Genomic DNA, 124074 nt, shown 5'->3' with positions numbered 1-124074 from the left:
GCAAGTCTTTCTCACACCCAATTACTCCAACACTGATTCTCCTTCCTCCCTCACTTGTGATTACATTGGGCTCCCCTGGATAGTCCAGATTACTTTCTTTGTCTTGAAGTCAGTTGACTTGAAGCAATCAGCAGCCTTAATTCCATCTGCTGCCTTTAATTCTCTCTTGCCACAGAACCACCTAACAGGTTCTCAGGATTAGAGTGTGGATATCGTTTGTTCCTGTTTAGTCTCTAAGTCTCATGTCTGACTCTTTTGTGACCCCCATGGACTGTAGCCTGCCAGGCTTCTCTGTCCATGAAATTTTCCAGGCAAGAATACTGGAGTGGGTTGTCATTTCCTCCTCCAGGTGATCTCCCTGACCCAAGGATTGAAGCCGCATCTCCTGCATTGGCAGGAAGATTCTTTACCACTGACCACCAGGGAAGCCCTGTGGACATCTTGGGTAGAGGGGTGAGTGGGCATTATTCTGCCTATCACAGTTATCCAGCACGTGATTTAGCAAAAATTCTATTCATAAGAAGAGCATGTGGTAAGAGCAGTGATGGGAAGTAACTCTCAAATATTAGGAGACTTGTTGAAACAAAGCCTTTGTTATCTGGCAGAGGACAAAGGCAAGGATAAACTGAAGATAAAGGAATCAGTTCAGAGGGAGAGAAAGCTCATGTGACTACTTTGTCCTAATGTGGGCTTTTTAACGTGTTTTATAATCAGAGTCACAGGCTTCCCCAGTGGCTCAGCAGTAAAGAATATGCCTGCAACGCAGGTGATGTAGGAGACATGGGTTCTATCCCTGGGTTGAGAAGATCCCCTGGAGGAGGGTATGGCACCCCACTCCAGTATTCTTGCTAGGAAAATCTCATGGACCGCGGAGCCTAGCCGGCTACGGTCCACGGGGTCACAAAGAGTCGGACACAACTGAAGCAACTGAGCATGCATGCTTGCATAATCAGAGTCACAGTTTTCAGATTTAAGCATTAACAAATGACTCACACACTTCTGTTTCGTGTCCAGTTCCTTGGTCTCTCCTGTCCGAGTGCTCCCTGCATGAATAAGTAATTAAACCCCCTTGTTTCTAGGTCGCTAAGCTTTGAAATTACTGTTCCACAAAAATATTTTCACTCACTTTTCAGGGAAAGAGGAGAAAAGGTCAGGGCATCATTTTCTGGTCACCTCTGCCATCATAAAGCTGCAATGGCTGTTGTAGTTTCAGCCTGTTTCTTTTATCTGAAGGAACTAGACACTCGATTCTGATAAAGTAGTTTCTTCTTGGGGCGCTGGTTACAAACATTTGTTGACATGACTCTTCTTACAGAGTTTGAAATTACAAACAGTGGAAGGTGTAGAAAACTGTGGGTTATCATACTGAGTCTTAGTTCTGTTATTAAAGTACTTTCTCTGAATTATTAGTGTAGAAGGAGAATAAGACATGACAGTTTAATGTGTGGATGTGGAAGGAATGAAGGATGGCACCCTTCTTCCCCAACTTTGGTGCCAGTAGATCTCTGGGACAAAAGAGAGAACTAGAACGGGCTCTATACAGAGGGAAACAGGGGACAAAACAGAAATCTGAATGGAAACCTGGCTTCCACGTTTTTGATTTTTATGGATTATCTAGAAATGTCTCAGAACACTGGAGCAAGTGCATTGTGCTCGTTTACTGGAGATCAATCATAAGCCCAAGAAAGAAGTTAGAGTGAAAATCAAAAGGGAGTTTAACTGTAGAAGAAAGGCCAGGAAACCGAAGTTGGAATAGCCTCTGAGATCTATATTCTCATGTCAGAATTCGGCTTTTTCTCAATGAAACTTTTTAACACCTCAGATAAAATTTATTTCGGCAAGCATCAGTGGAGGTCTGCTTTTCTATGGCATCCATCATCAACCAAGGCATGAATGACAATCTCCGGCCACAAAGGAGCAGAAGATCTTATGAGGAGGATAAGACTCATAGAACAGGTAGTAGTATGAAACACCATTTGAAAATTTTTATTCTGGAAACTTTTAAACATACACAATATAGAGAGAATGACATTATTAGCCTCCATGTACATATCCCTTGCTCCAATGATCATCAATATATGGCCAACCTGGTCTCATTCATCCCTCTCTCCACCCTGATACCTGCTGGATTATTTAAAAACCAATCCACATCACTTATGTGTGGCATTTACATTATGCAATGTAGATAGAGCTAAAGGAGTTCAGGGAAGATGGAGGATGTAGAAATCTTTATGAAAAAAGTATGATTTGATTTAGTTCTTGAGTGATGAGTTACGTTGGATAAGCACAGAGGAGGCATGGGGAGGTGGGAGACAAAAATATGAACAGAAGAAGGAACATTAAAAAAAAAAAAAGGAGTGGGGATTTCCCTGGCAGTCCAGGGTTAAGACGCCACACTCCCAATGCAGGGAGCACAGATTTGATCTCTGGTCAGGGAACTAAGATCCTGCCAGCCACAAGGCGAGACCAAAAAAAAAAAAAAAGGAATGAAGTACAGATGCCTGCCATAATGTGGATGAACCTGGAAAGCAACATGCTAAGTGAAAGAAACCAGACAAAAGGGTCACATACTGTATGATTCTATTAGATGAAATACCCAGAACAGGCAAATCCATAGAAAGAACACAGATGATTGCCATGGCTATAGGGAGGTAAGAATGGGAAATCACTGCTTAAAGAGTATGGGTTATATTTTGGTGGCAAAAAAGTCTGGGAACTAGATTGAGATGGGGGTTGCACAACATTGTGATTATCCTAGAAGTAAATTGTTCACTTTAGAATGGTTAATATTATATTATGAGACTTTCACCCCGATTAAAAAAAAATAAATGAACATAAATGATTAACACCCTTTGTGAGGTGTTCCAGGCACAAAACAGCAAATCAAGGATAAAAGGGCACCACTTTTGGGGCTTGCAGTCCTGCTGGAGGCAGCAGCCAGGTGAAGAAGCACGTGCAGATGCTACGGCAGAAATGTGTCGAGGTGCACAGGAAGGACATGAAGAAAGGGGCTGCTCAGCTCCATCTGGGTAGCACTGTCCAGTACAGTATGTAGCTTTTAAGTTTTCCTGGCAGCCACGTTAAAAATCATAAAGTGAAACAATGGAAATTCTTTTAATGCTATGCCTCATTTGACTCAATCTCCCCAAAACATCATTCAAGAATCTAATCAATGTGTAAACTTATTAATGAGACATTGTATGTATTTTTGGCAATATATTTTCGCATGTGAAGTCTTTGAGAGCGTGTGTGAGTTTAGATGGGCACGTTGTTAAGTGCTCACTGGCCACACGTGCCCGTGGCTACTGTGTCACTCAGAGCTGCTTCAGAGGGACAGGAAGAGCTTCCATGGTGGTGGGGCAGAGTGACCTGCAGCTTATGCTGCTCCAGGCAGACCAAGTTGGGGGTGGGGGTCACGGCCCAACGGGACCTGAGGTCTGCAAGCTATGAGGGTGATAAGCTAACCCTACAGCCAGAGAGATGGCGGAGCCTGATTTTGATGGAAAGGGAGTGTAATAGGGAGGATGTTTTAATGCACATCTGGTATTTTTTTCTCTGATTTCCCAGGAGTGGATATAAAGAAGAGGAAACAGAGGTCGAGTTCCCATTACACATAATTGATTTAATGACCACTCCCCACACCCTACTGTACATCTCCATCATTGTTTTTCAAAGTGGAAATAAGTCTTGCAAAACTTGGTTGTAAAACTTTTTCATCTCAACTTAGTCATCAGTGCCTTGCTAAAGGTAAAGTTTCAGTGTTAGACAACAAGGAAATCTCTCAAGGCACCTGATTTCAGAAGTGTAAGGTACGTTCCCATAACCTTTCTCAACTTCAAGATTATTCTGAAATAATTCAAACATACAGGAGAGTTACAAGAACAGTATGAGAACTCTTGTATAATCTTTATCTAGATTTACCATTTTTCACATTTTGCCAACTTTGCACACTATCTAGTTTGCATATATTTGTGTATATATACATACATACCTATTGTTTTCTATGAACCAAACTTGCAGACACCATGCTCTTTCATTCTTATTTTCTTCAACTGATACTTCCTAAGGATAAGGCATTCTGTTAACACAGAAAGTGAAAGTGAAAAGTGAAGTTGCTCAGTCATGTCCGACTCTTTGCAACCCCATGGACTATAGCCTGCCAGGCTCCTCCCTCCATGGGATTCTCCAGGCAAGAGTACTGGAGTGGGTTGCCATTTCCTTCTCCAGGGGATCTTCCTAAGTCAGGGATCAAACCCGGGTCTCCCGCATTCCAGGCAGACGCTTTAACCTCTGAGCTACCAGGGAAGCCCACATAAGTACAATGCAATTGTTAAAATCAGGAAGTTTAATATCAATGTACTACTACTATCTAATTCTTAGTTTATTTTAAAATTTTTCTTCCTATCCCAACAGTGACCCCTGCCCCCTCCTCCTGACTTAGGATACAGTACAAGATCATGACTGCATTGTGTTTAGTTCTTATGCCTCTTTAGTATTTTATCTTTCAAGACATTAATATTTTTTAATATTGGCCAGTGTTCTATAGAATGCCCCTCATTTTGGAGTTATTTCATGCTTCCTCCTGCTTAGATTCAGGCTCTGCATCTTGAGTTGCTGTTGTTGTCCAGTTGTTCAGTCGTGTCTAACTCTTTCTGACCCCTTGGACTACAGCACACCAGGCCTCCCCATCCCTCACCATCTCCCAGAGGTCACCCAAGTTCATGTCCATTGAACTGGTGATGCCATCCAACCATCTCATCTTCTGCTGCCCTCTTCTCATTTTACTTTCAATCTTACCCAGCATCAGGGTCTTTTCCAATAAGTCAGTTCTTTGCATCAGGTGGCCAATTCCATAGGATTGACAGGTTTGATCTCCTTGCTGTCCAAGAGACTCTCAAGAGTAATCTCCAGCACCACAGTTCAAAAGCATCAGTTCTTCAGTGCTCAGTCTTCATCATGGTCCAACTCTCACATCCATACATGACTACTGGAAAGACCGTAGCTATGACTATACGGACCTTTGTTGGCAAAGTGAAGTCTTTGCTTCTTAATATGCTATCTAGGTTTGTCATAGCCTTCCTTTCAAGGAGCAAGCATTTTCTAATTTCATGGCTACAATCACAAGGCAATGCAGTGATTTTGGAGCCCAAGAAAAGGAAATCTGTCACTGCTTCCACTTTTTCCCCTTTTACTTGCCATGAAGTGATGGGACTGGATTTCATGATCTTAGTTTTTTGAATGTTGAGTTTTAAGCCAGCCTTTTCACTCTCCTCCTTTATCCTTATCAAGAGGCTCTTTAGTTCCTCTTTGCTTTTTGACATTAAAGTGGTATCATCTGCATAGCTGAAGTTGTTGATATTTCTCCTGGCAATCTAGATTCCAGCTTGTGATTCATCCAGCCCAGCATTTCACATATAAATGAAATAAAGAGGGTGACAATATATAGCCTTGCCATACTCCGTTAACTACTCTACATTTGACTACTGTGTAAGTAACATTACCTCCTTTTTATTGTATCACATCTTCCAATAACTTTTGAACTTTCTATTCATTAAATTGAAAAGGCTATCACTGAAAAGTGTACAAACACTTAGCGCAGGACAAGGCACAGAACAGGCTCTGGACTGCTCTTGTTGATTTAGGTTTGAAGACTTTATGCCAATAAAAGAGGGCTATTACAGTGATGCTGTGAAAGTGCTGCATTCAGTATGCCAACAAATGTGGAAAACTCAGCAGTGGCCACAGGACTGGAAAAGGTCAGTTTTCATTCCAATCCTAAGAAAGGTAATGCCAAAGAATGCTCAAACTACTGCACAATTGCACTCATCTCACATGCTGCTGGTAAAGTAATGCTCAAAATTCTCCAAGCCAGGCTTCAGCAATATGTGAACCATGAACTTCCAGATGTTCAAGTTGGTTTTAGAAAAGACAGAGGAACCAGAGATCAAATTGCAACATCTGTTAGATCATCGAAAAAGCAAGAGAGTTCCAGAAAAACATCTATTTCTGCTTTATTGACTATGCCAAAGCCTTTGACTATGTGGATCACAATAAACTGTGGAAAATCCTGAAAGAGACGGGAATACCAGACCACCTGACCTGCCTCTTGAGAAACCTGTATGCAGGTCAGGAAGCAACAGTTAGAACTGGACATGGACCAACAGACTGGTTGCAAATAGGAAAAGGAGTGTGTCAAGGCTATATATTGTCACCCTGCTTAGTTAACTTATGTGCAGAGTACATCATGAGAAACGCTGGGCTGGAAGAAGCACAAGCTGGAATCAAGATTGCCGGGAGAAATATCAATAACCTCAGATATGCAGATGACACCACCCTTATGGCAGAAAGTGAAGAGGAACTAAAAAACCTCTTAATGAAAGTGAAAGAGGAGAGTGAAAAAGTTGGCTTCAAGCTCAACATTCAGAAAACTAAGATCAAGGCATCTGGTTCCATCACCTCATGGGAAATAGATGGGGAAACTGTGGAAACAGTGTCAGACTTTATTTGTTTGGGCTCCAAAATCACTGGAGATGGTGATTGCAGCCTTGAAATTAAAAGACACTTACTCCTTGGAAGGAAAGTTATGACCAACTTAGACAGCATATTAAAAAGCAGAGACATTACTTTGTCAACAAAGGTCCATCTAGTCAAAGCTATGGTTTTTCCAGTAGTCATGTATGGATGTGAGAGTTGGACTGTGAAGGAAGCTGAGTGTCGAAGAATTGGTGCTTTTGAACTATGGTGTTGGAGAAGACCCTTGAGAGTCCCTTGGACTGCAAGGAGATCCAACCAGTCCATCCTAAAGGAAATCAGTCCTGGGTGTTCACTGGAAGGACTGATGTTGAAGCTGAAACTCCAGTAGTTTGGCCACCTGATGAGAAGAACTGACTCATTTGAAAAGACCCTGATGTTGGGAAAGATTGAGGGCAGGAGGAGAAGGGGATGACAGAGGATGAGATGGGGGGATGGCATCACCGACTCAATGGACATGGGTTTGGGTGAACTCTGGGAGTTGGTGATGGACAGGGAGGCCTGGTGTACTACGGTTCATGGGGTTGCAAAGGGTCTGACACAACTGAGCGACTGAACTGAACTGACAGTACTCACTGAAATTTATAAAACAAACTGAAGTTTCCTTCACATAAATAGTGGCAAGCTCCTGATTTAATTATACATGGGAAAATTTTGAAAATGTTTAGAATGTGATTTCATTGAAGACATTTACATAAATGGAATGAAACAAACCTCATCTCACACACTTTCTCTTGTAAGAACAGATCCGTTTTTATAAGGAGGCCACATTCTAACTTGCTCTCTCTCTCTCTCTCTTTTTTGGTGATGGTCTCTGCAAAGAAATCAGACAGATGAAGGGCTGACTTCATTAGGTGTGGTTCACACATATCCATCTTTCCTGGGAGAACAGGGACACTGAATTATCAAATTCAGTGCTGTGTGAATTAGCATCAGGAAAGGACAGAGAATAATGTGAAACTATGACACGACTTATCATGCATGTTCTGTTCAGGATTTCTTTCCAAGCACAGATCACACAGCATGTTATAGAACTGGGTGCTGTACCATCTGACCAACTTACTCTCTTTACCTTCAGCATTTTCTTAGTTCAGTGGGTTTGGACAATAACTTCTCGCACATTTACTTACCTTTCTTTTATTAATCATGTCAATTCTTAAAGCTTATGTAGCTTTAGAGCTAAATGGTATATATTCATCAATCCTTTACATGAAATGACTGAAAATGATACAAAGGTTTTGCTCAGTACCTTGAACTAAACACAAATGCAAAAGAAACCCAGTTCAGTGAAGAGCATGCCAAGCTGCACACTGTGCCCCTGAGCTGAGGTCTATGAGCAGAGTCGGCTTTAGGTCCCAGCACCATGGGCCTCGTCCCCTGCTTCTCCTGGGGACCCAGGGAAAGGGGATACACCTGGAAGCTGACATCAACTCTCAAGAATCCCCTTTCTTTTCATTCACTTGCCAGAGCAAAAATTCTATTACAGTTTTTAAGTATGTGTATGTGTGTTGGGGGTGCCAATAACAACAGTTCATAAAAAGTGTAATGTTTGACTTGAAGCAGAGAAAGCAACTCCATAGCCATATTTGAATTTCTGGGAGAAGTTTGGAGAGACTGTGGTTCATGGCAGGAGTCAATGCTTTAGAGTTGAAATTTTTAAATATGTTTTGCTGTTTTTCTTTTGGCCAGTTTCTGACATTGGAAACATTTATCTACAGAGTCAAGGCTATGCACTGAACTGTCCAAAGAAGTTGCCTTTGTGAAGACAATGTTTTTTTGCTACCTATAAATTTGTAGTTTCTCACCACTGCCCCCTGTTCCCCCAAGTTTCTGTGGTGGATGACTGAGTAGATTGGCTCATTTATGTTTATGCCTGGGTCTTACAGGCAGGTGTGACTATCAGAATAGGATGGGACAAGAGTAGGGGGACAGATCCCACAAAGTCAGACTGAAAAAAAGTTGGAAACACTGATAAGCAGCAAGCAGAGCAGTCAAAAAAATTTTTTTTTAAGTATATAAAACCCACCACATCGTAACACTCTCTTTACAGAGTCGGCATTTCGAGATTTCTAGGTTTAAAAGTTATATTACTTTTCTTGTTGTTACTTGTCATTGTTTGATTGTGCCTTCATTTGCTCAATTGAGTGTGCAGAGGTTCATAAACAGAACGTGAAACATGTGAGGCTGGAGAATCAAAGGGGCTACCTGTTGTGGCACGCTCCCAGAGCCAGCGGCTCCGACTCTGGGGGCCTGGATCACATGCTGAGCACAGGCTTCATGTCTCCTTGGAACCTGTGCGTTCACATCCTGGCCTTTCTTCCCTACATGCAACAGCATGCTTTGGTTGAAAGCCACTACTATCCTTCTGTTTAACCATTGCAAAACAGCGCCCCTGTGATCCTGATGGACCAGCTGTTATGCATATAAGTGTTCTGACTAGAAGGGGGCAGGCTGTGGGATGCTATTAGATTTATGACCTCACTCCATGTGACCCTGTGCAGCTATAGAAGGGTCCTGGCTCTGGACCACTAAATTTCATTAGAAAAGACCATGCAGAACTTGTAAAAGCTACTCAGCTAACTTAAGTGCTTCTACAGTTTAAAAACCATCTGAAACAACTTAGAAAATTCTCTTTTAAAATGAGTTATCAATGGTAGGGAGGGTTGGAATCAAGCTACTGCTTAGTCCCACTCAGAAAAAAAATAGTTCAAATTTCTGGACTGCCTTTCCAAGTTCAAAGATCAGCCTCATTAGTTAACTCTTAGGCAGCCACTAGTCACTGCTGCTTATTCCTCATTTTCTGATGCCACGTGAGTTTTGGGTGGAGATATCTCTAGCTCTGAAGAGAGGGGGTCCAGCCCCTGGCCTAAGTGGGCACATGATCCACTTCTGGTTAATACCAAGGATGCAAGTCTCAGGGATGGGGCATCTCAGGGAATATTTTCTTCTCTTATAAGAGGAGGGTATACTGGGTCATTTCTTTACCCACGGTGCTGCCAGTTTTCTGCCTTTGAACATGGTTACGTGGAGAAACTCTCTGAGGAGCTGTCTCTATTCTCTTGCAACCCTGAGGGGACAGGGCAAGAGACCTTGAGCTGTTGAATCAATGCCAGTCTTATCTCTGGCTCCCTTGTTATATTAGAATAAAAAACCCTATCAATAGTGTATTCTGTTACTTGAAGCCAAAAATAGCCCTCAGTGCTATAAACAGCACTAGGTGTTAAATAGCACTGGTTACCTGCAAGGCTCTGTGCTAAGACATCAGGGAAATATTGGATATGACTTCTATCCTTAAGGGGCGTGCAATCTAGTTGGCAGATGAAGGGCCAGAGTCAATACTTCAGGATTTGTGAGTTGTACAGTCTCTGTAACAACTACTGAGCTCTGCAGCTAGTGAACAAGCAGGTGTAGATGAGATGGAAATGAGTAAGTTTGACTGGGTTCCAATAGAACTTTATTTATGGACACCGACATTTCATAGGTTGTTCAAGTGTCACAAAATCTTCTGTTTTTCCCCTCAACCATTTAAAAACGTAAAAATCTTGCGTAGCATGCTGTACCAACTGAGATAGGCTAGACTTAAGATTTATGGGCCCTAGATTACTGACCCTTGTTCTGGATAAAGGAAAAGCCTTGAAAAAAAGACTAATTTTTATTCATAGGAAGGGAGAGTTGAAAGTTTTAACATACCACTTTTATTTTTAAACAAAAGATGATCTCTTGGCAATTGAGAAAGGCAGATCAAGAGTGAGGGAGTGAGTGAGGGAGGACTGGAAAACCAAAGTGAATGGAAAAAGTGTTCAAGGACCTTCATGTTTTTGAGGTTTAGTTTAAGAAGTTCTTTACTCCCCCAGGTCACTGAGATATTCACCCACACTTACTTCTATTAATCCCATTGTTTCAACTTTCAGATACTGGCCTTTAATCAATCTAGAGTTTACCTGGTATGTAGCGGTAGGTGGGATCCAATTTTACTTTCATTCATGTAGTAGCACGATTTCCTAGGACCATCTTCTGAGAAGCCCTCTTTAACCTGGTTTGTTGGAGGCAACTTGTGTGTCTGTCACCTGGGGACTAGGAGAGTCAGATGTATAGATGGGCATTCTAGGATACCAGGCAGCAGGGAGAAGAGAAGCCTAGAAGTCCTCACAGTAGTGTGGACCTTAAGACTGTAGGGGGAACATTACAAGTAACAGACATATAACATGTGCATTCACCACTGTCACACAGCCTTCTTACAAAGTCCAAAACAGAGAGTCACCTTAAACCCAGAATGCTGGGGTAGGGGGTGGGCGGTGGAACGGGAGGGAGGAAAGTGAATAGGAGAGTAAGTAAAATATAAAACAAGAGAATAGACTTCTGTGTAGACTAATGAGAATGTGCTTCAAACAGAGGAATAAAATTAGCTCAACTCTTCATCTAGTTTAAGTTAATGAGGATCTTGAAAAACCAGATCTGTTTCATGTTGTGACCTGGGGTTTCCAGATCATTCCTGCCTTCTGAGGGAGAGCCTGCAGACTTATCCTGCCACAGAAAGGAAAATTCCTCTGAGGGGGAGTGGCAGATTACTTGATGAGTGAAAAAATGCCAGAGGTTTTGTCAAGCGTGGGCAAGTGTGAGAAAGGATGAGAGCAGGGCTGTAGGAAGACCGTTTTGGCAGAGTTGTGAAGCTAGATCAGAGTTAATTGGCATCCATCCAGAATGATGACAATGGCAATGACAACGATTGTTTTCCATATATTGGACAATACAGTTTTACATCCTTCACAATGACCTGCCAAGGCGAGGTGATGAGAGAATAGTTACTCTAATTGTTCTGACTTTTCAGATGAAGGCGCTGAGGCACAGAGAGGTGAATTTGCCCAAGGTCACACAGTAAGTACTGGAACTGAGATTTGAACATCTGCAGTCTGATTCTGGACTCGGCCACTGAACCCTCTTACAGGGCTGAAGTTTTCACTAGATATTGGAAGTACCTGATAAAGCTATATCACTGGTACCACTCAACTTCTGCTTGAGTGGTATTACTAGTTTAACTATAAAAGTTGAATATTTTCAAAATATGGGGGCATTCAGTATTACAGGGAGCAATATATAGATTTTTTTGCCTTAAAATCTTTCAGGAATATTTGTTCTGTGGTTTTATTTTTCAGTAAACTCATATGCCACCACTTATTTTTAAATAAAAAATATTGAGAGCCATATTCTTGGCTGGTGCCACTAAATAAACTGTGAAGTGTTCTTCCTGAATTTGGATGTTGAGAATGACATAGGTGAGGAGTGGTTTTGATGGAGGTACAACTATGACAAATTAACTGGTTAACAAACCTTTTAATCTCTAATTATATTACTTGTAACTTAATCAATGGAAAGGATCCTGGCATGCCTTCATTAGTCTCAAAAACAAATGATTGCATTTTGTATTACCAAACAGATAAAAATACTGTCAGTGAGCAGAATATAATGAGGAGAAAAGAAAATGATTAGAATAATGTCAGTGAGCTGAAGAAAAGGGAAAGTTAAAGATTTTTGTATTCAGAGCTGTCCAGTGTTAAACTGATCTTTCAGGCCAATGTTTTGGAGTGCGTTCAAACCAAGAAAAAAGAGCGACATTCTTCATTAGCCGGAGATAACAAGAGGCATTTTCAGTGGGATTTAATGCTGGGTAGAGAGACTGCAGCAAGCATGGAAATAACTGAGTCTGAACTCATTGAACTGATTTGTGCTGTTTACTGATGTTCAAAAATAAAAAGACCCCATTGATTCAAGTTTTCTGCCCCCAAATCCTTTCATCAAGTGTGCAAGGAATTGGCATGACACTCAAGGCCACAAAGAGCGACACCATGAAAAAGAGACTCGTAAAGGAAGTGGACTTTTCTGGCAGGAACACGCCACGGCCTGTGAAAGGGAACACTGGATGTCTGTGGGGCCAGGCTGGGGGCCACAGCTGTCAGATGGGGCCCGAGCGGAACACGTGGCTTCTGCCTAAGGAATTGGGTTTCTGAGAAAGAATTACGGCTCGGCTGAGGTGGTGGAGGAGAGTTCAGAATGGTGAAAAAGACAGCTGGGGTTGGCACCAGGAGAGCACAGCAGGCCCCCTGAAAGGCAGCGAATAAGGGCCATTATTCAATGACATTTCAGCCCCCCAGGGCTCGACCAGACCTGCGGAGAGGAGGTCCCCCTGGGGTGGCTCACGCTGGAGTCTGGGACACACAGAGCTGGGCTTTGAAGGCTTAATCCAACTTTTAAGAGGAGATTATAAAAACATAATGTGCTATATACATCTTTCAGAAATACAGCCTGCCCTAAAGGGATACCTTTGTGAGACAAATGAAAGGAACAATTAGGAACATCAACATGAACAAGGAAGAGAAGCAGGAGAGGCATGAGGAAGAGGAGGGAAAGGGGCTTTAAGACAGAATTCTTTCTCTATACACACCTATCTGTATGTATGTATATTTACATTTTAATATGGAAATTATCAGACATGTCTAAAAGCAGAATGGTACAAAGACTCTCTGTATATCCCTCACCTGGATCTACTGATTGCTAACATTTTAGTGTATTTTCTTCATATATTTTGAACTATTTATTTCATCATTATTTTAAAATAAATCCCAGATACTTCCTGTATATTTCCATATGTGTTATTAAAAAGAATACTTTTTTCAAGGTTGAAGTTGCCTTTATTGGGGCCAGCACTGCAAGGCCGCCATAGCTGGGTTAGTGCTCTGCCCTAAGAGGCGGCCGAAGCCTGACACCTCTGCTCTCCACCTGCCCCGCACCCCCCCCAACCCCCACCTGGGTTAGTGGAACATGCAAAGCTCAGAGTTTGGAGGCAGGGGTAGAAGCCACCAGGACCTGGGGCTGTACAGAACAGGTACATGTGGCAACGGACTGGGCCGCCTCGGTCAGCACAGACTACTCAGGCGGCATCATTGGGCCCAACACGGCCCTAAGGCTCTCTGGGAGAGGCAGGTAGGCAGCACCCCAGGTTAAAAAGAATGTTTCTTGCAACTTCAAATTATAACAGTTCTAATTTATTAATTCCTTAATATCACTTCATACTTAGTCCACTGTAGTTATCTGCTGCTGTATAACAACTCCAAGTTAGTGGCTTAAAACAGCACAAATTCATTATCTCTCAGAATCCATGGGTATGGAGGGCCAAATGTATTATTAATTAAAACAATGGTAGGTAGTACTATAGCAAACACATACACATTCTGTGACAGGTACTGTTTTAAACAATACCTTACAAACCTTAACTCATTTAAGCTCTCATAACAACCTTACTTAGGCAAACGCTATTACTACTCCCACTTTGTAGGTGATAAAATTGAGGCACAGGAGGTCAAGTAACTTTTCCAATGTCACACAGCTAATATAAGAAAGTGAAAGTCGCTCAGTCGTGTCCAACTCTTTGCAACCCCAAGGACTGTAGCCTGCCAGGCTCCTTTGTCCATGGAATTCTTCAGGCAAGAATACTGGAGTGGGTAGCCTTTCCCTTCTCCAGGGGATCTTCCCAAACCAGGGATCGAACCCGGGTCTCCCATGTTGCAGGCAAATTTACTGTCTAAGCCACCAGGGAAGACCAAGAATACTGGAGTGGGTGGCCTATCCTTTCTCCAGGGGATCTTCCCGACCCAGGAATCTAAGCAGGGTCTCCTGCATTGCAGGTGGATTCTTTACATGAGGGAAGCCCAATAAATGATAGAGGTATGATATGAACTCAAGCAGACTGGGCTCAAGACCCAGACTGAACCCAAACCCAGAATCTGTGCTTGTACCACTACATCATGCTGCATTTTCTTCCCCTGCCTACTATACATCTCTACGAGTATATCTAAAAGATACTTTAAAGTTATCATGTACAAAACTGAACTCCTTATTTCCCCCCTCAAACCAACTGCTTCCACAGCATGATGGGATATCGTGGATTTGCTCGTTCAACGTCTATCCCAAGCTCCTTCTAAAGTGCCTTCCAATACTACAGAAGCTAGAAAGCTAAAAACTGCATTTCCCAGACTTTCTTGAAGCTAAATTTCGAGATGTCAGTTAGGTTTCTACAATCAGATGCAAGACCTGAATTTGGAGCTGATGTGAGGAGAGGCAGGACACACGCATCTATTTTCTAATGAGGAGCCCAGCAGAAGAGGCACAGCTCTGAGGCCAGCAGAAGTTTGGGTGGCTTCGGAGCTTAGTCAGAGGCAGCCTGCTGACTGTGGCAACTATGGTCATGAGACTGAGCTGTTCCTAGAAGCTCAGTACAGAGCCTATATTGTTGCCCTTGTAATGATCCCATACGTCATTTTATACCCTGAAATATGTTTTTTTTTGTGTAAACTAGAGTGGATTTTTCTGTTAGAGTAGACTTTGTTCTCTGCAACTGAACCTTGACTGATGATGATAGTCTGCCTTCCCTCAGCAGCTGTTCCATTTTTTCTGGGGGGGGTGGGGTGTGTTTGTGTCAAAATTATGTAAGTGCACACATAAGTATCAGCAATACACTATCTATTATGCCTCAATAAAGCTATTAAATTAAAATGAAAATATGATCTATTTGAGTTTTTATATGATGTGAAGTTTTTATATGTGAAGCAAGGCTCAAAGTTCATTGTTTGCATGTAAATATCTAATTGTTCCAACACCATTTGTTAAAAAACTGTCCTCTCTCTATTGAACTGGCTTCAGATATTTATCAAAAATCAACTGGCCACCTCTGCTTAAGAACCTGGTAGTAAATGGCCCTGTGAAGTCACTGTGGTGCATCCTAGGGGCATTATTGGGGATTTTACTGACGGTATCACATGTCCACTAGAAGCTCCGCTGATCTCAGCACACGGTATGCTTAGCCTTGTCCTGAGCAGTTGCTTGTTTGTGTTCTCCTTTTAGGAAAAAAATCAGGGTCACCATGGGCTCATCACTTGTTACTGATTCACTGTCTTGCTATGAGGAAGCCAAGAAGCCACGCCGCCACCACCGTTAGCAACCGCAGAGCCTGTTCTCAATACATTTTGGTGACAGAGCTCACTCTTGGCTCCATTTTATCTTTCCTGATCTCACTTTCTCACTTTCCTTTTGCTCTGGTTTCCTCACGTACTTGTTTAAAGTTTTAATCTTATTATGAGTATTTTTGTAAGTCATCTCATATCCTTTCTGGAAAAGGTTTTACTTCAATAAATAAGTGACAATTGTTAAACTAAACTAAATCCAACAAGATCGAGCACCTTCTTCCCATAAAATTCCTGTAAAATATGAAGAGTTTTCCAGGACCTACTCATTTCAGCAGTATCATTCACAGAGGCATTCTGGCGCAACAGTGAGTGGGGGCAGTCCCGTGGAGTCATGGGGTTTGCTCTGCAAGGGCCCGAGCGTGATATTGAAATGCCTCCAGGCCAGCAAGTCCTGTGACCCCAAATCAGCTGTCTGGGGCTCCTGGGGAAGAGATTACTACCTCCTCCTTCGTCTTTCTCAAAAGTAAAATAAACCCAAGTGTAATCACTGGCCACCGAACAGATAAACCTCTGGTGTCTCCTCTGTTTCCTAAATGCAGCACAGTTAGTTCGGTCTGTGGATTCTGCTTTGCTGCACCATCCATGCAGGAAACGGGGAACACAGAGAGCCAGCCACTAAATAACTTACCTTGGCTGTTTGGAATATTGCAGGAAGACGGATGGATGAGGGTCAGGTATCACATTTCTGAACTCACAGTGTTTCAGGCTGCACAAGACAGCAGGGTCTCTCCAGCCTCAGTCACCCTTGCACCACCTTCCCGGTTTCTGTCATGTTTGTGCACTCTGTATTGTAGCTTTCACTTAGTATTTATCTTTGTATCTATTAGTGACACCTTAGTCTCATCCTAAGCAATACTGCCTGTAGATTCACGAACTATGTTTGTTTTTTCTATTAATATCAGTAGAAAAATGATCCACTGTAGCTAAAGAAAAGGAATCTATTGTAAGATAAATACTGGGAACCACGTGAAATTTTAAAATGTGTTTACAAACCTCCCAAAGTCATCTCGGGCACCTCTAGTGGTAAACGTGCCACACTCTGGGACACCCCAGAGGAGAAACTATCCTGGGTCTCACAGGACAGCATAGAAATGTGGGTTCCAGTAGAACTGGGGAGACTAGAGATTCTGTCTTTTAACAGAGCCATATATACATACATGTACTATTATAGACTGAGACATTGAATACCATAAACGTAATTGATCTCTCCCCAAATTAATCTGGGGCTTCCCTGGTAGCTCAGATGGTAAAGCGTCTGCCTGCAATGCGGGAGACCTGGGTTCGATCCCTGGGTCAGGAAGATACTCTGGAGAAGGAAATGGCAACCCACTCCAGTATTCTTGCTGGAAAATTCCATGGATGGAGGAGCCTGGTGGGCTAGTGTCCATGGGGTCGCGAAGAGTCAGACACGACTGAGCAACTTCACTTTCACTTTTCAAATTAATCAAATCAGCAAACACTTGTATACTGATCCACCGCCCCCCGCCCCTCTTTTTTGGCCATATTATGCAGTATGTGGTATTTTAGTTCCCCAACCAGACATCAGACCCATGCTCTCTGCACTGGAGGGCTTCCCTAGTAGCTCAGTTAGGGAAGCACAGTGTCTTAACCACTGGATCTCCAGGGAACTCCCTTGATTTACCTTCTTAATTAGGTAATGGAAATAGGCCAGCTGGGATTTCTTCTGCTTCAAGCCTTATTTTCTCAATAAAACTTTTGTTTCAAGTTGAATAACATTCTTTTTGAGCTCCTCTCTTCTCAATCTCATGAGTAAATAGGAATTAGGGACCCATGCAGAGATAAAATGCTACCTTCACAGGATAAAGAATCACTCGTGTACACAGATCTAGAAAAAAAAAAATTAGGCTTTGGAAAACCAAAAAAATCACAAGGTAGGGACCATAACTTGTACACCATTCCTGGTTCTGTTTTGAAGCTTGTGATAAAACTGAGTCTTTAAAGCAAATATATCTACTAAGGCCAATAGTGCAGCATTCGTAATACCCTTTAGAAACAATGTGAAAAGAGAAAGGGTTAGTCACTCAGTTGTGTCCGACTCTTTGAAACCCCATGGATGGTAGCCCACCAGGCTCCTGTGTCCATGGAATTCTCCAGGGAAGAATACTGGAGTGGGTTGCCATTTCCTCCTCCAGAGGATCTTCCTAGCCTAGGGATCAAACCAGGGTCTCCGGCATTGCAGGCAGACTGTTTACTGAATGTTGGCAGTTACAAGTTCCCTCTTTATTTTATGAGTAGTACTTGTTCATTTGGGCTTCCTTGGTGGCTCAGTTGTAAAGAATCCACCTGGCAATGCAGGAGACACAGGTTCGATCCCTGGGTCAGGAAATTCCCCTGGAAAAGAAAATGGAACTGCATTCCAGTATTCTTGCCTAGAGAATCCCATGGAGAGAGGAGCCTGGCTGGCTACAGTCCAGGGAATCACAAAAGAGTCAGTCACAACTTAGCAACTAAACAACAACTTGTTCATTCAGTTTACCAAGTACCAGTAAAAGAAAGTTTTATTTATAAAATAGTGGGCTGGGAGCTTTCCTGGGAGCCCCTGTGGAGTTGAGAATGCTGATGAAGAGCAGGGGTCGGAGAGGGACAGCTTCAGTCCGTGTTTTCACTCCCTGCTGGGCATGGAGGTAGGAGGAGGAAGAGGACTTCTGTTCTAAGGACTGGAAAAGGGGTTGATAGTGTTTTGTCATGGAACTGAGAATGTGGAAGCTCAAGAGAAAAAAATGGGAAAAAATGTTCTGCAAGTTAAGGAAGAGAAAGCTTATTTATCAGCAATAAAAGTACAGAAAGTGTAACCAGGTAGTAACTGGAGAGCTGGAGGGTATGAGAGCCAAGTTCTAGGACTTCTACACTGAAGTTAGCCCAGAGAGGTTTGTAAAGACATTATTTTTGTAAATGACATTATTTTTAAAATATCAGGCGTCAGAAGCAGAAAGAACACATCTCTCAGACATTCTTCTGAGAGATGCTGCATTTAGTTAGCCAGAAGTGCTGACTTACAGCTTGAAAGTGATGGACTGGCAGGACGGAGGCAGTGCGGGATGGGCAAGGCCAGGACCATCCAGCAGAAGACCAAGACAAGGGCTGAGAAGTCAGGCATTGGTCTGGGGGCAATGTCACCTCTTTGAGGCTGGAGGTTGGAGGGTTGTGGTAGGGGCTTTCTGTGGCTTGGGGCATAGCAGCTCTTAGACAATGGAAAAAGAAGGGAAATGGGAAATGTCAAGTTTTTAACAGTTCTTGTGCATTGATAGGGTGGAAGCAGAGGCTATGAGGAAGAACAGGAGAAAGGTACCCCTTCTGCATTCCCAGGTGGCCCAGGGAGATGAGAAGGCAAGTGGGGCTTCTACAGAAAATTGAACCTTTTCTTTCTTCTAATTTTAGGGTAAACTTCATAGAGCTCATGTCTTTACAGCTGGACTATATTTGGTGAGCCGAAGAGAATGAAGACAAAGTCTAGATATTGCAACCTCCAGTGTCCCCTCCCCCTTTCCCTTCCTCAAAGTGGTCACAGGAACATATAATGTGACATGTTGGTGGTGTGATGGAAAGTTCCTTAAAACACAAAAATCACAATTCAGCAGTTATGAACTTGATGAGTTTGGTGAAGAAAGAACAATGTGAGTATGAGAGTGTATGTGGGTGATCAAGGTACAAGAAAGTGCATCCTGGCATTATTTACATTAGTAAATTGCTAGAAAAACCTAAATGTCCATCATCAAAGGAGAAGTTGAATACATTATGACACATTCATGCAACAGAATACTAGGTAACTGTTAAAAAGTTACATATCATATGTACATATGAAACTCTTTGGCCAGGATATCAGAAGAGCCTGTGTGTTCCCTGACTGATCCAGGATCAGAGGCTGTAAGAATTTTATTGGGAATCCTGGGGATCATTTTTCTTCACTGACTCTCAGAGAAGATGTAGAGTCTGGAGCTGTGGCAGGAATGCTGTCAGAGGTAAAGGTAGTCTGAAAAGAAGCCTAACTGGTAGTAAGACCTTTGCAAGGTCAGTTTCAGTGGAATGGTGGTTGGGAGGCAAATCAGAATGGGTTGAAGAGTGAGGCGAGACTGGGTTGCGGAGGGGAGTGATCAAGTGAAGTGAACATTCAGAGAAGCATGGCTATACAGGGAGTAGAGAGCTGGAGTGGTGGCGAGAAGATGGAGAGTATTTGCATCTGTTTCCCCACCCTCTCAAGCAAGGAGACTTTACAGCACGTGTGACATTTCTGGGAGACTCCATAAAGTGGGGGAGTGGATAACTAGTGGTATCACACAGCATGTGTGAAGCGCTGAACTTGTTGTGCAGAAGAGCACGACCAATGTCCTCTTGGATGGCTTCGAGTTCTCTGTGAAGCATGAGGAGGGATCCCTCCTTCAGAGAGAAGCTAGATCAGGTGACCATGGAGAACAGCTTAGGTGGGAACAGGTGCTCAACACCCAGGAGGAACTGCGGATTCCTGGGCAGTGTCACCGAGAACGCAGGTCAGGACTCACAGTGCAGCTGTCTGTAGCAGCACTCCGCCCTGCCGGTGTGACGGTCACAGAAGACAGGCTCCTGGGGGTTCAGGTTGACTTTGCAAGCACCTGGAGGAAGGGGGTGCAGAAGAGGTACATATCTTTGAGTGACTGGCTGGGGACTTCCATGGTGGTCCAGTGGTTAAGACTCCGAGTTCCCAGTGCAGGGGACCAGCGTTTGATCCCTGTCCAGGGAACTAGATCCTACATGCTGTCAACTAAGACTCAGCACAGTCAAATAAATAAATTAAAATGTTAAAAAAAAACAAAAGTGACTGACTGATGGGCCCTGGGATCTAAGCTAGACAAAGAAGCCAATGAGGCCAGAAGGTGCCTCAGTCACTTGGGGATAGTTCTCTCCTCCCAGACAGAATTTCATTTCCTCACCTTTTGACAGCCTTTACTCATTTCTATCTCATGTTGGGCTTGTTAGAAGCTGCTTAGTCAGTTAGAAAGCTGAAGTTGTTTCTTAAAGTCACCTCTGTCCACTTCTGCCCCGACCAGGGAGCTGCCTAAGGTGGTACTTTCTGCCAATAATTGATTTTATTTTTTTCCTTTTCATTTTGATGCGATTTAGCTTCTGTGGTCAAGCACAAAAACTAGTATACAGGGCAGATGGCATCTTCAGAATAGTTGGGAATCCTGTTTCTCTGGGTCTATGGGTTGTTTCTTTGTGTGTATGTTTTAATATTATTCATTTATCTATTTGTCTGCTCTGGGTCTTAATTGAATCATGTGGGGCCTAGTTCCCTGACCAGGGAGGGAACCCAGGCCACCTGTATAGGGATCATGGAGTCTTAGATACTAGACCATTAGGGAAGTCTCCAGTTTCTTTGTTTTTGAAAGTATAATTATTTTTCTTATTGTTAATTGATCTAACAGATATCAGTTTGTTCAAAATAATAATACCAATAATGTATCTGATAATACATGTTTATGCATTTATATTACATATATATGTATAAGGATCTCTTGTTTTAATGAAAAAAAGCACATAAGACCTGAAGCAATGTCCATACTGGACTGGTCCAGGAGTTCACTGGAAGGGACTCATGGAAATGCTGCTGATTAAGCTCCCAGTCTTCATGGCTCTTATCAATGTGCATTTTCATTAACAAATATATCATCTACTATCCTTTGAAATGTGAATAGGTTGTTTTCTATTTTCTGGACCTATGTTGTGGGAAGGAAAGCGGGGAAGGATAAATCAATAAGACATTTCAAAGAACAATTTAGCAAACTCTATTAAAAAGAAAACTTTTCATACTTTCAACTCGGCATTTCCGTTTCTTACAAAGTACTCCCACAGTGCAAAGATGTATGCTCTAGAATGTCCTAGTAAAAGACTGTTGGCCCATATATAGGGGCCTGGTTAGGTAAATTAAGGAATGGACACACAATGGAACACTATATGACCTTTGCTTCCCTGGTAGCTCAGATGGTAAAGCGTCTGCCTACAATGTGGGAGACCTGGGTTTGATCCCTGGGTTGGGAAGATCCCCTGGAGAAGGAAATGGCAACCCACTCCAGTATTCTTGCCTGGAAAATCCCATGGACTGGGGATCCTGGTAGGCTACAGTCCATTGGGTCGCAAAGAGTCACACACGACTGAGCGACTTCACTTCATATGGCCTTTAAAAACAGTGACGTAAGCTGCCCTTGCCTTCTAAGATGGCCCACATGCTGCCCATGGAATGTGTATCTCTGCTTCGTTTTCTATGGCTTGCTCTTGAATTCTTTCCTGTGTAAAGCCAAGGATTCTCACTTGGGGGCCTATCCCAGGAAGTTGTCAGAGACCTGGGACATGACCATCCCCTTGGGACCAATTTTCCTGCAATAGCTTTACAAAGGAAGCAGAAGAAGATGGTTTTCTCTCCCTCCCCACTTTTCCTTTTGTTATAAAAATGTAGCTCACTTAGTTCTTGGGGAGGAGCTCGCTTGCCTGCCTGCTTCTATCATTCACAAGTATCCTATATTAATAAACCTACTTCTTATCTAAAAGAAAAAAAAAGTGAGGTAAACCTGTATGTACTGACATGGAAGTTTCTTCACAACATTCTGTTCAGTGTAAAGATGCAAAATAGCATTATGGCATTGATAACGATAGTTACTATTAGACTATGTATAAGGAATAAAGATTGAAGAAATGTACACAAAAGTGTTAAAGACAATGTTATCGGGAATGCGGAGTATACTTTTCATTTTATGTATTTCTACGTGGTCTGAATTCTCTATAGTGAACAAGCATAATTTTAGTGACTAATGGAATTTTTGAACATAATTTCTCTGCTAAGCATGTTACATTAATTATTGGTCACACAATGAATAGGTGGTGTATATTACCTGTTCTACAGATAAGAGGATTAGGAAAGTTAACCTGTACAAGTTTAGATTCTTTATCTAAAGAGATAATCTTTTCAAACTATGTATCATAAAGTGAATATAGTCTTCCCAGGCCCAGCTTCTCTTTTTTTAGAAGCTGGCTCTTTTGGCTATTTCTCCTTCCCATTGTGATTTCACTTCTCTCTCACAAATATTAAAATTCATTTCCTCTGGGAAGTTACCACAGACTCCTGGTTCATTAATTTCTCTGTAGCATTCTGATGTACTCACCACTGTGCTTTTGCATATATGCTACCACTTGAGCTGGTAAAGAATCCGTCTGCAATGCAGGAGACCTGAGTTCAATCCTGGGTTGGGAAGATTCCCTGGAGAACGGAAAGGCTTCCAATTCCAGTATTCTGGCCTGGAGAAGTCCATGGACTATACAGTCCATGGGGTTGCAAAGAGTCGGACATGACTAAGCAACTTTCACTTTCTACCATTTGAATTTGCATGGTTCTAGTCTCATTCACAGAACACACAGAAGAACTATACAAAAAAGATCTTCATGACCCAGATAACCACGATGGTGTGATCACTCACCTAGAGCCAGACATTCTGGAGTGCGAAGTCAAATGGGCCTTAGGAAGCATCACTACGAACAAAGCTAGTGGAGGTGATGGAATTCCAGTTGAGCTATTACAAATCCTAAAAGATGATGCCGTGAAAGTGCTGCACTCAATATGCCAGCAAATGTGGAAAACTCAGCAGTGGCCATGACTGGAAAAGGTCAGTTTTCACTCCAATCCCAAAGAAAGCCAATGCCAAAGAATGCTCAAACTACCACACAATTGTACTCATCCCACACACTAGTAATACTCATAATCCTCCAAGCAGGCTTCAACAGTATGTGAACCGTGAACTTCCATATGTTCAAGCTGGTTTTAGAAAAGGCAGAGGAACCAGAGATCAAATTGCCAACATCCGCTGGATCATCAAAAAAGCAAAAGAATTCCAGAAAAACATCTACTTTTGCTTTATTTACTATGCCAAAGCCTTTGACTGTGTGGATCACAAAAAACTGTGAAAAATTCTTCAAGAGATGGGAATACCAGACCACCTGATCTGCCTCCTGAGAAACTTATATGCAGGTCAAGAAGGAACAGTTAGAACTGGACATGGAACAACAGTCTGGTTCCAAACTGGGAAAGGAGTACGTCAAGGCTGTATATTGTCACCCTGCTTTTTAAACTTATATGCAGAGTACATCATGCGAAATGCTGGGCTGGATGAAGTACAAGCTGGAATCAAGATTGCTGGGAGAAATATCAATAACCTCAGATATGCAGATGACACTACCCTTATGCCAGAGAGTGAAGAACTAAAGAGCCTCTTGATGAAAGTAAAAGGAGAGTGAAAAAGTTGGCTTCAAGCTCAACATTCAGAAAACTAAGATCATGGCATCTGATCCCATCACTTCATGGCAAATAGATGGGGAAACAGTGAGAGACTTTACTTTTGGGGGCTCCAAAATCACTGTAGATGATGACTGAAGGCATGAAATTAAAAGACACTTGCTCCTTTGAAGAAAAGTTATGACCAACGTAGATAGAATATTAAGAAGCAGAGACATTACTTGACCAACAAAGGTCTACCTAGTCCAAGCTACGGTTTTTCCAGTAGTCATGTATGGATGTGAGAGTTGGACTATAAAGAAAGCTGAGTGCCAAAGAATTAATGCTTTTGAACTGTGGTGTTGGAGACTCTTGAGAGTCCCTTGGACTGCAAGGAGATCCAACCTGTCAATCCTAAAGGAAATCAGTCCTGAATATTCATTGGAAGGACTGATGCTGAAGCTGAAACTCCAATACTTTGGCCACCTGATGTGAAGCATTGACTCACTGGAAAGGAACCTGATGTTGGGGAAAATTGAAGGTGGGAGAAGGGGACGACAGAGGATGAGATGGTTGGATGGCATCACCGACTCAGTGGACATGAGTTTGAGTAAGCTCTGGGAGTTGGTGATGAACAGGGAAGCCTGGTGTGCTGTAGTCCATGGGGTCGCAGAGAGTCGAACACCACTGAGCGAATGAACTGAACTGATTCTCATTCATCTTTGAGGATGAGTTCCAGGTGAGGAACTTGACACTTTGTTTAGAACATATGATAATCCTTCATAGCCTGTTTCTAAACCTTATCAGTAGAATTTAGGACTGAATCCTTAATGTAATACTTGCATTTGTTGGGTCCTTAATATTGATGATCATCAATTCCTATAAATCAAGCAAACTTTTTCTTACATAGCACTATATGTTTTCTCTACTGAATTATGTCTATAAATGTCCTTCAGTTGAGTAGCTTCTGAATTAATAATTCCAATAAAGTCATGTCTTCTTTTGACTTTTTTTTTCTTAGTGTAGGGGAGGTGTGAGTCATATAGAATCACTAGAAGTTTTCCAAATGAAAAAGCTTGATACTTACTGTGTTTAAAATAAATATATATATAATTCCTCTATTTCTCTGTTTCAGAGCTAACAGGGTTAAATGCTGCTTACATTATAAGTGACCAAGTAAATAAGAATAGATTAAAAAAAAAAGAATAGATTTCCAGCTGGTTGATAATATGTGGTTGAGAAAAGAACCTTAAGGTAACCAGTTATATTGATTCTACATTATCTTCCTCGTCAGGTATAAGTAGAGAGATAAACACATACTTTCCCAAACAAGTGAGTCAAAAATAACATGGTCTACATCCACAGTTGGTTGTCCTTGAGAGCAGTTGTACTTCTTGTACTTTAGTACCAGAATGACAAGTATCATCAGAGTGGAATATTTAATTCAAGATTTGGAAACAATCTGAAAAACTACTCAATTCATAGTGATTACTTCAGAAATCTAAAAGCAACTTTATAATACAATTTAGGGTGGGAAAGACTTCTTTTTTTCTAAATTAAATCTTTAAAAATTTGTAAATGTATTTAAAGTACATGGAAAAACATAGAAAATAATATAATGTACTCACCACCCACTCTATAAAATTCTACTACTGTCATAATGTTTTAAATTAAATAAATAAATAAATATATTTTTAAAAAATCACAGATAGAATGCTCCCTATATATGCCTTCTAAATCTCATTCTTTTTTTCCCTTTCCTGGACAACTCTATTCTGAATCTGGTGCTAATTTTCTCAGGCTGTTATTCCTTTACTATGTTTATAAATTTATAAACAACATATAGTATTGTTTTATACTCTATTTTCAGTAGTATATTAAAGCACCTGTGCTTTTTTGGCTGTTTATATGTGTAACTCAAGTTTTACAGATGTATCACATTATACCAAAGTGTATCTGTTACCTTGTGCATGAACTTCTGATTGTTTCCCATATTTTGCTACTATGAATAGTACTATTTAGTTTTATATGTCTCCTTTTCCCACATGCAGTAGTTTCTCATATATTCATGTGCATACCATCCTCCCATAAATATCATAAAAATAGAGACTCTGATTTGGTAGCTTTGGGATAAGGCTTGAGATTCTACATGTGTATTAAGTTCCCAGATGATGTTGATGCTGCTGGTCCTAGGACCACACTTCAAGGAGCAAAGGCCTTGAAGAGGAGTAAAAATTTCTAGATTGTAGAGGATGATCATCTTTAATGTTACTAGATATTGCCAAACTGTCTCCGAAGTGCCTACACCCATCCACACTCCAGTCAGCAGCTCACAACAGTCTCCAAAATACCACATCTTCATTAACACCATCACTGCAAGACTCTGATTTTTGCCAATAGACAGTAAGTGGTATTTTGTTACATTAATTTGCCAAGTATTATTGATTTGATCAAATTGTATTAATCTGATGAATATTATTGAAGTCAGACCTCTTAAGTTTCTTCTGCAATAATTTTTAACATAAACTAATGTCTGGGTAAAGAAAATGTCTTCATTCATCTGTTTCGTACTTTAAAAACAACCTTGTACAGCCATAGCCAAGATTGTCTTGAGACTTTCAGGCTAGAAAGATGAATTGCTGAAACAGATGGATGACCGGAAGGTGGAGCTGTACCAGCTGCATGTCTCTGAACTGCCAGGAAGCACAACATCCAAACTCTCTTAAGACTCGAGTTGTTTGCAAATCTATTGCCTTTGTTCTCACTACCATTAATCAGACTCAGAGAATCTTAGGAAATTCTACAAGAGCACAAAGTATAAGCCCCTGGAACTGCAGCTCAAGAAAATATGTGCTATGCACTGCCAGCTCAACATGCATGAGGAGAATTTGAAGACCACACAGCAGCAATGGAAGGAATGGTTGTGACCACTGTGGACGTACATGGTCAAGATATGATCATTGTGGTATCAACAGAAAACAAACTGGCTGGGGGAAAGAAAAAAAAGAAATGCTGAAGGGAGTCCTTCAAGTTAAAACAGAAGGATGATGAAGAACAACGAAAACCAGACAAAAATATAAAACTCCCTCGCAAAGGTAAAAATATAGATAAATTTATAACTATGTAGTGTTGTAATGTAACTGCATATATCACTTTTAAATCTGGTATGGAATTTAAAACACAAAAGAAGCATAAAAAGTAATTATATATCTATGTTAATAAACATGCAATATTAAAATAGGTAATCTTTCTCAAAAACAAGAAGTGGGTGAGGCAGAACTGAAATGGAGCAGTTTTTATGTGACGGAAGTTAAATTATGTTTAAAATATATTATAACTTTAAAACACTGTATGTAATTACATCAGTAACCACAGAGAAATTATAGAATATACACAAAGGGAAAAGAGAAGGGAATCAAAATGTGTCACTAACAACAACAACAACAAAAACCAGCATAGCACAAAACAAGGCAGCAGGAAGAACAAAAAAGTTATAACATATACAGAAAACAATGAACAAAATGGCAATAGTAAGTCTTTTCCTGTCAGTAATTACTTTATACGTAATAGGTTAAATACGCTAATTAAAAGACACAGATAGGCTAAATGGATAAAAAATAAGAACCAACTAATAGGTTGTCTACAAGAGGCATGCTATAGATCTAAAGATACACATGCTATAGATCTAAAGATACACATAGGTTAAAAGGATGGAAAAATATTCCATGAAAACAAGCATCCAAAGAGAGGAGAAGTGGCCATACTAAGATAAAACAGACTTTAAAACCAAAACTATTATATGAGACAAAGAAGGACATTATATAATAACAGCATCAATTCACCAGGAAGATATAACAATTATAATGTACATGCACCTAACATTAGAACTCCCAAATATATAAAGCAAACATTGACAGAACTGAAGGGAGAGATAGACAGCAACATAGTAATAGTAGCATATTTCAATACTTCACTTTTAGTTATGGATAGAACAAAGAGGAGATCAATTAAAAAAAAAACAGAGGACTTAACACTATAGAGTAGCTAAACCAAACATATACTGAGCACTTCACCCAAGAACAGCAGGATACACATTCTTTTCAAGTACACATGGTTGTTCTGCAAGGCAGTCCACATATTAGGCCACAAAACAAGTCTTAACAAATTTAAGAAGATTGAAATCATACCAAGTTATCTTCTCTGACCACAATGGAATGAAACTAGAAGTCAACAGCAGAAGATAAAAACACAAATATGTGAAAACTAAACAACACATTCTTAAACAACCAATGGGTCAAAGAATAAACCACAGGGAACTTAGAAAATACTTAGAAACAAACGAAAACAAAATACAACACATCAAAACCTAGGCAAAAGCAGTGATAAGAAAGCAAAAGCAGTGATAAGAGAGGAGTTTACAGAGATAAATGCTTGCATTAAAAAGAAGAAAGATCTCAAATCAATAATCTAATTTTACACCTTGAAAAAAAAAACCTAAATTTAGCAGAAGAAATAATAAAGATGAAAGGAGAGTAAATGAAATAGAGAATAGAAAAACAGTGGAAAAATCAATAACCAATAAAACCAATTGAGTGTTTGTGTCCTTTACCCAAATTCATATGTTGCTGCCCTAACCACCAAAGTGATGGTATTTGGAGGTGGGGGTATTTTGAGAGATAATTAGTTTAAATTAGGTCATGAGGATGGCAAGCTCATGACAAGATTAGTGGCCTTGTAAGAAGAGGAAGAGAGAGAAATCTATTTCTTCATGCACATGTACCAAGAAAAGGTCATCTTAGTACCCAAGAAGACAGCTATCTGCAAGCTAGGAAAAGGGTTCTCACCAGAACTGACCATGCTGGCACCCTGACATGGACTTCAGGGCTCCAAAACTGAGAGAAATAAATGTCTATTTTTTAAGCTACCCTGTCTATGGTGTTTTATTATGGTGGCATTAGCAGACTAAGACATGGTCTTTTAAAAAGACCATAAAAATTGGCAAATCCTTAGCTACATTAACTAAGAAAAAGAGCTAAAAGATTTGAATAAATTAGATTTAAAAGAATGGATATTATAACTGATGTCACAGAAATAAAAATGGATTTTTATAAAAGATTACTGTGAACATTTAAATATCAACAAATTAGATAACCTAGAAGAAATGGATTGATTCCTGGAAGCATACAAACTACCAAAACTAAATCATCAAGTAGTAAAGAATCTGAAAAGACCTACAGTAAGGAGATTGAAGCAGTAATCAAACACTGACCAACCAGGACAAGATGACTTCACTGAAGGATTTTATCAAACAATTAAAGAATTAATACCAATCTTTTCAGAGAACTGAAGAGGAGGGAACATCCCCAAACTCACTGTATGAACCCAGCATTGTTCTGATACCAAAACCAGAAAAAAAAGGCACAAGAAAACTGTAGGCAAATATTCCTGATGAATAATGATACAAAAATCCTCAACAAAATACTAGTATACTGAATTCAACAGCACATTAAAAGTATTTACACATGATTAGGTGGGATTTGTAACTGGAATGCAAAGATGGTTCACCATACAAAATCAATCAATATAAATACACATTAACAAAATGGAGAACAAAACCCATATGATCATCTCAACTGATGCATAAAAAAACATTTGACAAAGTAAAAACTTTTTCATGATAAAAACACTCAACAAACTGGGGAAAATAAGGAAACTACTCCAACATAATAAAAGCCATACATGAAAAGGCCACAGCTAATATCATATTCAATCATGAAAGAAAATTTTTCCTTTAAGATCAGAAACAAGGCAAAGATGCCCCCTCTCACCACTACTATTCAACACAGTACTGAGTGTCCCAGTCAGTGCAATTAGAGTAATAATAATAGAATAATAATAAATAAATAACAAGCTTTTGCCCATTGACTACAGAGTGAAACCCAGGTCATTTAGAAAAGCTGTACTCCAATATATGAATCTACCAGATTAACCAACTTCCTGTTGTTGGACAACAGATTGAATTCTTTTCTCTTACGAACAATACTTGAACAATACATACTCTGTAGCTAAACCATATTATACCTTTTAAATAGTTTTAATTATTAGCTTCTCTTTCTAATTAGCTCTCAGCTGTTATACTTCTGTCTTTCTGTGATCAAATAATCAAGCTAGTTAGATCATTTTACTTGTAATAAAACCTTATGCAATTCTGTCCCTTCCTCTAAGTCCTAGGGAAAAGGGGCAGCCGTTGTAGAAGCTGTGAAATGGGTCTGTCTGTGCCTATTTGGGAGTATACTTTCACTATGACCAGTTCTGTCAGAATTGGTTCTTGCCTCACTGAATAAATCTCAATCTTGTACCTTTTGGTTGCCTCTTCCCTTCACTCCTTCTTAGGGTCTTGAAACTTAATCTACCTTTATGCAGGGTTCGTTCCATCAGGGTAAGAGAACTCTAGGAGTCAACTGTAAGTTGAAAAAAAAAATATTGGAAAGTCCTTATAAAGAACTTGAAATCAAAACAGGAACTTAGGGTCTACTTATCATCTCTTTACCAAGGATGGTTTCAAACATACACCTCGTGCTTGCTTCGGCAGCACATACACTAAAATTCAAACATACACCTCTTATTTGGAGTGCTGGGGTTCCAAAACTTAGAGTCATAAAGTTCTTCAAGAAGTGTAACAGAGAATCTGGATCCCCTGAGGACCAAATCCTTTGCATATATGCCAAAATCATGTGGTGCATATATCTTTAATAGGTAAGATTTTCACTTAAAAATCAGTTCAGATCCTTTTGTAGCTCATGAGTGTGATGACTGGGTGTTCACGCTGCTGCGTGACATGTGCCTCCCTCCAAACCTTGTTACGACCCTGGCCCAGTACCCGTCTGACGTTAAAAAAAAAAAAATCAGTTCAACACCTGATCTGTGTAAAGAAACTGTTCTCGCAGTGCTAGTTATATATTTTCTGAGGCTTGAAAAAGGAACACAGAACTCTTGACACGTATGCTTCAACTAATGACGTCTCTGGCTGTTTGGATCAACCATATATATAAGATACTACTCCTTCAATCTGAGGACACAGAGAGACCCAAACACATCTGAAAATTCTAATAGAAACTCTACAAAAACAGCTGGTGAATCCTCATCCCTCTATATACACTATTCTTGGGGGGAAGAGATTACTGATAATTTTAATTTCCTTGTTGTAAGTTTCCAAAGTTGTTATAATAAGCATATTTTATAAAAAGGCTTTAAGAAATACACCAAAAGGAATAAGAGCATACCTTAATAATGTAAATGGAGGTGGAAGAAAGCCTAGACTTGTTCTTCAATGACCTTTTTCCAGTTATAAAGTTAATTCTCTGTTACTTGAAAAGAAAAAAGCCTAGAGAAGACGCATCTTGAATACTTGTTTTAAAAAAAATTATTTTCAAAAATGCATCCTGAAAAACAAGCTTGATCATACATATTATTAAACTTGCCAATAATGTTTAATTGGAAAAAGTTTCCTAATTTTTCGTGATCTTCTTTTAATTAAAAAAACAAAGTACCACATGTACATGGTAAAATATTCAAACAGTTCAAAATGGTATATAAAGTATTTCTCCTAACTTGGACACTAATTCTTTTCCCAGTGGTAATCATTATTAGCAAGTTTCTTATTCTTCCAGAAATGTCTTATGCATCTACAAAGGATATATATATACACATATGCTCTTCATCTACATGAGATCATAATTTCTAGTCCTCTTACAATCCATCCACTTGATGAGACAATGTGAGGAAAAAATAGAATTACATAAAAATTAGGCCAAGATAAAAACTAGCATGAAATTGTTGACAAAAACTCAAATGGTTCGAGACAACCAAAACTGAGGAGGAGAAATTATGAGGCAAAAATGCTTCTTAGTTACTAAAAATAAAAGCTTTTACCCCTTTAAAAATTATATTTCTCTCTTTAAGAGAATCTTCTTTAACACAAAAGTCACCATGCTACTGATGTTTATTCAGCAGGCAGACTAAACACTTAGGCATTTTTTCCCTACTGGTTCTAGAAATTATCTCTTTCCTTAAAAAAAAAAAAAAGTTTAAAGGTAAAATTTTAAATGGTAAGAGTATAAAGTGATACAGAATGAGAAAAGTATTCAGTGCACACTGACAGGTTTTTCAGTTCCATTCATCATTACAGTAAAAAAAAAGAAAAAAATCTGTTGCTGAGTAGTTTTTGTTGTTTTACTTAAATAGCTAGTGTCAAGGAAAAAATGTTAAATTTAAGAACTCCTAATGTTATTATTGAAAATTTATACTTTTTATAAATATATATGCATATACACGTGTGTGTGTGTGTATTCCTCCTCTTTCATATGAACCACTCAAAACAATTTTAAAAGCTGATCTTTTCTGTATTTAAAGTTGCCCTTTTAAATATTTAGAAGTTCCACAGGTGGTGGCTTTAATGGAATTTTTCCCAGAGTAAACTTCTTGGATTGAAATTGTTCCAGTTCTTCTGCTGTTAGTTGATCCTTGGCTGTGAATAATGCATTATCTGTTGTGGCACTGCCAAGTGAGAAAGACAGAGAAGTGGGTACAGTGCTGTTTCCGAAGATGTCACTGGATGACTTAGAGAAAGCAGTGTGAGGCGGTGAGCCTGAGCTACCAAAACCAGCTGCAGAACTGCCACTTCCAAAGGCTAGGGCCACTGGAGATCCAACAGGGCTTGCTGCCATAGAAGGCGAAAATCCTGAAAATCCAGATGATCCAAAACCAGAAGCTGCAGGGGTTTTAAATGAAAATGAAGCAGCAGATGTGATTTCGGGTTTCCTAAGGCCAAAAGTCGGAGTGGCAGCAGGGATGGCAGAACTGGCAGCGGGCACAGCTCCAAAGGCTGGAGTATTCCCAAACACAGGAGGACCTCCAGAAGGGGCTGTAGCAAATCCAGAGCTTGGCTTAAAACTAAAATTCTGAGCACTGCTGCTGCTGCTGCTATTCACTGGAAAACCTACAAAAACCAGAAAAAGAAAAAAGAAACTATTAGTCAAAAAATGTAGCTATATTACTACCTTGCCCCCATCTTTTTCTGTTCTTATTTCTGCCATGTTTAGATGATGAGAAACTTACTGGAAGGAAGAAAAGTGAAAATGAGAAGTTAGGACAAACTCACTAAACTCTGTTGGCCTGTCTTTCTGCTACACTGATCTCATTTGCACTCTAATTTACATTAAGAAGGTAGCTCTTGAGAACTCTCAGGGATTAGGGAGTGAACCTTCACTTCAGCTTGTCCTCGCCTCTCACTGGAGCTGTCACTTGAAGATAAAACTATGCTGTTATGTATAGGAACAAGAAAGTCCTCATAGGTGCTGCTACCACAGTTATGTAGTCCTATGAAACTCTAGAAAAACCATTCCTAAAATATATATCTAAAATCTGAGCCATAGAGTCTTTCAAAGAATGTGCCCATTCTGGACACCATTTCACAAATGCTAGATGAGCCAAATTCTTTAAAGCTCTATTATGGAAGGTGGTAGAATTTGCAAGGGTGACTTAAAATGGCACTAGAGACACCTTCAGGCTTTGTATTTGAAACCCATAAAATCCCATTTTTCTATATCAGTCAAGTCTTGCATGACTCTGTCACTTACCTGGTGACCCAAATGTTACTGTTTGCCTATTGCCAAAACCAAATGAAGGTGCTGCTTGATTCACTCCATCCTGTAAACTGGAGAGCTATTAAAAAAGAGGTAGGCAAGTGAATAATTCTCAAGTACTTTTTCTGTATACTTTTAGCCAAATTAAAATTTTCAAATGTGTACTCTAAAATGTCTTCATTTTGTTTAACATAGAAAAATGCCCACAAGTGAATATGCATAGAAAAAATGGGCCTTTCTCAGGGAGTGCAGAGTGATTGTCTGGCTGATGAATTGTGAGTGTTTTTAATTTTATTTATGCTTTTAAAACATTTTCTAAATGTCTTCAATGAATACATATTAAAATCAGAAAAATACTTTTTAATTCTAGATTTCAGTGTCTACAGGTTGATCTGCATTAATCAAGAAACCTAGATACAAGGTAAGGGATCTTTACAGGCTACCCCAGTTGACTTACTCAAATGCTTGACTCGAAGTTAATTCACAATTACATTATTAAAAGCTTACCAGTAAACTCTATTAAACATTCCCTATTCCCTTAAAATATTTTATGTTCTTGCTATTTTCTGCTGTAGAAATATCTTTCATCTCTGCTTACTGAAATCTTAATCTCCTTTTCAATGAACTTTTCACTTAATTCTGACCTCTAATAAGTCCTTCCTCATTAATACAAGCATATATTATTTCTTTCATTTGAAAACTCTATTGGCATTGTTTTAAAAAAATAGTTTATTTGGCTGCATTGGGTCTCAGTTGTGGCACTCAGGATCGTTTAGTTACAGCATACGGGATCTAGCTCCTCAACCAGGTATAGAACCCCAGCTGCCTGCATTGGGAATGCAGTCTTGGCCACTGGACCACCAGGGAAGTCCATAGCATTTTTTAAAACTCAACTTTATTGAGGTATAGTTTACATAAAATAAGATGCACCCATTGAAAATGAGTTTTCATAAATTTATAACCATCACTACAATCAATATTTAGAATATTCCCATCACCCATAAAAGTTCTCGTGCGTCCATTTCCAGGCAACCCTCTCCCAACCTCTGGTCCCAGGGAACCACTCATCCACTTTTTATTACTAGAAATGAGGTTTGTCTTTTCTAGAGTTTCATATAAACAGAATCATATAGTTTACAGTTTTTAGCTTTTTTTGGGGGGGGGGGGCTAGCTTCTCTCTCTCAGCTTGTGTGATAAACAAATTATCAAATAAGGAATGTGGATAAACAAATTATATCCATATAATGGATTAAAAGAATAATTGGACATAAAGAATTGATGCATGGTAAGCCAGTCATAGGTGGGTTATTCAAGATTCTCACCTACAGAAGGGCCCGTTGGAAGCTGTCAAAGAACACAGAACTTCCAACCTTGAAGGAAGCTCCCTAGTTCTCTGAACTCAGTTACTTCCACATTAGCATTGGTGATGGTGGGCCACCTCTCATCTAGAGAAAAAATACTTCCAAGAAGTCCTTCTGAATTCAAATGGCATGACAACAGCTGAAAGGCAGAAGAAACTAGCTTGCACAAGAGTCTAGTCATTTACAAGCAGATATTTAAGGAGTAGGGTACTGGGACTTTCAGTCATTCACTAAGTTCAGGCAGCTACTATTCTCACAGTTTTTTTCAGAAAGTACAAAGAAAAATCACCTAGGAAACTGGAAATATTAAATTCTAAATGTAAATATTTTATTTAAAAATAATGCTCTAAAGAACATTTTATGGCGGTAGAAAAATAAACTTTATCAACAGAGATAATGAATATGCTGCAGTAGTATCATGCATCTTTGGGAACAAGTGCATATATAACTCCTAACAGCATTTCTGTATAAGACAGGAACTTATGGTAAGTGTCCTTTCGTCACCAAAGTGTGTATTAGTCTACATGTGACTTCCCTGGTGGTCCAGTGGTTAAGAATCTGCCTTCCAATGCAGAGGATGCAGGTTCAATCCTCGGTTGGGGAACTAAGATCCCACACACCACGGGGCAACTAAGCCCACATGGCTCAACCAGAGAGTCTACGTGCTGAAACGTAGATACCATGTGCCGAAACTAAGACCCAGTGCAGTCAATAAATAAATTTTAAAATGTGCATTCATATCATTTTTCAAAGCAATTTCTTTTTAAATGCTGATAAGCTGGAATACTTCAATTTATATTTTATTTCCCAATTTTCAAAACTAGTACTACCAAAATTAAGAATCTAATCCTAAGAATAGTTTTAGAAAAGCATAATTATCCCTGCATTTCTGACTAAGGAACAGAGAGAAAGGAATTCCAGAACCTTGACTCTAAATGATAATATATTATGGTTCTTGAGAATGTGTGTATCCTAATTCTTGACAGAGAATTATAGTTTTGTTTCATAAACCCAAAGTGAAATTCTGCAAAAAGGCAATAGATACTTCCCTGTAGAAAATTCTCCAATACTCACCAAAGCTATTGCAGTTGATGTATTTAGACTTTTCAGTTCATTCACCCTGTTCCTCCACTGATTTATTAACTGCTGGACAGAATTTAACTGAAGAAAGAGGACAGAAAAATAATGTGTCAGTAGTGAGTGTTTAAGGTAATCTCTTTAACAACTTCATGTCTTTATTTCCAAAGTCACAATAAATTTATAAAATATTTTTATGGCCCATAACTTGTAAAATTTGCATTGACCTACTCCTACTTGCCACAGACACTCTTGCTGTAGACCCCTTTCCCTTTCCCTATTCTCCAGCTCCTTGTTAAGATCCCAAGTACCTGGCAGCACAAAGTTATTAATAGCTATATTTGGATGGGAGACAAACATGTGTACTGGTCAAAGTATATGATATTGACAGTAGACAAAAGAAAAATACAGAGTTTATGTCATTTCCTTTAAGCACTAAACTTATTCTCACCCAGTTTTTCAATTTTTTGATACTTGATACGTGAGAAGGCTAATCTGCACACAACACTGCATCTTATTTGTTTTTCTAGCAGTCATCATGATGTCTGCATGTAAGAGATGCACCATAAATGTCTGTCAAATGATGAAAGGGTATGATTTCTGGATAATTGGTAATAAAAATAAAAGCATTGGTAGTTACTACAGTCAAAGTATATTCTCATCACTTTAGATAACCAACCAATTGTAAAGAAAATAATTTAGAATATAAAAATAGTCTTCTGAAAAACATAGACTTCATCCACTTTGACAACACACAAGTGAGCCACTATAGAGAAGACAATAATTAACAGCTAACCTGTTAGTTAGATGAATAGGAAACAAACTTACATAACTCTGTAAGTTATTGCTGGTTAAGAAGTTATGGTATTCAAGTCTCAACTCCTCTGGTGAAATGTCTGTAAAACCTAAAGTGAGGAATCAATTGGAATCTTTAAATACCAATACTTTTGATAGTATAGTAAAATGAGAGGTGCTAGATAGGAAAATATGCTAATCTTGATCATTAGAAAAATTTCATAATCATAAGGAAAGAATTCAAAACCTAGACTTTATTTAATACAGTATAAAATTAGAATAAAACATAGTTTGTTATTAATATTTGAAGGGGTAAAACTTTCTAAAGATAAATGGAGTGGAAGGAATAATACAGAAAAGAAAAAGAAAGAGTTGATTACATATACATTTGAACTTATAAAAAAAATTCTGTATATTAAAAACTGTAATAAGCAAAATTAAAAGGCAAACAAAAAATTAAACTGGGGAAACCATAACTGCAACATATATGACAGGAGAAGAGTTAATGAGAATGTATAATTAGTTCTTACAAATCAGTAAGAAAAATAAGCTAACATGGGCAAAGATAATGAACAAGCAATTCACGAAACAACTCAAATAGCCAGTATACAAATGAAATTTAAAAGTTCAATTTAAAATTACAACTTAGGACTTCCCTGATGGTCAGGGAAGATTCCACATGCCACAGGGCAACTAAACCAATGTGCCACAATGACTGAGTCTGAGATGTAGAGCCCTCAAGTGCAACTACTGAAGCCTGCATGTTCCAGGACACGTGCTCTTCAACAAAAGAAGCCACTGCAATGAGAAACCCATGCACCGCAACTAGAGAATAACCCCCACTCACTGCAATTAGAGAAAGCCCCTGTGCAATAATGAAGATCCAACACAGGAAAAAATAAGTAGATAAAAAAAATTTTTTTAATAAAAATACAACTTAAAATAGATTCAATGTTTTATTTATCAGATTGGCAAAAATTAAAAATGGACAATTATTAATAAGGATGTGGTGAAATGGACATTCTTCTAAGTTGCCATTATGGAAATCACGGTAAAACTTTTCTGGGAAGAAAGCTGTCAATAAATGTCAAAGGCCTTACAAATGCTCATACCTTTTGATTCTAACAGAATTTCCAGAATTTGACCTCAGGAAATGATTGAACATGTAAACAAAGGGTGTTACATAAAAAAGATGTTCATTCTAGTATTTCTAGTAATAGAAACATTGAAAACAACAAGGCAGAATACAACACTAGGTTATGATTCCTAATTATATATATAATAAGAAATAAGTGTGTACATGTTTTGAAAGAAATACACTAAAATGTTACAGCTGTTAACTCTGAGATCAGTTGATCTTTATTTTATTTACATATTTCTGTATTTTTCAAATTTTCTATGGCAACAGATATAACTTCCATAATAGGAAAACTTTTTGAGGAAAAAAAGGAAGAAAGAAAAATGTTCAGAATATTTTTCTACAAAGGATTATTGGTAACCAGATACCACTAACTCCAAAGACTCCTACCTTAGAATAAACCTAAACATTCAAATCAGAACCTTGTATTTCTCTTGTTGCCCGTATCTAATTAATAAACCTCCTGCCAGTTCTAGCTCCAAAACAGAACACGGATTTGACCCATTCTGTCTCCACCGCAAATAACTCTCAGTCAACAGCAGCTGTCTCCTAACTCATTTCCCTTCCTCTATTTTGTGCCCCCAACCCCTGTTCCGAGCAAGCCATTTCTTTTCACATAACAGTCTAAGTGAGCGTTTTCTAATCAGAATACATCCCTCCTCATGCTCAAAACTCTCTGGCTTCCTAGTAAGTTAGGCCCAACACGATCTGGCCCCTGGCTGCCTCTCTCCGGCCTAATGTTATATTACTCTTTCTCTTGTTTATTCTCCTCCAGCAATTCAGGTCACACTAATCTACAAGTATGCCAATCCTGTTTGTTCAAGGGGCTCTGTACTACCTATTATATGGCCAGGAACATTTCCCCTCAAATATTCCCAGAAGACACATCTCTTCATTCAGGACTCAGTTTCAATACTGCTTCCTAAAAAGAGATAACCACTCTATGCTCTATGTAAAGAAACACTGTCCCTCTGGTTACTTTCTCTTCCTTCCATCAGTCACTCATGGTGAACCACAAAGATAGAAAATGATCTGGGTGACTATTTTCTCAATTCTTTCAAAGGTAAGTATAAATACAGTATCATTCTAGTGGCAAAGGAAAAATTAACTCATTATAAAGGATGCCTACAGACAGTGATTCTCCTACTTTCTGACTTCAGGACCCTTTTACACTCTTAAAAATAATTAAGGATTCCAGATCTTTTGCTTACATAGGTTATACAAATCAATATTCACCAAATTTGAAATGAAAACTGAAAAATGTAGAAAATATTAATTCACTTAAAAATAAGAAATCATGGAGAAGGAAATGGCAACCCACTCCAGTATTCTTGCCTGGAAAAGTCCATGGACAGAGGAGCCTGGCGGGCTGCAGTCCATGGGGTTACACGACTGAGCATGTGTGCACGAGGGTGGAGGGAGATGGGTTGGTAGCAATAAAGTGGTAGAACTAAAAAAAAAGAGAAATCAATGTGTCGACATAAATGAAAAAACTATTTTCCAAAACAAAAAGTAAAAATTTAGTGAAATAAGTGGCAGTGTTTTATGTTTGCAAATCTCTTTAATGCATGGCTTAATGAAAGATGCTGTATTATAGTATCTGCTTCTGCTATTCAATCTGCTTCACTATGTTTCAATACATTGCCTGGTTCAAGTATATAAAGAAAAACTCTTCTCACACAGATGTGTAGCTGGGAAAGGATGACTTTAGTGGTCTTTTCAGATAATTGTGGATATTCGTCTTTGGTACAATACCAAAACTTGACAGGCAATAGTTTCTTAAAGGTTAGCTATAATGTGGACTCAAATCATATTAATGATACATTAAGGAACCAAACTATTAACTAGTTTACCCACTCCAGTATTCTAGCCTGGTTAATTCCATGGACTATATAGTCCATGGGGTCACAAACAGTCAGACACAACTAAGCGCCTTTCACATCACTTCACTTAGAATGAATTTTTCAACCATGTACAATTTTGTAACTTCACACACTGGTCATTTGGAAAATATTGGTTCACTGAGTTATCCAGAATTTCCAAATGTTAGCACATGTCATCTTACAATAGAAAAAAATTCGTATTTGTTAATGTTACTCTATGTGTGCTTCCCATTTGCACACAGAATACTTAAAAGGTGTACCCTTATAAAATTAATAACTTTTACCTCTTCATCAGGGACATTCTTTTTTAATTTTTTTTCATTTATTTATATTAGTTGGAGGCTAATTACTTTACAATTTGTAGTGGTTTTTGCCATACATTGGGATGAATCAGCCATGGATTTACATGTGCTCCCCATCCTGAACCCCCCTCCCACAACCCTCCCCATCCCATCCCTCTGGGTCATCCTAGTGCACCAGCCATCAGGGACATTCTTAAGTGAAAATGTCATTAAAAAATTTTTTTTTATTGACTACTATAATCTACTAGTAGTTTGTTGTCTGTACCTCATCAACAGCTTTACACCAACAGTACAAATGTCAACACAGTGAAAATGGCAATTAATGTCTCAGCATTATTATGAAAATATTTCTAAACTTGTATAGCCCCTAAAAAGGATCTCAGGAATAGGGTTGCCAGATTTAGCACACACAAAAAAAGGATGTCCAATTAAATTGGAATTTCTGACAAACAAATACTTAAAAAGGTAAATATATCCTAGCAGTCCAGGGGTTAAGACTTCGCGCTTTCAGTGCCAAGGGCCTGGGTTCAAATCCTGATCAGGGAGTGTTAACACCCCACAAGCCATATGTTAAGGCCAAAGCCAAAAAACAAAAAAGTAAGTATGTCCCAAACAGTACATGGGATATCCATATACTAAAAATATTATTACTTATCTGAAATTTAAATTTAACTGGACGTCCTATATTTTATCTAACAATGCTGCTGAGGGATCTATATTTTACACTGAGAACCACTGCTTTAAGACATTCAGTTCAGGTCAGTTCCGTCACTCAGTTGTGTCCGACTCTGCGACCCCATGAATCGAAGCACGTCAGGTCTCCCTGTTCCATCAAGTTTATTCAAACTCCCGGAGTTTATTCAAACTCATGCCCATCGAGTCGGTGATGCCATCCAGCCATCTCATCCTCTGTCGTCCCCTTCTCCTCCTGCCCCCAATCCCTCCCAGCATCAGGGTCTTTTCCAATGAGTCAACTCTTCGCATGAGGTGGCCTAAGGATTGGAGTTTCAGCTTTAATATCAGTCCTTCCAATGAATACCCAGGACTTATCTCCTTCAGGATGGACTGGTTAGCCATGTCCAATCCTGAAATTTTTAAAAAAGGCTTAACACTTATTACCTTTACAGAAAAATCATTATTTAAAATTATTTATTTGTATTGCTTATAACCTCCATCCCTCAAGAACATAAACTTCATGAGGGATGGATCTTAGCTATCTTACTCACTGCTATATCCCTACCACCTAGAATGAGGCCTGGCAAAAAAGAAATTCAATAAGTATTTGTTGAATGATTAGTAAATAAATGACTAAGGAGTGGTGTGACACAAGTGCTCAAGAATGAGCAGGCAGAGTAGAGACAGAAATTCCAGAGTTCTGAGAGACTGAAAGGGCCCTCGTTTTCCAATGACTTCCTGTTCAACTTCACAGGGCCTAGGACCACCCAGAGCAGGCTTAGAAAACTGTGGTGGTCTAGCTTTCAGCCCCAAATGAGTTATGGACAAAAGAGAGTGGGAAAGAAAGGAGTATTCTAAGGCTCCGTAACTTCAAACATTACCTCCAGAAGAGGTATCAACATGCTTTATTAAAAATAACTATCCTTAGAAAAAAAGAGGAAAGAAAGAGAACAGAATGAAAGCCTAATGACAGGCATATGATTCTTCTATTCTCTGCAGGCAGCTTAAGGTTCTGAAGCAGTATCTACAGGGAACCAAGATAGCAGAGTCTCTTCTAGGCTTACAGAATTAGGAACATGGCGAGTGGCAAGTCCTCATTTTACTGGTTTTCTTACGGGATCAATATATCTTAAACTATATCTTCCAACCTCACTCTCTGAATTACAAAGTTCTGGTAGAATACTTAGGTATTTTAAACAATTTTCAAACTTCCCTAACTGTGGTTAAATTTTTGGTTAATTTCTTTTTTTGACCTGGTCTTGGTTTTAGAAAATAATAGTGGTAAAACACATTTTAAAAACACATAATTTCTAGTTACCTGAAATATTCGGTTTCTTTTTCACTGGTGAATAAACAGAAAACATCCACTGCCCTGATGATTCCCAAACCTCCATATCTTTAACAATTCCTTCCCTGAAAAAAAAAAAAAAATGGCAAAAGATCTATTTCTTCTGTTTGGTAAAATTTATCATTGATAACTTTCAGTGATTGTTATAGCAAATATATAATTTTAGATTTTTCCACTATCTTTTCTGAAGTGTCCTTCAAAGCAGAAGTTGACAAAAATATGAGCTGTACTTCATGATTTTATAAATATTATAATATCAAAGACATTTATAATTTTGGTTTTCCAGTACACTGAACCATTAACCAATATATTTATTGAGAACTCACTATAGTACTATATATATCTTAAAGAACTGAAATATAAAATACACAATATTAACTTTAACATTTTAAAATTCCCAATATTAAACTTTAACTTTCTCTATTCATTATAATTAACATCAATGATCATTTAACTGGGAAAGAAAGAACCAGTAAATAATAAAGAACCATAAAATATTTAAGTAGGTAGGACTTCAGAGATCATTTTGTCTAATACTCACATTTTGCAAAAATGGAACAGACTCATGTCCATGGTTAATTTGTTAGAAAAGTCATGGATATATTCAGCTCTAAGTTAAATATTTCCCTCTTACCCAGAATAGCACAATTAATGAAGTAAGAATGGTAATTGATAATAAAATAATACTAAAATTTAGGATTTTTACAACAACATCAAATATAGGAAGGAATGCTTCATTTGTTTTATTTCACTTACTCAATTGTGTATGATACATGGCTAAAAATGTTTACAACTAGTTCTAATTTAATTATGGGATATAAAAGACTAATGAATATATTTAAGCTCTGTCCTAGTTGCTGGGAGCTGAGGGAACATTTATATACAGCCAGGCACTGTTCCAGCACCAGTCATAAATTCTACTACGCATGTTCTCAATAAATGATAAGAAATGTACTCCACAATAATGAAGGAAAATCAAATGAAATCAGTTTGCATGAGGTAACTGAAGCAAAAGTTTTATTACAGAAAGAAAAATAGAAGATGCTGTAAGTGACCTCCAAAATCACAAACTGCTTTAAATCACCTCATACTTTGTAAAGAACTCATAATTTAACAAAGCAGGATTACCTTAGAAAAATATTCACAGTACAGTATCATTGATAGAAAAGTGGAAAAAGAGTAATTATCCCCAAAAAGACATTGTACTGATATACAAGAATCACATTTTAAGTTGAAATAAAGTCTAGCATGACACCTGCAAAACAGAGATTACCTCTGATCATGGATGCTTTTTCTCCTTTTGCTTATTTTGATTTTATAACAATTTAATAAAGTAATAAGATTACTTCTTTTTTAAGGAAATATGGGTGTTTTTGGAAAAAAATAAGCAAATGGGTGGTAATTTTTCTGAAGGCTTTCACTTACAGAAGCTTCTTATCATCTTTCTGGTCATCAGAGCCAGGTGAAGCAAATGGGTTCTGAGATAAGCCAAATCCCCTGTTCTTGCTAGCGGACTCTCCAGAATCAAAAGCAGCAAAAGATGGCTTTTCTTGATCTCTGCTGCCCCCCCATGGTGTAGGTTTGGAGAAACTGGATGGCTGGATAACATTGGAATATCTCTGACTGGTGGTATTCCATCCTCTTCTGTTACTACCTGAAATAAACAACAAAATAAACAATGTTACTAGCAACTCATGCTTTCAATCTCTAAAAATTTCATTATATTTTGTCTTATTATATGCAGATATTATGTAAAGATTCGACAGGCACTACATGCCCACTCATTTTAAATTATAAAACTTTTCATTTTCAATTTATAGAATTAAGTGCAATATCAACAAAGGGGCTTCCCTGGTAGTAAAGAATCTGCCTGCAGTGCAGGAGATGCAGGTTTGATCCCTGGGTCGGGAAGATGCCCTGGAGAAGGAAATGGCAACCTACCCCAGTATTTTCACTTGGGAAATCCCATGGACAGAGGAGCCTGGAGGACTATAGCAGGTGGGGTCACAAAAGAGTCGGACACGACTGAGCAACTGAGCACACAAACACACACACACACAGTAGCAACAAATCACACCATGATCTCATTTAACAAGACTGAGAGGACTGTAAATCCATAGAAAAATTATATTACTAAATTCAATTGATATAAGTTTATTAAATAAACAATTGTTTGATAATGGAGTGGACAGAAGGCATGTAACCTATATCATAAGCTCCTTCTTGGTAAAAAGCTGTATCTCTTATCATTCTTTGTTCCCCAATTGGGCCCTGTATAGTAGTAAAATCTGAAAAAAGAGCAATGTATTAAGTTTATTGAAAAGATTCGATTCTACCTTCTGTCCTTCATAGATGGGTAATCTATTTGACTCAGTATTCTGAGAAAGAAAACACCTGTCCTCCTATTTTCCATATGAGAATTGTAGCGGTAGTTTACATATGAATAAAGTGCATTGACTCCCTCTATTATAAGCATATTTTTAATATTCTTATAACTATCAAAATAAGCCAAAAGGACTTTCTCCTTTCTGTCTCTATATTTAAAAAAAATCTTATCACTTCAACTATATTATTTATTCACAGCTGGGGCCAAGATAATTCACCATGTTTCTAACTGAATTAGGAGACATGCTATTAAATATGTATAATAAAACTGGAGTGATGGGAGATACACTCTTTTAAAAAATTCATCTCCCAATTCTAAAACTACTTAACAAAACCAAAGAGGAAAGAGGGCACAATGCTAGATCAGATCCCGCAAGTAGGGGTTAATAATATTGCATTTTTCTAAAGTTTGATCTTTTTTCCTTCACAACAGAAGAAATTCATTCCATCATTTGGAGATAGCTTTTAGCCTTCATACTCACTGATTCTGCAAGCATTTATTTATTTCTGGGCATTAGATACACTGTTTATTTAACTAGTTTTATTTACACTTTTAAAATCCATCAATCTATCCATTCAACATTTATTCTGTACTGTATTTAGAGTGAGTCTCCACAGAATGTTAAATATTACGTTTTGTTGTTCCTGGAAGTACTCACATTTGTCTGATCCCGAGTCCTAATTTTTGGTTTGGAATATTTCACTAGACTAATTGTGGGGAATTAAAAAAAGATTGTCTTCTAGAAGAGGTATAAAAGTGAAACCACAGTGTAACAAACGGTTTAAACGTCAGATGAGTAGCCGTACAGGAGGAAAGAGAAAGGCGAGGTGGTCAGCATCCTGTGGTACTTTTTAAGAACCAAGTTTCAGTTCTAAGAAAATCTAACTATTCATTTGACCTCTAAAACCTTGCATTGTACTATAGATTCACTTCGGATCCCTCCTCTCCTGGAAGACAGTTCCTTTGCATCATCCACAATTGATTTAGTGAAATATTCCAATTTCGACAATGACTTAGGCCCAGAAGGCAGGTCACCGTAGTCCCGCATACCTTTCCCTCAGAGCCCAGAGTTCTTAATTGAGCAGCCCACTCTCCCGATCTTACCTCCAATTTTATAAGCATGTGCATTTACATGAGGTTTACGGCTCTGTAGCTTTTATTAGATTTTCAAAGGAGTTCACGACTTCCCCAAAGAGCCCTGACTCTGACCCCACTTATAGCCTCTCCCTAGAAAAAAGTTTAGAAAAAAAAAATTACATTAAAAGCATCAACGGGAAAAACAAGTACGCAGAAAAGTTACAATGTTACAGCAAGGAGGCGTCTAGGTCGACCTACGCCAATTCTGGAACCACTGCCGTGCAAAGACTAGGTAGTTTTGATATGTAATTCCAACTTTAAAATTCGTTGTTTCTCACTGTAACCACGAATAACCTGCAGTCCGCTTAACAAAATCAGCCATAATTCCTATCAAAGGCGAAAACGTCAGTGGGCGGGGCAGGCGAGGGCACGGCGAGTGGACGGCGCGGGCACGTCCGCGTCACCTGACTGGTACGCCGCGGCGCTGTGCCCAGCGGCTGGCCCCAGGAGAGACGCCAGATCCTCGCCCGCCCGGCCCCACGTTAGGCCTTCCCCTGCTCGGCTAGCTGCGAAGGATTGAGGAAAACGTCACCTGAGGGCTGTGGCTGCCGTCCTCCGCCCGCACCCCTGGCGCCGGGATGTTCGTTCCAGCACCGGTCTCCGAAGCGGCAGCGGCCTTGAAGGAAGAACTGACAAATGGTCATGGCGACGGTGTCGCGAACGGAGCAGTCTTCACTTAGCACCCTCGGCGAGCAGAGCCCAGAGCAACCGGAGGTCCCGGCTCCGCTCCTGTGATGTCATCTTCTTGCGCCTGGTAAAGGCCCTTTCTCTATTGTCCCGCCCATAGTGTGATGAGAGGCGAGGATTTTACCCAATAAGATTTGAGAAGAGTGGGCCCGCCCCGCACGCCCTGAGCGCAACTTGGGAGGGCGGGATGCTTGAATGGTTTTGCGAAGAAAGGCGCTTAAGAGCTTGATGCAGGGTCTCGTTCGAAGTAGTTTGAGATCTCAAATGAGAGGAAAGTTGGTCAGGCAAACCAAGGACTTCAGCCCTGGGAGGAGTATTAGCTGTGGTTTGAGAAGTCGTATTTTCATTTGTAACTGCTTAGTAAAAACCTGGCCAGCCGTTTATCAGGATGGGTAACAATGTAAGTCAGTAGTAACGTGTACAGTAAGCAGATTAAGGACAAACTGCAACTAAAAAGTATAACAACCGGCATCTTTGGGTGAGTACTACATTCTTACACAGAGAAACTTTGTTCTTTTAAAACCCACGTGAACGTTGCTATGTGAACTTTTATCAGTAATAATGAAACATTCCACTCGTTGCCTAGTGGATCTAAGACACCTGACACAGAGAAGCACCTTCTGTTTCTAACCAGGTGCAGAGCTGAGGATAGGGGGATTCCTGAAAACAACAACTAGTACATATCCTCTTAACTTTGTGGTTTCCAAGGAAACATGACCCTAGATCCACTTCTCACTCCTGATCTGGTGTTCATACATCATTACACTGCTCTGCTATGCTTTGGGAGTATCAAAACTGTTTCATTTAGATTTTACCTGAACTCCACCTTTCCCACTAATCCTACAACTACCTTTTCCATTGTGTGGTGAGACACACTACAGTTCCTCTAGTGTGCCATCTCCTTGGTTACAGTGAGTCGATAGATCTGTTGGATTACAGGTTTGTCCCTGATAGTTTAAAATAAAAAGATTAGCCATTGTTCTTGCTCATATACTTTGGATTTGGAAGACAGTGGAATCTACAGAGCACTGAGAGTAACTGGTGCAATCTAGTATATATATATATTTGAATTCGTTTCATTTCTCTTGAAAAAAAAAATTGTGGGAGAGTTACATGTAGGTATAATACAAAGAACGTTTTCCTGAACCACTTGAGACTATATTATAGACCTGATGCCCCAACACCCATTTTATTTCCTACAAACAAGGACATTCTACTTAACCACAAAATAATAACCAAAATCAGGATATTAGTATTGCTGCATATTACTAATCCTTAGATTCTATTCATATTTTGCCTTAAAAAATCTCAATAATATCCTTTAAGCGACAAGGATGCAGTTCAAAATTATCATTGCCTTACTCATATTTCTTCAGGCTTCTTCATTCTGGACTATTTTCTCAGTCTTTCCTTGACTTTCATTACCTTGACTCTATTAAAAGATTACAGCTATTTTATAGAATTTCCTTAATGCAGACTTAAGTGTTTTGTTAATTAGATTATGCATCTTTGGCATCCATGGTCTTCACAATGCACCTGTCAGATTGTGCACATCAGTTTGTCCCATTAATTGTGATGTTCACTTTGATCACTTCAGGTGTTATCTGGCAAGCTGCTCCACTGTAAAATTACTCTTTTCCTCTCTGTTAGTAATAACAAAAGGTAGAGACTTTGAAAGTATGTAAAGCCTCATTCCTCACCAAACTTTTAATTCACTCATTTATTTATTCCTATCAGTATGGACTGTTTCTGATTTTATTCACTGGATTATACTTTGTTAATATCATTTATTTTCATGTGCAAATCATTCCCAACTGAAACATCTCATGCTTCTTTGAGCACTTCACTTCCTGGCCTAAAAGATGCTCCAGGGTCATCTGACAGTTTCCCTGCTCTCCAAGGAGACCTGGGTCATTTTTGGTGGTACTTAGAAGCCAAGATCTGAGCTCTTAAGTTTGTTCATTGCTTTTGTAATATCTTTGTTCCCAGATCCTTTCATGGGCATTGCTAGAGGATATATACTATAGACAGATACATTTACATCAATGTACATTTTGGTTTCTATATGTATGACTTCACACTTTGATAACCTCCAATTTCAATCCAAGATCACAGAATTCATTTTATTTCCCTTCTGGTTTTTTTTTTGTTGTTGTTGTTTTCCTCTTTCATAGTGAGAAACTTGGCTCCCATTATTCTTAACATATATATTTTGAGCAGTCCCCTTGTGGTAACCAATATCTCTTTGTGGCCAATGACTTCTCATCCATGCAGATGCCAGCATGTATAAGGAATTTGCTGACATCAAAGACCTAAAATAATACCAGTTAGGCTGAAGCTTTAAATGAGGGTGAGGGTGGAGAAGGTAAAGTGCTGTGTGAGATGATGAGAGTCTAGGGCTGAGGCATGTAGAACTCAGTAGTGACAGGGGAGGAGTAGATGGAAATCAGGAGAATGAGGCCATAGGAAGAAAATATCTTATTTCAAGGTGACAGAATAAAAATACCTCTGCCTCCCTTTCCGCTTAAAAATATCTCAAAATAAGAGGTAAAACAAGCAAAAACTTTGTCTTTGATTATACTAGGAGATAACCATAATTTCAAACCACAATTTATGAAGACTGAATATACATAGAAGAGTACATAGTAAATTTCTTAGAGGAAGAGTCATATTCCTTTAAGGTGGACAACTGATGTCCCCAGAAAAGGTTGAAAATTAAGAGGCCTCAAGAATTAAGAACCACCAGGTATTGCAAAAGGGTTAACTGTTCACCCCTACCTGATGGGAAATAGGTGTTTTTCTTGACAAAAAGGTAAGAAGAGAGGCTTCAGAGTCTAGGACGTAAATATAGAGGGGCAAGTTATGGTACTGACAAAGAGGAACCAAACTATGCCTGTTGAATGGTGCTTTTCCTGAGCTCAGAAATCCTTCAGCCAGGAGGACAGTCTCTTCCTAGTTTGCCCTCCCCCTCGCAAAGGGTTGGAGTTTGGAAGTTTTATTTTCTGGAGAATCAGACATCCCAGAAAAGTATCTATGGATCTTTTACCAATCTCAAACAAAAACAGGCAGCCATTTCTTTATCATATGATGAAGTTCTCTGACACTTCAGCTCACACTTGTACATGAAAGTTCACAATTTTTTAACATCTCATTTTAAATATAAATGTGTAGCCAAGGACCAGATATTTGAGGAAAGATTCCAAAAGAAAAGATCAAAGCAATTGAAAAAGAAGTGAGAAGAAAGAGAAACACACCAATAGCATAAGTAATGTTAAGGTTGCTCAGATGGTAAAGAATCTGCCTGCAAAGACCCGGGTTGACCCCTGGGTGGGGAAGATCCATGCCTGAAGAATTCCATGGACAGAGGAGCCTGGTGGGCTACAGTCCATGGGTTTGCAAAGAGTCGGACACAACTGAGTGACACATGCAAGCAAACTAAAATGTCCTCAGGACAACCTGAAACAAGACCAACATGCTGTAGAGGGGGACAATCATAAATAGAAAAATGCTCCTGGAGATTACACATGGAGAGTGCTAACATATTCAATGGATGGTTGGAAGACAGGGAAATCCCCTGAAAGAACTGAATAAACCAGACCTTGAATCCCATTTTACAGCTTTGTTATCAGAAGAGACTAAAGCCCTGGAAAGTAAAAAAGCTTTCTAGTTAGTAAGAGTGACATTTCAACAGAAATACAGACTGCTGGTTTTTAAAAATGGCTCCTTTTCATGACTAAATTTTTCAGGTTTTTCAAAGCTAGGTCACAATTGTAATTAATGTTTTTGATAGCAACAACTTTTTTTAAGACATTAAAATTTCATGTTCACACTGTGATTTTCAAAAGTATAAACTGAATTGTTATGTCATCTAAGTAGTATCACTGCAAAAAATATAATATTAACAATCACATGTCTACTAAAAAGAAAATAGAGCACTTTATAGGATAGGAATTTTGGGTGGGAGAGCAATAGAAAATGTACTTACCGACATATTATAGTCATTATCCTGATATCAACAATGTCATAGATTATTTCCAGGACAGAAAACAGACAATAATTAGAATTACTAAGGTTACAAAGGAAATATACACACACACTCCATTTTAACCTACATTAAAGCTATCTGCATACTTATCACAGTGTGTTCTAGTCAGCAGATACAGCCTAAAGAAATGGGTAATCTATTTAAAATACTTTAAACAGTTGTATATTCCATATGGGAAATTATTTATGTAATATTAAGTAACTACATAATATAACCAAATTGCGATATGACAAATCAATAGTCTGCCCTCAAAAATATTACACATTTTTCCCAACAGAGAGCAAAGGTCAAAACCCAACATAAAATTGTTCAGAATAACCAAATCTAGAAAAAGAAAGATTAATGGTTACCCAGGGATGGGGTCCTTTGGGAGATAGAAATGGGTTGAGTAATGTCTCCCTAAAACTCTAAAATGAGACTTTATTTTGGAGACAGGCATTGGTTACAATAAAACGATGTGTGATTCATGTTGAGGTTTGACAGAAAACAACAAAATTCTGTAAAGCAATTATCCTTCAATTACAAAATAAATATTTAAAAAATAAAAGAGGTGCGTGCGTGCGTGCATGCATGCATGCTAAGTGTGTGCGAAGTTGCTTCAGTCATGTACGATTCTGTGACCCCAGACTGTAGCCCACCAGACTCCTCTGTACATGGGATTCTCCAGGAGAGAATACTGGAATGGGTTGCCATGCCCTTCACCAATGAGGAGGGTGAGCTAAATCCAATGACTTCTAACAGTACCAGAAGACAGAGACACACAGGGAAGAAGTCCATGTGAAGACAGAGGCAGTGACTGGAGTGATGCAGTTATAAGTCAACAGATACCCGGCTTGCCAGCAGCCACCAGAAGCTACAGGAGAGGCAAGAGAAGTTTTTCCCTCAGGAACTCCAGAAGGAATCAACCGTTTCAATACCTTGATTTAGGATTTCTGGCCTCCCAAACTGTGAAAGAGTAAATTTCTGTTGTTTTAAGCAATGAAGTTTATGGTAACTTGTTATAAGAGCCATTAGAAAGTAATACAGGGAGAATGAAGAGTAACTGCTAATAAGTATAGAGTTTCTTTTTATGGTGAAGAAAGTGTTCCATAATTAGGGTGATGGTTGCATAACTCTACATATATTTAAGATCAATGAACGGTACACTTTAAACAAGTGAATTGTATGACACATAAATTAATAGAACTGTAATGTACATAAAACCTTACATAAATGGAAATATATCTACCATAATCTTTTATAATTCCTTTTCATTTAAACATTTTTAGGTCTTAAGATTATAACCCTCATATAAAGAATAAAAATTTAAAAAGAAACATTGCTTCACAAGTTAAAAACAAAAACTACCTAACACATTTAAAGTGAAGAATGAACGTAGCAGTCTACTTGAAGTTTAAAAATATTTAATATTATCAGGTGTAAAAACATTGATGGTGACAGCTTTACATGGCTCATTCCATACATTTCATAATGTAAAAGGGTAAAACATTACTAGGAAAGAAATGAACAGTTGGTTTTGTAAAGGATTTACTGATCACATATAAGTAATTAATATGACAAATATTTAATTACAAAACTTGTAGAGACAACTGAGTCAAATTTGCTGATATGTTATGCTGAGGAAGAGAAATTAGGTACCTTTTTAATCTATAGGAAGTTCAAATTCAACATTGACAGTGTATAACTATCAGTGATATTCTAGTGACCTAGAATTTGCTATAAGTAGCTTTCTTTTGCTAGGTAATATTAACAGAGTGAGCACTGAGGAGGTATAATCCTTTTTTAATCCCTGGGTTAAAAAATTAATGATGGGTGCTAAGCTTCACATTTTGTCTTAAAGAGATAGAATTATTTAATTGTACTGAATATATTTCATGAGGAGTTGATTACATTTTAACTCCCAAAATGTATTTATGAGGTTTTATGAGATATAAGTGTATGCTTTGACTCACTCTGGCTTGCTTTTAAAATGGAATACATTTGGCACTAAATGGAACAAATGAAGACAAGCAAAATTATATGAGACTAAGCTGCTCCATCAGAACTACCTTTGACTTACAGTTCATACTATTTCTTAGTTTTTGACTGGAAAGAAACAGACATAACTACATAGCACTTCTATGATGTATGAAAATAGAATCTAGAGCTAACATGAGACTGCTTCAATTATGAGACAGTCCCCCATTCTGCTATAATCATACTTAAACAAATGTGAAATTCATTTAAGAATTCATATTTTCACCAAGTGCTTATAATTTGACAAGTTTTCTTGCTAGATTTGTTCTTGGTTATATGGCCAGCTGAAATATGGTCTTTCAATTAAGGAAATTCATATAAAAGAAAATCTATTTTACATGAATCTTACTTTACTTGAAACTTCCTTGAAAAAAAAAAAAAAACAAAATACCAAACTAAAACTTTGTAACTGCACTCTTGGAACAAAGCACGGTGGCCATATTTTTGAGCCTCTAATGAATCTTAAAGTTCACTCATTTTTCATGTTTCAAGGGTTTCTTCATTTGCTCCACAAGTATCAACAACACAAATTAAACAACTTGTTACTGGAAAAGCTCGGACTTTGGAGTTGGCGACCCATTTGTCTGTTTCAGTATTATATTCAAGGATGTTTCCTAGTCGACCCACACCTTGAAAACCAGCCAAGACATAAACTATAGAGCCAACTGCTGCACACTTCACTGTTACTCCCTTCCATGGCATTGGTGAGACCATCTTCCATTCGTTTAACTTAATATCATAATATTCCACATTGTCCAGACCACCTTCAAAAGAAAAAAACATGAACTGTGAACAATTCTACAATCTCTTAAAGTATTAATTCTTCATATTTTTCCAGACATTTTTTATGAAAAAGTTCAAACATACAGAAAAGTTGTAACAATGTTACATATCTACTATCTAAATTCTTATTCTGACTTTAACACAATAGGGATTTAACTTAATTTTTTATTTATCATTTTAGAACCATAAATACTTAAAATTTATTCTATAAAACTAAAAATGTTCTATCTGCTTGGAAAAATTACAAAGGAAACCACTCAATGAAGTTCCTTTATGATTAAGTTTGATTATAGTTATTCAAATGTTCGTTTTCCTTCTACCATTTATCTGTCAGCAGTTTATGAAAAATAGCAATGGAAAGAGACAGAAGAAGGAAAATAAGTTATTTCTTTGTTATTCTTAAAGATTAAAAGCACTGACTAAAATGAGCTTTGTGGAATCTATCTGTAGATTCAGTCCAAATTCTACATTATGAAAAGCAATTTCTTGGACTTCCTTGGTGACTTGGTGGTCTGCCAGTGCAGAAGACATGGATTTGATCCTTGACCCAGGAAGACCCCACATGCTGCAGAGCAACTACGCCTGTGTGCCGCAACTACTGAGCCTGAGCTCTGGAGCTCAGGCTACGATTACTGAAGCCATGTGCTGTAGAACCTGTGCTCCGAACAAGAGGAGCCTGCATACCGTAACGAGAAAGTAGCTCCCACTCGCCACAACTAGAGAAAAGGCTGCGTGTCAATGAAGACCAAGCACAGCCAAAAATAAATATAATTTTTTTTAAAGCAATAACTTTAGATTCTTTAGTACAACATTATTTATGAAAATAAAAATATCAAATATAATCAATTAGAAGAGTAATACTGATATGTTCATGAAGTGTTTAAAAAATGTTTGGAAACAGTGCCGTTCAGAGCCTGGACACGAGACCTAAAAATTAAATTTAAAAGTTTTAAAAGTTGTATTAAAGTTCAAATATTTCTGTCACTCAACACTTCTTAAGTTAGAGTGATGCCATTCCCCAGAGGGCAAAAGCCATCTGAGACTGTCACAATGACTGCTGGCTATTACCTACATTCATGGACAAGAATGTTAAATGTATTATGACATTTCATAAAATGTTAGTTCCCAGAAACTATAAAAATAAATCTAACGATGCATGTAATTAATGCTTGTATCAAGATGTCAAGAAACATTATTAAAATTTAGGATAAGGAAATATCAGCAAATTCACTGATAATGTTGAACAGTGAATTAACATCACATACCTAAGCCATTCTGACCACCCACAGCAAATATCTTGTCTTTTACAAATACCAGCCCATGATTCTTTCTGGCTTCAATCATTGGACACAGCTCAGTCCACCTAAAAAAAATTAAGGAAAGTGTTTAGAGAGTGTTTAGAAAGTGCCTCTTGAGAACTGTGTATGCAGGTCAGGAAGCAACAGTTAGAACTGGACATGGAACAACAGACTGGTTCCAAATAGGAAAAGGAGTATGTCAAGGCTGTATATTGTCAACCTGCTTATTTAACTTACATGCAGAGTACATCATGAGAAACGCTGGGCTGGAGGAAGCACAAGCTGGAATCAAGATTGCTGGGAGAAATATCAATAACCTCAGATATGCAGATGACACCACCCTTATGGCAGAAAGTGAAGAAGAGCTAAAGAACCTCTTGATGAAAGTGAAAGTAGAGAGTGAAAAAGTTGGCTTAAAACTCAACATTCAGAAAACTAAGATCATGGCATCCGGTCCCATCACTTCATGGCAAATAGATGGGGAAACAGAGACTTTATTTTGGGGGGGCTCCAAAATCACTGCAGATGGTGACTGCAGCCATGAAATTAAAAGACACTCACTCCTTGGAAGGAAAGTTATGACCAAGTTAGACAGCATATTAAAAAGCAGAGACATTACTTTGCCAATAAAGGTCCATCTAGTCAAGGCTATGGTTTTTCCAGCGGTCATGTGTGGATGTGAGAGTTGGACTGTGAAGAAAGTTGAGCGCTAAAAAATTGATGTTTTTGAACTGTGGTGTTGGAGAAGACTCTTGAGAGTCCCTTGGACTGCAAGGAGATCCAACCAGTCCATCCTAAAGGAGATCAGTCCTGGGTGTTCATTGGAAGGACTGCTGCTGAAGCTGAAACTCCAATACTTTGGCCACCTGATGTGAAGAGCTGACTCATTTGAAAAGACCCTGATGCTGGGAAAGATTGAAGGCGGGAGAAGGGGATGACAGAGGATGAGATGGCTGGATGGCATCACCGACTCGATGGACATGAGTTTGAGTAAACTACGGGAGTTGGCGATGGACAGGGAGGCTTGGCGTGCTATGATTCATTGGGTCGCAAAAAGTCAGACACGACTGAGCGACTGAACTGAGCTGAACTGAGCACATTGCTGTGTTCACAGGCTCTATTATAAAGAATAAGATTGAGAATATAATGTGGACATATGTCAGAGAATAATTCAGGTAGCTTTAAACACACAATTTTGTTACTTTTTCTATGAGATTCAATCTCTTTTTGCCTAAACTCCCAGACATATAACTGACACCTGTGATTGTGCAGGTGGTGCTCTTAATGGGTGATAGAAATCAAAAGGCTCCAGACAACCACACATACACACACACACAAAAGAAGGGGGGGGGGGATATCTGGCATAAGTATAACTCTCTAATATGGTTATTTATAACTCGTCTTTTTAGAGCATAATGAAGAACTCTGAAATATCAACAACTCTTGTAGCCTTATATTTACATACTTCTGGTTTATTTTAAAAATAGTTCTGACAGTCAGTATTCTCATTTTCTGAGCATTTGGTTAAAGACCTTCCATTTTTCAGGATAAACACACAGGACCCCCAGGGGAAAAGGTCAGCATACAACTCAGAAGTGGGAGAGCCTGTACTCGACCTCTGACAGGCTCTGCACTCAGGGAGCTGTCAAAGTGCATTAAACAGAGTATCTGACTGGGAAGAACTCAATACACATACCCCTACTTTATGTTATAAAATAAGAGAATTTACACTAGCTTTTCACTTAGGAAAATTTAGGGAATTTAAATGTAATAGAAAATATACAGAATTCAAATTTAATACATAAGCTCAATATATACAAAAGAAATGCTAAGTTGTGTAAGTTTAAAAATATTCCCCAAACTGATTATATTCACCTAGTTTTTAAAAAAAAAATATTGATGTTGTAGATTCCTTTATACTTTTCCCCCGCTACTATGAACAAGAATATATTGATTTACACTGATACTGCCTGAATACAGATCTCAAAATTTAGAAGCCTGGAGTTTATATTGTATGGGTTCTACTTTTAAGACCTTTTTAAGAAATGAAACAATAATTAGGCAGCAGAGTGAACGAGATTACAGTTTTCCACCTGTATGCTTTCTGAGTATAGAATCTATGGGAGGCAAAGTAGAGACTGATACAGGAGGGGGGACCGTCTGTATACACCCTGCTCCTACTGTTTAGAACAAGAGGGGCTGGATAGCTAACTGGCTGGATGGACGGTAGATTACAATAAGGGGTATCCCCAGTGAGCCCTGGCCAGTACAAAGGTACATTTTTAAAAAATATTGAGAAGTATTAAGTTTGATGATCTCAAGAGATTTCCTAGTCTCAACAGTTTAGCAAAAGATAAGTTTTAAGATAGAAGTGCTAATTGCTCAGTCGTGTCCAATTCTTTGTGACCTCATGGACTGTAGCCCTCCAGGCTCCTCTGTCCATGGGATTTCCCAGGCAAGAATACTGGAGTAGGTTGCCATTCCATTCTCCAAGGGATCTTCCCAACCCAGGGATCAAACCCAGATCTCTTAAATTGCAGGCAGTTTCTTTACTGTCTGAGCTACTAAGGAAGCCCCAAGTTTCAAGATAAGCTTCTTTCAATTCTGTTCCTAACACGGGACACTAGTAGAGCAAAAAATGAGAAAAGAACAATTGCAACTGCACTTTTCTGTGGGAAAAGAGTTAATGGTTTTGCTTCCTTAAATCCTTCAAAAGTAGGTGGGAAGCACAAATAAGCAGCTGCTAATGACAATCATATTTTATAATTAAATATTTACTCTTAACTTAAAAAAAGCAATAGCTAGAGTAGAAGGCTTGTATGTTCTGTAGCCCGGCAGTATTTTCTAAATACAAACATTGAGCACAAGAGTTTTGGTGCAGTTCTTTGGCATAACATTTAAGTTGAACATATTTACCCAATAACTTTTTCTGGTAAAGGAAGAACAATCCTTTCAAATGAACAAGTGAATTTTCTTATTAAAGGTCTATGTATGTTTCTGATTATTAATAAAAGGTCTAACTGGAGTATCACCTGTGTTCATTTTCTCATTAGTCAGTTACACTATACTTTCCACCACTCCCACTATTCAGTAACTAGCACATTTCTTTCTTTCTTTCTTTTTTTTTTTTAAGCACATTTCTTTTGGTTGTACTGGATGGGTTCCATCATTAACAAGATCAGGAAAACTGGCTAACCATTTACTTCTTTATATTTTGCTTTTTTAAAAGGAGTTTACCTCCCAGTTGATTAAGAATAATTTTATTTAATAAATGTGAATCCAAACATACTTTAGTAAGCACAAATTTTTAAAAAAAGACATTATACTTAGGGCTATGGTTCATTAAAGCTATGAACCAATATATAATATTTATAATTAAAGGCAAATTTACCAGATTGTACATTGTTTTCCCCTCTCTACACTTCCTGATATCTCAAAAAAACCCAAAAAACAAAAAAAATGGCATTTTGAGTCTGATGAGTCAGTCATTTGCTCATCGTCAGGCATTTATTTATTGAACAAGCAGGAAAGAAAGAGAGGGGCTCCCACAAGATACGAGGTCAAGCCATATCTTAAGGTGTAGAGGAAGGGTCCAACCTATACACATGCCCCTGAACCTAGCACATTCTAAAGTGTATGTATTAATATACTCTTAATACAAGAACAAAATCCTTCTGTCGGGTTCCTTCTGCCTTTTAAGATTTTCCTCCTTGGAGCTTAAAGAATACAGTTAATAGTGAAGTCAGATTTTTAAATTGATGATACATACGTTTCTGTGGCAGGATCATAGACTTCACAGGAATTCAAGACTCGCCCAGAAACGTTGTTCCCTAAACTTCCACCACAAACATAGATCAGGCCATTGGCTTCCACCATCCCGTGGCTGCAGCGCTGAGTCAGCATGCTGGGCTTCGTGTGCCAGCTCTCAGTTCTCGTATCATAGCACTCAAATAAATACAGAGCTGAGTTTCCTGAAAAAGAAAAGGACCCCATCTTGATTAGCTTAATGTGTGTGTGTGGGGGGGGGGGGGTGGGTTGTGGTAGTGGGGGGAGCTTGGAGTGAGCTGAGGAGTTGAATCATTAATTCCTAGAGGAAAGATTTGAGGGTTGTAGAGTCTTGTCTTTTCTCAAGGAACAACAGCAGCAAAACACAGAAATAGTTTAAGAAAAAGCTATGCTTGTTTGTATAGGCCTTGGAAAATATTCAAAAAAGGATCTGTCAGAGAGCCTTGTTAATTGGTAATTAAACTTTCAGAGAACAAACTGGTTTGATTTCAGAAGATTTTCAAATTAAGTAAGAAACATTATTATGTCTTCCAGCCCAGTTATGCATGACAGGAATTAGCTAAATGTTTCTATAGAGGAGAAAAACAGCTGTTTACAGATGGCAAATCCATACCTTAAATTATAAAACTACTATTTGAGAGTATCCTAAGGATTGTCATTTAATATTCTAGAATAGCCACTGCATCATTAACAAAACTATTCTTCCTCACTGTTATCAGCTGTGTAGAGAATATTGTTGTATAAGAAGGCTCTGAAATCATGCCAGTCCATTTTTAAGTATACACTCATAGCATTGTTATGTTTCTGGTGTTCTTTGATTATACATTTTAATGGTAAGACACACTCATCCTGTTTTACAACTTCTGCACATTATAGGAGCTCAGTAAAGAGGTTTTTTTATTAGAAATGATACTATTAAAGGTCAAGTGTGTTTTTCTTTCCCAAGAAAAAAAGAAGTTAGAACTTAATGAAATTATTGCTCATCTCCCAGTTTTCTCAACTTTTCTAATATTTAAAAACAATAGCACCCTTGTAATTCTCTTTCAAAACCAAAGCCTACAAAGAGCAAATATGAAAGAATACCAAATGGAAGAAGTAATATCATGACTAACAGTAACATCTTTTTAACTTTTTAAATATTTCCAATCTAGTAGATACAGTCCGTTGACACAAGGGAAATAAACAGTATATAGTAGATACAAAAAAAGTTACTATTTAAGTGAAAAACTAAGTAGAGTAAATGATGAAGAAATGTAGTTATTTACTATACTTTCTACAAAAAGTATATCTATAAGACACTTCCTACTATATTAAGGATTTATTGTTATTTCAAATATGCTGAATTAGACATTCTGTGAAGAATGCTTTTAAAGAGGGGAAAGGTCACCTCCTAAAATCACATTTAGAAAATATAACCTTTCTTGTATTCATTTTACAAACATTTGGGGGTGGGGAGTAAAAAATAAATATGCTGACCAAAAGTAAAACATTCTTTGGGCTAATATAAAAATCAAAGAAAATAAAAAGACTAACATTTAAATTCCACACCTTATAGTTACTTGGTCTTCCTAGTTTTCTTTAAAAGTCCATTATTTAGCTAAAGAAATTACTTGAAAAGATGGAAGCATATAAAAGCTAATATGCATCTAGTCTGCATGTAGAATATTCATTTAGAAAATTTTTTCATTTAGAAAAGGAACACTAGTAGACACTAATAAATTATCAATGAAAATGGTTTTTATACCCATACCCACATCCTGTTCTGATCAAAAAGCCCAAGATACGATTATCAGTCATTACATTAAAAAGTGAAAGCATGAAGCAAATGAAAAAGATTCGTCTTACCTTTTTCTGATACAAAAAAAGCAAAGATAATAGATTTTAAAAGCTTGACTATAATAAAGAGATCTTAAAGGGTCTACAAGTAAGCCAAATTCAAACTTCAGTTTGAAATCTTTAAAGCAAATAATATGTATGCATGTATACATTCATGCTAAGTCACTTCAGTCATGTCCAACTCTGTGACCCTAGGCACCGTAGCCCACCAGGCTCCTCTGTCCATGGGACTCTAAAGGCAAGACTACTGGAGCGGGTTGTCATTCCCTTCTCCAAGATTAGGTATATAAAATAACTAATTCACATGGCACCAATGAAATTCAAATCCAGATGACGTCAATGAAAGCTTTATCATGACAGAAATTGGATAATTAACATAATTTAAGATGAAGTTCTCTTAATGATTTCTATAGAGTAAGGTAAACCTTCAGGGAAATGTGCTCTAAAATATGACAGCTATGTATTTAAATTATGTCAAAAAGTATTTGGACAAATAATACCAACTCTTTTATTTAGATATAAAAGCCTATATATACGCTTGGCTTTAAAGCACAAATACAAACACTGAATAAGTCCTTACCAACTTCGGAACCTCCGGATGTATAAATTTTGCCTTCTGCAGCACACGCAGCAAGGCTGTCTCGAGGTGTTGGAGGGCCCAGTTTGGAATACCAGCTATCCTTAACGACATTATAACAGTCCATTCGCTTTATAGGGAAAAGCTGGGAGCCACCCAAAATGTAAACTACATTGTCCCAAAACACGCATGCTGCATCTCTTCGTTTTTCAAAGGGGCAGCGGATGTCTGTCCAGCTATAATCCTGTAATAGGAAAGGACAGGAAGCTTTCAATGATGGAAAAATATAATTGGAAAGGAGGAAGCAAAGATACAGCCGAGAATATACAAAACACAAGAATATGTTAGTTTATCAGTATATATAAGAATGTTGGGCTTGAAACTTATCTAATTTTGTGTGATTTCTTCTTCAGAATGTTGGTTAATTGTGGCAGAAGGCAAGAGGAAGACAGAGATGGCTTTGGGTCTTTTCTGGCTCTAAAATAAACTAATACATTTGCATTCATCACTACCACCCAGTCTTCTATTCCTTCTGTTACTGAGGATAATAACACAAGAAAATTCTAAAATAAGTAGTTTTATTAAAGAAAGACTTTTTAAAAAAGGAAATAGTGCATTCCTTCCTTGCCAGATGTATAGTGATGTAAATAATTAATGGATAATTTGAAGCTTAACTGCCATTATCCTACTGATGTCTAAAGACAAAGGCATTTTATAGACTTCTGAGATATTTTTTGTAAATATTCAGTTGAGTCAGTATAGTCAGCCAGACTCTTAAAGTTGTGATATTTATGATATACTTGGATAATTTGAATAATCTGGAAGCTCAAATTTTTCCTTCTCAATAGAAGAAATGAGCACCTATCAGCTCTTCACAAAAAAGGCTGCTCACAGCACCACCACTTTGTTTGAAGCCCGTGCCTTTCTATGAAAATATGTGGGGGAATGCTTCCAAAGTTACAGCTTGTTGGATCCTCCCCCTTTTAAAGCAAGGAAGCTACAGTGTTCTGGCTGCATTCTGAAAATGGCTGAAAATAATTAGGGTCAGACCAAAATCGAGACAATTCCCAATCTTATCAAGCAAAGCACTGTGTGTGATTGATTAATACTGAGTTCCCTTTGGAAAAATCTGACTGATATCTATCATGCTAGCTCATCAAAGCATCATAGGACATAAGGGATGATCTCTCCAGGAAAAAGAGCACCTGATGTAGAGTATCTTGACTCCCAGTAATGATAAACATTCTGCTTCGTAGGTGACTGGAGAAACAGAGCCTTAATCCCTTTTTTATTCTCAAAGTTGGGTCTAGTGAGTCCCCCTGGGCTGCCCAGTGGTATGTTTATTGGTAGGCACACAAAACTGTAGGGTAAACATCGTCCTGAAATTTCAGTTCTACTCAATGGATTTGAAAAACTGAGGAAGAATATTTTAGAAATTTGTTTCCTTAGGGAAACTGCATAGTACAGAATGGGAAAAAGTAAGCAACAGAATATTCTACAGGGAGTAATATCTCAAAAGCAAACAAAGTTAATCTCTTACATATTATGCAAATTACTCATAATTCCTACCTGACCAGGTTGAATAGTAGAGAAATACAATCTTATTAATTAGATCCGTTATATTTAGTGAACCTCAAGTCTTGCCCCTCTTATACCCAATTTATTTGATGTTAGAAAGTAATATGCAAACAATTCCAAAGATATCTTTAAGAACATGTTTCCAAGCTCTTCCTTAATTTCAGGATGAGAAAGTTAGTCAGACATTCTTTGAAGTGGTGTCTAACATCTGCTACTTTTCAAAATAAAAAGAGCTACCCATGCAGATGCTGGATCTAAGAAAACAAAAATGCTACTTCTTTTAGCTCAGTGAACTTACACTGACACTAGGACATGAGGTTCAGAAGAGTGAAGTAATTTGAAAGAGCCTGGTGACAATAATTCTAACTTTCCAGTACTACTCAAGGACCTGAGTAGGGAATGGAAGATCATTAAGTCATCCAGGGCTAGGTTATGCTTCATACTCAAGAATTAAAATAAATTGCTCTGTCAGAACTCTTAAGTCCAAGGGAACTGATTAGCTAGTGTGTATGCACTGTGTGTGTGAGACACAAGAATAGGCATATGCTTCTATCTACTTGGAATTTGGGCTCTGATTTCTTTAGAAGTCCTCAAAGTTTTAAAATCTTTTCCAACTCTTCCACTATACATGTTAAACATCATGCTTGATAAATATTAGCCATATATAATATTCTGCCTAATAGTTCATCTTCTAGGCAGATAAGTGAAATGATCTTTCTTTGCAAGAATTTCTACCTAGAATGAAAAATAAGACTTCATTTCACATAAACAGTAATGTTTTATACTTGGGCTCATTATATGTATCTGTCAGGTGTTAAATGCACCTGTATCATCTGGCTTAGATTGTATGCAGGGGAGTTTACGGTATTTTTTCCTGTGTGTATGTGGGCCAACCTCCCTTGGAAATATGCCCAATTCCTTCAATCTACGCTTCATCCAAAATAGAGAATGGGATTTAACATCTGCCCTTTAATAACTTATACTATGTAAGTTATATATTGCCTAAGAGATGTGCGTAGTTGAAGAAGCAAGCAGAGAGGGGAAAACAACAGATGGGAAGTCAGGCCTGTCAGCTTAGTGGATATGAGTGCCAGTCTTATTCCACTGATGGGACCACTCCCAATCTGGGGCCTGGAGGTGGAGGAAGAATTACTTATGGCTCTCTGCACACATGGACCGTGGGCAAGGTAAAAGCACATGGAGCTTTCATGTTAGCAGCAGATGGATGAGCAGCATTAGAGTCACAGTGTGTATGTGTGAGTGGGAAATTGTTACCCCCAAAATATAATTTAATTCAGTTAAGTTTTATTATCCATTCTAGGCGAAGTTGGCTTAAACTCAACATTCAAATAACTAAGATCATGGCATCTGGTCCCATCACTTCATGGCAAATAGATGGGGAAACAATGGAAACAGTGACAGACTTTATTTTGGGAGGCTCCAAAATCACTGCAGATGGTGACTATAGCCATGAAATTAAAAGATGCTTCCTCCTTGGAAGAAAAGTTATGACCAACCTAGACAGCATATTCAAAAGTAGAGATATTAATTTGCCGACAAAGATCTGTCTTAGTCAAAGCTATGGTTTTTCCATTAGTCATGTACGGATGTGAGAGTTGGATTATAAAGAAAGCTGAGCGCCAAAGAATTGATGCTTTTGGGGCGGGGCCCCGGCGTTGGAAAAAAAAAGAATTGATGCTTTTGAACTGTGGTGTTGGAGAAGACTCTTGAGAGTCCCTTGGCCTGCAAGAAGATCCAACCAGTCTGTCCTAAAGGAAATCAGTCCTAAATATTAATTAGAAGGACTATGCTGAAGCTGAAACTCCAATACTTTGGCCACCTGATGTGAAGAGCTGACTCATTGGAAAAGACCCTGATGCTGGGAAAGATTGAAGGTGGGAGAAGGGGACGATAGAGGATGAGGTGGTTGGATAGCATCACTGACTGGATGAACATGAGTTTGAGTAACCTCCGGGAGTTGGTGATGGACAGGGAAGCCTGATGTGCTGCAGTCCATGGGGTTGTAAAGAATTGGACACAACTGAGTGACTGAACTGAACTAGGCAAGGTTCTATGCTTAGCTGCTGAGAAGATATTAAAATAAGAAAACTGGAAAGTCTAGAAAAACACAGGTAGAAGGATTTAAGTTTTGACAAATCACCTATGCATGCATCCCCACATACTATAGAGACACACCCAAGGATAAAGTCCTATCTTTCCCGGTCCCAGTCAACCTTTCTTGCCTCTGCTGTGATACATCACATTCTAGACTTTTTTCAGGATCAAGGCTTTTTTTTGCAAGCTTCTCTGATTTCCTTTTTCTGAATTCCTACCACACTAAAGAGGGGAGTTGACAACAGAGCACTTCATTACATCTTGCGTGATTTTTCAGCTGTAGGACACTGCTGCAGGAAGTGAAAAGCTTCTGGAGTTGATAGGATGTAGTATTTTTCTTCAAATGCCTTAAGGCAAAAATATGAGCCTGATATTTTCCTTAAGAGAAATGACTGATTTATATAATCTGCATTCTGAAAACACATGAATCCTCAAATAATAGAAACACTACACATGTAAATTTTAAATAAGATAACCAAAATGCAGTATGAAAGAAACTTTTTAAAAATAAAGACTTGAGAACTTTATTTTGTATCATTTTGAGAGAAAATCAAGCAAAACTAGGGGTGAAAGGTTTCTGCCAGATGCCACAGCATTCCTAGACACAGTTTCATGAAAAGTACACCTATATCTAAATTCCTTTTTTAAAGGAAATAGAATCCATTCAGTTAATATGTTGTATGCTTTTTCTTTTTATGAAAAAATTTAACGATATATTCATACTTAAGATTAAATATATTCTTTTCTTTCTCTTTCTATCTAAACTCTATCAGTAAGCCCTCGAGAAGTTCCATGAAGCTTGCTGGACAAATCCATCCCAGAGGGATCTCTTCTTTTCAGACCACTGCTGCTGTCATTATCTATTTTGTACTAAGAGTTAATTCTGAGGTAGGTTGATAAGGAGTCTGGGGCCTTCCTTATACAAATGTTTTATTTTTCTACATTCCTTCACCTTAATCACATGTTTTTTTTTCTTAAGATCTGAGTTGTTATGGCAACAATCTATCTTGCCTAAGACCAACTTTATTCAAGCCCAGAACTAATGACTACACAATAAAACAACTCATCTTGCTCAAGGGTATGTTTTTCCTTAAGCCCTAAACTAATGATTATATTCTTTGGAACTCTGCATTCAAATGAGTCTACCTTTCCTTTTCTCCTTTGCCTTTCGCTTCTCTTCTTTTCACAGCTATTTGTAAGGCCTCTTCAGACAAACATTTTGCCTTTTTCCATTTCTTTTTCTTGGGGATGGTCTTGATCCCTGCCTCCTGTACAATGTCACGAACCTCCGTCCATAGTTCTCCAGGCATTCTGTCTATCAGATCTAATCTCTTGAATCTATTTCTCACTTCCACTGTAAAATCATAAGGAATTTGATTTAGAGCATACCTGAATGGTCTAGTGGTTTTCCCTACTTTCTTCAATTTAAGTCTGAATTTGGCAATAAGGAGTTCATGATCTGAGCCACAGTCAGCTCCCAGTTTTGTTTTTGCTGACTGTATAGAGCTTCTCCATCTTTGGCTGCAAAGAATATAAACAATCTGCCTTTGGTATTGACCATCTGGTGATGTCCATGTCTAGAGTCTTCTCTTGCGTTGTTGGAAGAGGGTGCTTGCAAACTCTATTAGACTTTGCCCTGCTTCATTTTGTACTCCAAGGCCAAATTATAGCAAGAATAGAAAGGAGAGATAAGAAAGCCTTCCTGAGTGATCAATGCAAAGAAATAAGGAAAACAATAGAATGGGAAAGACTAGAGATCTCTTCAAGAAAATTAGAGATACCAAGGGAATATTTCACGCAAAGATGGACACAATAAAGGACAGAAATGGTATGGACCTAACAGAAGCAGAAGATATTAAGAAGAGGTAGCAAGAATACACAGAAGAACTATATAAAAAGATCTTCACGACTCAAATAATCACGATGGCGCAATCACTCACCTAGAGCCGGACATCCTGGAATGCGAGGTCAAGTGGTCATTAGGAAGCATCACTATGAACAAAGCTAGTGGAGGTGATGGAATTCCAGTTAAGCTATTTCAAATCCTAAAAAATGATGCTGTGAAAGTGCTGCACTCAATATGCCAGCAAATGTGGAAAACTCAACAGCGGCCACAGGACTGGTAAAGGTCAGTTTTCATTCCAATCCCAAAGAAAGGCAATGCCAAAGAATGCTCAAACTACCACACCATTGCACTCGTCTCACAGGCTAGCAAAGTAATGCTCAAAATCCTCCAAGCCAGGCTTCAACAGTACATTAACCGTGAATTTCAGATGTTCAAGCTGGATTTACAAAAGGCAGAGGAACCAGAGATCAATTGCCAACATCTGCTGGATCATCGAAAAAGCAAGAGTTCCAGAAAAACATCTACTTCTGCTTTGTTGACTATGCCAAAGCCTTTGACTGTGTGGATCACGACAAACTGTGGAAAATTCTTCAAGAGATGGGACTACCAGACCATCTGACCTGCCTCTTGAGAAATCTGTATGCACGTCAGGAAGCAACAGTTAGAACTGGACATGGAACAGACTGGTTCCAAATAGGGAAAGGAGTACATCAAGGCTGTATATTGTCACCTTGCTTATTTAACTTATATGCAGAGTACATCATGAGAAACGCTGGGCTGGAGGAAGCACAAGCTGGAATCAAGACTGTTGGAAGAAATATCAATAACCTCAGATATGCAGATGACACCACCCTTATGGCAGAAAGTAAAGAAGAGCTAAAGAGCCTCTTGATGAAAGTGAAAGAGGAAAATGAAAAAGTTGGCTTAAAACTCAACATTCAGAAAACTAAGATCATGGCATCCAGCCCCATCACTTCATGGCAAATAGATGGGGAAACAATGGAAACAGTGACAGACTTTATTTTCTTGGGCTCCAAAATCACTGCAGATGGTGATTGCAGCCATGAAATTAAGACGTTTGCTCCCTGGAAGAAAAGTTATCACCAACCTAGATAGCATATTCAAAAGTAGAGACATTAATTTTCTGACAAAGATCTGTCTAGTCAAAGCTATGGTTTTTCCAATAGTCATATGTGGATGTGAGAGTTGGACTATAAAGAAAGCTGAGCTCCAAAAAATTGATGCTTTTGAACTGTGGTGTTGGAGAAGACTCTTGAGAGTCCCTTGGACTGCAAGGAGATCCAACCAGTCCATCCTAAAGGAGATCAGTCCCGGGTGTTCATTGGAAGGACTGCTCTCGAAGCTGAAACTCCAATACTTTGGCCACCTGATGTGAAGAGCTGACTCATTTGAAAAGACCCTGATGCTGGGAAAGATTGAAGGCGGGAGGAGAAAGGAACAGAGGATGAGATGGTTGGATGGCATCACCGACTCAATGGACATGAGTTTGAATAAGCCTCGGGACTTGGTGATGGACAGGGAAGCCTGGTGTGCTGCGGTGCATGGGGTGGCAAAGATTGGGACACTGAGCTGAACTGAACTGAATGATTATATAACAATGTATCTTGCTCAAGGACATGTTTCTCCTTCTTAACAGGAGCCTTCTGACTCATTCTATTAAGACTTATGTCCTAGGAGTGGGCCTGGTAAGACCTTTCTATTGTTAGCAACCAGTTGAAAAAGTATATAAGGTCTTGATAAGTCTGAGTGGGACACTCTCTGCCTCCTTCTGATGTCTGTGTCATAAGCTTTCTCTGTCCCTTTTTCACTGTAATAAACTCTGCTACACAAAAGCTCTGAGTGATCAAGCCTTGTCTCTGGTTCCGAAGCTAAATTTTTTTCTTCAGAGATCATGAATCTGACACGGTTCAGTGTAAGCTATCAGTGTCATGACTTTAACTGGTTATGTTCAGTGGCTGCTTCACTGACATCAGTCTCCATCTTCTGTAACTGCTTCAAGGTTGTGTATACCTCACACACTTTGAGTTTGAGGGACAGGACTGTGATATATATCCTTCACAATCCCCGCTGCTGCCGAACCCCAAAATTTCAAATTCTGGTTAAACTGCACTTTACAACCAGCTGACTGTACAATTCGCTGTTGTACAACCTGTTGTTTATAACAGCTGAAGTTAATTATCTCTTATACTGATTACCGATTTTCAAAGAAAATCATCACAAGAAACCTATCTGAGCACGATTTAATCCTTCTAGAATAATAGTTCTTACTGTGCCTTGGGATCATCATGTGAACAATTACCAAAGGTAGCCAATAGTAAATTCCAAGTGACATGATATAGTAAAAATAGTGATAATTTCTTTCACTCCCAGGTGGTTTTCTTCAGCCTGACTCTTGGCCCACTAGCATTGCATTTATGTACCCACTACCCTCTAGCTAATTCCAGGATGACTAGAATCCTTCAAAACACCACATAGATTTATCTTTCCTAGTCTCCTCATCCTTTCCCACCCAGGGCCCTCAATCAAATGCCTAAAACTTTTTTCTGTCTGCTCTCAGTCTTTCAAGGGGACTCATCTGTTAATTGGTAATAATTATGGCTGACTGTGGCTTATGAGAGTAACTCTGAAGTCATCCCTCCCATGGTGAGTTGTATTTTCACCAAGCTTTCTTGCAGACACAGTGATTAAACACAAAAGGAAGTGATACCTGAAGCGGGGAACTTCAGGTACCACACCTGTGTGGGGTACAAGGGCTGTGAGGCTGACGTTAGAACAAAACTACAGAAGTGTGTTATGGGGATGCTTGATAAGGAAAAAAAAAAGAGGCTATCAATATTCCTATTTTGGAAAACATTTTAGGAAGGCACTCTACTGAGAATTCACCTCAGAATGTGTTCCAATCTCTTCTATCTGAACTTGAGAACCACCAAACTGCCTGCAAACAATCAGGTGTGAGAAATACCTAATGTACATAAGCTGCAAAGAACACTGGTTTTACCACTGGTACCTATTATAGTGACAACTAAGAATGTTTAAAGGATACCCATGTTGACCCATACTTGTATTCCAGCAATGTCAGTCCCTGGGGGATATAGCTATGGGTCCAACCCACCTGGGATTACTGCTGTCCTTTGTGGAGATTCTGTTCTGACAGATGCTCCTGATCATTTCAGCAGCACTTACTCTTGGACTTCAGTACACTACTTGTACAACACTCTGCTGGTGACAAACACCACTGATGCACTCTTACAAAAACTTCTCTAATTTTTTAATGCAACAACATTTTCCTATAAGGCTTATACTTCTTTTACGCACAAGTCTTTTAAAATCATATGCAACATACAATTGCCAAGTTCCACCTTGATGACAGTGTAGCACTGTCTCCGTACACGCTAGGCCAGACACTAAGCTCAGTGATGAGTCTACTTCAGAGTTATGAGCAGGAAAAGGTACTTAGAGGCAATTCTCTGGCGGTCCAGTGTTAGGACTCCATTCTCTCATTGCCGAGTGTCCTGGTAGGGGAACTAAAAGTCCCACAAGTGTGTGGTGAAGCCAAAAGAAAAAGATACTCAGCATAGACATTTTGAATCTGACGGCTCTGTAAAACATGGCACCATTGGTTTTCTGCCTTTGCAACTGGGAATGGTCCTCACTGTGTTGTTCTTACTCCTTGTCTGGTTTTAGCAGGGTATATGCAGAATCCCTTTTTCTCTGGGGCAGAATCTCTTATTTCTCCACCATGTGAAAGTGGTGAGCCAAGACCCCTATAAAGTTTTAAGCCCTCAAAGCTTATCATTTCACTGACAGGAATAGTCCAAATAATCTGGTCAATTAAGTCAACTTTTATTTTAGCATCAGTATTATAAAACATATAAAATATGCTACAATTTGAGAACACAAATTCTAAGAACAGAGCACTGGATTCAGACAAATAATTCTTCAGTAATCATTAAACACTTGATAAACACAGGGACAGTGGGGAAGGGGAAGACTCAGCAAAATTCATGAAAGGACCACGACAAGAACAGTATCATTTCAATTCAATATAGCAACCCCAGATTTCTACTATTTTATCTACTTATCTACTAGAAAAAATATTAATATTTTTTCTTATCATCTTTCAACCAGCAATTAATATAAACATTTGCTGCTTCTCATGAGTGATATCCAAGAAATATCTAAAGACAACACTTTATAGGGATACTGCTTAATTCTAGATAATTCAATTAAGTAGCACTGCTTAAATTGTCTCTTTGAAGGAGATCAATCAGTGAAAATATACATTTGAGACAGGTACAGGACACATGTCAATGATAGTTAGAACCATTTTACCATCTCTGAAAATGTTAAATTCAAGAATTTTAAAACAATTCCTATACAGTATTTATTATTAAGCAGCCTACTTGAAATGGAAGATGAAATAATGTTCACTTTGGAGATTCAAGGTAAATAATAACTTATAGAGAAATCAGCCTCCTGATTTTTAATATTAGAAATAAAGACAATCAACTTATATTAAAATATGAAATAAGAGTAAATGGTAAAAATTTTTAAGATGTAGTTTCTAGCAAAAAGAAAGGAGAGGGTGGAACTTCCAGCAGAAATATTTAATAAATATGATAATGGGTTGCTAATAGTATTAACATTAGGAAACGAGTAATAATTGATGAAATAAGAATGTTAAAAAGAATATTTATATTGGTAGTTATATCCTCAATTATATAAATTTTTCCACTGTAAGTCTAAGAACTTGTGATTGAGTATACAGAAGAGCACCAAGTATGTGCTATTTATAAAAGCAAAGCAAGACATCAAATGAGATTTCTGAAGTTACAGTCTCATTTCCAGGCTCGTGCAGCACACTCATCTTTTTTCAACTGTTCAATAAAAAAAAAAAAAATCAAGGAAATTGTTACAACTACAGACCAGAAACAAGTGCTAGTAGTCATTCTATATTTGCCTTACTCTAAAAACAGTGCTGTGTCCCAAATGAAGTCAGTATTCTCCTTCTACCTCTGTACATCAAACCAGACATCTACTATAAGATAAAGTATTTACCAAAACATACTTTAATTGCTTTTTTAACTGTCAAAATCAACATCAAATTAGGAGGGATGCAACTATCATCAACCTGAAAGCTGTGGTTCATAGAATTATAATTTAAGCTCCTATGACTTCAGATTTTCCTTGGGGGAAAAAAAAGAACTGGTAAGTTTCCTGCTCCTGACTCAGAAGGATCCTGAAAAATTAAAAAACAATGAAATTAAATAGCCACTGAAATGTCAACAGTCTTAACATTACGTAGCATGAAACAGATGTGTAGGTGCATCAACCTGCTAAGCACACTGACACTGCGCCTACTGCACGGTGCTGCACAGGCACCCAGCCTTACGGTACCTGCATTCACTCCGTCTTCTACTAAGGAAGGAAACTAGATGTCTTTAAAGAAAAAAAAATCAGCCTATATTCTGGACTGTAGATATATATATGACCCAAGAGCAGGTCACAGGGACACTCCAAATATGGTGATATTTAACCAATCTAACCTGCCCACTCCTTCCCCGGAGGTCTTTTTGGTATCTGGCATCATATATCCTCTGTGGGTTATATGAGTCACCACCCTTATGGCAGAAAGCAAAGAAGATCTAAGAGCCTCTTGATAAAAGTGAAAGGGGAGAGTGAAAAAGCTGGTTTAAAACTCAACATTCAGAAAACCAAGTTCATGGCATCCGGTTCCATCACTTCATGGCAAACAGATGGGGAAACAATGGAAACAGTGACAGACTTTATTTTCTGGGGCTCCAAAATCACTGCAGATGGTGACTGCAGCCATGAAATTAAAAGATGCTGCTCCTTGGAAGAAAAGCTATGACCAACCTAGACAGCATATTAGAAAGCAGAGACATTACTTTGCTGACATAGATCCGTCTAGTCAAAGCTATGGTTTTTCCAGTAGTCATGTATGGATGTGAGAGTTGGATTATAAAGAAAGCTGAGGGCCAAAGAATTGATGCTTTTGAACTGTGGTGTTGGAGAAGACTCTTGAGAGTCCCTTGAACTGCAAGAAGATCCAACCAGTCCATCCTAAAGGAAATCAGTCCTTAATATTCACTGGGAGAACTAATGCTGAAGCTGAAACTCCAATACTTTGGCCACCTGATGGGAAGAACCGACTCATTGGAAAAGACCATGATGCTGGGAAAGATTGAAGGCGGGAGGAGAAGGGATCGACAGAGGGTGAGATGGTTGGATGGCATCACCGACTCAATGAACATGAGTTTGAGTAGGCTCCAGGAGTTGGTGATGGACAGGGAAGCCTGGCGTGCTACAGTCCATGGGGTCGCAAAGAGACACGACTGAGCAGCTGAACTGACTGGTGACTCTTGATTGTTGCACGAGGGCCAGGTGAGGTCTCCTCACTGGACCAGACTGAAGCAACCATTCAAACTTGGTCTATAGGTTACACTCTGGCTAGTGTGTATTTCTGTTACTATCTACCCAGATCATTAGACGGAATTTCTTTTCAACTGACAGAGAAGATAAAATTATTTCATAGTCTGACTTCAAGATCTCTAGACTCTAACTCTATGCTATAATCTCAGCTGCAGGAGCCCTGGTCTTTCTCCCCTTGCCAAAGGTCTCCTATGTGGATGCCTATAACACTGATCAGTTCTGGAAACAGAAATGAACAGAAAATAGAAGGGATTCCACATGTCTTGGGAGGACAAGTGTTCCCAAAACAAAAGTTATGCTAAAGTATGGTGTTGCTCATAACAGAGTTCCTAGATGTCCACAGGTCTGCAGCAGGGGTTGGCCAACTGCAGGCTAAATCCAACCGTTTCTGTAAATAAAGTTTGATTGGAATGCAGCCTTGCCCATTTTTTTAATGTATTATTTATGGCTGCTTTCTGGCTACAGCATCAGTTTGAGCAGTTATAGCAGAGAATATGTAGACTATAAAGCTGCAAGTGTTTATTATCTCTTTTAGAAAAAGTTAGCCAAGCCCTGATCTACATCACGTTGGTATAACCCCTTGGAAATGAAGGACAGCTTGTTGCCCCAAGCATCTTCTAACACTTTACAGATGACACATATCCTGTGTTTGGGTGTCCTACATTTACACTCTAACTGGGCAAACCAAAAAGCTGCCAGTTGTGAGCAAAACCTGGAGCAGCTTTCTAAGTGGGACAGGTGACAGAAGTACAGCTCAGCTGCTCAGGCGAGCCTGTGACCCGAGGGCATTGAGTTGCTGCTTATAACTTGAGGCATGTCCCAAGATGATCACAGAGCACACCCCTGGGATTCTAGAGCAGGGCCAACCTACTTTAGGCAGGTACCATTTTCTCAGTAAATAGCTCCTGGCTGGCCACTAGGGTCTGACAGACGGCAAACGTCTGACACCAAGGGAAACCAGGTGAGCATACTGTTAACCCATTTTGAATAGTATTACCTGACCTACCACATCACCAATAGCATGGTTTCAATCCATGATCTAGCATTTAGACACAGAACTGGGCTTTTGGAGGGCTCAAAGGCACAGAACATCCAAATGGGATAATCACAACCCTTCCTCAGTAGGCCTTCTCCCTCACCCAGGGTTATGTCTTCTTGGAGGTAGTCTCTACACATCAACTGACAAACTTGAGAGACCTGAGCTTGGTTCATCCATGATAGTACTAGCCAAAAGTACTGGCTTAAGCATTACAGTCCCTTCAGGAATGGTACTGAGGGATAATAGAGAAAAGACATATCCTGATATGGCAGATTTTCAAGCAGTTCCTTCAACTGTTCATTATGTCATTCAGTAGAGGAAGCCTCAGGTCAGTTTTTTATCAACTGTCAGACAGTGACTAATGGTTTACCCAGATGGTTATAGACCTGAAATAAGCAAGAATGAAAAAATGCTGACAAGGGGATTTTGAGGAAGGATAAAGTAGAAGCCCGCCCCCACCCCCGCCTCCCCTCAAAGGAAACAAATATGAGTCCCACATGAATTCTTACTGGAGTGCCCACAGCTGCAGCAAAGTCTTAGTAATCATGTGGAGAGGACTGTGTCTGCATCTTTCCTCCCCAGTGTGATGCTTGCTCAATGGGCTTATGAGTGGCTACAGTGCAGTGACAGATGCATGCAGTATCTACATAAGCCAGTGGCTACAGAAGTTAATGAACCTTTATGAGAATGGATACATGTATATGTATGGCTGAGTCCCTTTGCTGTTCACCTTAAAATATCACAACATTGTTAATCAGCTATACTCCAATATAAAATAAAAAGTTAAAAAAAAAACAGCCAAAAAAACCAGCTAATGGCCCTTCCTTACCTGAGGCCTACGTGGCTATCCACTACTGGCTAGCACCCACTTTGTGGGCAATACTGACCGATTTTAAGAACCCCATTTGTTATCATACCTTGAGGGAACTAGTTACCTAATGCCATGCTAACTACACTGGAACGTCCCATTATTGAAGGGACAAAGCTCCGTCCTCATTGGAATTGATATTTATTCTGGATTTGGACTGGCCCATGCTGTCTTTTGCACTCTTGACAATACTACCATATGTGTATCACCACTATCATATTATATAGAAAGCCTCCAAGGACCCACTTCTCAGAGAAAGTAGTATCAGAAGTATCCTGATGTAAAAAGGATGTTCTGGACTCATCAGGTATCTATCATCAACAAAAAATGGGCCTATAAGATGATGAAAGAGATCATTAAGTGCTGAGACTCAACATCAGCTATGGGTACCATCTTGCAAGGTCAGGTGCTATCTTTTTAGGATTATGGTATGTGTTCTGCTTAGCCAATATATGTAGCAATAGCAAAATGTAGAATTATCTCGCCAACAGCCAAAAGTCAGGTCTAAGAAACGAGAGAGAGAAATATGAATGGACTTTCTCATAATCTATTTTTAAAAATTGTGTTCCTAGACCTATGACTCAAACTCTGCTGCCCAACTGGCATAATGTAAAACACATTAAAATTGGTAATAATATCTAGATGGTTGGACTAAAGATAATGTTATTTTTCCTCATGATGGTCTAGATTTTTCACATTTTCTAGAAAGACTGTATTCTTTTATATTCAAACATAATTACTAAAGGGGAAAAAAAACCCCATAGCTCCAGAAGCAGATTTTCATTGAAAGTGGCACATAAGTAAAGAAAGGAGTTGAGATGAATGCAAGGAGTTCCTAACAAATCAGAAAAACTGCTTTCCCTTTTCTTTGATAATGGTTACTATGTAGCACTCCAGAGCAGTCACAGAGACATTTGAAATATGACTCAGCCTCAGTTTCCTTATTTGTAAAATGAGATCTAACTATGTATCATAAGGTCTATGAAAGAACACCATAAACTATAACATCTCTGAGTCATTACTATCGGTGGTAGGTGCCAGTCTATCTGCTCAGTGCTTTTACAAACAAAAACAAGGATAAAAGTTAGTTACCTTTGGGTTAAAATATCTACAAGACTGTGGTTGGGAGCCTCCAAACAGGGCTATGCGGTAGTCATGTTTCTTCCTTCTGGGCCTTGTGCCTTCTACCAGTTCTTCTCGATCCTCTGGAGAAAGGAGATGATACCTCATCCCACCTGGAGAAAAATACATGGCAACTCTTCAAGAACTTCAGGCACTTTAATACTTACTTTGAAAAGGAAACACCCAAACAAAGCAGTGCTCTTATTTCTGTAACCGTTTTTTTTTTTCCTATCATCTCTCTAACATTTATGGAAAGAGTGAGCGGGAATGAGGCAGGAGAAATGTATAATAATCTGAGTGCTAATCAATTATTATTCTCTGTCATCACCATCAATGCTAAGATTGTCCTACCCACTTAGGAAATATCAGTGAATCATCTGGCTTTTCAAGCAACAGCAGCCATAATATTAATTATTAAAATTCAGATCTCCTAACCCAGCAGTTCTCAATCTTCACTGTACATTAGAGTCACCTAGAAAAATCTCAGAAACTATCGCTGGGTCTATCTCAGCACAGTTAAATCAAAACCTCTGGTGGAAGGGTGGAGGCACTGGTATTGCCCCTTATATGTGGTTAAAAGATCAGCAACTTCATTACCTGGGAACTTGTTAGAAATACTGAATCCCAGAGCTACTGAATTAGAATCTGCATATTTAACAAAATCTGAAAGTAACTCAGATGCACATAAAACTTGGAGAAGTACTTACTGCTTAGATGATCCTAAAATGCAATGAGGATTCATAACTACTGTGATCTAAAATCTTTCTTTCAGCAATTACTTAATTTTGTCAAGTCAAGGGACACTCAATGATTAAAAACTTAAGATGTCATTTCAAATTAGTGTGGGAAAAGTAGATTATTCAATAAATGATGATAGACAGTGATATGAAGAAAATACCCAACTTCATATTTTACTCTAAAGCAAATTCCAAATCAACAGAATATTGTAAAATGGGTTTTTGTTTTTTGTTTTTTTAAAAAAAAGCCTTGTAAATGAACTAAAAGAAAAATAGGAAAAGTTTAAAAAAATAGGCTCAGAATGAGGAAGCCTGAAAGTGAAAGTGAAGCTGCTCAGTCGCGTCGGATTCTTTGTGACCCCACGGACTGTAACCTACGAGGCTCTTCCGTCCATGGGATTTTCCAGGCAAGAGTACTGGAATGGGTTGCCATTTCCTTCTCCAGGGGATCTTCCCAACCCAGGGATTGAACCCAGGTCTCCCTCATTGCAGGCAGACGCTTTACCGTCTGAGCTACCAAGGAAGCCTAAGAAAAGACAAATAACACAGAAGCTAAAAAAAAAAAAAAAAAAAAAATTCAGAACTACAAAATTTTAAGTTAAATTATTTCATGGCAAAAAGAAAAAACAGAAAAATTAAAAGACAATGACAGGATTTCCCTGGTGGTCCAGTGGCTAAGACTGCACTCCCAATGCAGAGGGACCAGGTTCGATTCCTCATCTGCGAACTAGATCCCACATGCAGCAACTAAGACCCAGTACAGTCAAAAAAAATAGGTAAATGTTAAAAAGAGAATGACAAACTAGAAAAGAATTTATAAAGCATATAAAAGACATATATAAGATACTCAATAACATGATGATGATCAAATGACAGAAAATTAGATCATGTATCTGAACAAAGTTCATAGAAAAAGAACTAATTACAAATAACTCTGAAACATATGAAAAGATGCTCATGTGCTCTAGGCAGAGAGATGCAAATTAAAATCAAATGTTCTCATACATCAGACTGCACAAGATCAAACTATCTGGAACACAGGGTATGATAAAAGAAGCAGCAGTCTCCTACACTGCTGGTGGGAATGTGGATGAGTGCAAATTATCTGTGAAATTATTTCACATATTTTAGCCAGCTATTTCCCCCTTTAGGATTTTATCAACCTAAAGTTCATTGTCAGGGAAGTGGTTAAAAATTATGGTTATCCACACACTGGAATGCTAAATATGGTTACTGAGATGAACAAGGAAGGATAATATGTACACATAGGATGAATTCCAAGAAAAAATGTGGAATGGAAAAAGCAAGATGGGAAAATTCCCTGTTTGGGGAACCAAGATCCCACAAGCTGATGGGATGGCAGGCAAGGGAGAAAGACACAGAAGAGTACACAGAGTGTGACATTATTTAAAAATTTATATCTTTATTTATATATATTTACACAAAATTTATATAAGCATTTGTCAATAAATTACTGTGTGTGCACAGATTCAAGACTACTTTTAGAAGGATATACAAGATAATAATGGTTACCTCCAGTGAGACTTTTCACTATCTACCCTGAACTGTGTATGATGTACAGTACTACTAGTTCAAAAATAAAATAAGGTAAGCAATCTTCAATACATGCAGAAAACACTTCTGTTCATGATGCTGTGTTGGGCTTTTATAAGGGAAATACAGGTTGTGAATGAATGAAAATCAGTATCAGTATTTCTAGCATTTCTTTCTACTTTAGAGCATCAGTAGCAGCAATGTGCATTAGAGCAGCTGGCACACTCAGCAGCCAAGACTCAGATGCCCACCCTCAGTCAGGGGTCAGCAAACCTTCTTCAGATAGCAAATATTCTGGGCTCTGTAAGTCACATTTGGTTTTGTCATACATTCTTGATTTGTTTTTTCACAATCCTTTACAACTGTAAAAAAACACTTTTCCTCATGCCTTCCTCTCCCACTCTAGATGTAAGACTGGAGTTCTCAAAAGTGTAGTTCACTGACCAGCAGCATCACTTGGAAACTTGTTAGAAATCCAAATTATTGAACACACCCCAGAACAGATCTTGTGGGGTCTGAGAGCCACTGCTCTAGGAGGGCCCCACACAGGGCGGGTGTGTCCTGTGGGATCTGTGAACACAGGTCTCCCAACAAGAGAACACGGGCAGCGGGGAAGGAGAGGTCCAGGAGGGGAGGGTTCCAGGCAACAGGCCATGGCTGCAAGGAGCTGACTGTGGCCAACCGTGTCCACCCTGGAGGAAGCACAGACTGGCTCCTTCACTGACGGGCTGCTTCTCTCCCAGACAGGGCTGAGGACAAGCTCTCTGGGACCTTTCCCTGAGAAGCACCTTGCTCCTTAGGCTTATTCCTTTGGGAGTTAATCCTCTGAGAGGCAGGTACTGTCATTTGAAGATTCTGAGTAAGAACTTGGTCTGACCCTTTGTGGTGGCTTTGACTGTGATCTTCATTTTAGGACTCATTTTTAGTCGTAAATTCTCTCAGTTTAGTTTTATTCTGTATTCCTATCATCTTTTCTGTTTTTCTTCTACTCTCAGAAGGCAGCCTCTAGGTCACATGGTAGGGAGGTAACTGACAGTCTGAGGAAGGGAGGCCCTCTCTCCACTGAGCTTTATTCAGGCTTCAAAGCTGCTTGTGCCTAGTCAAGGAGTTGTAGAACTGTTCTCCATTAGAACAAGACAAAACAAAGAAAAAAAGAAAATGTAACAAAGATTCCTGCTCAAGAGCCTAACCCCACACTTGGCTGGATTTCTGGAATAATCCCGATACTCTGTGTCTGAGTCAATTCAGAATCCACATAAGCACTAAACACTATACTTCATTTAGACTGGCTAATTTATCTTCAACAGCTTACACCATGTGTGAATAAACAGATGCAGGTCTCCACCAAGTGAAACCAGAAATATGACACAGTATGCAAATAAAGATATAACAAAAATCCAACATTAACACGTACGAAATCCACATAATGAAAGCACTAATCTAAAGGTGTCTTCTCGGTCCTGATTTTCTTTCACCTCCCTGTACTTAAAGAAAGTAAGTATTACCTATAATCTACCTCTTTAAACTCCCTACACCTTGGTTTTAAAGATAGCAGCCTGGGTGAACTCTCCTTTTCCACTTCTTTTCCCATCACCCTTTAAGGGATATGTTCTTGATTCATACCCCTTCCCCCCCTCTACACCTTAACTGGAGCCAAAAGATATTATACCATGCACTGTTTTATGCTATTGCCACTCATGAAAAATGTTTATTATTACAGTCATCTAAGATATTTTTAGTAAATATAGAGCATTCCACTGTATGGATATATCATAATACTTTCCCAAACTAGGGGACAGTATTGGGTCAACTTACCCTAAAACCATATTATTATTAACTAGTAGCCATGTGATAAGTCTAACAGAAATTTTACTTTACTTCCAAATCAAAGGAAAGTGACACTATATAATAATTGGATGAGCGCCTAAAGCCTGTGCTCTGCAATGAGATGCCACCACAATGAGAAGCCCATGTGTTGCAACTAGAGTAGTCCTCACTCATCACACCTACAGAAAGCCTGCACACTGCAATGAAGACTCAGCGTAGCCAAAAATAAAAGAAACAGATGAAAGAAGAAATAGTGAACTGGAATACAGATTTGAAGAAATCACCCCAAGTGCAATGAAAAGCTTAGGTATTATGGAGTGGAGAACTGATAACATATTTTTAATTAAAATTCCTGAGGAAGTTGACACTATTGGAAGAGAAAATGGCTGAGGATTTTCCAAACCTGATGAAAAACATGGATTCCTCAGACTAGGGAAAGTGAACAAACACTGCGCAGGATAAACACAAACAAATGCCCAGCCATATTTGATGCTAAACATCAAAACCAACAGAAACCCTTTTAAAAAGACACAGGCAAAAAATTCACACTATCTACAAAGAATGACAACTGCATTGACAGGAGACATCAATAGTAACGATGGAGGTGGGGTGAAATATCTTCAAAGTATTGACAGAAAATATATTCAACCTAGAATTATATGCCCAGTTCACCTTTAAGAATAGAGTAAAAGAAAAAATATGTATTTTTATATAACCAACAACTGAAACAATTTAAAGTCAGACTGTAAATGTATGAACTTTATAAAGGATGCTCTTCAGGAATATGGGGAGAAGATCTAAGATACAAGAAGAAATGGTATGCAAAGAGATTGACAAATATGGATAAATATAAATACTATTAAAAAAAATTAAGTCCCATTTGAAAAGTTAAAAAAACACACTAAAATACAGAACAAAAAACATTTAGTGTTTGCATTATTCTTTACAGCTTTAGGTACAGCTTAAATACACATACTAAATTTTAAAATAGCACTATAGCAATATTTGTCAAAATCCTCAAACTCTCAGAAAAAAAGCAGTAACTTTTATCAGTATCCACTAGAAATAAGTTTAAAATTCAGGAAAACAAAATTAATTTCTTAATTATAAACATCTCCTACCTACTCCACTCATATCTACCTACATACCCCAACACATGTACCCAACTAATGTCAAAAGCCAGGTCCATGGCTCTAGGTGAGAACTAAAGGTATTCCCATCAGAGTAAGGGAAAGACAAGGCTAATATTTATCACCACCATAGTTAATTGAACACTGTTCAATTAAAAACTTATTCAATGCAATTATGCAATATAACAAAAGAAAAAAATATAAATATTAAGGGCAAAAACTAAAATCATTTGCAGATCATGAATTATTTCCCTAGAAAAAATAAATTCACTGAAATTTTTTTTAAAAAGATCAATAATGACTAAAGAAAAAAATACAATCACAATAGCAACAACAAAAATATCTGAAAATTTTTAAGAAATATAGAATGTAAAAAAAGAAAATTACAAGTTCTTTAGGGACACATGACAATTTAATGAAGTACAACAATAATTAAGGGCTTCCCAGGTGGCTCAGATGATAAAGAATCTGCCTGCAATGCAAAGATGAATCATTCAACAATAATACTGGGTTAGAATCTTGCCAAACATTTAGGAGGGAAAATAAAGCTAGGTTCTTAATTATTCCGGGTGGCATGAGATTATTTCATATGAAATCAATCTCAGTTGCATATAAGGTTTAGAAATTTTTTTAAAAAATCCACAAATGCACAAAAGGAAAATTTAGGAAATTAAAAAAAAATTCTTGGACCAAGAAAGACCCTTCCAAACATATTTCTAAACCTGGATATAAAGGAAAAGATTGACTAAGATTTATCAATACAAAAACAACTTGAGATTCGACTTGCCATTTCAACACGTTTTCCTTCCTCTCTCTTGAAAGCCACTCTCCAAAAACAAGGAAAGAAGAAGCAAACAAACTCTACCTCTGATAATGCTAGAAGATCTGCAACTCCCGTTAACAGTTAATGAAGACAGCTAGCAGACAGAATGTTAAACCTGAATAGTTATGGCAAGAGACACCAATGAGAAACAAGCCAAATGATCCTGCAGAACCCTGGAATGATACAGAGTACCCCAAAAGAGGTGGGTATGAGAGAGTGGGGATGAAATCAAGAGAACTCTAAAATTCTAAAATAAATGACTGCTGAATTGCCAGGTCTCCTTTCCCTACTGCAGTCAGATACCTATGCTTTTCCCACTATAGGAGACAGAAGGGTTGGTCTTCAGAGATTCTGAATCAGAGATGTCCAGATCAGAAAATCACACACAAAAGGGTGTAAAACTGAAAACAGGGATTAAGTGAAAGCCTTCAAGTCAAAATGTTCCCCCATTCAGTTGCCAAATGCCTCTAACCCAACTACCTGAGAAAATAACTAAGATAATGACCTCTGAAGTCACTCAGTCGTGTCCAACTCTTTGAGACCCCATGGACTGTAGCCTACCACGCTCCTCCGTCCATGGGATTTTCCAGGCAAGGGTACTGGAGTGGGTTGCCATTTCCTTCTCCAGAGGACCTTCCTGACCCAGGGATCGAACCTGGGTCTCCCATACTGTAGGCAGACGCTTTACTGTCTGAGCCACCAGGGAAAGATTAATGACCTCTGGGGGTCCCCAATTTAAAAACTGTCTGGCTATCCTGATTATCCTACAGTTTAGCCCAATAAATGAGAAGACCATTCACATATACAGTATTATCAATTTTATAACTACACACTCTTATGGTTCACAGATGATATGAAATATTTGTTTTCAATAAAAAGAGAAAAAACAAAACCAAACCAAAGGCAAAACAGAAAAAAAGAAAAAAGAAGGCAATACAGGAAATGCAGGCAAGATAAGAAAACATTAAAGGCATTATAATGCTACTTTGGAATAAGATATTATAGCCATGAAATAAGAAGAGAAAAAAACTCACAGAAATAAAAAATAACTGGAATAAAAGTGCTAAAAGAAAAATTAAGGCTATTTCCAAGAAAATAGCAAAGACAAAGATGGATAGGAGAGACAAGAAAAGATTACAGACTCAATCCCTAAAAAATCACAATGCCAGCAATAAAGAACTGAGAAATCTGTGGCTGAATAGATAGAGAATGCCAGTGTGATAACTAAAAGATGAAAACCAAGGTACATTACTGTGAACCTTCAAAACACCAGGGATTAAAAGAAAATAAAGTGTTACATGTTTACAAGGAGGCGTACTAAATAAACAGGGCATCAGATTTCTCAAAAGTAATACTGGAAGTTAGTAAACAATGGAAAATTCCTTCAAAATTCTAATTAAAAATCATTTTTCAACATAACTCTATAGCCAGTTTAACTATCCTTCAACATTTTATGATAAAATAAAGATGTGATTTTTCAAATTTCCAAATATTTACTGATTATATACTCTTTCTCAGGAAGCTTTTAAGGATATGTTCAATCAAACAGAATTTAGGAAGGGGAAGACCTGGGTTTGAGGAAAATAGTGAATCTAACTTAGGAAAGGAGTGAAAGAACATCCCAGGATGGCAGAGAAGTCCCAGGACAAGAACTGTGCCTTAAGTTTACACCTACAGTGCAAACACTTCATACTGGAACAGGCAGAAAGAAGGCTCTACGAACAGCGTTGCCAAAGAAAGAAAAGCAACGGATTGTTTAATAGTACAACCTTATTAACTGTCATTTTACAGAGGGGTTGGAACTCAAGTCTAAAAGTCAAGAAAAATTAAGTGAATCAAAAAAGAATGTGGCAAAAAATGTGCTCCAGGTGCAACAAACCAACATTTTTCTTCAAAAAAGAAAATGTGATCACAGTACACTACTTGGGGCTCAATTATTTTAAAAAGGAAATAAAACACATAAAATGAAAATTGCTGTACATGAAAGGAAGCAGTCTAATTTTTTTACCTTCTATCACAGGTGTTCCTATAAAATAAGGGATGAGGCTAAGTTCCTTCCAGATAGACAGCTGAGAATCCCAATAGATTAACTATACAGAAGGGCTAAGTCTCAAGTGTTTCTCCGTGGCTGCCCCATCTGATCCAATCTGAAGGGTTTTAAATCCATGAGAAACTGGTTACATGATCAGGTTATAAATGGATATTAAGGAAACTTACTTATCACCATCTTAAGGCATTCGGGATTGTCTTGAATAAGTGGTTCAGCTTGTACTGTTTTACTTAAGAAGTTCTTTGAGATAAGAGGAAACCTGACTTTAGCAAGGATGTCAACCATAAAAGGCTGGCGATTAGGTTCATCATATTTCAACCACCTGACTGCAGCGTCATAAACCTAAGGGGAGAAAAACAGCATGGTAAAATTTTTAGATGGTAGCAGTACTTTCAATTACCTATGTTTACTCTCCTAGTGAAGAGAAAGAATCTTATTAAGACATAACTGCTTACCCCCAATATCTTATTCAGATACTTGTTTTCAACCCCAAATACCCATCTTTACTTCAGAACAGTTTACACAATGCTCTAGTGATTCTTCTAGGTAATATGCTTTATAGAGCTTATTACTACTGCATAATGTGTAACGATAAAGATGATGTTGAATACAGATTTTTAAATTGCTTTTAAACAAAATGTAACTTCTGTTTTGTAAGGAGATATGATATACATTTCCCACTGAAAAAATATATTGATCAATGTTAGTTTCAATATTTGCTTATATGGTACCAAGAAAATGGGTTATTTCCTCAGTGGCCTTCTATCCCAAGAGATACGAAAGTCATCTAAGATTTTGTTATAATCTAATATTCCTGAATTATGAACTGATAGATCTATGTGCTTTCCACAAACTTTATGATATAAAAATTCTATATATATAAAAGTAAATTAGAGTATTTATGTAAGAATTGCTTTCTAAAATAAAATAATTCATTTAACTGTACCAAAACAGTGCCAAGTTTATTAACATAATCTGATCTACAAATCACTAAACACACTGAAAAAATCTATTATTTCATATACCACACAATTTTAGGTCACATTAATAAGGCCTAAATTTAATTTACCCATGAATCAATTTTTTATAGGAATTAGTCTTTTATTTTTAAATAAGTTCTTTATTAGGATAGTTTTTTATTTATAGAAAAGTTGGAAAGACAGTTCCCATATACCTTGCACTTAGATGTTAACTGGTACATTAGTATAAAACTCTCATCATAACTAACAAATAAATGTCGATACATTAAGGCCCATACTTAAAAAAAAAATCCTTTAGCTTGTCTAATTTTCTTTTTCTGTTCCTCAATTCCAAAGAAGATACATTACATTTAGTCATTATACCACCTTAGGCTCTTCTAGACTATGACAGATTCTCAGACCTTCCTTGTTTTTGACGATTTTTGATAGTTGTGAGTTCTAATCAGGTATTTTATAGACTGTCCCTCAATCTAGGTTATCTCATGATTAGGCTGGGGCTATAATTTTTTTGGGAGGAAGACAGAGACGACATGCCAGCCTCATTATATTAAGGGTATGTGCTATCAACATGGTATCACTGATTTCCATTATATAATACATTATCACAAACTTTTTGACTTAAATTACAGAGAAGGATGGGGAACTGAAAATAGAGATTAATTAAATGTCTGCATATTAAAGTGTTACCCCATCTAGCTCCCAACACCTGCACCCAGCTTACACCTCTGACAGTTTATCTGGCAGTTCTGGAGATCACAGTCCAAAGTGGGTCACACCCTGGGCAAAAATCAAGGTGTCATCAAGGCTGCCTGAAGGCCTAGAGGAGAAACCGTTTTCTTGACTTTTCTAACATCTAGCAGCCATCTGTCTTCTTGGTTTGTGGTCCCTCCTTCATCTTCAAAGCTAGCAATGGCCGGCCAATTCTACCTCACGTCACATCACTGACACTGACTCTTCTGTATCCTTCTTCCATATTTAAGGATGCTTTTGATTACACTGGACCCACCCAATAATCTCCTCCTCTCAAGATCCTTAACCAAATCTGCAGTCTCAACTGCCATGTAAGATGACATATTCCCAGGTTCCAGGGATTAGGATGTGGGCAACACTGGGAGGAATCACTGTTTTGTCTACCCAGCAGCATCTCTACAAGCAGTGTCTCAAATCGCCAGCCCCTAGGAGCATCCAAAACTTATTTTTCCTATGAAACAGAATTTGGAATACTCTATTTAGTGTAAATACCATCTCTCCTAATATGATTCTTTTCTTTGTCATGTATCCAAAAATGAAGTGTAAGAAATCCATAGGAGCATTTTTACTAAGAATAATGTGGGAAGGCAATTTAGTTACCTGATCCTCTGCTCTCACAGTTAGAGTGTCCTGGTTGAGGAGGTGTGTAACTCGCTTGACATCAAGTTGTAGAAATTCATCAGTTTTATAAACTTCAGTAAAATGCTGATGAATAAAGTCATCTGCAGTTGCTTTCAATTCAGGACAGTCTAGACACTCCGCTAGTACACTTATACCTGAAGATACAAAGAAAATAAATGAACCAAAATACCTTAAAAAAAACACAGAGAAGATACATTAATTGACTCTAGGAAAATGAGATAATAAATTTCATAAGTCTTTTCCATTGATTTGTCTATTGTTATGCCAGAATGATACTACCTTATATGTAGCTGAATTTGGTACTTGGTAGGACAGACCATCTTCAATGTTTTTTCAAACTTTTCTTGGCTACAAGTAAAACATTTTCTCTTGCAAATAAATTTTAAAATAAGCTTATAATGTTCTACTTTTTAAAAATTCTAATATGACTTCAATTAGGATTGCTAAATATTTGGATTACTTTAGGGACAGTTGACAGATCTCCACTTAAGATTTTTTAAAATTATCTTCAATGTAATTAATTATTATTAATGTTCTGCATCAGGAATCTGCAAAGTACTGTCATGAGCCAAATCACTCACCTCTAGCTGTAGGGTCAGCAGCTAAGAATTTTTTTAAGGGTTGTGAAAAAAGGGAGCATAGGGGAGAGAAAGGAGGAGGGGAATATACTAACCAATAACATGGCATGCTGTGTACTCATGGCGAGCAGTCGGCTACATATGAATGTCTAGGCTCCCAGTAGGGAAATGATACTTTCACCAAAAACCAGTATTTATTAATTAATTAATTTTTGGCAGCTGAATTTGTGGTGATTATGTGACCAAATAAAATGTCATGTGGATCAACAAAATATGAATGTGAAAAGTAGTTGTTTCTGTGAAGACTAATTCTAAGGTTTAAGACAGTCTTGAAATAGCTCAAATCAAGCATGACCAAGACAATTGATAAAATCTGAGAAAACACTGCAAAAGTCTAGAAGAATTCTGTCATCAGACTTCTTGCTGAGTTATCAATTTGTTTTAAGGAAATTAAGAATAAAAAATCAGATGATATTTTATTGGTGTGACTTATGTAAGACAGATTTAGGTAAAATCAGTAGTTATAGAGTTGGGCTTAGCATCAAACAGTAGCAGATTGCTATATTTATATTACACTAAAATAAAACCTTTACAATTGATAAAACCTTCTTTAACCACTGACTACATTAATGAAATTTAAATTAGCCAACTAACTACTGTTCTGATTATGCCAGATAAGGAAACTTCTATTGTTACTGTTACTGTATTTTTTCTTGACTGACTGCACGGATGGAAACCTTCAGCACAAAATTGAACACTAGCATGTTTTCATGCAAAGAATATTTGCTATCGGTTTCAGACACATATAGGTTAACTATTTTATTTCTAGTTTAAGAGTTTTTATAAATATAGGAATGAGGACTGAAATACAAAAGTGCCTTCATCATCTTTTGCTATGGCTTTAAGTATTTTTATATAAGTATAGCATGTCAGCGTAGTAAATTATGTTTGTTTTTTTAACACTGAATCATTCTGGCATTTCTAAAGTAAATCCTTGCACCTCTTCTTACACACAAAAAATCATTGCTGAGGTTATTTTTTATTTTGGAAAATGCTGATAAGTATTTTATGGCTTGTTTCTGCTGAGGTTAATAGGCATCTCCCTAACCTCCTCTTATTACTGGAAAATTTTTTAGTGAACATCCCAAGATTAAATAAGGAAAAAAGAAGATTAAATGAGGATACTTATAACCATGCCTTTTCTCTTTATTAAATTACAAATTACAGGTTTTTTTTTAATAGGAATCTCATTTCTTACCAAGACAGTTTGAAGCATCAACTTGTTCTTTCAAAAAATCAACACACATTTTCTTCACAGGTTCAATCTGGTACTGGTTTGCTGCATCTAGCAAGGATTGAACATTGTTGCTATTCACAGAAATTCTGTAAATAAGGTGAAATGAATATTAATTTCATACAATTTATTATTTAAATAATGCTGCTGTAAAATATATCCTACTGGCCCCTAAAATTAGACAAAAAATTAAGATTTTCAGCCTTTGAACTAGTATAGCATAAGCTCCTCAAACCCTACCCCTACCACCCTTATAGTTTTTCATTTTGAAGAATGTGGAGCATACCAATTTGTTATAATAATACTTTGCATGGCAGATCCTGACCTTACTTCTCCACAGCAGAAATGACCTTAACTTACCTAGCTGTATAAGCAAATTCCACAAGTTGTTCAATAATGTCAGGTTCGGCATCTTTGAGTTCCACTTCAAAGGACTTTGATTCAATCATGTTAGCTAATATAAAGAGAAGAAACATAAATGGCATGAGTACTTCCATGAGTCTAACTAAAGAACCAGATCATTCTAGGCTGTGTTAAATGTTAGAGAAAAATAGCATGACAGACACCTCTCTGAAAGAAAATACCCTAGAAAGCCCACCCAGCACTCCCCTATAATAAATGCAAATTAATTCTCCATACTTGAGATGTGCCTTAAAATATTACTCAATTAGTGTACTTAAAAAAAAAAAAAAGCCAAGTAAACTGAAAGACATAAATCTCGATTTAGTATTTCCCCAACTCCTAAATTAATTTGGTAGCATTCTCTTAAATTGCTATGGGCAAAATGCCTCTGACACAGTTGAAACAGACCTATAAAAACAATGACAATTAAATATACATAGTCAGCTTTCAACAGCAAGGCTCTCATTCTTCCCCAAATCCCTGGTAGGTAGCCAGGGCATTAAAGAGAAAACGTGAGGCTGATATATTGTATAACTTGATCAAGCTCATAACCAGTACTAAGTAGAAGAACCAGGACTCGGACCCAATTCTCAACTCCAAAATATGTTTTTTTCTAGTACGTTATATTTCATTTAACTTGCTAGATAAAATGCCATAAGACTTATCTGCTCCTTTGTCTTTTAATCTGAGATTAAGAAAAAAACCCAGTATTCAACTAGAAGCTGTATATTCATTAAAAAACACTTAGGGCCCTTTAGGGCTAACAAAAGGACAGTTCTCCTTCGAGCAATCATCACCATGACCTCTTTTCAATCTCTTCACTGTTCTTTGGTCTTAAGTGCTTTTAAAACTGGCATATTAAATATGAAAATGGCATATTTTCATTTAGACCTCACCTAAATCTTACAGAAAAGATACTGTTTTATCCTCAGATACTTACTTGTGAACATTAAGTTAAAAAAATGACTGGCTGCAGCAAGGACAACACGATGAGCAGGTATCTTCCTTTCCTGGACCATAAGGATCACATCACACAGTGTTTTCTAATCAAGAGAGAAATAAATACAATTAAAAAGGGCTCAATGGGAATGGCTAGGCAAAGGAAAAAAGCAGGTGCTGACCAAATGCTTTACCTCTATTTTCCATTTAAATCCAATATTTTCCCAGCACAGATCTTGTTTATAATGTAAAATCTATTTACGAAAGACTTACAGAGTTGCTGTCATGAGTTTGGTGTATCAAAATCTGGCACTAAAGCTCCCAACAGTCAGGATAAAAAAAAATCTTTAAAGTCAGGAAAAAAGTACTAACCTTTGGGGGAAACCAATTTTTTTTTTTTTATCTGACACTAATTCTAAGATCTTTATCATGGTGGGATTTTACGGGGACAGTAAATGACAATGTCCTTTTTCAAACAAAGACAGTGTGGTTTTTCAAATAAGGCAATCTGCTTTTAAAAAAACTCTCCTTGGGACTTCCCTGGTGGTCCAGTGGCTAAGACTCTGTGCTCCCAATGCAGGAGGCCTAGGTTCGATCCCCAGTCAGGGAACTAGATCCCACATGCTGCAACTAAGACCCAGCACAGCCAAATAAATAAAAATACATATAAATAAAATATTTTAAAAAATAATAATAAATAAATAAAAAACTCTCCTTGATAAAAATGTAGAGTACACACTGCATTTTCCAAGAAAGTTGCCTTCATAGACCTAACCCGAAACTGGAACAACTCAGAACATAGAGTAGATGAACCCAGTGTCCATTTAGCACTCTTTCCTTAAAGAACACTTCTCTAATATGCACTTCTGATAAGACCTGGATAGCAGCCACTTTTAAATTGTGATATCTAACCAAGGACAAATGTGTCACTGTAGGTTACTGAAAGAAAAATCTACATTGTATACTTAAAGTGTTAGAAAAATGGGTAACATTAAAGTTTAAGATTTACTTTATTTACTTAAAGATGAATTTCAAGAAAAAAGAAATGTTTATCAAATAAAATTTCAATTTCTTAACGAAGTTAAAGATATAATGTATAGATTTGGCTCAGGGGAAAAAAATGTAAAGCACTCTCTTAGGCACTGGGAATACGAGGCAAATAATATTTTCAGAGTAATAGTACTCACAAATCTAAATAATGGCCCAATAGCTCAGAAGATATGGCATTTTGCAAATTTAGGTATTTTACTAAAACTACTGATATAGTTTCTGATATATAAATCACTATTTCCTACATTACTATTCCATGAATAAAATCCCAAATAAAATAGTAACACTTAGAATGAGAAAAAAATGGGTCCCATTTTTTTAGAGCCCTAAAAATGGGTTCTTAGTGAGCTAAGAAATGAACATTTCATTCTTACAGCTTACTTAAGGACTCTTTTTTTTTTTTTTTTTTTTAAAGGGGCTTCCCTGGTGGCTCAGACAGTAAAGAAACTGCCTGCAAATGTGGAAGACCAGAGTTTGATCCCTGGTTTGGGAAGATTCCCTGGAGAAGGAAATGGCAATCCCTTCCAGTATTCTTGTCTGGGGAATTCCAAGGATGGAGGAGCCTGGTGGGCCACAGTCCATGGGGTCACAGAGTCAGACATGACTGAGCGACTAACACTGCTAGGAACTAGAGACTACGGTTTAGACACTGTATGCAGATCACAGTTAAAGCCACTGTTATTCCAATAATGTCTTACATTTTTATTTCCATTTATTTGGGGAAGGGGTACAGAACAGGCATAGCTTGCAGGTGGTTTTGCTGCACCAAAAAATACTAGGTAGCAAAACCAAGCCAACTATTTGGTTACCATCAAAAACAAGCTGATCAAGTTTGCTTAAGAGGAAGAAAGAGAAAAAGACAGGGAGAAGTGAGGGAGGGAAGGAAAGAAAAAAAGAGGAAGAAAGAATACTGACAGAATAGCAAGCAAATTAGACAGGAGAGGGACCTATGGCTGCTGAAGGGAAGTTCCAGAAAAATGTCAAGTTAAACTGAAAAGTAGCAAAAAACTTTCCCAAGGCATACTTGGGGATGGGAAATGTTAGTGTAGTGAATTAACAGACACAGAAGGAAGTCAGGGAAATCAGAGGGATCTTTGTACAATTTAGTCTTAGTCTAAGATTAATCTCTAGCTGGATATTAGTGTGTACAGCAAAAGGGAGGTGATGAAATGGGAGCAATCATTTACATTCAAATGGTACATTTATTTGACTGGACTACAATAGATTAACAGGTCCTATTCAACAAGAAATGGGACTGACCTAAAAAGAGAGGTCCCTCCAGCCATCTATCCTTGGGGAAGAGGAGTACGCACAAACAGGAAATGGGAAGAGACAGAGAGGCAGGAAGCTGGAGAATGAAAGGTAAAAGGCCTGAGGTGAAAAGAACAGAAACTGAAACAAAACTACCTTTTGAACAACATATCTTCATTGGATTAAACAAACCAAAAAACCTTGCAATTTCTGTTTATGTCCTTCCATATTTGTTAGATCTTTGTATTTATTATTTCCAGCTTTTGAATCTTAAGTCTCTTATAAAAGCATAATTTTTGTGTAACTTTGCCTGAGGTTCCCACAAAGATAGTTTTTAATAGAGTTTAATATAATCCCTGTTTATCACTAATAACTTAATTTCATTTTACATATGCTATCTTTTAAAATGCTATTTATTAAAAAAAATAAATAAAATGCTATTTATTGTTTCCTTACTACCTTCATTTTTTAAAAAAAAACTGTTAGTTGTTATTTTGGTCACATTTTCTTTGCTTATTTTCCTCTTTCAGGGATTTATATAGAGATCCGTCAAGTATCTGCAAACTGAGTCCAGCAGGATATTGTTCTAGGCACGCAAGAATGTAATTCATCAAACTGATGGGTTAAAAGAGAAATTTTTCACGTAGAAAAGCTTCACTATGTGCCAAAAGGGTGTTTGATAATATTAAAAATTCATTTCCTGAGATTGTTTAATAAAGAGAATGATGTGTCTGTATGCTTAAGGTCATTCATCAGAACCAACAGCAAACATCACATTTAACAGTGAAACAGAAAAGGCATTCTTATTCAAGTCTGAAATATATATACACATATACACACATCCTGTCACATTTTTCTGGAATTTTTAGCCATATCAGTACGGAAATAAAGATCAATCAATTTAAGACTAGTAGAACTTATATGGAAAGTCAGTAAGGTGGCTAGACAAAGAAGATAAATATGAAAAGGTAATTAGATGCGAGTAATATGCCATTTAAAAAAACACACAAATGAGAAAAAAAAAATCCTAATCACAGCGGTAAGAAAATAATTAAATATTCAGAAATAAACCTAAACAATGTGAGGGATCTGCATTAATGGGAATTTGGCATATGATAAAGATGTCATTTCAAGTATGTGGTGAGGAGGTGGGGCACAGGAAATGTTTAAGGCAGTGGAATTGTTTTGCTTGATACTCTTAACAAGGGATATATGTCATTATACATCTGTCAAAACCACAGAGTGTACAAAGAATGAACTCTAAGATGTACTATGGTTAATAATATAACAAGGCCTCATCCATTTTAACAAATGCCTCACACTTAGACAAGATGTTAATAAGAGGGGAAACTGGGGCAGGGAGACCAAAGGAGTAAATGCAAACTACTTTCCGCTCAAAAAAGGTGGTGAGAGATTTGAGAACTGGGACAAAATGGTACTGGAGTGGCTGATACCGATTTATGAGAAAATAAATAACAGTTTTCTCTCTCATAAAGTGCTCTCTCTTCCTCTGGTGAAGCTAAGTACTGGGAAGAAGTCTCAGTCCTTTTCTCCATCCGTCGCTGGTGGAAGAGTGACCGTAGGATGAGCAACAGCATGGCAGAGGCCACTGACCACACGGAGCCCTATTTCCCAGCTCACTCTTCCAGAATCTGATCCCAAAGCAGAACTGAATTCCCTGGGACAGGCTTGCCTCTATCTATGGCAGGAGAGGACTATTTCCATTCCTCAGTTGCTCTGCCTCAGATTGGGTGGGAAAGTTTTTAGTTAAGGGGGAGAAGAGGAGGAAACCCATTTTACGCTCAAGTCAAGGCCATGCTCACTAGTCTGTTGTCACCATTATCTGTCTCCTTGTGTCTATTTCTGAAATATTTAGAACCAGAAGAGGGTCCCTCAAACTAGTATGGATAGACACTCAAACCAAGCCGAATAGCAACTCTGGAGCTGCTTTAGGGTTTGCAAGTATTAGGCACTTTTGTGGGGAAAGTCCTTTGGTTTGAAAAGACTCCCCTCAAAACTCCCCTAAAGGCAAGCATTTTAGACACATGTTTGTGGAATGACCTTTTGCTCTCTTTAAGTATTTGCCAGACAGGACTGCAAAAAGGCACTTTAGGTTCCTGTAAGTTCCACAGCATTGCATGAGGTTCTAGCTTTCAGCAGTATGTGTTGGTGTTAGGAGAAGGCATGCAAGCAGCAGTCCCAAATTCTATTCTTCACTGTATCCTAAGGAGAAGACTGAGGAATGACTGACCTTTGGATTTATGTGGCTTGTCAACAAGGTTCTGCAATCAGTCCCTCCCAGCGTGAATTCAAGTTGACCCTGGGTACAGATCCCTGGATAGACTGTAGATTCAACTATAGTTGGGTGGTGGATTTAAATCACTGAAAGGATAGATGAAAACGGAACCCTTATTACACAAGAGTAAATCATCATTTTGGATTGAGATTTACAAGAAAAGCCTCAGAGAAGCCCAGAAAAGCCTCAACAAAGCAATAATAAACGCAAAAGTTAAGAGAAAAAAATACTTTACATGACTTTAGAAATCTTGTTTGTTCAGAAAAGCAAGAACATCACTGGGCTTAAATACATGTATAATGAGGATAAGGCAAGTGGCAAAGTAAAAGAAAAACAAAGGAACACACCTAGATTAATAAAGGAGAAGATTTCCTTCTTTAAGGGAAATATGTGACAAGCTCAGTCAAACAGCTTTGAAAAGGAAAGCAGATAAATTTTGGTGCAACTGATCTTTAAAAGATGAGATGAGAGGGGGGAAAAGGTTACTTTTGTTGTTATTTATTCAATGAGGGTGATGTGGACCAAAGAGATATATAACAAAGGAAGAAAGAATTTAGGAGCAGACTAAACAGTCTCTCTCAGAAAGAAGTTTGACGTAGCAATTTTTTATAAGATTTCTTTTAAAACTAAAGGTAAGAAATCAAACACATAATTAAAGGATTGCCCTCAAAAGACTGGGACAGCTAGAGTAGGTGATTACAGTAAGTTCAGATCGATCTGAAAAGGGGAAATGAAAATCAGCAATAAAGTATTGCATGCATTATTAAATAATCTGCAAGGTGATCTGGTGAGAAGACAGGAATGGTAAATGCTCTAGTGGAACGTATCTGTGAAGTTTCTGGAAATGAAGACTACGGGAGAGTACTAGGTCACATTGAAAGTGAAGTCGCTCAGTCGTGTCCGACTCTTTGACCCTGGGGACTGTAGCCTACCAGGCTTCATGGGATTCTCCAGGCAAGAACACTGGAGTGGGTTGCCACTTCCTTCTCCAGGGGATCTTCCCGACCTAGGGATGGAACCCAGGTCTCCCGCATTGCGGGCAGACACTTTAACCTCTGAGCTACCAGGGAAGCCTGTTAAGGCGAGCCAAATAATTCAGACCTAAGTTAGGTGCTGGGCTTCCCCGTAATTAAAATTACCTTACTGAGGGTGGTTAAGGGTTGGCAGTAAACCTAACACAGACCTCTTATATTTTCCACCATGGCAATGTCTATAGACTTTGAAAGGCACTAGCAGAAGAAGTTGGAGAAGGAAATGGCAGCCCACTCCAGTGTTCTTGCCTGGAGAATCCCAGGGACGGGGGAGCCTGGTGGGGAGCCTGGTGGGCTGCCGTCTATGGGGTCGCACAGAGTCGGACACGACTGAAGCGACTTAGCAGCAGTAGAAGAAGTAGGTTAGCAAAACATCTGGGGCCAAAATGAAAAGGAAAAGAGGCATTTGATCTAAGCAATGTTAGCTCTACAGGATAGGAAAGTATTCAACTTAAACAGGTTAACAACTCAGCTGTAGTTGTCTGGAAGGAACAAATGGACACAAAGACACTGCCCGCTTCCACACAAATAGGAAACAGAAAGGAATGTGTCTGCTACCACCAAGTTTTCAAGGCCTGGCAAACAAAAGATGAAGAAAGGCAAGGTTTGGAGGAGCACACTGGAAAGGACCGCAGGCCTTAGAGGAGTCTGTTAAAGGGCACGCTCCAGCTGAGACAAACGGAGGGGAAAAAAGAAAAGGCTCTTCCATGAACTAAGATTAATACATAGAAGGAGACTGGATCACTCTGCTGTACACTTGAAACTACACCGTAGAGCAACTATACTTCAATGTATTTTACACATACATATATCTGAATATATAAGGAATTTCACAGCAGGTGAGGATTGTAATGAGGACAAAAAGGTGCAGAACAACCAGGAGGATCAGAACTGTAGAGTCAAGGCCACAAACTGCTCTGCACAACCGCCCGTTACAATGTGAATCACTCTCCTCCCAAACAGGAGGGAAGACTTTGTCACTAGACAAAACAACTATTTGGGCACTGAGTTGCCAGGGACACAGGGTTCAAAAAAGAATTGAAAATTAATCTTAAACGTGCAGAATGGACCACAAGGGGGAAAGAGATACTCTAGCAGACCCAGCAGCTGAGAGGCTCTGCTGGCAAATTTCCATGGAAAACAATGTATCCTATGCCAACAAAGCATTATTATGCATAGATGAAATTCCTTCTCCAGGAAACAGTGTGCCCATTAGCCTCCTGATCAAAGTGATTCCTCCAGGCTGAGTTTAGTCTTAGGGTCTATCAATTACAGACAGCTGACAAAAGCTGGCAATCTGTCAAAATCAAAAGCCAAGATTTTCTTTTCTTTGAAAACTGTTTCACCAGAAACAAAGTTTCTGCTCTGTTTTTGGCTGGCAACAATAATGTGGGTTAGGACCATATAATAATGTATCAACATCTTTACTATTTATTGAGAGATGGGAGATGTGCTTGTATAGTTTCAAGTTTGTGGGGATGGGGGTGACACTATGCTAATCTTAAAAGTCCTAGAGACCCTCTGCCATATAGAAAACGTGACACAAACTACTTTGAAATTGGAAAAGTTCTGCAAGTGCTCAATTAACAATCTATTCTGATGGAAGACAGCCTACACTGAAGATGCTGAAGAAGTTATCCTGACTTGACCTTAACACTTAAGTGAATGCCTTATGGCTGACACTAAGCAGCATAAGAAAATAGGGAGAGCAGACTTTTGCATTTCAACTGCTTTAATTGACAGGGGGATTACAGATGTGGGAATTCAACAATAAGGGGGTTCATAACAGACAGACTTGGGGGATTTTGTTGCTAGTATGGAATTAGAGTACTGTCATTTGTTCACTGCAGACAATCTAGAGAGCTATGAATGACATCTTGGCTGAGAAAAATTTGAGATGAGAAACGCAAGTGACCTTCCAAGTCTAGAGTTAACAGATATCTACCCATTTCACACCTTTCTGCATTCTACAGCTTTCTGGAGTGAAAAATTAAATAACTTCCTGAACTGTTCTTCAGAGGCTACACAAAGGAACAGTCAGTTGATAGAGGATGCCTTGTCAGCATCTGAGACAGACGAAGCAGCCCTGGGAATATGAGCTCACAGTACTTTGTCCAGTTAACGTCTGGGAAGAGATCTGGTGCCTGGGTTCTACTGTCCAGCTCTAAGATTCTCAACTCAGGGAGTTTATATAAAGATCAACAGCCAAATGAGATATAATAAAACACCCTACTGACAGATGAGCAACTACTGGTAATCCCCCAGAGTCAGTGCTTCTCTAGTGAAATAGTTGGAAGATGAGGCTTTGCTTGAGAAGAACACCTTGTAAACTCCAATAATGTAAATTTTATAATCTGAATATTCCTGTGTCCTGCAAAGGGGGCAGTGGGGTAGATGGCTGGGCCCAAGTCCAGCATACAGAGTCCACTGTAAGACACATCTTACCTGTCCTATTGAGCAGATGGGGAACTCAAGTAGAAGTATGTGAGGAATCTCATCATTAATAAAACAGCAATGTCTTTTGTTCTAATTTTACTAGCAACTTCTCTGTTGTTGGGTAAAATTAGGAAGAGAGATGTGAACTCAAGATACCTTGTGCCTTTCCTTTGACAGAAGTGATGATCAGAAATATTCTGTTCTCAAAAACCACACAGACACAGACAGACACACGCAGTTTATTCTTTTTTCAGGGAAAAACCTTGGATCAGTGGTTTTCAAAGCTTTTTCTTTAAGCAGCTGAATCCACTTTCAAATGATCTGATTTCATTTAATTTGTACAGACAGAATGGTTTCTAGCCAGAACTAGCCTGGCAACCAAGGTATGGAATATGCTTAATGATTCATTTACAAAACTTTTGTTTCTGATCTCAGCAATTAGTCCTTCTGGAGGTGGGTTCGGCTAGCAGTTTAAAGATTTGGGGACCTAGGAAAAGAATCATTTAATGAAGTGATAAAACAGCATTTCCACAGAATTCAAAGTTAAAGCTGTGACCTGGCCATTCTGGCCTCCTTGTGCCCCTGAATAAAAAGTTACTCCAGTGGGGTAGGTGCCTGATCCTGGCCATCAAGGAAAAAAATTGTTGCTCTTCTCCATGAGACAAAAGATGACTGGAACTCAAGGGACCCCCATTGGATTCCTTCTGGTTGTTGGGAGAGACAATCCTCTATGGTTCTTGAGTTCCTGGACATGCCAAGAACGCAAGGTTCTGTCACTTTTTACCCAAGCCACCATTTCTCAGGGTTTTGCTGGCAGAAAGTAACCATGACGGTGAGACAATGTCGCCCTTCCAGGATAAAAAGCAAGCTTGCCTGTGGTTTGCTATAAAATTGGCAGATTCCTTAAACCCAGTGTTCATTTCTTAGCTCCAGCACAAACCCACTGTGTAATATCCATCCGGGCCCACCACGTCACCCTCGTGGGGCTTCTGGGGAAGGGGGACTGGTGCATACACATGGAGGCTGCGGATGCTGTGCAGCGAATAACCAAGTCTGCTGCCCCGGACCGCGGAGTCTCACGGCTTCTGCCAGCAGCCACCCAACAGGAACAGGCTATACTGCCACATGTAGTGGTAAACGCCAACGTTAAGACTAAAGTAAACCTATACAGGGAAGTTCAAAGGTTCAAGATACCTAGGAAGAAAAGATCAGGTCACCACCCCATCAGGTAAAGAAACTTGAGGGGTTGGCTAAAGACAAAGAACAGGATGGCCAGTGAAGAAAGAAGTCACACATACAACAACTAATCAACCATGATAAACAATGAATGTGGCTTCTACTTTTTTTTCTTTTTTATAAAATATTTACATAATAGTTGCCCTTCCCCTCTAAGATCATATAAGGTATCAATTATCATATATAGCCCTTAGGATCTTAAAGTGAGTTAGAAGGAATGGATATCACTAAATGATCCTGGAGTTAGATGCTATAAGTGAAAAAAAATTTGGTGGTATATATACATATTTTTTAATTATAGGAATGAGAATAAGAGCATGCATGTTTGTATTGGACAGCCGAAGGTAGAGGTCATAGTGGATATCTGTGGATCCTAGCAATCTAGCTTCCAATTTCCCCCACCCATTAGAACTCCAAACTCTCATTTCTGGGGGAAAAAAATTCTCATTATGAACTATCCTGGAGAGAGGGCAATTCTCAGAGCCTGCCTCTCATTATGGAACCTGTAAGTCAGACAGTTCTTCTATTCACTCCTTAGCAAAGACCTAATCTGGCAAACAATCAAAGGCCAGCCAATTAGACACCTACTTCCAGGATTTTGAAACCTGAGTGAATGATGGAAAGATAGGGCAGAGTGTGGGGGATGGAGATGTCTTTATGGTGGCACGAGCTAGTCATCAAGACTGTCCCTGCGTGGTAAACTTGGCTCCAGGGTTTTGCAGCCTAGTTGCCAAAGAATCCCTTGTTCCCCCTGTTTGCCATGCCTGCTCAGCTTCCAACCTGCGGTGAATGCAGTAAGCTCCCACAAGTCTCTAGACAGAAACTCCCTCGGTCTCTTGATTCCAAACATACCCACCTACACACTTAACAACCCTCTTTTCCTTCCTATTCCTATGGAAGAGGGACCATCCTTCCATATGAGATTACTCACCTTTACTTTGGACTTCATCTCAGGAATTATCAACTACCCATTCTGTCTCACATAAACTCAACTTCTCCATCTCAAATGAATTCTTTCTACTAGTTTTTAAACACACACATACACATCTCCCATTTAAACAAGTAACATCAAAAGCCTTCATTTGACTCCCTCTCTCCATTTAGGGTCAAATTTCTCAAATGAACTGTCTCAATTTTCTGATAGCCTACTCACACTAATTTGACTTCCATTCGTCTCCTCATCAAAACAACTCATCACAGGCAAGACATCCCTCTTTGTTAATACATCCTACAAGCATTTTTAGTTCTTATCTTACTGACTTCTCATAGGCTTCAAATTTTGCCATCTTCTTTCTGAAACAATTTCTTCTCTGAGTCTCAAAACTCTCACTTTCCTCCTACTCTTTTGGCCATTCCTTTTTTCTTTTCCTTAGAGGTTCGTTCCCTATCCAACCTTTATCCTAGTCTCTTAACTCTCCACAGCTTCAATGAAGTTATCTTCTATCTGCAGGTAATTCATAAATTCATATTTTTAACCCACAACTCTCCAGACCTGTCAACTCAGATACTTCAATGTCTTAGCAGCACTGTGAACCAATTAAAATGCAAATTACCTTTTCCTCAAAGCCTTAATCAAAAAAAAAAAAAAAGCTGTGGTCCATTTCTAATATCTCCTCTCTTAGTAAACAATGGCATGATCCATTTAGTTATGCACTCTAGAACCCTGGGGATCATGAATGACATCCTGTACAGAAGTCCTCAGCATTCAATCAATCACCACCTTCACGAAAGCAAAAACAAAAAAACAGCCAACTTTTATTGAGAGCTTACACCTTATCAGGTTCTGTTTTAAGTTATCTTAATTTGATTATCTAAGTTAGTCATCACAACCACACAGGATGGTTATTATCACTAACCTGTTGATCTTACCTCCTAAATCTCTTGAACATATCACCTTTGCTGAAGCTCCAATACTTTGGCCACCTGATACGAAGAGCCGACTCACTGGAAAATACCCTGATGCTGGGAAAGATTGAGAGTAAGGAGAGAAGGGGGTGGCAGAGGATGAGATGGTTAGACAGCATCACTGACTCAATGAACATGAGTTTGAGCAAACTCTAGGAGACAGAAGGACAAGGAAGCCTGGTCTGCTGCAGTCCATGGGGTTGCAAAGACTTGGACAAGACTTAGTGGCTGAACAACAACTTCATTGATACTGTTGTTGCTGCTCTCACCTCTGTCCAAAGGACCATCTCACTGGGAACTTCTGTTGTGGTCTGTCAGCAACTACTGAGTTAACTCACTCAATTCAAAGAGCAGTCAACCATCTTTGTCAAAAGAAAAACTGATAACACCTTTTCCTCTTCTCACAGACATATTTGAAAGGGTATCAGAAAAAAGGCAAAACCCACTAACTTGACTTATGAGGCTATACCTGGGTAGATCTCTAGTAACTTGTCCGTTTTCATCTTTCACCCCAGTCACACTGGCCTTTAACCAGTCTCTGGTACCTGCCATTTTATGTTAAGTAGGTCTCACACAACGGATTCTCAACAGATATTCACCTGAATGGATGAGTTAAAAAGCCAAAGTGAAACAGGAGAACAGATAACCAGTGAGCCAAAGAGGGAGAGAGGTTTTACAGGGGACTACGGAGACAAACTGGAGAAGGAAACGGCACCCCACTCCAGTACTCTTGCCTGGAAAATCCCATGGGAGAAGCCTGGTAGGCCAGTCCATGGGGTCGCAAAGAATCGGACATGACTTACTTACTTACTGAGACAAAGAATAAGAGGATTGGTTTGTTGGTTGGTTTAAAATCTAGAGAGGTCAAAACATGCCTAAATGGTGATAGCTAGACTCCAGCAGAGGAGAAGTTAATGACGCCTAACAAGGATAGAGTAATCAATGGTGCAGCAACTTTTCTGATTAGACTAGTACTGAGAAAGTCAAGGCCCAGATGGAAGTACTGGCTTTCAATGGCCTTAGTCACTAGCAGGAGCAGAATTTTTAAAAAGTGCCAAAACAAGTTTACAGATTTGGTGGTGGAAAGATGAAAGATAGATAGTTCCAGACGAATGACTTCTATTTATTTGTGATGTCAAAAGAGGGATGATCTACTGAAAGTAAGGATACAGACTAAGGGTTCAGGTTAGAGGAAAACAGTAAAATAAATGGATAAGTGGGATTGCTCACCAGTAAGTAGTACTGCCAGGCCAGGTGAAGTCAGGACTCACCCGGTGGAGGGCTGCCCAGTAATGGGATATTCTTCAGCTGTGCTTGGAAGCCTTGCACAAAGGTGAACAGTCATCAGTGCTGTTTGCCCAAAGGATGTGAAAAAAAGGACAGAGGGCCAAGAAAGCCTGGGACACTGAAAAGAGAGCAAAGAGAGAGATATCTCCTAAACCAGACAGACAAAAAGAGAAAATGGAGAAGAGTTAAGGATAGGGAGGTCTGAAAAATAGGGAGTTGTCAAGGGGTGTTGTTACGAAAACTCAATGAGAAAAGCATGTAAAACACTTTGCAGAATGACTGCTATATCCAAAGTAAGTGCTTGAGAAGTGTTTCTATTATTGAGGATTTGATGCAGAAGGCTTAGATCATTGCAGGAGACCCTAAGGATTACCAACGTGTTATAACTGACAGTCTTGGAGAAGTGAGTATACAGAGGCTGAGTCATTTTAGTAATAGTAAGAACACTGGGGTGACTGCTCAGCAAGCATTCAGTCCTCAAAATTAGCTTTGCGGTTCTCTCACTTCACTCTCAATGGGGCTTTAACATAAGCTCTTACATTCTAATTATTCTTCAATTCATTTAACCTGAGGAAACTGAACCATAGTGGTACTCAAAGTTCTCAAAACATCTCAGCTGATAGTCTTCTGGACTTCATCAGCAAACAGCATCAGCACTGGCTATGTGCAGTAGTGACTAAGGACCCTGCCCTGCTTTGAAGAGCCCCTTTCTAGTGTAACAGATAATGTGAACCTAAACAAAAAGTTGGAAAAATGACAAGACACTCCACCAAATAAAATAAGCTGCTACTATACAGCCACTAGAATGGCTAACATCATCAAGACTGACGATACCAAGTGTTGGCTAAGACAGAGCAAAAGCCTCTGTCATACAGAGTTGGCTGAAGTGTGAACTGGCACAACTTCAGAAATTGTACCCCTATACTGACTGAAGTGGAATGTAGCCTGCCTTATGACTCAGCAACTCCATTCTTGGGTATTTCCCAACAAAGGCATGCGTGTACACATCAAAAGACATGTACAAAAATGTTCAAAGTAGTACTAGTTTTAATAATCCCAAATACCCAGCATGATAGAAGGGATAAATTGTGGTGTGTTCATGCAATGTTCATGCAAGTTTGTATGTATGCAAACTCCATACTATGAAGATGGACTACAGCGACACACAACAGTATATATAAATCTCACAAACAAGATGTGAGCTTTAAGAAACCAAGACACCTGAGTAAATACTCTATGATTCCATGGACACAAGTTCAAAAGCAGGAAAAACAAGTCTATGGCAGTAGAAATCAGAATTGTGGTTACCTCTGAGGAGGTAGCAACTGAGAAGGGCGTTAAGAGGGAGACCTCTGGTGTACGAGTCATGTTCTTTTTCTTGGAGGGGGTATGTTCATTTTGCAATAATTCTTTGAGGTGCACATTTATGATCTGGATCCTTTTTGTGACTCTTACACTTCATCGTCAAGTTTACTTAAAAACAGGAGGCTAGGAATGACTGCAAGGATAATGAAAGAAAAGGCTTCACAGGAAGCCGAGGCTGCTGGCTCAGCAGCATCCACTTTCACCACTACGTACAGATTGGCTGCAACGCCACAGAGAGATGAAATGACCTAAATCCTATTGTCTGAGATCACAGAACTACTTAATGATAGAGCAGGAATTGGGATTCAGGAATTATAAGTTCACAGTAGTCTTCAATTCTTGTAGGGATGTTTCTGGGTGTGTACAGACAAGCCCTTGTCATCCCATTTTCAAAGTAATGAGGACATAAGGGAAAGCAAAAAATAGTAACACAAAAGTATTCACCAGAGAACAATGACAATTTTAAAACTGGTCCTCACTCCAACATTCCTCCTCTAGCTTACCCTAGCTTCTCCTCCTGCCACTTCCCATCAACTGCCCTTGTCAGTCCTTCTTGGTGAGCCTCTTCTGTGTTATGTCAAACAGAACAATACGTGTACAACGTAAATGAACTGCAAGGTCAAACTGCATATCTTACAAAAGATGCTGGATTCCAAGAAGTTGGTAAAAATGCTACTGCAGAACTGTTAGCAAAGCCATCGACAAAAAGCAGAAACTGACAGATTAGGGCCAGTTAACCATTGTGGAAGAAATTCCTGATGGCTCATCCAGCATCCATTTTTCCCTTCCCACTCAGTAACAGAATCCTGGTACTTTAGTAACTGTATTTCTATTGTAACAACAAACAAACAGATACTCATATGGCTTAAGGCTAAGTCTAAGAAATGGTTATGAATCAATTTTAAACCCCCAAAGCTAAACATAGTCAAGGACAATCCCCTCCTTCTCAAGCAGACATTTGATGCTGCAACCCAGTTGCACCCTATCTACAGAATGAGGCAATGCTTTACAATGCTATACTCTGCATATGAAAAACACGTATTTGGGGGAATGGGAGGGTTGTTGGAAACAAATCTGGGCACTAGTTATCTAGGGTTCATTTACCTTTTAGAGGCAGACACTAGTTAAACGCACCAGTAATGTGAAGTCAGTGGTGTCGTAAATATCCACATGAAAGGAACATGAATGTATACATGTAAATATATGCATGAAAGTTACATAAAATATTGAATTCAGGCATTCACAGCTACTTCAGCCCAAAGACCAGGACAGATTTAAATGCACTCCCACTACCATCTATTGCACTCATGCACAATGTCAGGAGCTAATGAACAAAAACAAGATGCCAGCAGAGTTTGCTTAAAGACACCTCCGATTATGATCTTCAAAAAAAAAAAAATCTTAAAATTCCTCTACTGTTGTCCATATTCCCATCAGAACAGATATGGTAGGAAAGGGTGGCAGAGCCACACGACATGACAAAAACTGGTTAAAACCAACTTGGTCCAAGATGGTGGAAGATTTGGCTTCCAGTGGACCTTGAGCCTCACTACACACTTACTGTAACGCATTAGCACAAACTAAATGACACACCCACCAGTGCCCTGACTCTTCTGAGGTTAACCATAAAAGGCCAGAAAGTGGGTGACGGCCCAGTCCCCAGAAATCTCCACCCCTTCCCCTGAAACCGCTGGAATAATCTTCCCACTCATTAGCCTATGAAATGATCGAGCCCAGGAAAACTAACCATATTCGAGGTGCATTTTCAGGTACTGAGACAGACTGCATTCTGTCTATGGGTTGTGCATCTCTAAAGAAATCCACTTCTTACCTATCACTTCACTGAATTCCTTCTGCCATAAGACAAAGATACTGAGCTTTGGGAGTTCCCTGGCGGCCTAGGGGTTAGGACTCTTTGGCTTTCACCGCTGGGGACGCTGGTTCAATTCCTACCTAAGGAACTAAGGTCCTACAAAGCCGCAGGAAAGAAGAACCTGACCTTTATTAAAGTTCGGAGACCAGCTGCCCTCAATTAAGTTGAGACCAGCTGCTCTCAATTAAGTCCCGATCTGGTTTGTGCAGTTTCAGCACCACCAAATGAGCAAGTTAGGTTTTGCAGTTACACTCACATCCTGCTTTTGTCATGAAAAACAGAACCACAGACACAAAACTGAAACATTCCCACAGAGCTCCCTGGACGCACATTTCTAGAAACAAAGCTTCCAGGATGAGAAAATGACCAAGCGACTTTTCTATGCTTACTGGTCTAAGAAGCATTTCCAAACAAACAGATTCTCTGGTCTACATTCTTTGGCGTTAAAACCCGTTCTTTTCACAACCCACCTTTCGCCGACGTGCTGAAGACTGTCACTAAAACGCCAGACATCAAAGACAGAACAAAGACTCCTCTTAATAACAGAGGCGCAAGGGGCCCTTAATGGATGGCACGGAAATTTATCCACGACTGTTTCTACTCTAAATTAACACGTACAGGAGACTCTGTCTTCTCCTAGCTCCACCCCGGTAACACAGAAGGGAGGCGGGGATCCTTATTTAAGAGGAGCTGATGTCAGGACCAGCAATGCTTCTCCCTTCCTCGAGGGCTTCGGTTTGGGCTGTGCCAATGGGATTCTCCGCACGAGATCTCACGACATCTAAAAACGGCTGGCCAATGGAGGGATGCTCGGCTCACAAAGAGATAACTAGGGCACAGCTGTTATACAACCGATACTCGACGCCGGACGCCAGCCCGAGAGGTCCCCTAGGAGTCTGACCTGGGAGCCACAGCATCGGCGGACAACGAGGCACTTTTGCTGGAGAGCTGTTTAACGCGACCCTCCGCCAGCAGCTGCTTCGCCGGCGTGCGAAAACGCAAGGAAGGGCGAGGACAGAGGAAGAAGAGGGTCGCGATCCACGGGGCGCGGGTTTCAGCCGGGTCCGTCAGGGGCCCAAGCCCCGGACCACCTCCCCCACGCCGACGGTCACTCCCACAGAGGCGGTACCTGTTTCCGCATGTTATTCATGACGCCCATGAAGCCTGCCAACAATTTGGCTTCCTCTCGAGCAGCAAGTTTCTTCTCGGTCTTCTTCTTGCTGCTCTTCTCTACCCCAGAGGCTGCCATCCTCCCTCGGTCAGCGCGGCTCACGCCCGGGACTCGCCGGGCCGGGCGAGGGGTTGCAGTCTCCAGGCACGCTGCGGCTTGTGTTCACCAAACGACCGAGGCTGGAGAGTGGCTGGCGGTACCACCCTGCCTGCGAACGCGCAGGCGACAGCGCGGCCACTGCGGTAGGACAAGACCAGACGACACGCTCAGAAGATCGCTGGAAGGCGATGTAGTCGCGGGGCTGCGTCTCCAGCAGAACCGGAGCCCGGAGGAGGAGCCTGCGCACTTAGCTCGAGGGAGCCGGGCCGCTAAGGAGGAGCGCGGGGCGGGGTCTACGCGTCAGAGCCGCGCGCCGCTCGGAGCGGCTGCAGGCCAGGTGCCGAACGTCCATTCCGTGCGCCGGCTGTTTGCGTTTCCAGCTGGTCTGAAGTTGCGCGTTCCTTTCCCTCTGCCCAAGAAAGGTTTTACAAATTTGGCTCACCTGGCGAGATTATCTTTTGGGGATAACTGGGTGATAGAAGGCATTAAAGAGCGTCCCGTTAGCGTAAACTCCGTAAGGACCAACGTTGGTGTTTCTTCACGGCTGAATGACATGCTGTAGGCGCTCAATATTAAATGGGGGAAGACTACCAAGTTAAAGGTTTATCGCATGGAGAACAAGGTTTATTTGCCTGGGAGTCATAAAGCAAGGATACACAGCCCCCATTGGTGTTTCCTTGATGTGGAACGCCTGCCTGCTTAGGCTGGTTTACTTTTCAGAGTTTGAAACTAAGATCAGGTGTCAGCTCCGGAAATCTCCAATTAGGCTTCCCCAAGTAATCATAGAACTCATGAGATGCTTTTTGTACCTATACATCATATTATTTCTAGCATATAATATCTATAATATAAGATTATTTGAAATTTACACTTTGAAAACTTATACATATCCCTTTAATTTTCTATCTAGGTCTGTATAGGAATATGGGAGAAGGAAATGGCAACCCACTCCAGTATTCTTGCCTGGAGAATCCCGTGGACAGAGAAGCCTGGTGGGCTGCTGTCCATAAGATCGCACAGAGTCAGACACGACTGAAGTGACTTAGCATGCATGCAAGCATATAGGAATATATAGAAACATACTTTAAGTAAAATAATTGACTCTGTCAAAGCATTATGCTTTCTCTTGATTAGGAGAAAGCAATATAGTATAAATCAAATGAAAGAGCAAGTGGCTTATGCTGCTGCGAAGTCGCTTCAGTCGTGTCCGACTCTCTGCGACCCCATAGACGGCAGCCCACCAGGCTTATAAGGCCCTCCAAAAACAAACAAAAAAAATCTAAGCAAAAAAATGTTTTAAAAAAGGGAGTTTCCGGGTGGTCCATGTTTAAGACTCTCTGCTTCTATTGCTTTCATCTGGGGTGCTGGTTGGATCCCTGGTGGAGGAAGGTGCAGCCAAAAAAAAAAAAAAAAAAAAAAAAACCATAACAAAATTTAAGCATTCTTACAAAAGGATAAGGCATTTATACCTCTGTGTACCTTATAATTTTTTTTTTTATCTAAATGTTCTCAGATCTTTGGTTTTAACTAGTCAAGACGGTCATCCTTGAGTATTTGCAGGGGGATGGGTCCAGAAGCTGTTGGGGATACCAAAATCCACAAATGCTCAGAATCCCATAGTGAACCCTCCATAGCCATGGTTCTGCAACAGGTGATTCAATCAATTGTGGATCATGTAGTACTGCTGCTACTGTTGCTAAGTCACTTCAGTTGTGTCCGACTCTGTGCAACCCCATAGATGGCGGCCCACCAGGCTCTCCCGTCCCTGGATTCTCCAGGCAAGAACACTGGAGTGGATTGCCATTTCCTTCTCCAATGCATGAAAGTGAAAAGGGAAAGTGAAGTCACTCAGTTATGTCCAACCCTCAGCGACCCCATGGACCTCAGCCTTCCAGGCTCCTCTGTCGATGGGATTTTCCAGGTAAGAGTACTGGAGTGGAGTGCCATTGCCTTCTCCAATGTAGTACTTCATGTACTTATTAAAATAAAAATCATTGTGTAAATACTCAGTTCAGACCCCTGTTGTTAAAGAATCAACTGTAATTTGAGACTTTAGAGTGGACCCTGACAATAGAAACCAGTTATCCCCTAATGGAATTAGAGGAAAATTTTGTTTACTTTATTAAATGACCTAGAATAGTGAAGAACGAGTATATTTAAACATTTTGTTTTAATTGAAAGGAAGTGGCAACCTGTCTTCTTACTCTAAGGCCTTGGAAAACACCAAGGATCCAGGATTCAAAGGCAGAAATGTAGGCGATGAGGTAGAAAGCTGTTCTGTAATAAGGCAAAGGAAGCAAGGAACAGCATCCTCTCTACTTGATATTGGAAAAAGTCCTTTCACATACTGCCGAATATGGAACACTAAAGGTCATGGAAGAGCCTTAGGATTCAGAGCTTACCTTGGAAGTTATGTAGCACAGAGGTTTGCTGGGAGCCAACACACGAGACCCTACCCATGACAAGGTCATGGGGGAGAAAGCCTGACAGGCAAGGCAGATCAGGTTTTCAGGGATTTCGAAAAGCTGCACCCAGCATTCACCTTAAAGATATCTGTCTTTCTGATGCCTGCCTCAATAGACTACTCCCTAATTTCTGTGACACAGGCAGAAGGCCTTCCCCGATCTCTTCCCAAATAAGAATCAACTTAGAACTTTAATCAATAAGTTTCCCAGGTGGTGGTGTTTTATGAGATTATCCAGGGTGAAAGGAGTGTTTTAATTTAAACTCCTTTGCTGGTATTTTAGTTTGTCTGGAAAATGCATTTATGCCCTTGGTACTAATATGCATGATTGCTTATCATACCCTAATCATAAAATAACATAAAGAACCTCATCATATAAAGGCCCTAACAGACATAGAGCCCTTCGGGGGGTGAGGAAGCCCTATTAGAAAACACAAGAAAAATGATTCTAAAAGTAGCTATTGGGTTAACATTTGTTTGCTGTGTTTTGCTTGCTGTGTTTTTGCTTTTAATGTGCTAAGGTTGTGTTATAGAAACCATTGTTGATATAGTTAAAGATCTAGAGAAATAAGAGCTTAGGCCTGGTGTGGTAACAATGAGATGGTTGTTAATTGTCAGCCAGGAGTGCTACGCAGAGGCTGCCTCACCAAAGTCGCAGAGTCAGCCTGGGGTAAACTTCTTAGATAAACGCAACTGACAACTTCTGCAGAAGGATTAATTTTTGTGTTAACAAGGTTATACTTCTACTCTATACTGTTGCCCTGTGAGACTGCTACCTTTCAACTAAGGTCACCATAGAAACGGAAAATAGGTTTACATTCACTTGACTTGCATAAAATGTCAATAGGCCCCAAGGCCAGAAGATAATGTACAAAACCCTCATAAACAAAGAAGTATGCAGAAAACACCCTGGTTTCATGAAGAACAAGCTGGTGTAATGTTAAACTTAATTTCCCCTTAGAAATGTACTAATTTAGGGTATAAAAGCCACGGTAAAAAATAAAGCATTGCCAGACTCTGCCAGACCCTGCAAACACCCCCTCTGGTCATTCTCTCTCTCTCTCTCTCTCTCTCTCTCTCTCCCTCGCAGACTTGGCCCTATCAAGGCTGGTCTCACGTGTCTTCTCTCTCTTTCTCGCCAACGCTGTTCATCCTGAGGGTGCCCCCTGGATCCTGCTGAGGCTGGACCCCGGCAGAGGTTAGGCAGAAGGCTTGCCTGGATGCAAAGTCAAGTATGCCACTCTCTAGACTACCAACTTTGAACAAGTTGCTTAACCTCTCTTGTGGTTAAGTCTCCTTATCTGTAAAAATAAAACTTACCATGGGACTGTTATAAGGTTTGCAAAAATACTTAGGTTGTAGGAAGGGGAACCCCTTCCAGGGCCCGAAAGGAGGCGCTTGCCTAACACTTGGAAATGAATTGTCTGAGGAGACACATGTGCTGACAAAGCAAGAGATTTTATTGGGGTACCCGGGTGACGAGTAGTAGGGTAAGGGAAGCCAGAACTGCTCTGCCATGTGGCTCACCATCTCAGGTTTTATGGTGATGGGGTTAGTTCCCGGGTTGTCTTTGGCCAATCATTCTGACTCAGAACCCTTCCTGGTGGTGTGTGTGTTGCTCGGCTGAGATGGATGTCAGCAAGAAGGATTCTGGGAGGTCATAGTGGCATCTCCTTTTGACCTTTCCCGAACTTTTCCAGTTAGTGGGGCTTCCCTGGTGTCTCATATGGCTTCCCTGGTGGCTCAGATGATAAAGAATCTGCCTGCAATGCAAGAGACCCAGGTTCAATCCCTGGGTCAGGAAGATCTCCTAGAGAAGGGAATGGCAACCCAATTCAGTATTCTTGCCTGGAGAATTCTATGGACAAAGAAGCCTGGTGGGCTACAGTCCACGGGGTCACAAAGAGTTAGACACGAATGAGTGGTTTCACTTCACTTTTCTGGTTGGTGGTGGCTTATTACTTCCATGTTCCTTACCAGGACCTCCTGTTGTAAAATAATTCATGCAAATAGTTACTGTGGTACCTGGCCAGGGTGGGTGGTTTTAGTCAGTGTGCTTCTTGTAACACTTAGCTTGATGCCAGAGCAAGGCAAAGAGTATTACTTTACTGAGTTGACAATATTAACTATTGTTGTTTAACCAGAATTTCCCAAAATGTGTTCCTCAGAAACCAGTTCTATAAACCACCCCCCTCCTCTGTCCTGAAATAGGATCCCTGGGAATAATACTCTGGGAAATAAGTAATGTGTCCTTCTCAGAGAAAAATCTCAAGTATACTTGTATGTTAAGTGTTTGCAGAAGACTTATCCCTATTGCTTGAAACTTGATTAGGTAAAATTTGCTGTTGTAGATGACATTTTGAGGTTTCTTAGCTTTTCTAAATGTCTGAAAACCTTCCTTGTTTCTATTGTAAAGATAACTAATGAATGGAGGGGTCATTCACCTGGAGGGAAGAATCCCAGGCAGACCTGAAAACTGACTTCAGGCTTGGAGACGTTGGAATCACTATCTGAAAAAGAGCTTTAAATCAGGATCATTATTGCCAGCCAAAATCTTTGTCTTCTCTGCCCACTGAGGCCCAATGAAAAATGCGGAGACAGAGTTTGAAGAAATAGAAAGATGGCTTTTATTCTCAGCCTGCAGAGAAGGGAACACAGTAGACTCATGCCTCAAGAACTGTGCTCCCCCTCCACGAGGAGTCTAGGGGCTTATATAAGGCAAGGCTCGCATTCAGGATCAGTGATGAGGAACAAAGGTGACAGGATCTTGATTTCTTCCTCTTGCATTGTTTCAGAGATAGTCATAAAGTATCAGTAACCCAGTATCTGAGTCTGGCAGTTCAGTGGCTCTGTGGCCTCCTTTCCGATATGTAACTATAAGGGGAAGGGTGTTGTAAGGATAAACACCAGATAGGGGATGTATTTAGCATAGAATCAAAGGAGAAAACTTGAATTGTAACTCCTGCAGAGTTAGGGGGCAGAAAAGCAAACTTAAAGACATGCAGAAGTTAAAAAACTAGGAATGTTCAGCCCTGCTCACTGTTTTCTTTATCTTCTTTGTTCTCAGGAAAGGGAAAGAAAAATTCATTCCTCTTTTCCTTTTCACTGCAACATTATGACAGTGGAACTCTAGGTTTTAGAAACCTTTATTAATATGACAGGCAAAAAAGTGATTTTTTTGTGTGTGTTATTTTAGAAGTTCGTAATGAGATTGAACATTTTTTCATGTTTATTGGTCATTTATGTTTTTTCTTTCATGCATTTTCTGTATTGTCTATGTCCTTTGTTCATTTTTCTTTTGGATATTTTTTTCTTATTGATCTGTAAGCATGAAACCAAGCAGGACCCTGTGGGTCTTCAGGGCACAAAAGTCTTTCTGTGCCTATTTCTTGTTTGTGGGAAATAGTCTTCATACAGCTTCCATGACCTTCCCTGAGTTCCCAAGGGCAGGTTCAAAGGGTTGCTAATCAAGGAAGGGAGGAAATGCAGAAACCGGAGAAGAGCAATCAAGAAACAGCGGTACAGCCTTGGGACAGGGTCAAGGTTTCCCCCGCTCGATGAATATACCCAGCAATATCTTTGAGCTATTTTGCAGATACTGAAACCCCTACCAGAAAAAGTTAACTATGTGCTTCCCACAAGCATGTAGACCCGAGATTGGCTGGACCAGAGATGGACAATGCTGACTCCCAATTACCTCATCACCAACCAGTCAGAAGAATGGCTATGAGCTGATCACACCCGTCTCTTTGAACCGTTACTATAAAACTCGTTACCTCCTCTGGAGCCACCACACAGTTTTGAGGGCATTAGTCTGCTGTGGTTCCCCTTGCCTGGCAAAGCAATAAATCTGTTGTTTTTTATTTCACCCAAAGCTCTGTCTCTGAGATTCAGTTTGGTACTAGGGTACAGAAGCTGAATTTCAGCTACAAGCATGATTTGTTAAGGTGGGTTTTAGGCAAATTAAGTGTGAGATAATACATGCATAAGATATCCTGTAAGTCATTGAAGACACATGTGAAAGGCTCTGCGGAGTAGACTCTGAGAAAAGGACAGGGACAGCCTCTATGGAAGACTGACAAAACTTTACTTCTCCAGCGAGTCTTTTATACATGAGAGCAAGGAAATAGCTTACAAAAACCAAGGTTACACAGATGGAGCTTGAGCATGTACAAAGTTGTTAACAGCAAGTTTACAAAGTTCACGAGACACATAGACTCTATTTTCTCAGGATCAAAAGACAATCTGTTTTCCTCAAGGCAAGCTTGTTATTCTCAGCACTATTCTCATGCAGTCGTAAAAGCCCTAAATTCCTCCTACACCCCCCCCACCCCACCCCCGGGGCTTGAGCTCCCTGGGGTCATTGTTCCCGCCAGCTGTGCTGGGGAGTCTCCGTCATCCCTCCTTTCTTCCCTCCCAGCTCCCTCAGGATGGGGTCGCAGATGTGTCTATCTTGTAGGAGGAGATGGGGAGGGGCGGTGGGCAGCTGTCTGAAAATAGCTCACGGGTTTGGAGTGTCCATGGGGTCTTAAGTCCTGGCTTTTACACCTAGGATAAGAGCGTTGCATTTTGGTCCTCGTGGCTTTCAGATATCCAGTTGGAACCAGATGGACAAGAGTTCATTAGATGCAAGGTCTGTTAGTGCTCTGAACTTGTGTGATGACCAGCTAGAAGGTTCAGGAAATGTTTCCCAGGGCAAAGCATCGAGACATGCCTGGTGGCCCTGGTCCTTCGCCAGTTCCTTGTGAGGACCTTCTCAAGGCAGTCACGTAGTTTCCCTGAACATTTCCTCCTTTTCTTTTTTAGTGTTAGGACTGCAGCCATCATTTTTATTCCTGTAGCTTGGGTTTGGGAGGATATTATCTAGAGGGTCGGAGGACCATAATACCAATGCATATAATGAGAATTATTAGAACATATGAGACAATATGAGCAGATGGAAACCAAGATCGAGGGTCTAATGATGACAAGGCGGAGGTTAATGCATCATAAAACTTCGAACGATATAATTCAGTGAGAATAACTGTCAAGTATTTGTTTCTTCAATTTTTCAATATCAAGACTCATGTTAGTTTTCTGTAACTGCAAATGAGCTTTAACCGAGTCCCAAGGGTACTCAGAGGCATTGTAGGGTAAATTAGTAATACAAAAGTCTGTAGATTTCCAATGACATTTCAGTTTAAGTTGTAATTTTAATTGATTTATTTGGTCTCCTACATATATCAAAGCATCCTGTATTTCATCTAACCGGGCCTGGATCTCCTGATCAATTTTTGCTTGTCGTGTCCACAGCTCATGGGAATCTTGGTACCATGAAGTGATGAACTCATGATTTTGAATGGAGTTATGTAAGGCCATGCCTGACATAGTGCCAAGAGACACGACTGTTATGAGGCTAACAATGCCCAATATAACCCAACCAATAAAGCGTTTAGTTCTTTTAACAACTCTTTTTAATAAAAATGATAGAAACCTAGCGTTGTTATAGCCACGCTTTCCAGGAAACAGACTCACTCAGAAGGACAATGCAGATAGTGGAGTGCAGTTTATTACACCGGCGGGCCCAAGGCAGAGTCTCCTCTTAGCCAAGGACCCCGTCCAGCATTTGCAAAAATCTTTTATACCCCATGTGTACCTGTCCAAACCCACCACCTACCCCGTGTGTACGTGTCCAACCCCACCACCTCAATTCCCTTGAGACTTACATAAACAAAGGTAGGGTAAATACAACTACAATAACCCCATCATTCAAGTGTTATGTGTTCAAACAGTCAATAATCAATAAGCCCGTAGTTACATTCCAACCAGTTAATAATCGATAAGCCTGTGATTACATCCTGATAGATACGGAAAAAGCTTATGACCTGTCCGGAGACAGGGCTGATTACGGTATGCTTCCTCTTAGGTAATGAGCAACCTGGATGTGATCTTCAAGATTCCCCTGTCTGGAGGGGGTCTTATCCTTCCATTGTCGTTCCCACAGGCACTAAGCAGAGAGTTCAGAGTCCACTGGAGAGGCAGCCGAGCACGATCAGCACGGACAGGCCTGAGATGGAGTCCAGGCCCTATGAATTCCTTCTTCATTTCCCCCTCTTGATGCTCTTAGTTTTCATAACGAGCATCATTCATTGAGGTATATTGTACCTTAGTCCTCTGCCACCCACATGAGAGAATGCTATCAACCTCTGGGTTACAAAATTCACAAGGCATTGTAGGAAGCAGGGCCCACAGAGCAGTATGATTAAGAATACTATAACAACAGTTACAATGGTTTTCCACCAGTCTCCCTTTACCCAGGAGAGAACTGAAGTCCAAAAGGGAATATTTTCATTAGACATGGCTTTCACTTGATTTTGCATATCCTTCAAGGCAGTAGATACATTTCCAGACAGGTCAGGGATATACACACAACATTCAACTTTAATTATGGCGCAAGTCCCTCCTTGGGCTGCTGTGAGTATGTCTAATGCCATCCTATTTTGAATTACTGCCTTCCTCATCTGAATTTGTTCTTCATTCAAAGCTTGAATGGCTTTTGCACTGTCTAAGAGGGCCTGTTTAGTGAAATTAGTTAAGGCCTCTACCTTAACCATGATATCCATTGTCCCTACAGAGGGTATAAACAGGGCAGCAAGATAGTCATACCATCGGAACACAGATCGTGTCCATCTTGCATGCAGATAAGGCAGGTTTACTGGAGGCTGGTGCAGGCCACGCTTAATACTGCCATGGGCGAAAGCAAATCCTAATGTGCAACGCCCCACCCAGCCAACTGGTAACCATGGCCATAAGTTAAGCCCACAGAGCCACTGGGTCCCATTGGGGGCTACCCAGCGGATTCCAGGATTATATTTCCAGTCGGAACCGGGCCACTGAGCAGACTGATTGGGGTGATAGGTAACTTCCAAGATTTGTTTACATTGTTCAGGGGGCAAATAACCCATATATTTTAATTCTTTTGGGTCTAGGGGGTGGTCTCCAAATCCAATTTTCTGTTCTTTTTGTTCCCAGCAAATAGTAGCAGGGGTAATCAACTGTCCTTTCTCAGGAGTCATCCAGAAATGTTCATCCCAGACCTGGTAGTATTGCTCAAGGTACCGGGAGGCCTGTCCCCCTTTTGTAAAAGAACCCTTCTCCGTTTTATTTTTCACATATGAAGTATAAGCCTTTGTTACTTCCGTAAGGCTGGTGTTCATGTCAAATGTAACCCTATGTCCCTGGCCTATTGATGGCTTCTTCTTACACCAGGAGAGCAAAGAAAGGTTATGATTGGTGAGAGAGAGAAAAGTTCTTTTCTGTTGCTCTAAGAAGGAACACAGTGGTATAAAGTCCCCATAACGGAGTGGCGATACCCACCAGGGGAGTCCGTCCATTACTGACAGGGGCATGGCCCCACATACCCAACAGTTGGAGGAGTTGTGGAAGTTCGCATAAGAATGTGCCCACGAGATGAAGACGTTGTCCTGTGCAGGGACACTGGTCAAGTTCAGAATTGCGTTGATGAGGCCGAGCAGCAGGAGTCGTTTACCCAGCTCCATCCTGTAGAGGGCTCGTCCGGGGTCTCGTTCTCTTCTTCCTCTTCAGAATGATCTTGGTTCCTCGTGGGTCGGTGGGGTCCTTCTGGGTGGTCCACTCAGCGTCCTCTGGGTCAGTGTTGTATGCCTTCTTCGCTCTGGTGTGATGGATCCAAGGGGCAATGCCTGCAACTTTAACTGCGGTAGGAGTGGTTAAAACAACAGTATAAGGACCTTTCCACCGGGGGGCTAGGGAGTCATGTTTCCAGTCTTTCACCCATACCTGGTCCCCTGGCATAAACTCATGCATTTGCTCCCCCAAGGGGAACGGTATTCTTTCTTGCACAAACTTAGTTACTTGATTAATTACCTTACCTAGTTGTTCCATCTGCTGTGATATCCCGTCTCCTCCTACCAGAAGTATATCAGTTGTTATCTGTCTTATTATGGGAGGAGGCCTCCCGTACACAATTTCATAGGGAGAGTAGCCATGGGGCCGTGGAGTCATCCTGAGTTTGAGCAAGGCCATGGGAAGTAAATCCACCCAGGAACAGTCAGTCTCTATAATCCACTTAGAAAGTGTCTCCTTTAGTGTCCGGTTAGTTCGTTCTACCATTCCGGAGCTCTGAGGCCGGTAGGCAGTGTGTAACTTCCATTTTACATTCATGGCTTTACTTACTTGTTGTATCAAATCCGATATGAAGGCTGGCCGTTATCTGATCCTATGCTGGTGGGGAATCCAAATCGAGGAACTATCTCCCTTAGCAGACTCCAAGCCACTTCTGATGCTCTTTCAGTTCGGGTGGGGAAGGCCTCCACCCATCCCGAGAATGTAATACCAAGACCAACAGGTAGCGAAAATGGCGATGTGGTTTCACCTCAGCGAAGTCCACTTCCAGATGTTCAAAAGGAAGGGTACCTTTTAATTGGATGCCTGAGGGTTTTGGTCTGCACCCTGGAGCGGCGTTAATCTGAGAGCAGGCGTTACAATTTTGGGATTCCGTTCTGCATAGAGAGGAGAGGCGAGGAACCAGAAAATACCTTTGGATCAAGTCCTCCAGTTTGTCATGTCCCAGGTGAGCCATACGATGAGCTTGGCTCACCAGAGAGGGGGCCATCCTTTCAGGCACTAGTAGCTTACCACCTGGCAGTTCCCACCATCCTTTCTCTGTTTTGGTGGCTCCCTCCGCTTCAGCTAGCTGGTTTTGAGCCTCGGTGTATGTCGGGGACTCTAGGGCCAGCTCGGGTAGCTCAGCTAGGACAAATGTCCTCATGGGGATTTCCCCGGATTCTTTCCTGTCCTCGGCTGCTCGTCTGGCGGTCTCATCAGCCAGTCTATTTCCTCGAGCCAGTGGGGTGTCTTCCTTCTGGTGCCCACGGCAGTGCATGACTGCTACCTCCGTGGGGCTCCAGACAGCATCTAACAGAATCAGGATCTCTTCCTTATTCTTAATGTCCTTTCCATTGGCCGTTAGAAGGCCTCTCTCCCGGTATAGCGCCCCATGTGCGTGGAGTGTAGCGAAAGCATACCGGGAGTCAGTGTAGACGTTCACTCTCTTGCCCTTTGACAGCTGCAGTGCCCGGACTAAGGCCCATAACTCTGCTCGTTGGGCTGACCAGTGCTGTGGCAAGGGGCCGGCCTCTTTAACAGTCCTCTCTGTAACTACAGCATAGCCTGACAGTCGCTCTCCTAGCTTTACCAGGCTAGTGCCATCAGTATACAGAGTCCAGTCAGGATTTGAAATTGGCCTGTCTCAGAGGTCTGTACGGCTAGCATAGACCTCCTCTAAGACTTCCTTGCAATCGTGAGTGGGTCCTCCTTCTCCCACTGGGAGAAGCGTTGCCGGGTTTAAACCCTGGCAAGGCTCAATACGGAGGTTGGGGTTTTCGCATAGCAGTCCCTGGTATTGAATAATCCGGGAATTTGACAGCCATTTGTGGGGGTCTCCTCGAAGGAGGGTGTTGACTTCATGTGGGACCTTTACGATCAGGTCCTGGCCGAAAGTCAGCTTTGTGGCCTCACGTACCAGTAAGGCGACTGCGTCCACTGCTCGCAGACAGCCAGGCCAACCGGTGGCAACATTATCAAGTCGCTTTGAAAGATAAGCTATTGGCCTGTCCCACGTTCCCAAGGTTTGAGTCAAAACCCCCATGGCTGTTTTATCTTTCTCAGTCACATACAAGGTGAATGGTTTGGTGAGGTCTGGCAATCCCAAGGCCGGGGCGGAGGTGGTTGCTAGCCTCAGCTCCTCAAAGGCTTCCTGTTGTTTTTCAGTCCAGTTCACAGGATTTTCTTCAGGCCCTGTCAGGAGCTCAAATAAGGGCTGGGCTATTTGAGAGTACCTTGGAATCCAAATCCTGCAGAATCCAGTGGCCCCTAGGAACCCCCTGACTTACCGCCGAGTCTTAGGCGTGGGGAGCCTCAGAATTACTTCCTTTCTAGATTGGTCCAGCAACCTTGTGCCTTCCTTTAAGACAAACCCCAAATACCTTACCTCCTCCTTGCAGATTTGTGCCTTTTTCCTGGATACTCGGTATCCCGCTTCTGCCAGCAATTGGAGGAGCGCTTGGGTCCCTTCCCAGCATTCGTCCCAGGTCTCCGCGGCCAGCAACAGGTCGTCCACATATTGCAGGAGCCAACATCCATACCTTTCAGGCTGGAAAGTTTCCAGGTCCGAGGCCAAGGCTTCTCCAAAGATGGTTGGCGCGTTTTTGAATCCTTGCGGGAGGCGAGTCCAGGTGAGCTGCTGCTTATTGCCTCCGATGGGGTCCTCCCATTCAAAGGCAAAGATGGTTGTGATGCAGGTGCTAGGCGTATACAGAAAAAGGCATCTTTGAGGTCCAAACAAGCATAGATCCTTGTCTTAGGTGGCAGCAGGCTAAGTAAGGTATAGGGGTTTGGGACGGTCGGGTGCAGAGTTACAGCGGCCTGATTGACCAATCTGAGATCCTGCACAGGCCTATAGTCTTGTCCTCCTTCCTTTTTTACCGGAAAGATTGGTGTGTTCCAGGCTGATTGACATTCCACCAGGATGCCTGCCTGTTTTAGCCTGTTGATGTGAGGCAGAATCCCAATTCGGGCTTCTATGGGTACTGGGTATTGATGCTTTCTCACCGGGGTTGCGCCAGGTTTGAGTTCTATTATTACAGGGGCTTGGTGTCTAGCTAGCCCAGGGGGGTTATCTTCAGCCCAGACCTCAGGGAACAGCTGAGTCAGCCTTCTCCCCAACTCTGTTGCCTGGTCTTGTTTATCTCCAGGAGGCTCATGTAACCTCCATTCGTCTTGCGGGGGCACAGAGAGGGAGAGTAAGTAGGTTGTTGTGCCCACCCGAAAAGTGGGCCTCTCTTCAGGAGAGAAAGTCACTTGTGCTCCCAGTTTGGAGAGTAAGTCTCTCCCCAGCAGGGGTACTGGGCACTAAGGGATATAGAGGAACTCATGAGTCACTTGGTGACCCCCCATCTGACACTTTCTGGGCTGGCAAAACGACTTAACCATTTCTTCTCCCGAAACCCCAGTTACAGCAGCAGTCCTTTTAGACAGTGGCGCCACTGGTTTAGTTACCACAGACAATTCTGCCCCGGTGTCCACCATAAAGTCAATGTCTTGGTCCCCAATTTTTAAAGTTACCATGTGCTCTCGGGGACCTGATGTCTTTGAGCTCCGGCATCCCTATTCAGTCTCTATGTTAGTGAGTTCTGCAACTGGGAGGGATTTATTTTCCCTTCTTCCTTCTGGGCACTCATTCTTCCAATGACCAAACCCGCGGCATCAGGCACACTGATTTGGCTGTAATGGAGCCCGTGGCCTCCGTTGGGACCGGTTGGAGGGCTGTCCTGACCTCGAAGCTAGGGGGGTCTTCTTTGCTTTGGTGGTGGAAAAGTCTCCGGAAGACTTTCCAAGCGCAGCAGCCAACATTGCAAACCTCTCATCTGTTCTCCTCTGCTCGTCTTTATACCTCTTCTCGTATTTCTTTTCTATTTCCGTGTCCCTATTCCGGAACACCTTGTCTGCTATCTCAATCAACTGAGAGCCAGACATGGATAGAACTCCGTCTTTTGAAGCTTTCGTTTTATGTCAGGAAATGCTTGCGCGATGAATGACGGATTTATAACAATCTGGGAGCCCGTAGCTTCTGGATCTATGGGTGTATAGAGCCTGTAGGCCTCACAAAGTCTCCGGTAAAATTTGGAGGGTGACTCGTTTCCCTTCTGAACTATTCTGGCCGGTTTAGACATGTCCATCGGCCTCCGGGCTCCCCTTCTAAGCCCTTGTATAATCGCTGTCCGGTATCTTTCTAATTGGATTTTTCCCTCCTCTGTATTATAGTCCCAGTTAGGTCTGTCAGTGGGGAAGGCTTGTTCTATCCACCTCTCTGGGTTAGCAGTGCCCTCAGGGACCATCTCCTGTAACCATTTCCTTGCCTCAGCGTTGATCCTGTATCTCTCTTCTGTACTGAAGAGGGATGATAGTAATTGCATTATATCGTCCCAGGTTGGTCGATGAGTGCGGAAAATAGTCTCCATTAGTCTAGTCATGCCCTGGGGTTCCAACGAGTAAGAGGGGGTGTGTTTTTGCCAGTTCAGTATATCGGTTGATGAAAAGGGCTGATAGTAATAGGTTACAGGAGCTTGGTGATAATTACATCCTCCCCTATCATTGGGGGTTGCTGAACTTCTCTGAGGGGCATCTGCAAGGGTATTTTTTTCCTCTGGCTCTTTTGCAGAGCGGAGCCTTTGTTTAATTCCAGTGGTTTCTCCCCCTTGTCCGGGAGTACTTACCGGGAGTGGAGGGTAGAGTTTAGGGAACGTAGGAGCAGCATCCGGGGTGGTAGAGTCCGGTGGGCTCATTGCCCCTCCAGTTGAGGTTGGAGCCTGCCGGGAGGGCGGCTCTACAACCTGTGGAGCTGTCGGGACCGCTGAGGAGTCCAGGAGGCTCCGGTGGCCACCGTGTTACTAGCTGGCGGAACCATCATCCAATACGGCGGTGGGGGAAGCTCATCTCCTTCAGGGTCCTGTAAAATTTCCTTCTCATCCTCGGTTATCTTTTGGGCCATCAAGATTTTTCCTTCCCCGCCATGAGCATAAAAACAGGCCCATTTGGGGGGGTCTTGGGCTATTCCCAGCCAAGAGTCTATGTACGGGAACTGATCAGGGTGTCCGGGCTTTCCCGTAACTATAGCATAGACTGCCTTTATGAGATTTAAGTCCATAGTTCCCTCTGGTGGCCAGCCAACTCCCATTGAAGGCCATTCAACTTCACAAAGGGTACGGAGCCGGCCGGGTGTCATTTTCTTCCCATAGTCTCCATCGAATCCTTTCTTAAAATTCTTAATCATATTCTCCAATACAGTGGCCTTAGATCCGCTTCCTCCCATTTTCTTACCTCTGGATTCCCACGTCCCAGGGCCTTCCCGAGAAGCCAATTTACCTGTCTTCACTGGCAGGGGAGATGATGGGTAACACAGCAGATGGGTACCTCCTGGGGGAGGGCAGAATACGAGCGCGCAGAAATCAATATCCTCTTTGTAAAAAAAAGAAAAACCTGTGGCGACAGCTCGGCACGTTCCCTAGGACGGCGTGGACACACCTCCTGACTGACCTTCTTAAACCCTAAGTTCCCTCTCTTTATCCCTGGCACGGCCGTCGACCTGAGTGCCGAGCAGCTATTGTCACCAAGCCAAACCAGTTTCCTATGCGTCTCCCTTCTGGTCCCTCCCAGGGGGGTGATCAGGCCCCCTCTTCCACCCTACTGGGTGGGCTCCTCCTCACCTGAGCGCTCAGTTCCCCTGCTGCCATTCACTACCTGCCAAAGCGAAGAAACCGGGCTTTGAAAGGCTGAATTCTTCCAGAGGGGTGAGGCGCCTTCCCCCCTCTAGGAGATTCAAGCCACAAAACCTCGGGGTGGCCTCAAATGAGACCTGTCTCCTCAAAGTGAGGAGTTTCCCGGCCAATGCACCAAATGTTATAGCCACGCTTTCCAGGAAACAGACTCACTCAGAAGGACAATGCAGATAGTGGAGTGCAGTTTATTACACCGGCGGGCCCAAGGCAGAGTCTCCTCTTAGCCAAGGACCCCATCCAGCATTTGTGAAAATCTTTTATACCCCATGTGTACGTGTCCAACCCCACCACCTCAATTCCCTTGAGACTTACATAAACAAAGGAAGGGTAAATACAACTACAATAACCCCATCATTCAAGTGTTATGTGTTCAAACAGTCAATAATCAATAAGCCCGTAGTTACATTCCAACCAGTTAATAATCGATAAGCCTGTGATTACATCCTGATAGATACGGAAAAAGCTTATGACCTGTCCGGAGACAGGGCTGATTACGGTATGCTTCCTCTTAGGTAATGAGCAACCTGGATGTGATCTTCAAGATTCCCCTGTCTGGAGGGGGTCTTATCCTTCCATTGTCGTTCCCACAGGCACTAAGCAGAGAGTTCAGAGTCCACTGGAGAGGCAGCCGAGCACGATCAGCACGGACAGGCCTGAGATGGAGTCCAGGCCCTATGAATTCCTTCTTCAGCGTCAGACCATGGTTCATCAAGAGAAATAGGTATCCATAATTCCGCTGTCTGTTTCATAAGGAAAAGTCCCTCCCTACTATGATTGAATGGCAAACTATGGTTTAAGCAAGTGTAGAGTTTACAGTTTGTGCAATGTACTAGTTGTGTAGACTTTGTAATAATGAATTCTCCTATAGCAAACAGAAAAGGAGGGCGTACACATGCTTGAATAAACCCAGTGCCACTATAAGTGATAGTATAGTTTTGGGGGCCTGAAGTACGAGCATGTCCTACAAGGGTAGCAAATTGGTGTCAAGAGGCGGGTAGTTTCCAGATATGCCAATGTTCGGGCCCAAGTTGAGGATGGATCATACGGGGCCTGGGTGGAGATAGGCCACTATTATACCAGTTGAGGATATCATTCTGTTGATGCCATAATCCGCTCAAAGAATGATTAAATCTAATATTTTTTGTCCCATCGCAGGTTTCCTCTTCCCATTCAGAGCAATTAACAAACATTCCATGTGGTCCCCAATCAACAAAGGTAAAATTCAAATAACGAGATATTTTTCCAAAAATTCCCCGGCACTCAGACCATAATAATGAAGGACCCTGATGTTTCCTTCGCCAGGATACTGTTTCACAGGGAGGTTCATCAGGCAAAAATAAAGTATCTGTACTGTTAGAAATTTGCCCATGATAGTACTTTTCAGATTGATTTAACAGAAATGAAGCGGCAGCAAAAAAACCCAACCTAAAACCTGTGCCATTATTATAGGAATAACCCCACCATTGAGGGAATATAGACATGCAAGGAGGACTTGCACCGAAGCAAATAGGTAAAACCTTATACCCTATGGATATGTTGATTGCTTTCCCCTCTTCATCAGGGTGAGTAGGTCCAGCTCTAGACCATGGAGGAGGGAAGTGTTGGCTATCATTAGTGAAGACCAGAGGGCTAGGTTCACTCCAATCAGCAAATTGCAACAGAGGGGGAGCAGGAATGTAAGTCCAGGATGTATAATTAGCACTCACTGCCGATGTACAGGACAATACAGCTAGCATACCCAAGAAAAATTTATCAGGAGTTAAAGGGGTTCCAGTTGCTTTCAGTGCATCTTCAGCTTTCCTTGTCAGGTTCTTGATCTGTGCCCCAGTGGGATACGGTTGAGCTGGGGCAGTTCTCCTTCTCTTCCGTTGCTTCTCTTCCTCCAGTGACATTGTGGCCATTCTCTTGGTGATGTGGGTCACCCATTTCTT

General features: G+C 39.8%; 2 protein-coding genes, 2 long non-coding RNA genes and 1 other non-coding gene across 16 annotated transcripts; 3 read left to right on the top strand and 2 right to left on the bottom strand.

Annotated features, from left to right (window-relative positions):
* Window positions 1–19541: 19541 nt before the first annotated feature.
* On the bottom strand, window positions 19542–46297 carry NUP42 (nucleoporin 42). Of its 4 annotated transcripts, XR_010663643.1 has the most exons (9): window positions 46081–46297; window positions 43451–43679; window positions 41996–42090; window positions 36713–36789; window positions 35882–35968; window positions 33441–33525; window positions 31086–32800; window positions 21088–21259; window positions 19542–20155 (listed from the first exon to the last, which is right to left on the bottom strand). XR_010663643.1 is itself a non-coding variant. In XM_065938785.1 (8 exons), exons 4-8 carry the CDS (start codon window positions 42069–42071, stop codon window positions 32223–32225), a joined length of 903 nt encoding a protein of 300 aa, XP_065794857.1. In that variant the 5' UTR covers window positions 42072–42090; window positions 43451–43679; window positions 45516–45638; window positions 45747–45877; the 3' UTR covers window positions 26952–32222. The 4 variants fall into 4 exon arrangements, 3 of the variants coding, with proteins under 3 accessions (XP_065794857.1, XP_065794855.1, XP_065794856.1); XM_065938785.1 differs by lacking the exons at window positions 19542–20155; window positions 21088–21259; window positions 46081–46297 and adding exons at window positions 45516–45638; window positions 45747–45877 and having other exon boundaries at window positions 26952–32800; XM_065938783.1 differs by lacking the exons at window positions 19542–20155; window positions 21088–21259 and having other exon boundaries at window positions 26952–32800.
* LOC136171312 (small nucleolar RNA U13) lies at window positions 30588–30692 on the top strand. Its single transcript, XR_010663851.1, has one exon. It is a non-coding gene; the product is annotated as a small nucleolar RNA U13 (small nucleolar RNA).
* Window positions 46179–92279, top strand: LOC136170532 (uncharacterized). Of its 2 annotated transcripts, none has more exons than XR_010663645.1 (4): window positions 46179–46302; window positions 63476–65157; window positions 81689–81891; window positions 92156–92279. It is a non-coding gene; the product is annotated as an uncharacterized lncRNA (long non-coding RNA). The 2 variants fall into 2 exon arrangements; XR_010663644.1 differs by lacking the exon at window positions 92156–92279 and adding an exon at window positions 90790–92029.
* KLHL7 (kelch like family member 7) lies at window positions 51667–106531 on the bottom strand. Of its 8 annotated transcripts, XM_065938777.1 has the most exons (13): window positions 105525–105630; window positions 100494–100586; window positions 93877–94007; window positions 89326–89428; window positions 88344–88437; window positions 87948–88072; window positions 86070–86245; window positions 83907–84081; window positions 75589–75731; window positions 60580–60820; window positions 58147–58348; window positions 54345–54442; window positions 51667–53060 (listed from the first exon to the last, which is right to left on the bottom strand). In XM_065938777.1, exons 4-13 carry the CDS (start codon window positions 89402–89404, stop codon window positions 52777–52779), a joined length of 1617 nt encoding a protein of 538 aa, XP_065794849.1. In that variant the 5' UTR covers window positions 89405–89428; window positions 93877–94007; window positions 100494–100586; window positions 105525–105630; the 3' UTR covers window positions 51667–52776. The 8 variants fall into 8 exon arrangements, with proteins under 8 accessions (XP_065794849.1, XP_065794848.1, XP_065794847.1 ...); XM_065938776.1 differs by lacking the exons at window positions 100494–100586; window positions 105525–105630 and adding an exon at window positions 106184–106317; XM_065938775.1 differs by lacking the exons at window positions 93877–94007; window positions 105525–105630 and adding an exon at window positions 106184–106308.
* Window positions 106532–122543: 16012 nt separating this feature from the next.
* LOC136171186 (uncharacterized) lies at window positions 122544–123711 on the top strand. Its single transcript, XR_010663774.1, has 3 exons — window positions 122544–122864; window positions 123299–123358; window positions 123593–123711. It is a non-coding gene; the product is annotated as an uncharacterized lncRNA (long non-coding RNA).
* The last annotated feature ends 363 nt before the right edge of the window (window positions 123712–124074 follow it).

This window comes from Muntiacus reevesi, chromosome 6 (assembly GCF_963930625.1).
Source record: "Muntiacus reevesi chromosome 6, mMunRee1.1, whole genome shotgun sequence".
NCBI lineage: Eukaryota > Metazoa > Chordata > Mammalia > Artiodactyla > Cervidae > Muntiacus > Muntiacus reevesi.
Note: the sequence above shows the minus strand (reverse complement) of the source record. Positions and strands in the feature narration are given on the sequence as shown.

What these genes read in the sequence shown, in the direction of transcription:
- NUP42 (XM_065938783.1), bottom strand. Translation starts at nt 46,192, where the DNA reads ATGACCATTTGTCAGTTCTTCCTTCAAGGCCGCTGCCGCTTCGGAGAC. An exon ending in ACGGCAGCCACAGCCCTCAG is followed by an intron (nt 43,680 to 46,080) that starts GTGACGTTTTCC and finishes TGTTTATTTCAG; the next exon opens with GTAGTAACAGAAGAGGATGG. An exon ending in CATCAACTGCAATAGCTTTG is followed by an intron (nt 33,526 to 35,881) that starts GTGAGTATTGGA and finishes CTTTTTTAATAG; the next exon opens with CTCTCCAGTTTACAGGATGG.
- KLHL7 (XM_065938774.1), bottom strand. Translation starts at nt 106,303, where the DNA reads ATGGCAGCCTCTGGGGTAGAGAAGAGCAGCAAGAAGAAGACCGAGAAG. An exon ending in TTTTAACTTAATGTTCACAA is followed by an intron (nt 88,438 to 89,325) that starts GTAAGTATCTGA and finishes TCTTTATATTAG; the next exon opens with CTAACATGATTGAATCAAAG. An exon ending in ATGCCTTAAGATGGTGATAA is followed by an intron (nt 75,732 to 83,906) that starts GTAAGTTTCCTT and finishes ATTTTTCTCCAG; the next exon opens with GTGGGATGAGGTATCATCTC.